At 41.2% G+C, this 120,166-nt stretch overlaps 1 protein-coding gene across 1 annotated transcript; it reads left to right on the forward strand.

Moving 5' to 3' along the window:
• Positions 1–9,653: 9,653 nt before the first annotated feature.
• On the forward strand, positions 9,654–80,865 carry LOC121447364 (zinc finger protein 809-like). Its single transcript, XM_041650547.1, has 9 exons — positions 9,654–9,827; positions 15,886–16,059; positions 52,951–53,235; positions 63,586–63,712; positions 66,152–66,244; positions 67,948–68,057; positions 68,549–69,320; positions 77,468–77,683; positions 78,165–80,865. The coding sequence occupies exons 1-8, from the start codon at positions 9,654–9,656 to the stop codon at positions 77,542–77,544; spliced, it is 1,812 nt and encodes a 603-aa protein (XP_041506481.1). The 3' UTR covers positions 77,545–77,683; positions 78,165–80,865.
• The last annotated feature ends 39,301 nt before the right edge of the window (positions 80,866–120,166 follow it).

Below are 120,166 nucleotides of genomic sequence, written 5' to 3' on the forward strand. Positions count from 1 at the left end.
CTCCTTATACAATGCAGGAAATTGTTAGAACATCCTCACACTGCTCAACTGGGAAGTGAGGACACATTGCTCAGTCTCCCTGGACTGGCATTTCCTAGAATCCATGCTCTCAAGTTTGGAAGGAATCTCACCCTCCAACAACCTTCAGAGAATCTTTGCAGGATTCGCGCCAAGTGACCTGGCCCACCACATGCCATCTTCAGGGTCAAGGAAATCTGTCGTTCAGAACAAGGCCTTTGAACACAATGTTCTTACAGTAAAGCCCCACTGATAGCAATCCTTGCCTCTACGAGTCCGTGTATATATGGTTTCTTCAAACATTTGCCAAGTTGCTTGGCCTCTCCTTTCATAGGAACACACAGCAGCAGGTGGTGGTAGTTGGTGCATCTCTAGCGTTGCTGGCTCTAGCCTGTTTCAAGAACGTCTATGGCTTCTTCATGCTTTCATGTCTGGGTACGTCTTTTCATCTTATCGTTGTGTATTTGGTGTTATTTACTTAGCCATTTATTTTTAAGTCTTTGAGATACATCACTAGGTTGTTTGTGTTTCCATTTTCATTTGATTTTAAGAATCTTTTTTTCTTTTTTTTATTCTTTTTTTTATTTATTAAAGATTTCTGCCTCTTCCCCACCACCGCCTCCCATTTCCCTCCCCCAATCAAGTCCCTCTCCCTCATCAGCCCAAAGAGCAATCAGGTTTCCCTGACCTGTGGGAAGTCCAAGGACCACCCACCTCCATCCAGGTCTAGTAACGTGAGCATCCAAACTTTAATTCCTTAAAAATAAGAAAATTTCAACTGATTCATTTTGGAAAAAGTTTATGAATTGATAAAATAATAGATACTGTATAGATCCGTGGGGGACTATTCTGTAAATTGAAATCCATTGATGCATATCCATATCCTTCTAAAATGCAGGCGGTCATGACAGAATTCCTTTGTCCTGAGTCCCGTAAGTCGTGTTTCCATTTTCATTTCACTTAAGGAATTTTGTAATCTGCTCCCTCTTCCCTCTGTTTCTTTAATGAATCATTGTCCATTGCAAATTATATTGTGCCATTTCCATGATTCATACTTGTCTGATTTCTTTACAGTTTCATTCTCTATGCTCTGACACAGTGAAAGGAGTTATTGCAACTTCCATATTCATATTTGTACATGTTTTATGGTTTGCTAAGACTTTATTGTCTAAAATGGGACCTGTTTGGAAATCATTCCATAAGATGATGAAATGATTATAGATTTTGCATCTGTTATGAAATATTCTGTAAATTTCTGTGGGGTTTGTATGATGTGCTGGGTAATTTAATTCTAATATTTATTGCCTTTTTTATTTTGATGATCTCCCTATTGGTAGGAGGAGGGTATTGAAATCACCTATTGTGTTTGTGCTAGAGTCCTGATATTACTGCTATTGTGTTGGCACTCTAACATTTTATGAATTTGCAATCATTGTATTTTGGAATGGGTTTGTGTATTTACCAATATGTCTTTTCTGACTCGTTTTGTTATAAAGTCTGTTGAATCAGGTATGATTATAGCTTCTCTTGCTTTCTTTCAGATTCTGTTTGGATGTCCTTTCCCCTCTGTTTGTGGAAGTTTTTCATGGTGAGGTGAGTTTCTTGCAAGTAACAAATGGTGAGTGCACCTTTAGCAATCTAATCAGCTAATCTGTGTCTTTTATTTGGAGAAATTAGACTGTTTACATTCTTTGGTTTTTAGCAGTCTGCACTAGTTCTGCTGTTTATTGTTTTCTTCTGGTTGTTTTGAGTGGGGTATGCCTGCTTCTTTCTCTTCTGTTTTCCAGAGCGTTGGCTTCTCACTGATTTAACAATGCTCGATTTTTCATGATCCTTATTTTGAATGGGTTATGCCTGCCTCTTTCTCTTCTGTTTTCCAGAGCGTTGGCTTCTCACTGATTTAACAATGCTCGATTTTTCATGATCCTTATTTTGAGTGGGGTATGCCTGCTTCTTTCTCTTCTGTTTTCCAGAGCGTTGGCTTCTCACTGATTTAACAATGCTCGATTTTTCATGATCCTTATTTTGAGTGGGGTATGCCTCCTTCTTTCTCTTCTGTTTTCCAGAGCGTTGGCTTCTCACTGATTTAACAATGCTCGATTTTTCATGATCCTTATTTTGAATGGGTTATGCCTGCCTCTTTCTCTTCTGTTTTCCAGAGCTTTGGCTACTCACTGATTTAACAATGCTTGATTTTTCATGATCTTTATTTGCTAATTTTCTCTGTCCTTGTGACCTAATCTTTCTTCTCTTGCCATGGCTGGTTTTTATCTTACTTCTCTAATGCTAGCTCTTTTCTTAGAGGCAAAACATTTCAGTTAATGAACAAAATAGCCCTACCTGCAGAAGAATCCAAAACTATCCTATGTGAAGAAGTCTCCAAATGAGCCTAATTACAGAAGTATTCAAAATAACCCTATGTACTAACATATCCAAAATGACCTATGTGCAGAAGTATCCAACTAGAGAATGTATAAGCTCAAAGCAATATTAGGCTTGCTGTAGAGTTACAATAGAAGAAAGAAGTTATAAATCTATAATTGTTACATATGAAAAATCATAGTAGAATTAAACTAAATTAGAAAGATGAAAAGTGTTATATGACACAAATTAGCAAAAGAGAAACAAGAACACACAGCGGGTGGAAGGAGAGATGTTGGATAGCAGGTAGACAGAAGCCAGTTGGTAGATGCATGCAGAGATTAATAAAAGAAATTGTGGGGGTACTACAGAAATACATGTCACAATGTCCTCCTTGGATTTATCTGCACTTTTCCTTATCTCTAAGGAAGAAAAATCCCTCCAAACATTCAGCTGCTGAACCAACACATTTGAAAATATGGTGATGAGGTGAGGCTCTGACCAACTTCGGGGAGGTTGAAGACCACTCGTAATGCTTAGAAGTTTCCATAGATTCCCTCAGTGCCTTCTCCACACCAAGAAGACTCCCCAGGCTGTCAGAACATATCTGTGACCTACATTCTCTGTCCTGACTCTCCCTGTGGCAATGTCTGTCCATCCTTCCTCCCGGACACCTCTCCTTTTCCAGCTGGACCCTCAGTCCCAGATACTACTGACCTTCTTATTGGGTTTTCAGAGCCATGAGACCATCTCAGAAGACCCCCTGACAGATCCCAGTGCTCCAGTTCCCTCTGTGAAGGTCTAGCCTGGAGCCAAACAGTGAAACTGCTCAGCTGCATGCACACCCTTCCCCTTACAGCCTTCGGTTTATTCCCAACACTCCTTGCCAACACTGGATTCTACCCTAGTGTGAAAGAGAAAGAGAATCCAATTAAGTGAGAAGAGAAATAATACACAACAGGGACTTTTTATGGTGGGGCATAAAGTGCCTCCCAGGAGCCAAGGAGGGTTTGGCTTTAGTGTTCCACTGTCTAATGCTGAGAAATAAAAGAATCAACCTGAATCCAGATACTGAAAGCTAAGTTCCCACGGCTATATTGACTGATCTCCAAGGGACCTTAGCAGCTGCTATCATGCCTGGATAAGGCCTGGTACCGGGACACTTATAAGAACAGAGACACTTTCACCTCCTGCTGACTCTCAAAGATTGTCACAGAGCCTGGGTCTCCTCCAAAGTTGGCAATGTTGTCCTGGACCCAGTGTGGTGCAGCCACCTGGTCCAAATGACCCCAGTTCCCCAGGCTGTGTTCATCTCCTGTGCTGCAAGGAAACAGGGTGAAGGTAGATGCATCCTGGTTGAACTCTCAGAGCGAGGGAGAGGCGGGGGCTCTTAGTGAAACAAGCTGAGCCCTGAATTCCTGACACATGTCTTCACTACCTTATGTCTCTCTAGAAACGCTCTATCTGGGACTCTCAGCTCATCTTCCAGAAACTGCGTAGCCTAAGAGTTAGTGAGGAAACATGACAGACAAACCCTTCAACTTCTGAGTGTATTCAGTTCACACAGCAGAGCACAGGAAACAGGAGCGAAGAAATTTTAGTATCAAGGGATGAAAGTGATTTGAAGACTAAACCAGCTTACAAAAGATGCAGGGATATGGACTACAGGTGATATTTTCCTATTGCAGGACCAAGAGAGGCCTCTTGGAAAAAAGGGGGCATGAGTAAGTACCTAAACAAAATGAGCATGGAAGTTTATGAATATCATAAAATATTATTCCTGTTAAAAGAAGCAGCAGGTGTAAAGACCTCTGGGAACAGAAGTGTGCGGGTAGCTAGTAGCAGACGCAGGCAGAGCAGGTGCTGCGAGCCTTGGTAAGTTCTTTATCATTAAAAGTGAGTGGGAGCTGTCTGCAGAAACAAGATATGATTCAGCCTGTGTCTCTCACAGAGCTCTGGACACTCTGCAGAAAATACATGTCTTAAAAGTAATAGGTTCATTAAAAACAAAGCAGAACAGTGTTTATAACAACAATCCAGTCCAAACTGTAAGACCCTGGTTAGAGTGGAGCAGGGAGTAGATGAAGAGAGGACAGAGTTTGTTTGGAAGGTGGAGTCAAAAGGACTGGCAGGTTGATTAGATGTTGAGTGTAAAATAAATAAATAAATAAATAAATAAATAAAATAAAAAAAGAGGAGTCCCAAATGTTTCCATGGCTTTCACGTTGAGCAAACAGGAAGTGGAATGGCCAGCACCTGTTCAACAGTTGCAGGAAAAGGAGGGAGGTTTTGTTCTGTTCTCTGCCTGGAATAGCAGAAGCTTGGCATGACTCAATCTACCTCTGAGAGCACGGTCACCACTCACCTAAACAGGCTTTGAAACTGTTACATAAGTTTGGGACAGCAGAGAGAACAACGCACAAATCTGCCCAGAAGCAAGTGTAGCAAGTGGAGAATTCATTGACAGGTGAGGTCCATTACTGAAGGACCAGGATGCACGGAGAAGGAGCCCAGCAGAGGCCTCTAAGATGCAAGCCATTACTGGAGCGGGGTCCTGGCATCTTTGACCTGGAAGATGTTACAGTTTGGATGTGCACATGTGAAAGGATTATGGAGCAACATATCTTGTAAAATGTGAGGTCCTATGAAATGGCATTAAGACACTGGGTCCACTGCCCTTGGGGGTGTTGAGCTCACTGGGCTAAGGTTAGTTCCCTAGTGAGCCAATTATGAAAACAGCAAGACTTCCCAACTCCCCCCTCCAGCTTGGTGTCTCATCATGCAATCTCTTCTGCTTGTTGCAGATTCCATTTCTGTCCCTCTGCCATGCTGATCTCAATAAGGGCCCTCACCAGACCACAAACAGAAGAAAGAAATGTATCCTGCTTGCTAGCCTCTTAAATCCTAAACTGAATAAATATTTTTCTTATAAATATCACAAAATCTGGTGTTCTGATATAGAATCAGAAAACAGACTATTGTGGGGCTAGTGTGTAAAACAAAAATGTTCAAAACTCTACCTGAAGAATCCCCAGCTTTCCAGATGTTATTGAAGGACCACTACGACCACATTTTCATGGGTAGACAGGCCAGTCCATCATAGGTGGAAGCCCCACCCAACACTAGTCCACCTCCATGAATCCACACCATCACCTGGAAAGGACACAGCAACCCAGGTTATCAGAATCCTCCTCTGAAGGGCCCCAGCAGTTGTCTCGTTTGGTTGCCTATATATAGGCTGAGTGGGGCATCTCCCAAGCCACAGAAGCACCTAGCAAGGCTGTAGCAGGCAGCCTTGCCTCACCAGTTCCCTCAGCCGGGGTGAGTCATCTTGCTCATCACTTTTCACCTATCTTCCAGCACTCATGGGCCCTGTCTTCACAGGGCTCCTTAAACTGAAATCATCACCATGGAAACATCCAAGGCCAGTGGTGTCATGCTCACGCAACACTCCATCCTCTTCATGTCAGTGTTTGTGTGAATGGATCATGTTTAGCTTTCTCAGACTCTATGTCTGACTGTGTATATGGTGACACTGAGTGCCACAATAGGATGAATGAGTGACAGTCCCACCCTGTGCCTCTACCTTAGACCCAATAAAAGGTCTTTCTCCTTTCTCCTCTTCCCTTCCTCCTGACTTCCTCCCCTTCCCCATCCTCTTCTTAATTTCCTTCTCCTCCTTCTTCTCTTCCTCCCCCTTTCTGAGATAAGTGTATGAATGTTTTAAAGGACAGTGTAACCATGGATGGCCTGGTGCTTGCTTGCAAAGTAGAAAAAGCAGAAAACTAGGACTAGCCCAACATCTAAGCACATTTTCAGCTAATATATTAGTTTGTGTTTAGGGGAAACATCTACCTTCATTTTTCAACCAATTCCCGTGATCCCTCAAACTCTTACAAGAATGTAGGGAAGTGGCCATCTTCTGGTCCATTTGTCCCCCCCACCACAGAAAACCCATCAACTGTTAAAAAGTATTTAACATGCCCTGCCCAGTACCATCAGGACCAGGAAGGTGATGGGCACCCAAAAGCCTGCCTGGGGCCACCTGCCCTGGGTGAGCCGAAGAAACCACAGGAGCCATCGAGGTGAGCAAACATGTGGTGGGGGATGGGAGAGAGGGGCAGAGTGGTTTATGTGCTGTGGAGAAGACAGGGAGGAACAAGTGCGGTAGGAATCTAGCAGAGCCACTGTATCTAGGTGGAACACCAGACAGAATAGCTGGTTTCTAGAAGCACTTTGAAGAGTCATTGTGGAAAACAGTGACTGTTCCCTGTGATTTGTAGAATTGTTTTTCTGAGCGAGCATTACAACCTTTGCATGACTTTGGTCCCAAGATGACTTTGGTCACACCTGAAGCTCTTGGATTATTGTGCACTGCAAATGGATGGCACACAGTAAGGACTAAAGAAGCAGGGGCGTGTGGTGCTTTCCTTCAGAGAGACATACGAATTAGCATAGGGAACTTGGTATAATTGACCTGGAAAGCAACTTGGTGTAACAATCATTAAATACACCTTTGTATGGCTGTTCTAGGTTCAGTTCATCAAAGGCCTGATTATCACTGGCAGCCATGGTGTTATCCAGGATTGGGCTACAGATCCATGCCTCTGCTGTAGCTGCAGGCTGTGTTGATGTCTGTGACTTCTGTTACCCTCAAGGGCAGTGAAGATGTCAGGTGTCTGGGCCTCCAGATGTGGCCACGTGGTAATTAAGGTTCATGCCACCACAGGGGCTATGCCAATCTGAGTGGGCTATGTTGCTACCCAGAGCAATGGTTTTGTCTGTGTCTGATCTGCTGTGGAGGGCCATGTTTGGGTCTGTGGCCCCACTATAACTAGGGTCTGTGTTGATGTTCACGGCTCCTCTTACCACTCAAGGCTGTGCAGATGCCCAGGGTCTGGGCTGGCAGCTGAGGCCATGTTGGTGCCTGAGGGTTATACTGCCACCAGGGCCATACATATTGGGGTGCCTGTGCTGCCATCCAGAGCCATGTGGATCTCCAAGTCTGAGCTGTGGCCATGGAAATGTCTGGATCCATGGTCCTACATAGCCAGGGTCTGAGGAGAGTTGTCCCCTCCACCAGAGAGCTGACCTCACCACACACAGGCCCTGGGATAGTGACCCCCATAAGTCTCCATGACTTGACTTGATATGCAGGATATTCAAGAGGAGTTTCAGTGAGGATCCAGTATTGATGGTGTATCAGACCAGAGGCCTTGAACCTGACCAACAGCACATTACACAATGAACACTCACAAGAGAAGCTGTTTGGACAAACGTGTCTACTGCATGACACACATCAGCTCCCAGTGTCACTAAGATGAATGAAGAAGCAATAGAGAGGTGGGAAAGATGAAGGCATGAAGTGGGGTTTTAGTTCTTTTAAAGTTAATATTCTTAATTTTATTCCTTATTGCTATTTTATTTTTAATATTTCCCTTTGTAGAATCACTACAAGGGTGAAGAGCAGATCTGGAGGCTCTGGGAAATGAGTGTGATTATGGCGCATGAGATAAAATTCCCAAAGAATCAATAAAATTATGTTAAAAATCATCAAATATTTGTGAATTATGCTGAGATATCAAGAAGAAACAAATAGCCAGGCAACCAAATCAGTGCAGAAGGAAACTTCTTTACTGGGTTTATAAGGTATGAGACCAAATGTTTGAAAAAAATAGTCAATAAAATGAACGTGCTTAGTTCTAGAAACTTAGGTGGTAAAGAGTCCAATTCAACCTGCCACTGTAGGAGGGCACCTGAGAGTCACCAAGGGGAGTAGGAGCCACTCATCTGAGCAGGATACATGCTGGCCACACAGCGAAGACGCCTGTGCCCTCGGGGATGAGCTCTGAGCATGAGGATTTCCCACACAGTGGTATAAATGTTTCCCCGAGTAGAGGAAGTGACTGTTGAGTATTCCTCACTGCTCTGATACTCTGGAGGCAGGGGTTCCCCGCTGACATCTTCACCTAATGATTTCACCCACACCCTTGGAGCTGCAATCCTGCAGTTTCCTTAGGACAAGTCAGGCTATTGCTCCCTTCCTGCCTCTTCTCCCATCTTCCCTTCGGAGGAGAGTGGAGCTTTTCCCAGAGCAGAGCAATGGCTCACACTGGAGCAGAATTGTTAAAGCTTTCCTCCCGGGCTGGAACAAAGCTCTTACACTTCGGCTGGGAAAGCTGTCCCTTCAGAGTTGCCCTTAATCCCGCAGCTCCTCTATGTCCGCCTAGCTCTCAGGACCCCATTCCCAACTCTTTGCTGTGGGTGAGACCCCCTCCTCCAGGAGCTCAGTTTTTGTCCTCACCTTCCAGTCTCTACAAAAGCCCTGGTACCAGGCCCCGAGTATCTCCACTGGCTTAGCCAGGTTAAGCCCCTGACCCTCGGCGAGTGTGGGGACAACCTACTGAAAGGCTTGGTCATTCCTGAGTACTACACCCACAACTACAGTCTGCAGTGACATTTTCCTTCTCTCTCATCCATGAGACTGATTCTTCCATACCCTCTCTTTTCCCCTTGGATGCTTCTTAAAATACCTGTAGCCTCTACACCTGGCACCTGACCTGAAGGGTCCTAAATTTATTTACTTTTGTAATCAAATTTGGCTTCAATAACCCTTAGATAATCAATTCAAAGGGCCACCTAATGGCACCTTAGATCCTAATATTGTGGGACCTTTACAAATACTGGGAGTGATCCCTGGAAACGGAGAGAAATTCCCCATTTCTCATTTCTCATCCCTCAGCTCCAAGTGCTGTTTGTTTTTGTCTAGTCTCTGGCACCAAATACCATGTGAATGTTGGGTCTTTCAATTAACTAAGAACAGATCTGTAACTTTGTTGCAAAGTGGGCCCAGGGGCCGTCACAGCAGGAGCGGATGGAATCAAAGGAGCAGGCCAGTTGTATCAGGCACACACCCTACACTGGCTCTTCACAGACTGGTGCATCCCTCAGCTCTCTCCCCTAGGGTTCTCTGTCTATAGCCAGAGCTGAACTCCTCCTAGCTGAGAGGCCCAAACCAGATGATTCTCCCTCTATTTTCAGCCACACTCACAAGCCTCCGCCTCATCCACTTGAACCCACAGTCTCCTCTTTTTCTCCAGTCTCCCTGGTTTCCCTTTCTCCCTTCTCAGCTCCAGGCTGCCCGTCCAGACAGTGCTGAGGTGTTCCCTGACAGGCTAGAGATCAATTTGTAGCTTGCCTCCTCACTGGTCTTCAAAATGCCACACTTCAAACAGTAAATTATGAAACAATCCAAGACGTCCTCCAGGACAAACATGAAAATCCAGCGCAATTCCCAAAGTGCCTTACAAAAGCGCTCTTACACTATGCCAAACCTGGATCTTCAGACTCCATACAGAAAACAACTCCTTGTGACCTACTTCTCCCAGAGTTTCCCAAACATCAGGTCCAAACTTAAACATCTAGAGAAAGGACCGCTGACTCCACAGGTAGAAGTCTTATCTGTGGCCTTCAAGGTGTACCACTGAGGAGATGAAAAGGCCCTAAAACAAAAATACCTGATGTTAGTGAAACCCTTTTAAGAATGAATCTTCTGAGACCTTTTCTTGCCCCCTTTCCCTTGGAACTACCTGATCTATCTCTCTTAATACCCTCCTGGGCCTATCTGTTCGCCATGTTCCTGGCCTCCCAGAAGCTGCCTACTAAGTCCTGCAGCTTCTATTAGCCCTCTGGGCCTCTCTGACCTAGTCCCTCCTGTCTCTCGGATGCACCTGAAGTCTCAGAGACTCTAAGTGCCCTCCTGGGCTTCTATCTTGCCTCTCAGTTGCCACTTGGACCTAACAGAAACTGCTTCAAGCAGAGTTCATTTTGTGACTCTTCCTCTCTTCCTCCATTGACTTGGGGTTTATTAAAGCCTCACTTTGTTACTACAAACAGAAGAGAGAGGTGGTCTTTGTCACTTCCTCTGGGAGGAATATTGCTTCTATGCTAAGCAGTAAGGTGTAGTAAAAGACTAGATCGGGCAACTCCAGCTGGATCTTCAAAAACATAAGACACAGCTTGATGCCTCTAGTCAGTGGCGCATTTACAGTCCAATATGGAATTGGGTACTACCATTATTAAACCCCTTTCTCCTCCCTTTCTTAATCACACTGGTTGCACTGTGCCTTATAAACTTCTAGTCTCGATTCCTTCAACAACAGATTCAAAAATTTACTCATCAGACTTTTAATCAGTTGCTATTACAGGATTACTGGCTCCTAGCTACAGAGCCAGAGGCCAGAGACTCCCAAATATACCTTGATGGTGAAGATCAAGTTTGCCCAAAAGGGCTTTGCCGCCCTATTTCAACACTAAGTAGTCTAACAATCACATTGCTCCTCTTTCCCACGACATAATTGTTTATCAATAATAAACAACAAAAAGGGGGGAATGTAAGCCCCTCAGGTCACACGACCTCCAACTGCCAGGTTCCGCCCACAGGACATTCTAACTGTCTTAACTGCTGAAGCTAATCCCCACGTCATAGAGTAAGAAGCCCAATCTCTGAACATGAAATCCCACCAATCTCCACCCTGGAAAGCTCTACACTCTCCCCAAGAAACTCTGTATAAGCCCCGTATCCTGTTCAGATTGCTGCTGTTTCTCAATTGCATGCTTTCCGGTTTTTCCTGTCCCCAAAAATGTCTTGTGTGAGGTTTGTTGTGTGATATTACTTTGTGGTATTCCTTGGCTCCTGGCTGCCAGGAAACCTTTCCATCCAAGCTTTAATGCTTACAGTGGGGGCAGCCTTTGATGTTTCCCATGCCCAGGATACTGCCCAGTGTCTCAGTTGACTCCCTGTTACCTGCAAGATGTCCAACTCTCAGCTGCGTCTCCAGCACCACGTCTGCCTACACGCTGCCATGCTCCCTGCCATGATGATAATGGACTGAACCCCTGAAACTGTGAGTTGCCGTTTTTAAGCAATAGAAATTTTAGCTAAGACGAATGTCTTTTAGAAACTGTCATTTGTGTATGGGTCATCGCTGTTTTGTCTTTATCCAGAGGCAGTCATTTGCCCCCAGGGACAAATACCTCTTCTCCCTCTCTTTTGCCCACCTTTTCCTCTCTCCCTTATTCCCTTCCCTTTCTCCCTTGTCTTTTATCTCCTGCCTTCAGTACCGTGAACTCTGGTCAGTAGGTGAATAATCTAGTTAGACACCAGCTCAGCTTCTCCATGTTTCATGACGGAAGTGTGACCTCCAGAAACAAGACCTTAACATCAGGTTGTGTGAGCAACACAAGCCTTGGCAATAGCCTGTTCTATTGGGTGGTTTCCACGAGTCCCTTTTGTTAATAACTCAACAGGCTGTAACCTGTTCCTAGCACTGGAGGTTTAATTATGTGGCACAAGATGCCTACTTGAAGCCTTCTCTCCCCTGTTATTTTTTGTCTCCATGTGGGTTCCTTTCACATATGTATAGGAAGCTCCTAAGGTAGTCGGTTCCCATAGAGTTGTTCAAAGGAACTTTTTTATTTTCCATTTCTGATATTTCTTTTCTTTTTAAATTAATTTTTATTGAGCTCCATATTTTCTTCTGGTCCTCTCTGCTTCTCCCCTCCCTTCTTCAACCCTCATCAAAGGACTTTTAGTATTGGTTGTCCCTCTCCATTTTCCCTCTTTTACCTTTCTGTCCCATCCCCCTTTCATTAAACCATCCATTTCTAGTTTTCCTTCATAACACTATTTCCTTTCCTTGAGAGATACTCTGCTCCCTCCTGGTCCCTTAGTAGGTACCAAACCTCTGTGGTTATTCAGATTGTAGTTCCCATATCAGAACCTTAAAGGGAACATCCTTAAAAGAGAAAACATACCATCTTTGTCCACATGTGCTGAGCACTGTAGGCTTTTGTTGCTGGAGTCTGACATGGGCATGCGCAGATCACACAGGGTGCAGTCGCTGAGAACCATGTGTGCTCACAGCACATCACTATGCCCATGGAACTGGGCTGCTAAGGATGAAGCAGAGTTCAGCTCACACTGAGCAGAGCACACAGGGTGCAGTCGCTGAGAACCATGTGTGCTCACAGCACATCACTATGCCCATGGAACTGGGCTGCTAAGGATGAAGCAGAGTTCAGCTCACACTGAACCAAGGAGCTGCCCTGGCAGGACGTTCTTTTGGATCAGTGGGGAGACATAACCAGTGTTTTGAACATTTACTGTTGGGTTTGGGAGGGTGAAGATGCAGGTGGCTAAAGGGGAAGGCAGAGATGGCCGGGAGGACCTTAATTACGATGCCCATACTATAAGATCCCCTCAGTGGGCTCGCTGGTACAGCCACCTGTGGCCTGCATGCCTGGGTGCTTGGATCATAAAAGGCAGGAGTTTCCCCTCTACACAGGGTGGCCAGTGTGGGCGATGTGGCTTCTGTTGAGAGACTCATCAACTTCAATCAATATTGAACTAATATGACAGGAGTGCCAGGTAATGGGGCCTGGGGAGGGGCAAGGGGCAGGACGGGCAGGATGGGCAAGACGGGCAGGAGGGGCAGGAGGAGCAGAAACTCTGGGGGACAGACAGGGTCTGCCAGGGAGAAACACACCTTCCAGAGCTGCCTGAGGGAGGGCAGGGGTCATGCTTAAGGCTCTAAGGTACCCTAACCTGAAGAACCACCCTGTCTGTGGTCTCTGCACCTCAGCTTTTGAGACATTCTCTCACCCAAATCCCCACTGTGTTTTACTGATTGTCTTGGAGTATACTGATTCACCTAGATGTGCAGGCAAGCAAGATTTAGGGATCCTCCTGTATCCACTTCTCCTAGTTTGTCAGGGTGCTGGGGGCTCTGAACTCAGGTCTCAGGCTTGCAGGACAAGTGCTTTACCACCTGAGTTTTAACAGTCACTGCAGCCCTCTTTCTTAGTCCTTGTTTCTTATTTCTCTCTAGATTATAGACAGAAAACAATGGCCCTGAATAGTAGATTCTCCATAGCTCACATGCTCCTTGATCATGTCTGTAGTTGTGAGGTTATTTAGTCTATAGTTGTTCAGTCTTCCAAATTAGAGATTCATCCAAATAACAGAAGAGTAAATAATTGTTTCAAAGTATTCTTTTGCTTGATAAATGTATTCTTTAAAAACCCTGAATGTTCCAGCTCTTATTTTTCTATCCTGCCAATCTATTCATTCCCTGTGCGTAACTTAGATATCTCCTGTACAGCATACACATCTACTATCTCTCAAGATCCTCTCATTCTTAAAATATTCTTGTTCCTCTGTCCAGTCAGCTTTCCTTACATTCTATAAATTTAAATATTGAACACAATGAACGATGTTCAATTGAATCCTTAGTACATTTTGGCGTAAAGCTTTTTGAAAATTAAAGCAAGGGAGTATGATGTCATTGGTTATCTCCTTCTGGAGAGATTTGCTCAATTGGTGCTGGTGATGGATCATGGAGAGGTGTAAGACAAAGCCATTGTTACCATCTGGTGTCTGTACTAACATGGACACTCGATTGTCTGCGGACTATGATGTGTCCCTGTTGGCAGCAAATACAGAAACATCACTTCTGGACATTGAGAAATGAAAAAGTCAACATATTGATGGCCGAGGATTTAGATTTTTGTTTGTTGTTATTGCTATTCTAAATTTGATTACATTTCATAGTCTTAAGAGCTGATGTTTACATAGATATGAGCGACCTGTAGAATTGTCATGGGCCTGTGGATTGGGTCATATTTCATTTGATGTAAGACAAAACGGACTACATGATAACCTTTTATTTTGTATGGTAGCAAAGTAAAAATCATTGCCAATTATAGTTATAAAATATCATGAATTGTAAGTGGCAGATGTCAGTGATGCTAACGTGTGAAATAAAGAGGAAGGTAGGTGCAGTGGAACTGCCTGCATTCCTACCTACTGGGAGGATTAGCAAGTTCAAGGCCAGCTTAGGGAATATAGTTTTAAAATATTGTAAAATTATTGAATAAAATATTTTGTGTCGTGGGCTGGAGAGATGGCTCAAAAATTGAGAGCATTGCCTGCTCTTCCAAAGGTCCTGAGTTCAATTCCCAGCAACTACATGGTGGCTCACAACCATCTGTAATGAGGTCTGGTGCCCTCTTCTGGCCAGCAGGCGTACACACAGACAGAATATTGTATACATAATAAATAAATATTAAAAAATATTTTGTGTCTGCAGTGGGTATAATTCTGTTATTTCTCTTCACTGAAATACTGTGTTGTTATCATTTGGAAGGCTGATCATAATTGTATCCAGCAAACACTGAGCTGTCAGGTGCTGGAAACATTTGTACGTGGTCTTGAAGATGCGAGTTGAAGCATCACAGCTGCAGTGTTGATTCCCCATTCTACAGATGAAGAGATTGAATTACAGGCTTATAGGAAGTCTATTTTGTAACTACTAACAGTGATTGGGGTAGGATTCAAATCTAAGCTGAGTTCAATATTGTGGGCATCTCCTGTTATCCAGAGAGCCTGCTCTGAGGAAGGATGAAACCTGTGATAGAGCACTCGCCAAATGGCACAGCCATGCACTATATGCCTAGGACAGAAATAAGTAAATGCGAAAATTTTAGTTTCTTCTCTAACATCAGAAGGAAATGCTCTTTGCCATATAGTATTTACACTTTACTGTGCCTTTACATAGCAATCTGTAATTTCCTAAAATGTCCTCTCAATTTGTAGGACGCCACTGCATTACGTCTGTGCCCACAACCCCCCAGCTGTGCTGATATTGTTATTATCTAACTCTGCAGGCATTAATATCCAGGATGATGAAGGCTACACACCCATGATTAAGGAAGCTATTGGACAACAGTTTTGGCATGAAATGAATTAGATGTTATTCTTATTTTTATTGTTGTTGTGATAAAAAAGACTGGTGAAATCCATCTCAGGAAAGGAAACGTTTATTCGGCCTACAACTCTACATCACAGTCCGCCATGAAGGGAAACCAGGGCAGGAGCTCAATCAGGACCAGAGGTAGGAAATGAAGCAGAGGTCATGGGGGAATGCTGCTTTCCCATGGCTTTTTCCAAGTCTTGCTCAGATTTCTTATACTATTCAGGACCACCTGCCCAGTCATGCCACCTCCCCTAGGAAGCTGTGCCCTCCCATATCAACCTCAATCAAGAAAATGCTCTACAAGCTTCCTAGAGTCCAGTCTGTTGGAGGCAATTCTTCAAGTGAGGTTCTTTCTTTCCCGGTGTCTTCAGCCTCTGTCAAGTTATCAAAACATGCAAATAAATGAATATCTTCCCCCACTACAACAATGGCCAAACAGTGCTGGTGATATGCTTTACTACCTAGATGTGGTGGCACACCCCTGAAATTCTACTACATGGGAATGTTTTGGTGGGAGGTTATGAATTTAGGCAAGCCTGGAGTACTTAAGAGCACCCTGTCTCAAAAAGAGAGGGATAATGTGCATAACCTAAACAATTGATCTGATCCAAGAGTAACTATTCAATGCAATTTCGGAATGCCTATTCAAGTTCTTGAATTCAGTATCTCTTTCTTTATTTAATACCCACAGGCCACCCAGCGGGACAACGTGGAGTGTGTTTCTGTCTTACTGATGCAGGGTGCTGGTGCCCACGTAGTAGATTTCAGTGGGGATAGAGCCCTGCACCGTGCCGTTTCCAGAGATAGCACAACAATTGTTTGCGACCTGCTTGAATACGATGCAAATATTGAAGCCACAAAAGAGGTAAAAATCATTCAACTTCATTCCCAGTGGACTTCCAGCAATGACACTCAGCTCACTTTCCACATTCTGAAGCTCAAGCAATCTCACTGAATCTGTTCAGCGTTAAACATTTTTTTTTCCAAATCTGTTTTTCATAGTTCTTGTAGGTAACTTAAAGGAACTCAGCACATTGCATTTTGTTTCAGATGTGGGCTTTACTTTCAAAATGAACAAGAAAAGGATTTGGGCCCACACATGCTTCACATGCTCACAAGCAATGAAAAAATAATAATTTTAACTTAAATGTCTGTAGAAAAATCTGTGCAATTAAGAAGCTACTGATGTGGTTTGTCTTTCAGAGATGAGGCTAGAGTGGAAAGGTCTCAGGCACACAGGCAAATGGGAAAATTTGATCACTGAAGATAACATACTAAAAAGACATTTTTTAATTTACATTTTCAAATTTTCTGTGTACATAGTGAAGGGGCCAAAATGTGACTCCATCTTAGACAAGGAGCAACTTCATTGTATTTAATGACCTGAGTCTGAATCCAGCGAGTTCCCCAGTCAGGTTTAGCCAATCAGCTAAACAGTTGGAAACCTGTCCTTAAAAGGCTGAGAGACCCAGAATTGCAGGATCTGGCTGCTACTGACCATGTGACAGAAAAATCCCACAATGGATGAAAATGTTACTAGCCCTGTCCAAACAACATGCGCCCCATGTAACTACTCCCCGACTGCCCGATTATAGCAAAGATACTTAGAATTCTCTAAATCCCCCATTAAAAGGGCCTGCATGTCTTTGTCCCTGGTCCTCATTAGCATTTTATATGGGTGATGGACTGTTGCATCCTGGCTATTTCTGAAGAACAAGCACGCTTTGTGTTACATACCATTAGAGTCTGGGGTCTACCTCCAGCATTTTTTGGAGCACTACAATAGGAAATGATGTTTGGTTTGGGAGATAATTTTTAGTTTAGGGAAAAAATAGTTTTGAAAAACAGATGGAGAAACTGCTCCAGAGATGCCACTTGAGTCCAGTCATTCAACAGAGGCACACCAAACCTAACTGCATGTTTTGGGGTTGGGCCAATGGAGGCACATGTCCGTGGAGCTAAGAAGCCTGGAACCAGTGGGTGTCTGTGGAAAGTTCTGGACATGAGTGGCCAATGTTGGGCAGGGGAAGGTTTGTCAAAGGAAGAGAACCCCTGTGTATGTGAATCTGCAGCAAGGGCTGAAGATTCTTTTGTGACTCTTTTTGTTTACAAAATCTGTGATAAATTTCCAGTAGAGAAGCATGTCAATTTATAAAATTAATTTTTTTCTTTACAGTCTGGGTTGACATTATATAAATTTGACTTACATGAAAACCAACACGAGACAGCAGAGTTTTTAATACAGGACGTTGCGGATGAACATTTGGTGCTTTAGCCAAGTAGGTACTGTCAATTTTTTACAATCTTAGTGCTGTTCTTGAGGGTGACATTGCTAAAGTAATGAACACTAAAATCATAGGAGGAATATGGCTTCAACTCAGAAGCTCATATTGAGAAAGCCTAGCACACAGAGAGTATGAGCTGGAAAAGAGACTGTTCCAACATAAACAAAACACAGTGTGTAGCAGGGCTCAGCTTCCCATTTAAAAACAACAGTTTGTCATTCCTAATCTGATTGATTGGCAATGTTCTACAAGTTAAGTAAACTTCACATTAATGTTGTTTTTTTTGCAAAGTCTCAGCTTTCTTTCAACAGTGAAATTTATAATAATGTTAGTGTTTTTTTCTGTTTCTTATATATTTTTCAATGTTCTATGTTGAACATAAGCAGTTTTTTTTAAAACATGTTGTCTCTTAGATCACTCACTCTGCTTTAAGTGATTTCTGAACAATCAAATACGTTAGGTTGTCCATCATGACAATGAAATGATATTACCAGATGCTATTTTGTTTCCTGTTCTGTCTGAAATGTCTTGACATTGTGTTGGTCAGATGTTAATCTGTGAACAAAAGGTCCTGAAACAGTTAAATCTGGTTAGGGACAGTTGTCCACGATGAGTACAAAGAACTAAGACTCCATTGAGAAAATGCCTCCTCTGTAAGATGTAGTTGTAAGACATTTTCTTAATCAGTGATTGAAGGAAGCAAGCCAGTACCAGCTCCCCTCCGTGGCCTCTGTATCAGCTCCTGCCTCCAGGTTCCTTCCCTGTTTGGGTTCCTGCCCCGACGTCCACTAATCATGGACTATGATGTGGACACATAAGCCAAATGAATCCTCTGTCCCCAAGTTGATCTGGGTCATGGAGTTTCTTCACAGCAAGGGCAGCTCTACATAGGACACTTGGTATTCAAGATGAGTTCGGCTTTCAACAGCAAATGATTCCTATCTTTTTGTCCATTCATGTTGGTTTAAAGTCAGTTGAATTAGAAAGTAAAGCCTGTATGTGTGTGTACTTTATTTTTATTGAAAATACACTTTTGTACATTCCATATATTCTAAACATGTTCTAGCATCCCTCACCTTCACGTACTTGTTTTTGTGTCAGAGGACATGCATGCCATGATATTCCCATCCCAGACACAGAACAATACTGTGTGATGACTTTGCCTTCCATCTTATTGGAGGCAAGTTATATCTTTTATTTGGCACTTGGCCACTTACTCCAGGTGAGCAGGCTGGGAAACCTCTTTGGGATTTTACTATCTCCACCTCCCATGTAGTATAAAAGTGCTGGGATTATAGACACATTACACAGTGTCTGACTTTTTCCTGAGTTCCAGGTATTCAAATTCTGGGCTGGTGTGACAAGTATAGATACCCACTGAGCCATCTATCTGCCCTAAAACACACAATTTTTAAAAGAAGACTTTGAGCCTAAATTAAAGAAGTTGTTATAAGCAGATTGCTCTTAATTATGGAACTAAGGCTTCTGAGTGAAGAGCACATTCGATTAGACTTGTAATCTAGTTAGAGGGCCTGTGTCTCCCTCTGACGAGAACCAGTTAATGCCATCTATTCCTCCTTTAACATAAGATAAACAGAAATTTGTAAAGCTGACACTGTTGAAGCATACAGAGAAAGTATGCTTGTGACTTTGACATGGTATAGCACAGTCTTAGGAAATCACGACTAGGAACATGTCTCAGGAGTAAAGTACTTATCACACAAGCCCAGGAATTCAGAGTTCAACTCCTCAGAACACAGAAAGGGCCTCATGTGCTAGTGGGCATCTTTAATCTCAGGGAACCTCGAGGGACATGGGAGATGGTGACAGGAAACTGTCTAGAATGTTAGACTTTAGTTAGCCTGGCTTTTACAGCTGTTAATGACATGAAACTCTGCCTCAAACTAAGTCAGGAGGAAAGGACTGACAGTCAAGGATGTCCTCTGACCTGAAAGCATGCACCGGGTCAACTGACACATGTGAGCAGGAACGCATGTCAAATATGGAGATAAAAAATAAGTTTCTATCCTTGATCTAATAAGACTGGGGATACTTATCTGCTAAAAAGACATTGAACACAGTGGTCAAGGTTGAAGGTTTTCCTATAATCTGCTTGAGATCACTTCAGCAGCAGTGCTATTTTGGACAAAGTTCACATCGCCGGTGAAAAGTTCCCACAAGTTCCAAGACCGTGATGACAGCCAAAGCAGAAACTAGGAACATAAAGATGCTGGTCCAGAGTATACTGTCAATAGTCCCTGAAGTACAGGAGTCTTAGCTGTGACCTGGGAAGAATAAAGCTGACAAAGGCACGTTGCTTTCTTTGAGTTTTGAAGCTGGTTGTGCGTTATAAAGACTCAGAATTACCCAGAAAGGCTTACTGAACAAAGAAACACCCAGGCTGTGGTTTCAAAATTCACACATGAATAAACTGTTAAAACTATTTGACAGTACCACAAATGTCATGGCTTCTAAAAATGCAGGCAAAGGGATGCTTAGAGGCAAAAAAAAAGTTCCTCATATATTGACTACTGAGAGCATAGCACTCAAAGAAAGGCCTCCAAAGTACACGGCAGAGATAGGACTGTGGGGCCATAGGGACGTGGGCAGATGAATGGAACAGGAGCACTGACTCCACGAGCATATGAATACAAGGTCGCTGGAGCGTTCAAAGCCAATCATATGGAAAAAGCACTACTATCATTTGTGTGTATGTGTTTGTGTGTGTGTGTGTGTGTGTGTGTCTGAGTGTGTGTGTGTGGTTTGATTATGAAGTAAATTATTTTTTCTTTCTTCGTAATGAGAGTAAAGGTGGAAAGGACAGCAGTCATTAATCATCATCAATTGTTGAAGATTGAATTTAGAGTTTTGGCTGGGCCTCTTTCCCATGCCTTTAATCCCAGGACTTGGGAGGCAGGAGAGAAAGAGAGCTCTTTGATTTCAAGACCAACATGATGCATACAGTGGGTATAAAGTCAGCTGGACTCGTAATGAAATCCTGTTTCTAAAAAAGGTATTTGCAAAGATAAATATCTAATGTAAGATAATTAGGGAATTAAAAGAAAAGAATTTAAAAAACATGCTAAGTGTTTCTAGATGAATAGTTAAATGATGATCACTTTTAAACATATGTTGCAGTGAAGGAACAGCTGCAAAAGATCCAGAGGAGATGAAGAAAAAGCATGCCAGCTTCAACAAAGGTAAGAATTGCTCCATCTGCTCCTACCTTCCCTAAAGAAAACAAGGAAGAGAAAAGATTTTAGATCCCCAAACAGGAGTTGAGGAAATCAAGTATAAATGCATTTCTGTTGTTTTCAAATATTCTAGAAAGCCAGAGTTAATTAAGAAACTATTTCTAAGCACTTTCAACTGTGAAAATATATTGTCAAAACATTGCTTAATTTGTTTTAATGCTGATATCTGTACTTCCTTTGAATAAAAAAAGAAAACATCTTTACATCGCAAGTGTCCTCCATAGTAACATTGCAGCAAATAGGATTGTTAGAAACACAGATTCTCCTTGAGAATTTATGGGAAATACCTTGTATGTTATACTTCATATGGTTACACATCTCAGTGCCACTAATGTATGTCACAAACTTCAATAATGAATCACTTTCATTAATTAATTTCTTACCTTGTGATGTAATAAAATCATCTGACCTCTTAAACCTCTGTATAATTTCTCATTTGGACAGTTTTGCCATACTCTGTTTTCTTTAGAAATCTCCCATTTTACCGTGAAATTTTGTTCCATAGTGAATGTATTGATTTTAGGAAGTCTTATCAATCTTGAGATGATTTTCTTTACTTTTTCTTCTTTCCTACATTTCTTCCAACTTATCTTCCCTTCTTCTTTCTTCTTTCCCCTTCCTTTTTTCCTTCCTTCTTTCCTTCCTTCCTTCCTTCCTTCCTCTCTTTCTTCACTTCTTCTTTTCTTTCTTGTTTTTTGGTTTTCTGAAGGGATACAGGTTGAACACAATGCTTTGGGAGCGTTCTAAGCAAGCACCCTACCCATTGCCTCTACCTTTAGTACTTTTCCCTTTAGTTTTTGTTAATAGAACAGGGTAAGGGGGTACATCATTTCCATGCTGCAAAGCAGGATTCAACAAGAAAAATTGGAACAAAAAGTTTTAAAAATGATATCATTCTGTATTTCAAAGAATTAGCTTCTTTTCCATTGAGTCTGGAGAGACTCTCTGGCAGTGGCAGGAACACTGTGGAGTTTTTGAATTCAGCAACTGTCATCACAGTGTCTCTTATACCTAACTTTCCAGTGGCAACCACACTAGGTAGTGAATCCAAAACCTTCTTCCCTCAAGAGGTAAGATGAAGAGAGTCAATATTACTGCAATGGAGACAGCTTTGTGTCTCTTTATTATGAAGTTTGTTGTTCTTGGCATTTGTGGTGGTGAGAACCGACTGATGGCTCCTGCATGACAAGCAGAGGCTTTACCACTGAGCCACAATCCCAGCCAACTAGTTGGTAGGTCAAATGCCTTCCTGAGTCATGGGGAATGCTAGGAAGGCATTAGGTTCCCTGACTTTAAAAAAGACAAATAAAATGAATGAAAGTTTCAATTTCTTTCATTCTGTTTGTTTTTGCTTATTTTGGTTTGGGGAGACAGGGTTTTTCTGTGTGTAGATTTAGTCTGGCCCTTTAACTCCTTCTGTACACCTGGCTGCCCTTGAGCTCCCATACAGCCATTTGCATCTGTTCCCAAGTGCTAAGATTAAAGGTGAGACCTCTACAGTAAATCCAGAAACTGTTTCTAGTGTCATTAGCCCAAAGTCAAACAAGAACCACAGAAGCTATTTGGTGACACAGTCAATTGGTGCTTCTACTGGTAAGGATGCTGCTCTCCATCTGTCTAAGAGAGATCATTTAGGATCATCACATCTGTGTATGGGTGAGGGGTTAATTTTCGATATTATCCTTGACAAATTTAAGTCTTCTCTGATTTGAAATATACAGAAAATGGATGAATTCTACATGAAGAACCTGCATACAAAAGAGTATTAGTATTAGTCTAGCTTGGTCTCAAAAATTGATACTATGCGTCTACTCACTTTATATGTTATACTTCTCTAGCATTGTAATAAAATGCCTTTTGATTTTTTTAGAAGTACATTACAGTACTGAACCAATTCCTTCTTGCAGATAAGTTTTAAGAATAATTAATACTAAAGAATTTCAAAGATAAGAAACTAATTTTTGGTTGTATTCTCAGATAGATACCATTTCTTTATTCTCACTTTATTTATATTGGAGTTTGTGCTTGGGCATGCAATGACACCTAAATGGAAGTCAGAAGACAACCTTCTGCTTCAGTCCTCACCTTCTTTTGACAGTCTTTCTCGCTGTTTCTCTATAGCTGAAGCTCAGGGTCCATTCGCTTCCTGGGATTCTCTTGTGTTTAGATAGATACTATTTTAAACAACCATTTTTTTTGCTTTTTGTTAGAGTCCCCAGAGTATTATCAATGTATGTCTAGACTGAAAAATTGTTTGTAGATCATGGACATGAGGTTTATACTCAACCATCATTTCCCCAGGAGCAATTCTGTTCTGAAACATGAGCCTGCAGATATTAACCAAACACATTACGTCCATCTGACACTTCTTGCCTTTTCAAAACCTTTCTGAAATCAGCTGGTGAACTAGAACTTCATCCCATTTACCTTTCTGAGAGCTGACAGAATTTGGGATCAATCTGAGTTATTACACAGTATTACAAGAAGCCAACAAATTACTTTCCTCCTGTGACACCATCTCTACATGCAGAGGTTCTTTTATCCAGTGTAGCACCCTTTCATAGATGGTGGAAGACCCCATGCCTTCCTCCTACCACAGTGCTCCATCCGTCACTTGTCCATTCATGTGAGCTGTTTTTTTTAATTGAGAAAAGAAGAAAAAAAATAAACAAAAATCAAGTTTCCACCTCCTCCCAGCCTCCCATTTCCCTCCCCCTCCTCCCACCCTTCTCCCCCTCCTCCCACCCTTCTCCCCCTCCCCCCACTCCTCTCCCCCTCCATCTCCAGTCCACAGAGCAGTCCGGGTTCCCTGCCCTGTGGTAAGTCCTAGGTCCTCCCCCCTCCGTCCATATCTAAGAAGGTGAACATCCAAACTGGCTAGGCTCCCACAAAGCCAGCACATTAAGTAGGATCAAAACCCCGTGCCATTGTCCTTGGCATCTCATCAGCCCTCATTGTTCGCCATGTTCAGAGAGTCCGGTTTTATCCCATGCTTTTTCGGTCACAGTCCAGCTGGCCTTGGTGAGCTCCCAGTAGATCAGCTCCACTGTCTCAGTGGGTGGGTGCATGCCTCGTGGTCCCGACTTCTTTGCTAATGTTCTCCCTCCTTCTGCTCTTCATTGGGACCTTGGGAGTTCAGTCCAGTGCTCCTGTGTGGGTCTCTGTCTCTATCTCTATCCATCACCAGATGAAGGTTCTATGATGATATGCAAGATATTCGTCAGTTTTGCTATAGGACAGGGTCATTTCAGGTTCCCTATCCTCAGCTGCCCAAGGAACTAACTGGGGACCTCGGCTTGGGCACCTGGGAGCCACTCTAGGTTCAAGTCTCTTGCCCACCCTAAAGTGGCTCCCTTACCTAAGAATTGTGGTTCCGTGCTCTCCTATCCACCTTTCCTTTATCCCAATTCTCCTGTTTTCCCATGTCCCCCCTCCTTCCCTTCTACCTTTTCTCATCCCATCTCCCATTACCCCCAACCCACCCCACCCCCAAGATCCCAATTTTCTCCCCGGCAATTTGGTCTACTTCCCTTAGCCAAGAGGACAACTATATGTTTTTCCTTTGGTTCACCTTCTTACTTAGCTTCTTTAGGTTCACCTATTGTAGACTCCGTGGCCCTTATTTATGGCTAGAAACCAATTATGAGAGAGTACATCCCATGTTCATCTTTTTGGGTCTAGGACACCTCACTCAGGATAGTGTTTTCTATTTCCATCCATTTGCATGCAAAATTCGAGAAGTCATTGTTTTTTACAGCAGCGTAGTACTCTAGTGTGTATATATTCCATACTTTCTTCATCCATTCTTCCATTGAAGGGCATCTAGGTTGTTTCCAGGTTCTGGCTATTACAAATAGTACTGCTATGAACATAGTTGAACAAATGCTTTTGTCATATGATAGAGCATCTCTTGGGTATATTCCCAGGAGTGGTATTGCTGGGTCCAAGGGTAAGTTGATCCCGAATTTCCTGAGAAACCGAAACACTGACTTCCACAGTGGTTGCACAAGATTGCATTCCCACCAGCAATGGATGAGGGTACCCCTTCCTCCACAGCCTCTCCAGCAAAGGTTATCCTTTGTGTTTTTGACTTTAGCCATTCTGACAGGTGTAAGATGATATCTCAAAGTTGTTTTGATTTGCATTTCCCTGATTGCTAAGGAAGTTGAGCACGACCTTAAGTGTCTTTTGGCCATTTGAAATTCTTCTCTTGAGAATTCTCTGTTCAGATCAGTGCCCCATTTTTTAATTGGGTTAATTAGCATTTTAAAGTCTAGTTTCTTGAGTTCTCTATATATTTTGGAGATCAGACCTTTGTCAGTTGCGGGGTTGGTGAAGATCTTCTCCCAGTCAGTAGGTTGCCTTTGTGTCTTAGTGACAATGTCCTTTGCTTTACAGAAGCTTCTCAGTTTAAGTAGGTCCCATTTATTCAATGTTGCCCTTAATGTCTGTGCTTCTGGGGTTATACATAGGAAGCGATCTCCTGTGCCCATCTGTTGTAGGGTATTTCCCACTTTCTCTTCTATCAGGTTCAGTGTGTTCGGGCTGATATTGAGGTCTTTAATCCATTTGGACTTGAGTTTTGTGCACGGTGATAGATATGGGTCTATTTTCATTCTTCTACAGGATGACATCCAGTTATGCCAGCACCATTTGTTGAAGATGCTTTCTTTCTTCCATTGTATACTTTTAGCTCCTTTATCAAAAATGAGGTGTTCATAGGTTTGTGGGATAAAATCTGGGTCTTCTATACGATTCCATTGGTCGACTTCTCTGTTTTTATGCCAGTACCACACTGTTTTCATTACTGTAGCTCTGTAATAGAGTTTGAAGTCGGGGATGGTAATGCCTCCAGAAGATCGTTTATTGTATAGGATTGTTTTGGCTATCCTGGGTTTTTTGTTTTTCCATATAAAGTTGATTATTGTCCTCTCCAGATCTGTGAAGAATTTTGATGGGATCTTGATGGGGATTGCATTGAATCTATAAATTGCCTTTGGTAGAATTGCCATTTTTACTATGTTGATCCTCCCAATCCAAGAGCAAGGGAGGTCCATCCATTTTTTGGTATCCTCTTCAATTTCTTTCTTCAATACCTTAAAGTTCTTGTCAAATAGATCTGTCACTTCCTTGGTTAGATTTACCCCAAGATATTTTATGCTGTTTGTGGCTATTGTGAATGGTGAAGCTTCTCTGATTTCCCTCTCTGCTTCCATATCCTTTGTGTATAAGAAGGCGACTGATTTTTTGGAGTTGATCTTGTATCCTGCCACATTACTAAAGCTGTTTATCAGCTGTAAAAGTTCTTTGGTGGAGTTTTGGGGGTCGCTTAAGTACACTATCATATCATCTGCAAATAACGAAAGTTTCACTTCTTCCTTTCCAATTCGAATCCCCTTGATCCCATTATGTTGTCTTATTGCTATTGCTAGAACTTCAAGCACTATATTGAAGAGGTATGGCGAGAGTGGACAGCCTTGTCGTGTTCCTGAATTTAATGGGATGGCTTTGAGTTTCTCTCCGTTTAATTTGATGTTATCTGTCGGCTTGCTGTATATAGCTTTTATTATATTTAGGTATGGCCCTTGTATCCCTAATCTCTCCAAGACTTTTAACATAAATGGATGTTGAATTTTGTCAAATGCTTTTTCAGCATCTAATGAAATGATCATATGGTTTTTTCTTTCAGTTTATTTATATGCTGGATTACATTGATAGATTTTCGTATGTTGAACCAGCCCTGCATCGCAGGAATGAAGCCTACTTGATCATAATGGATAATTTTTCGGATGTGTTCTTGGATTCGATTTGCCAGTATTTTGTTGAGGATTTTTGCGTCAATATTCATGAGTGAGATTGGCCTGTAGTTCTCTTTCCTGGTTGAGTCTTTGAGTGGTTTTGGTATCAGAGTAATTGTGGCTTCATAAAAAGAATTTGGTAATGACCCTTCTGTTTCTATATTGTGGAATACATTAAGGAGTATAGGTATTAGGTCTTCTTGGAAGTTCTGGTAGAATTCTGCATTGAAACCATCTGGTCCTGGGCTTTTTTTGGTAGGGAGGTTTTTGATAACAGCTTCTAATTCTTTGCGACTGACAGGTCTGTTTAGATTGTTCACCTGGTCCTGGTTTAGTATTGGTAAATGGTATTTATCTAAAAACGTGTCCATTTCTTTTACATTTTCCAGTTTTGTGGCATACAGGCTTTTGTAGTAAGATCTAACGACTCTCTGAATTTCCTCTGTGTCTGTGGTTATGTCCCCCTTTTCATTTCTGATCTTATTAATTTGCGTGTTCTCTCTCTGCCGTTTGATTAATTTGGATAGGGATTTATCAATCTTGTTGATTTTCTCCAGGAACCAGCTTTTTGTTTCATTGATTCTTTGTATTGTTTTCTGTGTTTCTATTTTGTTGATTTCAGCCCTCAGTTTGATTATTTCCAGTCTTCTGCTCCTCCTAGGTGAGTCTGCTTCTTTTTTTTCTAGAGCTTTCAAGTGGGCTGTTAAGTCTCCAATATGTGCTTTCTGTTTTCTTTAGGTGGGCACTTAGTGCGATGAACTTTCCTCTCAGGACTGCTTTCATAGTGTCCCATAAGTTCGAGTATGTTGTTTCTTTATTTTCATTGAATTCAAGGAAGACTTTAATTTCTTTCTTAATTTCTTCCTTAATCCAGGTATGGTTCAGTAGTTGACTGTTCAGTTTCCATGAGTTTGTAGGCTTTCTGGGGGTAGCATTGTTGTTGAATTCTAACTTTAATCCATGGTGATCTGATAAGACACAGGTGGTTACTAATATTTTTTTGTAACTGTGTAAGTTAGCTTTGTTACCGAGTATGTGGTCAATTTTCGAGAAGGTTCCATGAGCTGCAGAGAAGAAGGTATATTCTTTCCTCTTTGGGTGGAATAATCTACAGATGTCTGTTAAGTCCATTTGCTTCATTACCCCCATTAATTCTCTAATTTCTCTGTTAGGTTTCTGTCTGATTGACCTGTCCATTGGTGAGAGAGGAGTGTTGAAGTCTCCTACTATTAGTGTGTGTGGTTTGATGGCTGCCTTGAGTTTTAGTAATGTTTCTTTTACGTACGTGGGTGCTTTTATATTAGGTCATAGATATTCAGGATTGAGACTTCTTCCTGATGAATTGTTCCTGTTATGAGTATAAAATGTCCCTCTCCATCTCTTCTGATTGTTTTAAGTTTGAAGTCAACTTTGTTAGAAATTAGTATGGCCACACCTGCTTGTATCTTAGGTCCATTTGCTTGATAAGCCTTTTCCCAGCCCTTTACTCTGAGTAGGTGCCTATCGTTGTGGTTGAGGTGTGTTTCTTGTAGACAGCAGAATGTTGGATCCTGTTTTCTTATCCAATCTCTTAGCCTGTGCCTTTTTATAGGTTAGTTGAGCCCATTGATATTAAGTGATATTAATGACCAGTAGTTGTTAACTCCGGTCACTTTTTTAGTAGTAGGGTTTGTGTGTTTCCCTTCTTTGATTTACGCTGGTGAAGGGTCTCTAGATGTCTGATTTATTGTGGTCATTGTTGGAGTCCTTGGTTAGTGATTTTCCTTCTATTATTTTCTGTAAGGCTGGATTTGTGGCTACGTATTGTTTAAATTTGTTTTTATCCTGGAAAATTTTGTTTTCTCCATTTATAGTGAATGAAAGTTTGGCTGGATATAGTAGTCCGGGCTTGCATCCATGATCTCTTAGTTTTTGCAGTACATCTATCCAGGACCTTCTGGCTTTCATGGTTTGCATAGGGAAGTCAGATGTAAGTCTGATAGGTTTACCTTTATAAGTAACTTGGCCTTTTTCCTTTGCGGCTCTTAATATTCTTTCTTTATTCTGTATATTTTGTGTTTTGATTATTATATGGCGAGGGGATGTTTTCTTTTGATCCAGCCTATTTGGTGTTCTGTATGCTTCTTGAACCTTCATAGGTACATCTGTCTTCAGGTTGGGAAAGTTTTCTTCTATAATTTTATTAAGTATATTTTCTGGACCGTTGAGCTGCACTTCTTCTCCTTCTTCTACTCCAATTATTCTTAGGTTTGGTCTTTTTATTGTGTCCCATATTTCCTGAATGTTTTGTGATGAGAGTTTGTTGGACTTGCCGTTTTCTTTGATCAGAGCGTTTATTTTCTCTATGTTATCCTCAGAATCTGAGATTCTTTCTTCTATCTCTTGTATTCTGCTGGTTATGCTTGATTCTGTAGTCTCTATTCGTTTACCTAGATTTTCCATGTCCAGCCGGCCCTCTGTTTGTGTTTTCTTCTTTGCTTCCATTTCAGTTTTCAAGTCATGAACTGTTTCCATTATCTGCTTGATTGTTTTTCCTTGGTTTCCTAGGGTATCATTCACTGATTTACTCAATTCCTCGAACTTTCTGTTATACTTCTCATCTATTTCTATAAGGGCGTTTTTTATATGCTATTTAAGGGTGTCAATCACTTTCATGAAGTCAGTTTTTTCTACTTCTTCTTGATTAAGCTGTTCATGTCCTCCTGTTGTGAGGTCACTGGCTTCTGGTGGTTTCGTGTTGTTTTTCAGATTGTTGGGAGAATTCCTGCATTGGCGTCTGCCCATCTCTTCCTCCCAATACTCCCCTTTGGATCTTCTTTTACAGGATCAGGTCTTCTTGCCCACTGATGTACCTTCCCAGTGATGTCACTCCCCAGAGATGTTTCTCCACAATGATGTTTCACTTGGGGCCCAGATCGAAACTCCGCTGCTTGGTTAGCTCGCTAACAAAGGGCCCACCCTGCTCGCTGCGGGCAGGCTATGGGAACAAAGGAGCTGCAGGCCACCCCTTTGTCCTCCCGGTTCGGGTTCGGTCCCAGCGCCCCAGCAGGCTGAGCAGGGAGGCGCTATGCGGCCAAAGAAGGGAGGGAGGGAGGGAGACAGGGGGTGGGGGGATCTGGATGTAAGCTGTATGGGATAGGAAGAGAGAGGAGGTATGGCTCATGTGAGTTGTTTTTACAGTAATGAAGTCTCTCAATCTCAGTAGACTATCTGAATATAGAGAGCCAAACCGTAGCATGACTATTGTTTGTGTCTATAAAAGGGGGCTTTGCCTTCCCCATCAGGTGGACATGAACATAGAGTTTAAGGCCCCTTCCCCTCAATGATATCTCAGACACTGATTTGGCAGACAACTGAAGGTTGTATGTCGAGCTAGGTCTGTGCTTATCTTGATTGATTACTTCCATAATAGAGAACAATTGTGTTATATTTTGTGGGGCCATGTATCAATAAAACATTGGATATACATTAGTAAGTTGCTTATTTGTTCCAAGTTAAAAGATCCAAAAAATCGTCACAGCTAATGTCCAAAGTGCAGTTTCATAATTTGCAGTAGCTACAACTTTTCAAAGACACCACTTGCAAAAACCATGTTACTTTCTACAAGGAATTCTAAACAGTCTCAAGCTAAAAACCTGAAAATATCTACTAAGTTTTATTGTTGTTTGTTCATGTTTTTATCTTGTTAAGTTAATAGCAATGCTCATTTGGCATAGAAACAGGCCCACTGTGGTTTCAAGATTCACTCATGAACGGACTACTAAGGAACAGCTTGAGCATATCCCAGGCCACGGTAGTTTGTAAGAGTGCTAGCAGAACCGGGAATCTATTCTATGGTTCACAAACAAATCTCATGGGAGATAACATCACATTCAGGTAGAACTCATAAAAAAACATGCAGAGACGGTTCTGTGGTGCTCCAGGAGCAGAGGATGACATGACAGGTGGAATCAGGGCACTAATTACATTGAGCACAAGAGTGAACTTCAGTTACTACAGTAAAAAATGTGCTGGGGAGGAACCAGTGTCTTTCTTCATGTGTGTGTGCGTGCGTGTGTGCGTGTGTGCGTGTGTGTGTGTGTGTGTGTGTGTGTGTGTGTGTGTGTGTTTCTATGCTTTGGATGGACTAATTTTTGTGGACTAAATTCTTTTCTTTCTTTTACGTGAGAAAAAGTTTTAGGGAAAGGGTCACCAAAACTAATCAACTGATTGAAAGACAAGTTAAATTTCTAATGTATGTTAGGAAATCAAACAACAAATAATAAAAAGTGTTTGGTAAATGTTTTTACATGAATATTAATATATTACATTTAGAAATATGACATAGTGCAGTAAGATGACCAAGACCACTGAAATCCGTACTGAAGAAGTCTTTCCAGATAGTGGAGGTAAGGATAATGGTCGATACTTTGCTGCTACATCCCAAATTACAATAACAGCTTGCTTCTTTCAAAAAAGAAACAAAGAGCCGGGCGGTGGTGGCGCACACCTTTAATCCCAGCACTCGGGAGGCAGAGGCAGGCGGATCTCTGTAAGTTCGAGACCAGCCTGGTCTACAGAGCTAGTTCCAGGACAGGCTCCAAAGCCACAGAGAAACCGTGTCTCGAAAATCCAAAAAAAAAAAAAAAAAAGAAAAGAAACAAAGAAAATAATATAAAAATGTAATTCTCTCTTGGTTTTATTTGCCTCTTAATGACCTTGTATTCAGAATTATTTAAGAAATAGTTTCTGAGAAATCTCCAGTCTCAAACTATATAATCTGAAACATGTTTGTTTATTTAATGTGAGCCTCTGATACACATGGTATCTTTGTATAAATAAAGAGACCTCTAACTAGTCCACAGTATATGTCCTCTATAGTCACGTAACAGCAAGTTTGCTTGTTACAAAATGGAATTTTTGTAATAAACACATTGTATTTATGTCACACATTATTATATACATCAATATCAATAAGGTGATCGAGTTAAAATATAACCCAAAAATATAGTACTTAATTACTTTAAGTTTTTTGGGAACTAAATGTAACTAAGTTTTTCTGGGATTCTTCCTTTCTATAATTTCTCAATTTAGTCTTCTTAGGCAATTCACCTATGGTTTTATGTTTATCTTTAATTATGCCATTTAATCTGTATATATCTTGACAAAATTCTTGATATAAAAAATAATAGGCTTGCTCAATTGTTAAAAAAATGAATTGATGTTGAGTCTTGTAGGCAGTACTGGGGATTGATCACTGCCATGAAAGCATTCTAGGCTAGCGCTCACCCTACTGGCTATACCGCCAGCAATATTTTTGTTGGTTTCATTTGTTATTTTAGGATATGGTGATACTTGGTTTACATGCAAAAAGACAAAATTTCCAGAACAATTTTCCGTAGTAGGAGGAAGGCTGAGAAAAGAGCATCATTCTGCAGTGGACGGCACTGACTGGTCCATTGAGTCTGGATAAGATTCTCAGGGAGAGAGGAACACTGCAGAGTTTGGGCTTTCAGTAGCCGTCGCCCCAGTGTCTTTCACACCGACCTCGCCTATGGAGGGCACAGCATCAAGTGAATAGGAGTACATGGAGTGTAGAGGAATCTGGAAGACCCTCTTCCCATAAGAGATGGGGTGAGAAGAGTCAGTATTATTGTAACGTGGGTGACTGTCCTTTACATTATTTCTGTTGCAAGGAGGGTGCTTGTTCATCCCAGTTGCCTGGCTAGCTTAGCCCGGAAAGACCCACACAGAAATGGTATTGATTAAATCACTGATGGCCCATTAGCTCTAGCTTCTTACTGACTAACACTGACATCTTAATTTAATGCATTTCTACTAATCTGTGTATTGCCATGTGGCAGTGGCATATCAGGTAAAATTTCCAGTATTTTATTATTTACTGCACAGGTAACAAATCTTTCAACTGAGTTTCTCTAAGGAACAAACTCACCCATCACTGCTGTGTCTATTCTAAAGGCTCTCTGAAAATCCTGACGTTCCTGCCTCTACCACAGAGGACAAGGGCAGCACCTCTGCTGTTAAGGTAAAATTCTCCTTTGTGAAATTCATTTTCTTATGAATTTTGTTATAATGCAGCAGTGCTCTACCTATCACAGTTTATATGGGAATTGGGTCAGAGAAAAGTGTTTAGTATTTGTGAACCATCCTTTTATAAGTTCCCGTGAGCAGTAAGTCCTTGCAGATATCAATGGCCCAATACGAGAATGAGCTGGAGAATGAGCTGGAAACACAGGGAGTGGAAGATCAAGTGTAGTTCTCATATAATAGAAGGGTCCTGGTGCTTGACCAAGGATGGTTTGCAGAAATAAATAAACTTTAGACTGATTTTAAAAATAACTTTGTAAACACACCTTAATACATTTTAAAGGGTCCAGTTATTTCCGTGGTCCAGGCATCACCCAGGTGCCTGAAGGAAAACTTCAGCATAATTGCAGGAAGGTTTTCTCTTCTTTTGGATATTACTATTTCAGAATCACATAGAAGAGCATCACCTCTGTCTGCCTCTTTGCTTCTGTATTAACACTAGCAAGAAATTGTGGAAATGTAGCTATTTGTAATCTGTTCAAATAAGTTTTCATTGTGAAGAGATTACACCATGTTTTCTATTTGATTCCACCAGGAGGACATTGACAACTCTTCCTCTAGTTACACAGTATTTTCCCCCAATTAGCCAACAGTTGTAGATGTTAAGATTCAAATACCATATAGTAACACTTTGATTTCTGGATATTTGTTCTGTATTTGACAATAATATACACTCTGATTCTTTGTGTCACGTTCACACATTTACAATATTTTAGGGTTGTAATTAGATATAAAACTATTCATAGTAAAGCGACCTAATCACCGTGAGCTGCTGGAGGTTAGAAAGCCTGTTCTAACCTGGAGCCCTAGAGTAAGGATTGGTGTGAATCAGAAGTTGAATATTAATGACTTTTGAATGTGACTCTGGACAAATGGGTTTCTATAAAGCAGTTCCACAGATACTATGATATGGAGGACACTAGTAATGTGAGTGAGTTTATTTATAAATGGAAAATAATATGCAGTTTGCCTCCTAATCACAGAAGACAAACACTGATGAAAGGGGGCCCATAAAATTAAAAGTCATTTCATATAATATTTTGGAATTTTAAAATATAGGGAGTTCAGTTTAGTCTCAGTCACAGGGAAAGGCCAAATTTATCAGTTCATGATTTTCTCAATCTAGATAGCAAATATATTTTTTTAACTTCTTGATGATATCATAGTGATGTGTAAATAGGTAAGTATATTAGAAGATATTTCACTTTTAAGTAATAGTTTCTACTTTTCATGTTTCAACACTTTGTGCCTGGTAAGGAATGAAGTAGTTTTGAAATTGTGCACCCCAAAACAAAAGAGTTCATTTCATAATCAAACCAGGAAAGTTAATCCTCTGTCTTTTCATTGCAGATCATAAAGAAACAATTTTTTTACTCTAACAAAACCTCTTCAATAAGGAAGAGGGACCAAGCAGTTATTAGGAAATCGGTGCTGAACCTAAGTTCTCTGGGAGAGGCAATGCCTGAATACTCTGGAAAAAAATCATGCTTCATGGTAATTCCTTCTCCTTTGAAAAGTAACATATTTGCTTGTGAGGGGAGTGATGCCTTTGTGTTTCTATGTCTGCGTAGTTGCAATAGTGTCAGAGAAGAGGAAGCCAGCCTCAAACATATTCTCCACCTCCTTCATACCCTCACTCCTGGGAATAGCCATCCTAGCTAGTCACCTTCTAAGGCAGTAGTTCTCAATCTTCCTTATGCTGTGATCATTTAATACACTTCCTCATTTTGTGGAAACCCTAACCAGAAAATTATTTTTGCTGCTGTTCCATAACTGTAATTTTCATAATGTAATAAATTGTAAATTTAATATCTATATTTTCAGAAGGCCTTAGATTGCCAATGTGTGGGTGCTAGAATCAAGCCCAAATCTCTGCAAGAGCAGCAAGTGTTATAAACTACTGAGCCATCTTTCCTGTTCCCAGAATGAATATGTTAGATACACAAATAATTAGAGTATATCATCACTGGAAATGAATAGTCACTCTCAGGAAGTGTGCTAACTTTCTACCCCTAGGCCACATCAGTCTACCAGTTTGACACATTGAAATCCAGAGAACACAAAGGCAGGAAAAACAGCAATAGGAGGCTGGGCATGTTGGTGCACACCTTTAATCCCTGCGCTCCTGAAGCAGAGGCTGGCTGTTCTCTATCAGTTCAAGGACACCCTGGTCTCTATTCATCTGATGGATGGAGGGAAGCACAGAACACGTGCACCATAGCAGAAGTGTGGAGGTCACAGGATAATTATGGGAGTCAGTTCTCTCCTCTCACCATTGCAGTCTCAGGGATCAAATCCAAGTGTCAGTGATGCTGGCAAGTGACCATTGCCATCACACGGGACCTCTGATTTACACTTTGACTGGAAATTTTTTGGCATTAACACACCCACCACCACCACCACCACCACCACCACCACCACCACCACCACCACCAAGCAAGAGAAAGAGGGAGACAGAGAGAGAAGGAAGATCACGTTTTCAATATTTTGTTACCATTTAGAAGATTATTTAACCTTTGGGATATGGTATAGCTAGCAAAAGGTTGTCTGTGGTGGGTCTTACTGGTCATCACTACTTCTGGAACCAGTTCTGAGTTGTCTGCTTCCCTGTCTATCAGCGAGTGAGAAGCAATAGACCACTGCCACAGACAAAGCCTTCCTGTTTGCATTCCCTAGTGTAAGTGCTGCAGGGAAGGTCAGTCAGTTACAGCAGGGAAGGCAAACAGGAGTTCCCTGTAGCCATGAGCCTTCTTTTCTTGCTTAGATAATCTCTGCTAGGTATTTTATCACAGCAACTATAAAAGTATTAGCCTTCTTTTGTGTTTTTACTTGTTTATTTTACTTCTTTTTTCTTTTATTTTTTTAGACAAACTTTTTTGTTTTACATACCAATCGCAGTTCCCTCTCCCTCATTTCCTCCTGTTCCCCCTACCTTGCCCCTCTCCTTCTCCACATCCATTCCTCAGAGAGGGTGAGGACTCCCATAGGGAGTCAACAAAATCTGTCATATCCCTTGAGGTGGGACCAATGCCATCTGCCCAGTATGGAGGCTGAGCAAAGTATCCCTCCACAGGGAATGGTCTCCAAACAGCCAGTTCACACAATAGGGATGAATAAATCCTGGTCTCACTGCCAGTGGTGCCCCGCAAAGCTGCCCAAGCCATTTGACTGTCACCCACATTCAGAGGGCCTAGTTTGATCCTACACAGGTTTCCCAGTTGTCATTCAAGAGCCAGTGAGCTCCCAGGACCTTGGGTCAGCTGTGGGTTTCTCTAAAATCAACCACATACTCAGTATAAAACAAATTTCAACAGATAATAAAATTGAAATAACCCCATGTCTTATTACATCACTTATGGATTAAAGTTAGAATTCAACAACACTAATTGCAGCGATCCCACAAACTCATGGGAACTGACCAATTCTCAACAGAAATAAAGGAAGACTTCCTAGAATTCAATGAAAATGAAGGCACAAAATACCCAATCTTTTGTGATACTTTGAAAGCAGTTCTAACAGGAAAGTTCATAGCACTAAGTGCCTACATAAAGAACCTGGAGAAATTTCACACTAGTGACTGAACAGCACACTTGAAAGCTCTAGAACAAAATATGCAAACTCACCCAGGAGGAGTATATGGCAGGAAATAATCAAATTGAGGACTAAAATCAATAAAATAGAAACAAGGAAAATAATACAAAGAGTCAATGAGACAAGGATTGGTTTTTTTGAGAATATCAACAAGATTAACAAACCCTTATCCAAAGTACCAAAAAGAAAGAGAGAGAATATCCAAATGAACAAAATCAGAAATGAGAAGAGGGACATACCATCAGACACTGAGGAAATTCAGAGAATCATCAGTTTGTACTTTTACAACCTACTTACACCAAATGCCAATCTCCATTACAAATGGCTAATAGCTAATTACCTTGAAGCATCTAAGTCCAACATTAGGAGACAGGGGTAGATTCAACATAATTATTACACCGAATGAAACCATCAGTAACTGTAATTATTGTCAGAACCAAACTCAAATGTTCTTTTAAGTCTAATCTAATTTGATTTCTAAATTAATATTAGCTATTAAATATGATCAAATTGAGTAATTGGTCAAGGGAGAGACATTCACTTGCCAGACATCTTCCAAGATTTCAGTGAAAATAATTAGCATATAAATTAAAATGATTGATACAGATATAATTTCTAGACTAAAGAGAATTTTTAGGCTGATACAGAAAGTAATTGGTAATATGATGAGTATGTTGACCATGGGTGTTCCCCTTGGCACGAAGGGACCAACATCTTGGATATGCAAAGGATTAGAATATAAAACACAGTATCACTAACAGAAATGAGATATTAGCAAATTCTTGAGGCAAATAAAGCAAAAGGTAGTGGTTTCTATCCTTCAAAGATGTGACTGAAATAAAACTAGAGATCACTTTTATGATGTTAGATTTGTATAAAACTATATTAACACATGAGTTTTTCAGAATCCATTATCTGATAATGACTATAAAATCAGTGTAATGACTATAAAAATCACAAACCTGAGCTAGATAATGGTGTGGGACAATGGTCTGTATTCTGTCAATTATATTTTAAATAAATACTGATTGACCAGTAGCCAGGCAGGAAGTAGAGGCAGGGCAAGGAGAACAGGAGAATTCTGGGGAGAGGACACTTCCATAGTCCTGTGCCAGCCACAGAAGAAGCAAGATGTGACTGCCCAGCCAAATAAGGTATTGAGCCATGTGGCTAAGGCAGATGAGAATAATGGGCTAATATAAGTTGTAAGAGTTAATAAGAAGCCTGAGATACTGGGCCAAACAGTTTATAACTAATATAGACATCTGTGTGGTTTCTTTGGGACTTAACAAATGTGGGAACTGGGCAGGACAGAAAACTCATTCAACAAGATAATGTCAGTTCCCCATGCTAACAGAATATTAAATAGAAGTCTTCATGAAGTAGTACAGCCAGACATGCTGTACACAGGCCCCAAAGGCACAAAGATGATGGTTAGCTTAGGAGAAAGAAAAGACTCACATTGCAATGAGTTTTCTCCATTGTCTTTCTGAATGCTAAAAACCAATCTCTATCTCTATCTCTGTCTCTCTCTTCTCTCCTGCACACACACACACACACACACACACACACACACACACACCTTTTCATTAAAAAGATAAAACACAGACACACACAGACACACACACACACAGAGAGAGAGAGAGAGAGACAGACAGACAGACAGACAGACACACACACACACACACACACACACACACACACACACAGGCCAGCAGAACAGAGCACTTACCTTGCAATACTAATGACCTGAATTCTATCCCAGAGAACACAACAAACAGCAAGTGTGTCACATATGTAATCCCAACACCCCTAAATCCAGAATAGAGGCTGAGAGTAGAGCAGCCCTGAAACCTATAAACCAGCCAGACTGGAACACACAGAGCAACTGTCTCTCCCAATGGAAGTACAGTTCCACCTTCTGAAGGTTATCCTCTGCCACACACACACACACACACACACACACACACACACACTGGTATCTAGCATAGCACAAATAAACATAGAAATGTGCACACATGAGCACACACACACCAATAATAATGTGTTGTCTGAGGCTTCTGTCCTTCCCGGTTCCCACAGTCTATTAAGCCCCAAAGAAATCACACAGAAGTCTTCATTAATCATAAACTGATTGGCCCATATGCTCAGGCTTCTTATTAACTCTTATAACTTACATTAGCCCATTGTTTTTATCTGTGTTAGCAACATGGTTCAGTTCCTTTTTCAGCAACATAGTAACATCTTGCTTCTTCTATGTCTGGACAGGACTGCAGAGGGAGCTTCCCTCTTCCAAGAATTCTCCTGTTCTCATTGACCCGCCTCTACTTTCTGTCTGGTTGTCCCACCTATATTTCCTGCCTTGCAACTGGCCAATCACCATTTATTTAAAACATAATTGACAGATTATAGACAATTGTCCAACACCAAAAAATTTTAGAATGATAAGAAATTATGTATCCTAATAAATAAATAAATAAATAAATGGTGTCTATATATTAATTGGTGCTCCTGTTGTATAACTAACTGTTCAAAAAATATCTTCAGGGTATTCTCACTCATCTTCAGTGTCTCTATTTTCTATGTGGCATGTGTCCTGGAAAACTATTCTTGTACCATGTGTCCCTTTTATTCCCTTTTTATAAGTGGCTTAAGCATACTTAGTAAATGAAGAAATTAGTGAAACATCGGCATGTGAAAATGTGTCTAATCCTCACAAATATCTTGTGCTTTGATGTGTCCAAGTTGTCATTCTCAAACTGGACATCATCTCCGTGTTACATTGTTTGATGATGTTGGGTAAGCTTTGGAATGTTGAGTTTTTTATATGAGTAGCACAAAGTGTTCTCAAACCTGATACAGAAAGGTAAAACTAGACTGATAAATTAAGAGTCTCCCTGAGGTGTCATGAATGAAAATGACCAAAATTCATTATTTGTAATTGGAATAAAAGTTGATGAGGCATGCTTCTGACAAACAGCATCAAATGCCGTTTCAAAACTGACACTTCCTAAATGTATCTCATTAAATCAGTTGGTCTTCTATGTATCCAATCTAAGCAAACATTATAGAATTGTCTCAACTCTTTTTGTCATAATCCACTATTGAATACCCCTTCAGCACATCAAGTGAGGCCTTCCAGCTTTGTCTATGTCACTCAGACTGTGATTGGATCATGGTTATATTATTTTCTATTGCTGAAATAAAACACCATTCCCAAGGCAACTTCTAGAAGGAAGGGTTTGTTTGGAGTGGGGCCTGTGGTTCCAATGGGATACATACAATTCCATCACCACATGGTTCAGGCAGGCAGGCATGGTGCCCAGCTGAGAGCTACGTTTAACTCATACAAGAAACTGAGAGCTCACTGGAAATGGCACCAGTCTTCTGAAACCCAAGGCCTCACAACTCCTTCAACAAGGCCACACCTCCTAACCTTCCCCAAGTAGTTCCACTACCTGGAGACCAAGCATTCAAATACACGAGCCCATGAGTCTGCTCTCATTTAACCTGCCACAGAGATGCTTGAACAGGCGATTAGCAAACATCCATCAGCCACAGAGATGCTGGAACAGACCATTACATCCATCAGCCATGTATAAAAACAGTCATGGCTAGGGAGTAAGAATTTAGAAGGCATCTCCCAGAACCCTTACTTCAGCTCCACAGTTCCCCTCTGCTGTGGGTAGTGGCACACTTTATTCATGCATTTCAAAAGTCACCCTCACTGTTCTGTTATCCCAGGAACCTAATGGGCAATTGTGAAAGCCATGGGAAAGCATTCGTGGGGTGCAGAAGAGAGAGGTTCTTTTGTTCCCAAAGCCCCTGATTGTCGCATTCAACTAATCTGCCTGGAATGTAAAATCCTGGTAATAAAAACAGGAGAGGACACATTGTATCCTTTTCTTTCTACATCTTCCAATTGTAGAGAGGATGGCAATGTCAGGTAGCAAAGAGCAGTAGAAAAGAAGGCATAGAGCTGAGCAGGTCCCCTTTTAAGATTCTCAAACTCAGGGCTTTGACTCAAACAGAAAGGAAGCAGAAGTACAGGATATCAGTGATTAGAGTGATAAAATTACCCTGGACGAACAAACATTTGGGGACTATATCTCAAGACCCTCACATTAACAGATAAGTTCTAAAATGAATAAATATCAGGAGATTTTTTTTAATGAAAACTAACATGTCAATTTTTTTAAAAGGTTAAAGAAAAGAAGGCAGAATGTTTTCTTCATACACCTGAAAAGCATGGCATTGTGCCCCAGCCTACTGCTACACTGACTTGACATCATATTCACGTGTGGTGACAGAGGTGACACTCTCCAGCATCTGAGAAAATGACAAATCACAACACCACTCTGGATCACACGTGATCTTGAGGTACTTACACTGGACATGCAAGGGGGAGACCACATGCTGACCCTGAGTCTGCTCCTGGTAACCACAATGGTGACACCATGAACCCTTTGCAAAATGCTGACATTGTTCTTGAAACTTGCTTAGAAAAGAACAGAGGTGTGGTAAATTCACTATTGATTAGGAATCTGTTCTTGTTTGTGTACCAGGTGATGCTTTGGACCCTTCTGAGAATGCCACAGAGAAACCCTGTCTCAAATAACAAAAACAAAAAGAAAAAAAAAGAGTGTTTTCAACCTTTATATTTGCTATTTTATACAAATGATACACATTTCTTCTGGATCAGGGGGCACAGAAGAGAATATAATTTAAGATTACGGTTAAGTATTAGTTCAGTTTGTAGAAGATGGCTAGGTAGGAAGACCAATCACAGTAGTGATAATTGTTACACTGTTCTCTCAGAGTGAGCTAAACAATCAGTTTGAGTACACAGTAGTGCAGCAGCCTTATGTCTTAGTGACATAGAGGTATGTTATGAATTCTGGCTGTGATATACAGTAAATGTTTCAATCTCTAGAATCAAAGAAATTTCCATATTACATCACCCTGGCCTCAGTCACTGGGCTCTGAACCAGGTTTACAGAACCAGCCAAGAGTTCCCTACTATGTGGTAGTCCTTAAATCAAACCACAAAGTTCATTGTTCCTAAAATAGTCAACACACTATCACACAGAGAATGTCTTGCCAGGCAAGTTGTAACATGCAGGGTCTACAGATGAGTAAAATTATTTCCAACTTTCCTCATCCAGTAGCTTGCATAGAAGCATCTAGTACTGCAGAAGCTAGCCAGCATGGATACAACATGACTTCTTTTTTTTTTCAAATCATGCAGTTTTAATAATATACTAACAAAGGGACTATTCATAAAAATGACATATGAAGATAGAGAAGTTTTTGTCCTGTACAGAGATTTACTTGACAAAGTTGGTCAATAAATTATGGCAATATATAGAGGACTCCTTTTGACATAAATCATGGCTTCGTTAGGCTCATGCTTGGATGGCGTTACTGGACATATCAGGGTTCCTTATTTATGTATTTATTATTGCTTTATAAATAGCATTCAAAATTTCCACTTCCTCTCCTCCTCCCATTTCCTTCCCGCTCCCCGATTCACCCTCCACCCACCCTTCCAATCCTAAGAGATGACAGGGTATGCTGGCCTGTGGGAAGTCCAAGGCCCTCCCCCCTCCATCCAGGATACAACATGACTTCTAAATGTCCTACATGCCATGTGTATAGTGTGTTCAGAACAGTCCTACATTGATAGCAGCCTATAATATTTGACTGGAGCCCCCCTTGCTTCACAGCTCAGAGGGATCTAATCTCACAGCATTGAGACCTTTATTTAGTCAACTTAGTCTACTGGGAGGAACGTTACCCATGCATGCAGGGCTCCTTCATTCAGTTGTTTTACTTAGGCTTCCAAGGATGCAGCTCCATTCATTAGGTTTGGTGGCAAACCACGGTCCATGTGGGGAGGTCAGAGCATCATTTTCTGGATCATTTTCTTACCTTCCACCATGTGGTTTCCCAGCATCAAACTCAACATCATATGGTTGGCATCAAGCATCTTTACATGCTAAACTATTTATCCAGCCCCTCGAATGACTTAAAATGTAATATTTTTCCAAAAGAATTTTTTTTTTACTCCAAGCTTAGTTTTAGTTATCCCTTTCCCCACCACTGCACTTCTCCTCTATAGGATTAAACCTTTCCATTAGCAAGATTTCCTTACCCCTTCCACAATGCATTTCTTCTGCCTTCCCACTTCCCTCCATGCCTGTTCTCCTCTTCTCTTTTAACGATCCATTTTATGCTTTCTGGCTTTCACAGGCACTCTAAACTAAAAACATCAATCTGAGAATTCAAAGCTTGGAATCACGTGTAATACAGAGGGGGCACAGAAACATTCAGTCCATACAAAGAGCCAGCTTTTCTTCTGACTCCTAGGCCCTAGCTCATTGGTCCTCTAATAGTTCCTAGAAAGGAACAGAGGGTCTGTTGCTCCAGAGTCTTTGCTGCTGAGTAGAGGATTCAGAGTGTCTTCCTGTGTAGTCCCCAATTGTTTCTCCTTTTTATTATTTTGAGACAAGGTCTACTGATATCCAGGCTGGCCTCAAATTCCCCATGGAGCCAAGGAGAGACCTTGAGCTCCGGAGCTTTGTGCCTCCCACTCCTCTACGTTCTGGGATGACTGGAATGGACCATCAGTTTAATTTCAAGTCTGTAAACTACAATCTCTCTTCATAATTCTCATGAAAACCCTCTCTACAAGGGAGACAGAGCCATCCATATCATGGTCCTAATGGAGCCAAGTACTCACATTAATGACCAAATAAAATGACATACCTAAATATAAAGAAGTGTTCGATTGCACCTGGACTTATCTTCGGTCATTTTCCCCATGATAGACTCTGTTCAATATAAACCATGAAATCATACATGAGGCTTCCTAACCTGGCTTCTAAGTGATGACTATGAAAGGCTCGGTTGCTTCTTGTCCACCAAGAAGATGGGGCCAACCTTAAAATAATTTGGGGCACACCCTCTATTTATCCTCTCCAAGTCACAATTTTAATTTGATGAATCTAGAACTAAACCAAAGCCTTCACGGTGTCTGGACCACAAGTGACAATACCACAATATGGGCAGCCTTTGTGCTGAAGAAGATGTGAGGCCACCATCTTGTCTTGTGTGATTATGTCTTATATTTACTTCAAGAGATGCAAGGCAAGATGAAGTTCATTATGAGTTTGTTGGCACCAAATCCTCTAACAAAGATGAACCAACTATACCAACAAAGTTTGGTGAGCCAATGAACTAATTTCAATACCTTATCTTTACGATTTGGGGGCTACATGTACCTTTCATCCTACATGGTTAACATTCTCAAATCAGGAGAGTCAAGACCACATCAGTCTACATGTATCCTTGGAATCGGGATGTGTAGGGTGCACCCAGGAATATACCCTAAGCCTACGTATTTTCTGACCTGCCATGGATTAAGAACAATAACATAATTTCAAGTGTGATATAGACTATAGACACAGCTCCAAGATGATGGGACGCATTTTAACTCAAGAGAAGGTAGTCTGATGAGTAACATAAGTGAAGGTAAATTGGGCACATGGGGACTTTGGGGGAGGGTTGAAGGGTGGAGAGAAGAGGCAGGGAGAGGAACAGAGAAAAATGTAGAGCTCAATAAAAATCATTTTTAAAAACAAAGAAAAAGAAACATTATTGGCAGTGTGGCAGCTCCATAATTACCAAGGAGTCTGGGGCAAGCTTAAATTCAAGGGCTTATGAACCACTCTCATTTAATTTGACCCAGGAGAATCCTAACCACAGAAGATCTATGATGTAGGAGTGTCTTCTATCTGTGACTTTACCCTTTTGACTACTTATCAATACCCTTTTCATTTATTTATTATAAGCATAATGGAAATTTGCATTATAATATTAGTAAATCAGTCTCATTTGGGACATATTCTAAAAATAAGATTCCTTTTATATGAAGAGAGCAAAGCTGGAAAATATTAAAAATACTTTATAATTCCATAAAATGTACAATCAGTTCCAAAATATAAGTTGCATTAGAACACTATTATTTGAACATGGCTTCTATTTCTCTTCTTTGCTCTCTTTTTTTTTTGATAAAATGGTATTCTTTCTGTGGATGACCAATGGACTTTCCAAACTCATACAGACTGCACCCCCTTCCAATATTATGTCATATGACCAGTCTCTGTTTTTTTTTTAAACTCCATTCCCTTTGTAGAGGCCAGGTGTAATTTCATACTTTTGATTTTATTGATAAAAATGTAAAATTTACTTTTTAAAATACACATTAATATACATAATTACACCCTGAAAGGTAAAAGTACAACCCTTTAGCATACCTGAACAAAAGGTAAAAGTACAACCCTTTAGCATACCTGAACAAAAGGTAAAAGTACAATCCTTTAGCATACCTGAACAAATACAATCTAAACTCTTGCTCTAATATAATAAAGAAGTCCTCTGATATTCGAGAATAAGAAAGAAAGCTTCTGTGTTTCAGTGAAATTGGGGTTATAGAGGTGAAAGGACAGAGAAATGTCTAAGCTTTGAGGCGTGTGTGTGTGTGTGTGTGTGTGTGTGTGTGTGTGTGTGTGTTATTGGTTGTTAGCTTTTTATGTTTCAAGTTAGGAAAACTGTTTATACAAAATGCTGTTATTTTGTGTCAGTTCATCCTTCCCAATTAGAAGCACCTAGCAACATGGAATGACAGAAATTGGGGAGAATGCTTAGGTTTTTCTTTCAGGAGCTTATTGTGCTTCTACTATTTGTTTTTACAGAAGTTGATGTTGTTCAGCTACATAAAATAAGTATGATGAAAAACATCTAGAGTCACATAATTCTTAGATGTTAATTTACATACCCAGGATTTTGTTGAACATTTTATCATCACACTCTTTATTAATTATATCACAAATTACTTAAAATAATTATTTTTAGAAAACTAATCAGACAAGAGAGATATCTTGCCTTGCAAATAGGAAGATCTGAATTTGATTTCCCAGAATCTACATTAAAAATAAATCGTATTTGGTAGTATATGTTTGCAATTCCAGTGCAAGGGAAGAAAATCTTTGGGGCCTATTTAACTGACAACATATACTAATTGCCAAGTTCCAACCAAAGGAAAAATTTATTGTATAAAAACAGGGTCAATAGCACCCATAATTTTTATCTAATTTAGTCTAGTCAAAAGGTCTTCACATAGAACCCTGGGCTGCAGATTTGTGGTATCAGGTCCCCAAATTTTGCAATCTAGAGTTTGTGAAATTTCCTAATGGAGACCAGCTACACTTACTGGCTTTCTATCAATATGCATTTTTAAAATTCCTTGTTATAATTTTCAAATATTTGTTTGTAACTAGCACTCTCTAGTCATGCAACAAGACAAAAACATAGTGTTTTGTCTAGTCTGAAGTAATTACCAATGAAACAGTCAAGAATAATTATGAGAGGGCAACCAAAATTTCTCCCAACTGATATAGAACAATTGAAATGGAAAAACAGGGAACTCAGACACATGAGCACAAGTGCACAAACTGCACCACAAGACTTGTTTTTATTATTACAGCTCCTTTGATAACAGTCACACGTTACAGTTCGGTGAGGATGCTTGATTCAAAGAACGGCATGCTCAAGGTAAATATAAAACACATCAATTTTATTTTTCCCCAGAAAAACATGTGACACAAAAATTTAATTTTTCCTATTTTCTAGAAATTGAGGAAGGTCACAGGCACTCCTGTGTTTCTACCAACACTTTCCGGCATTCCAAATTTCCTTCCTAAGAACTATCAAAAACAAAAGTTTCCATGCCAGAGTCACAAATACATTATATCCTCAATAACAAATTAGGAGCAAATCTTTTCCCAACCTAGAAATCTTCGTAATAGAGAAAGAGAATAGCTTTGTTTTAATAAACTCTAGAATGAAAGTGTGATGAACATCCCAAGAAACCCCAGAAACAATGGAAATAAAAACCTTTAATCTAGATAAGCATGTGTGACTTATTATAAGTCTTTAAAAGATGGACAGTAGTTAATTCTCAAGTAAACAGACTTGATGTAACCATCTGTCAAATACAGATCCAAAATTACATGACCACTGACCACTGGAATTTTCATAATACAATGAGTTTTAGCAGCTGTTGTTCCTTCATTAGCAATCAGAAAATCTAAACACAACACAATAAAATAGAATGTATAGACTCTGTGTATTTCCCATTTTATGTGGCTTATTTTTTACTCTTGTGATGTGGGACTTCCCTCTGTATGTTGTGATTACCATTAATGAATAAAGAAACTGATTTGGGGCTGTTGATAGGGCAGAACTTAGGTAGGTGTGGAAAACTAAACAAAATGCTGGGAGGAAGAAGGCGTAGTCAGAGAGATGCCATGGATCTGCTGCTGGAGACAGATGTGCTGAAACTTTGCTGGCAGGCCACGACCTAATGGTGATATATAGATTAATAGAAATGGGTTAAATTAAGATATAAGAGTTAGCCAATAAGAATCTAGAGCAAATGGGCCAAGCAGTGATTTAATTAATAAAGTTTCTATGTGATTATCTCAGGTCAAAGCTAGCCAGGGAGCCAGGAACAAACAAGCAGCTCTCCCCTGCAACACTCTATTTCTTTTTAAGGACTTTATTTTTTTAAAAAAACATTTTTTAATCTATAACTGTCTCTACTCTTTCTCTTTTCTCTCCCAAGTCTATGTACATTTTAACAAGCTGTAGTCAGTTGAGAGGGTTTCTTTTCTTTCTGTCTGAATGTGTCTTTACTGCATATATGTAATCTTTTTTTAACACTATGAGCCTCTTTAAAGAGCTAAGCAGCATTGCTAGAACCTCTGTCTCTGCTTTGTTGGCTGGCTCTGCCCCACTTGGTTTGCTGAGACCATAACCTGATGGATGAGGTACCTTAACTTCCTCGAATATGGGGAGTTTTTGGGTGCACGCCCACTACTGAATAGTGCACCACCCACGACTCATAAACCCCATTTAAATGTTTAGTTTCAGGGCCTCTTAAAAGAGCCACACCAATTTTTGTTGTCTCTTAAAGGAGTTGTGCTTCTCCTTGATGTTAGAAAACAGAGCCTATCAGAGAAAAGGGGTTACCAAGAAGCTACACTTAACTTGGTTTTTGTGTGTTTACATTTTTTTTTAATCTTTGATAGGTCTCACATGGGAATTCTTGCCACACATCAGAACACCATTTGTAGGCAAACTTTACTTTCCAACCTATCAGTTCCCAAATAAATGATACAGACACTCAATATATTTATCAATGCTAGACTGATAGCTCAGGCTTATTATTAACTAATTCTTACAATTTAAATTAACACATTTACGTTAATCGACATTATGCCATGTGACATTGTCTTATTTTCATCTTGTACCTGTTTTCTCTCTGTGTCTCACTGGTGGGTTCTCTGACTCTGCCCAAGTGAACCCAAAGAACCTGCCTAGCCATTAGCCATCCAGCTTTTTATTAGCAATGAGAGCATGCACATGTACAGTGTACAAAGACTGCTTCACAGTATGTGGGACCAACTCTCCCACTCTTATGCTCTCAGGGCCAACTCCCCCATCCTCCCTGTGAAAAGAACTGGCTTTATCATGATGCCCAGGCAAGGTATAGAACCCATTCTCTTGATATCTGCTGCTGGTTAAGGCCAAGGCCAGTTCTTCCTAATGTTAAAGTCAGTGAGGGGCAGGACGTACTCTATGCAGCCCTATCATCTTGGCCTTCAATGGTAAAAAGGAGCCATGGAATCATGACTGCTGCAGAACAGAGCTACTGAACTAGACATGGGCCTTCGTAGCATCCCAGATTCAGACATCACCATGCCCCCCAGGTGGCAAGCAAGCCATCCACCTTAGCCTGCTCCTTATCACCTTCACCTCTTCAGATTTGCCTCTCTCCACAGGACACGAACCATCCGTTCTCACTCTCTCCCAAATCCCACCACATATTTGCTCACCATCATAGTGCCTGACTACTTGTGTTTCCTCCTTGCTGTCTGGGTCTCCATTTCCTACTATGCCTTACTGGCACTGAAAAGGTCGTAATTTACCCTGGCTACCCCAGGGAGGTGCCCACAGCTGAATCTTATGGAGGCATTTTCTCAATTGAGATTCCCTTCTCTCAGATGACTCTAGTTTGTGTCAAATTGAAATAAAACTAGTCAGGACAATACCTGAAGCTGGTAATATATCAAAATGTATCTCACTACAAATTCTGTCTCTATGCTTTTATGAATGGTCAAATAAGTTTTTACACCCTGCTAAAAATTATGCTTTTAAGATATACTTATATATGATAATGTATATATGTGTGCACATAATATGCATCCATATAGAATGTATATTTATGTGTGTATGTATCATTTAATACAAATATATGTGTGTATACTCACAAACTCATTAAAATTATGCTAAAATAATATACCAGTATTATTTTATATAATAATTATAATTTTATTATGCTATAGTATTAAAATAATGCTACATAACCAGAGTAATAATCTCACATTATATCCTTAAGAAAATGGTTTGATAACAGAGCCAAGAATGAGGCACTTTTAGAAATGATACAGTCGTTACAGACTAATAATGAACAGCTAGATGACAGGATTAATACCATCAAAAATTAAAAGTTACCTGAAAAAAATTAATACTTTTGAAAATGGTAACATTAATTTGACAGACAAAATTGAATCCATGTCAAAGAATACTGAGGAATTGTCTGAAAAAATTTATGTTGTTGAATTTGACAATCAAAATTTGTTAAAAAGTTATGATTGTTTAACAGATAGAGTATCTCTCTATGAAGGCAATCTGTATGCTACCCAATTAATATCCAAGGATGGGGTGTTTTCTTTAAAGGAGAAACTTCAGACCTTGGAATCACATATGAAGAATGAGGACCAAAGGTTAGGTGCCTCAAAGAAATCCCTAGAAATTTATACAGGCCAGGAGATTCAGGCTTTACAAAAGACAGTAGTAAAAAGATTTGAAATGATTGAGGAAATTGTTGGAACCAATGAGTAGGGAAAGAAGGTACAAGGACAGGAGTCAACATTGCCAATAGCTGTCAGAGATGACTTACCCAGGTTTTTAGCTTCCTACCGTGTAATCTACTCTGACAAAGCATCAAGTTCGAAAATCCCAAAATGATCCAAAGAAGGTAGATGGATACCTACAGGAATCTAAAAGAACTTAAGCAAGCTGTCATAACTTATGGCTTACATTCTGCACTTGTTAGGGAGATGATAAAGACATGGGCTTCTAGCATTAAGGCAGCACCACATTGCAGGCTTCAGTTAGTTTCAGCAGTCCTGGATGATGGGCCTCAACTAATGTTTAAATGCTATTTCAGAGAAGAGGCTAATATTTTAGAACAACAGGGAAAAGCAAAAGGACTTGAGACTTCTCAAGATCAAATTCTTGGTGAGGGCGCTTATGCTGACCCAAAGGCTCAAGCACTTTATGATGAACAAATCTTGTCCCTATGCCACAAAACAGCCTTAAATGCTTGGGACAGGATTCAAGAACCAGAAAAATGAAGTGAATCATATACCAGGGTTAAACAGGGCCAGAGAAAATCTATAAGTGACTTTTACAAAGATTAACTAAGGCTGTTCAAAAAGGAATAACAGACCCAGATGCTAGGTGACTACTTATTGAATCTCTGCTTTTGAAAATGCCAACATAGAATACAAAAAGATACTTGGGCCTTTAAAGGTTAGATCAGGACTTATGGGTAAATGGATCCTGCACACAATGAATTTTGAGACATTTGACTATAATACTGGATCTTGGGTAGGAAAAGCAGTTTCCAAAGGAATGAGGAAACATCAAAATGCCAAATGTTTTAATTGTGGTAGAATAGGACATCTGAGAAGGGATTGTAGACAAGGAATTCCCAGGAATAATATCTCCTCTGTAAATGGCAAGAATAGGAGGACTCAGCCTTTAGGTATATATAGAAGGTGTGGCAAAAGCCAACATGAGACCAATGAATGCAGATCAACAAAAGACAGACAAGGCAACCTGATACCATTGGGAAACTCCTTGTGAGGCCTTTCACGGGCCCCCAAGTCAAAAGTGATCCACTCATTCCCAGTCACTGTGGAGGGTATGTCTCACCACAAGAAAAAAAATACTGTTCTAGATGATGGAATAAATATGGAGGATAAATCAAAAATTCCAATGGGAAATAGGAAACTTATATTCTGGCAGACTTCTATAAATAATCAAAGACTAAACTAAGAGTGCCTATAAGTGGCATTGTAATTGTGAGTTTTATAGACACAGGTGCGTATGTGAGTATCATTACTCCAGAATTTTGACATCCAAATCAGCCTCTTCAAGAGGCAGATGTTCAATTACTATGAATTGGAACCCTATCTTAAGTCCAGAGAGGCAGAGTTGCATGAGGATTGAACTTTTATATGTATTTGCTAGTTTTACAATTAATATTTATTATTTTTTCATTTTATATAAAATTATAGTATATAGATTATTATTTATTTTTCCCAGTTTGTGCAATATTTGTCCATTTTTAAAAGAAATTTATTTTTTAACAATTTTAGGTTTGTAGGTAGTTCGATGACTTTTTCTTAAACCAACCTAACTGGAATTTCATCAACTCCCTCAACTTCCTATATCTATATAGGTCACTGCTAAACAATTGATGTTACATTTTTAGCACATGCTGAATTGTAGATTTCATTCAGGCTTCTTTAGTTAGTACCTCAATTTTTTGCTCTCTTCATGCATACCAGCCACAATATCAAGGAAACTGTTGTATTTAACAATTGGATCCCCTAGGTTTAACTTTGTTGTCTTATTTCCTTAGAATTTTCTTACTGCTTTGATGACTGTGGCTATGGATTTGGGGAAGAAAGTTCATAGAGTAAAGTAGCAACATGACACATTGATAGAACATAAAGCAATTTATGTATGTTTTCCATAAATAGTCACATATTTTTCCAGGGGTAACTTTATTTGACTACAGAAAGTACTTAAATATCCATCAATCTGTGTACTTTCAAGACTCAGTAGTTTATTTCTCTTTTTCATGGAGTAACACTTTTCCTTTGCTTAACCAATACTGATGTGTTGAATATCTTCTTAATTTCTTATAGTTTTTGATAAAAGCTTTGTACATAGGTAACCATGAAAGCACATATTGGCTGTCAATTCAGAAAATATTTATGAGGATTATATTCTGTGGAAACCTATCATCTTAAAGATCTGTCCACAACAATTGTCAACAAAACAGGCTTAGAAAGTTACATAACCACTGGAAGTGGTTGATTTCTCTTATTGAACATCTCGCACCTCTGATCTTGGCTAATCTTACAACATTTATCACAGATATGTATTGGTATCTTCTTACTGTTGTGTTAGTATCACACTAGTGATAAATATTATTGCAAGTGCCCTGTAACATGCCTCCCAGACCTTGGCTCAGCTGACGCCCTGGTGGAAGTACCATTCAGGCCTTGAAAGCACATAGGCAGCAACTCCTGCCAAAACGATAGCAAAGACCAAATCCATCAAATCTTTCTGGGAAAGTCCCAAATGCACCAACCTTGACCTTTTGCGTTTGTAGCTCTGTTTCTGGCTAATTGTTCTTGCTAACTGCTGTGTCAACCCACCGTATGACTTTTGTGTCTATAAGCCCAGCCCAGGAAAGGTTTAGGCTGCACTGGGCTCTCAGATACACAGTGTAGTCACCATCCAATAAAGACTTCCGATTGGCTTGAGCCACTGTCTGAGTAGTCTTCCCAGCTGGACATCTCACAGCACCCCTAACCGCCTTGCCATGTTGCCTGTCCCTATGAACACTTGTTGGGATATGAATGCTAAGGGCTTGCCAACAGGGGGAAATACAATCAACCAGAGAGATGTAGGAGGCACAGGCAGAGAGCATACGAAGAGAGACTGAATGAGGACAAAGACTAGAGAAAAAAGTGTGTGGGAGTGTTACGTGAAACACATCATTCTGTATACTATTCTAAAATATAATTTAAAAGCTTTAAAATTCTCACAGTTTATTATAACTTCGTGCTTTAGGAAATTGCTTCCATCAAGGTTCAAGTTGTCTCCTCAAAAGAGTAGAATTTTACAGAAATATTATTAAATTGGTCAGACCATTGTTGGATAAGATTCTCTCTCTCTCTCTCTCTCTCTCTCTCTCTCACACACACACACACACACACACACATCTATCTATCTATCATCTATCTCTCTAATATATATCATAAGCTTATATCATAAGTTAAATGTAACTCTACACACACACACACACATCTATCTATCATCTATCTCTCTAATATATATCATAAGCTTATATCATAAGTTAAATGTAACTCTTCCACTGGGGCTAGATTCTACAAAAATTCTAGAAAAATCCAAGACAACCTGTTATTGTTCACTCAATAACCGCTTGGATCCAGCCACTGTCACTCTGGCTCTAGGCGTGAGGTTCTGTCCAATCAGAGACATTAGTGTGAGGCTTGTCCAATCAGGAGCAAAGACCCAGTCTGCTGGGCCCGTTATTGTCTCTGACCAGCCATCTTGGGACCTGTCGTCAGGTACTGCCCCCTATCAGGAGGCCGTTCCTGGACACTTTGTGCTGACCACCAGGCCTGGTGCCTGAGTGGTGCAGGGAGAAACAGAAGCTGGAGATGGTGAGTGAGGCGCGTGCTGAGCGGGAGGGCAGCTGTGCACTCGGTTGCCTGCGGCTGTGCAGTCGGGGCTGAACCGGCTCCGGACAGCCGGACTCCCTGTTGGCTCTCTGCCCCGGGACTGGAGTCCTGTTGCAACCCTCTCTTCGAGTGCTGCCTTGGAGTGCAGCGGTCTTGCCTGGAGGGCACCTGTAACTGGTCGGAAAGCGCCGCTGTTCCGGACAGGACCACAGTGGAACGAGCGGCCGGTGAAACCGCCACGCGGAAGTTGGGACCGGGGTCACACCGGGGGAACTCAAGGGGAGCCCTGTGCCACGAAACCAGGTCTTCTGTCTCAGCTGGGTACTCAGGTCAGGCCCCTAGTTCTTAAACATCCTTTGCAGCATAGGGCTGTGGTTTCCTTCCCCTGCAGCTCTGGGAACTTAAGGGACTGTTATCTTCTGAGTGCTGACAGTCACCCGGCTCGCCGCCTCCTACAACTGCCCCAGTGTTCCAGTCTTTCCCAGATCCCTCCTACCGCCAGGTCCCACCTGCTTCTGTAGCCCTGCTCTGCCTGGGTTTGTGTTTCTGACTGTTCCTCTGAATCTCCAGGATCTTTCATCTCTGGGATGCTGTGACTGCCTCTCTGACTGTTTGAATCTAGTCCTGTATGTCACGTATCCCGTTGGCTCGATTGTCTAGTTCATCTTTCCCTGGGTCTCTCACCACCTCTTCTGCAAGACTCACTTCCTTGAAAAACTGGGTCACTAAGACGAGGTTGGAATCCAGAGGACCACGAGAACCACGTTCTTACTGTTTGAAGCAGATGGTCCCCTCTATCAGCTCGCTCTCTCTCTCTCTCTCTCTCTCTCTCTCTCTCTCTCTCTCTCTCTCTCTCTCTGTGTGTGTGCTTGTGTGCTCTTTTTACTGAAGGTCAACCTAGGGATTGCTAGGCAAACATTTTGCCAAGAGTCACCTGCCCAGTGTTGTTTTGTTTTCTTTGTTGTTATTGTTGGTGGTTTTTTGGTTTGGGTTTTGGTTTTTTGTTTGTTTGGTTTTTGGGAGAGGATCTTATAGGGAGTGCAGGGTGAACTTGGACCTTCCTGCACTGGTCTCCAGAGTAGTTGAGAGCAAAGGCTGGGGCCCTCAGGAGTCTATCCATTTTTTTTTTATTATTAACTTTTTTTTTATTGAGAAAAGGAGAAAAAAAAAACAAGTTTCCACCTCCTCCCAGCCTCCCACTTCCCTCCCCCTCCTCCCACCCTTCTCCCCCTCCTCCCATCCCTCTCCCCCTCCCCCACTCCTCTCCCCCTCCCTCTCCAGTCCAAGGAGCAGTCAGGGTTCCCTGCCCTGTGGTAAGTCCCAGGTCCTCCCCCCTCCGTCCATATCCAGGAAGGTGAACATCCAAACTGGCTAGGCTCCCACAAAGCCAGCACATTACGTAGGATCAAAACCCCGTGCCATTGTCCTTGGCCTCTCATCAGCTCCCATTGTTCTCCATGTTCAGAGAGTCCAGTTTCATCCCATGTTTCTTCAGTCACAGTCCAACTGGCCTTGGTGAGCTCCCAATAGATCAGCTCCACTGTCTCAGTGGGTGGGTGCACCCCTCGTGGTCCCGACTTCCTTGCTCATGTTCTCCCTCCTTCCGCCCCTCACTGGGACCTTAGGAGCTCAGTCCAGTGCTCCAGTGTGGGTCTCCGTCTCTATCTCCAACCATCACCAGATGAAGGTTCTATGATGATATGCAAGATATTCGTCAGTATTGCTATAGGACAGGGTCATTTCAGGTTCCCTATCCTCAGCTGCCCAAGGAACTAATTGGGGACCTCGGCTTGGGCACCTGGGAGCCACTCTAGGTTCAAGTCTCTTGCCACCCCTAAGGTGGCTCCCTTAACTAAGAATTGTGCTTCCGTGCTCCCCTATCCAACCTTCCTTTATCCCAATCCTCCTTTTTCCCCAAGTTCCCCCCATCCTCCCCTTCTCCCTTTTCTCTCCCCATCTCCCCTTACCCCCATCCCACCCCAGCCCCAAGATCCCAATTTTCTCCCTGGCAATTTAGTCTACTTCCCATAGCCAAGAGGACAACTATATGTTTTTCCTTTGGTTCACCTTCTTACTTAGCTTCTTTAGAATCACCAGTTGTAGACTCCGTGACCCTTATTTATGGCTAGAAACCAATTATGAGTGAGTACATCCCATATTCATCTTTTTGGGTCTGGGTTACCTCAATCAGGATAGTGTTTTCTATTTCCATCCATTTGCATGCAAAATTCGAGAAGTCATTGTTTTTTACCGCAGCGTAGTACTCTAATGTGTAGATATTCCACACTTTCTTCATCCATTCTTCCATTGAAGGGCATCTAGGTTGTTTCCAGGTTCTGGCTATTACAAATAATACTGCTATGAACATAGTTGAACAAATGCTCTTGTCATATGATAGGGCATCTCTTGGGTATATTCCCAGGATTTGTATTGCTGGGTCCAGGGGTAGGTTGATCCCGAATTTCCTGAGAAACCGAAACACCGATTTCCAAAGAGGTTGCACAAGATTGCATTCCCACCAGCAATGGATGAGGGTACCCCTTCCTCCACAGCCTCTCCAGCAAAGGCTATCATTGGAGTTTTTTATTTTAGCCATTCTGACAGGTGTAAGATGATATCTCAAAGTTGTTTTGATTTGCATTTCCCTGATCACTAAGGAGGTTGAGCATGAGCTTAAGTGTCTTTTGGCCATTTGAACTTCCTCTGCTGAGAATTCTCTGTTCAGTTCAGTGCCCCATTTTTTAATTGGGTTAATTAGCATTTTAAAGTCTAGTTTCCTGAGTTCTCTATATATTTTGGAGATCAGACCTTTGTCAGTTGCGGGGTTGGTGAAGATCTTCTCCCAGTCAGTAGGTTGCCTTTTTGTCTTAGTGACAGTGTCCTTTGCTTTACAGAAGCTTCTCAGTTTTAGTAGTCCCATTTATTCAATGTTGCCCTTAATGTCTGTGCTGTTGGGGTTACACATAGGAAGCGATCTCCTGTGCCCATCTGTTATAGGGTACTTTCCACTTTCTCTTCTATCAGGCTCAATGTGTTCTGACGGATAGTGAGGTCTTTAATCCATCTGGACTTGAGTTTTGTGCATGGTGATAGATATGGGTCTATTTTCATTCTTCTACAGGTTGACATCCAGTTATGCCAGCACCATTTGTTGACGATGCTTTCTTTCTTCCATTGTATACTTTTGGCTCCTTTATCAAAAATGAGGTGTTCATAGGTTTGTGGGTTAAAATTCGGGTCTTCTATACGATTCCATTGGTCGACTTCTCTGTTTTTATGCCAGTACCACACTGTTTTCATCACTGTAGCTCTGTAATAGAGTTTGAAGTCAGGGATGGTAATGCCTCCAGACAATCCTTTATTGTATAGGATTGTTTTGGCTATCCTAGGTTTTCTGTTTTTCCATATAAAGTTGTTTATTGTCCTCTCAAGATCTGTGAAGAATTTTAATGGGACCTTGATGGGGATTGCATTGAATCTATAAATTGCCTTTGGTAGAATTGCCATTTTTACTATGTTGATCCTCCCAATCCAAGAGCAAGGGAGGTCCTTCCATTTTCTGGTATACTCCTCAGTTTCTTTCTTCAATGCCTTAAAGTTCTTGTCAAATAGATCTTTCACTTCCTTGGTTAGAGTTACCCCAAGATATTTTATGCTTTTTGTGGCTCTCATGAAAGTTGAAGCTTCTCTGATTTCCCTCTCTGCTTCCATATCCTTTGTGTATAAGAGGGCAACTGATTTTTTGGAGTTGATCTTGTATCCTGCCACATTACTAAAGCTGTTTATCAGCTGTAAAAGTTCTTTGGTGGAGTTTTGGGGGTCGCTTAAGTACACTATCATATCATCTGCAAATAACAAAAGTTTCACTTCCTCCTTTCCAATTCGAATCCCCTTGATCCCCTTATGTTGTCTTATTGCTATTGCTAATACTTCAAGCACTATATTGAAGAGGTATGGCGAGAGTGGACAGCCTTGTCGTGTTCCTGAGTTAAGTGGGATGGCTTTGAGTTTCTCCCCATTTAATTTGATGTTAGTTGTCGGCTTGCTGTATATAGATTTTATTTTATTTAGGTATGACCCTTGTATCCCTAATCTCTCCAATACTTTTATCATAAAGGGATGTTGAATTTTGTCAAATGCTTTTTCAGCATCTAATGAAATGATCATATGGTTTTTTTCTTTCAGTTTATTTATATGATGGATTACATTGATAGATTTTCATATGTTGAACCAGCCTTGCAACCCTGGGATGAAGCCTACTTGATCATAATGGATAATTTTTCTAATGTGTTCTTGGATTCGGTTTGCCAGTATTTTATTGAGGATTTTTGCATCGATGTTCATGAGTGAGATTGGTGTATAATTCTCTTTCTTGGTTGAGTCTTTGTGCGGTTTTGGTATCAGAGTAACTGTAGCTTCATAAAAGGAATTTGGCAATGCCTCTTCTGTTTCTATATTGTGAAATACATTAAGGAGTATAGGTATTAGGTCTTCTTGGAAGTTCTGGTAGAATTCCGCATTGAAACCATCTGTTCCTGGGCTTTTTTTGGTAGGGAGGTTTTTGATAACCTCTTCTAATTCTTCGCCTCTAACAGGTCTATTTAGATTGTTCACCTGGTCCTGGTTTAACTTTGGTATATGGTATTTATCTAAAAAAGTGTCCATTTCCTTTACATTTTCCAGTTTTGTGGCATATAGGCTTTTGTAGTAAGATCTAATGATTCTCTGAATTTCCTCTGTGTCTGTGGTTATGTCCCCCTTTTCATTTCTGATCTTATTAATTTGTGTGTTCTCTCTCTGCCGTTTGATTAGTTTGGATAGGGGTTTGTCAATCTTGTTGATTTTCTCCAGGAACCACCTTTTTGTTTCATTGATTCTTTGTATTGTTTTCTGTGTTTCTATTTTGTTGATTTCAGCCCTCAGTTTGATTATTTCCAGTCTTCTACTCCTCCTAGGTGAGTCTGCTTCTTTTTTTTCTAGAGCTTTCAGGTGGGCTGTTAAGTCTCCAGTGTGAGCTTTCTCTGTTTTCCTTAAGTGGGCACTTAGTGCTATGAACTTTCCTCTTAGGACTGCTTTCATAGTGTCCCATAAGTTTAAGTATGTTGTTTCTTTATTTTCATTGAATTCCAGGAAGACTTTAATTTCTTTCTTAATTTCTTCCTTAATCCAGGTATCGTTCAGTAGTTGACTGTTCAGTTTCCATGAATTTGTAGGCTTTCTGGGGGTAGCATTGTTGTTGAATTCTAACTTTAATCCATGGTGATCTGATAAGACACAGGTGGTTACTAATATTTTTTTGTAACGGTGGATGTTTGCTTTGTTACCGACTATGTGGTCGATTTTTGAGAAGGTTCCATGAGCTGCAGAGAAGAAGGTATATTCTTTCCTCTTTGGGTGGAATGTTCTATAGATGTCTGTTAAGTCCATTTGATCCATTACCTCCATTAATTCTCTTATTTCTCTGTTAGGTTTCTGTCTGATTGACCTGTCCATTGGTGAGAGAGGAGTGTTGACGTTTCCTACTATTTGTGTGTGCGGTTTGATGGCTGTCTTGAGTTTTAGCAATATTTCTTTTATGTACGTGGTTGCTTTTATATTAGGGGCATAGATGTTCAGGATTGAGACTTCATCCTGATGAACTGTTCCTGTTATGAGTATAAAATGCCCCTCTCCATCTCTTCTGATTGATCTAAGTTTGAAGTCAACTTTGTTAGAGATTAGTATGGCCACACCTGCTTGTTTCTTAAGTCCATTTGCTTGATAAGCCTTTTCCCAGCCCTTTACTCTGAGTAGGTGTCTGTCTTTGAGGTGTGTTTCTTGTAAACAGCAGAATGTTGTATCCTGTTTTCGTATCCAATCTCTTAGCCTGTGCCTTCTTATAGGTGAGTTGAGTCCATTGACATTAAGTGATATTAATGACCAGTGGTTGTTAACTCCGGTCATTTTTTTAGTTGTAGAGTTTGTGTGTTTCCCTTCTTTGATTTGTGTTGGTGAAGGGTCTCTAGATGTCTCTAGATGTCTGAGTTATTGTGGTCATTGTTGGACTCCTTGGTTAGTGATTTTCCTTCTATTACTTTCTGTAAGGCTGGATTTGTGGCTGCGTATTGTTTAAATTTGTTTTATCCTGGAAAATTTTATTTTCTCCATTTATAGTGAACAAAAGCTTGGCTGGGTATAGTAATCTGGGCTTGCATCCATGGTCTCTCAGTTTCTGCAGTACATCTATCCAGAACCTTCTGGCTTTCATGGTTTCCATGGAGAAGTCAGGTGTAAGTCTGATAGGTTTACCTTTATAAGTAATTTGGCCTTTTTCCTTTGCAGCTCTTAATATTCTTTCCTTATTCTGTATGCTTTGTGTTTTGATAATTATATGGCGAGGGTATGTTTTTTTTTGATCCAGCCTATTCGGTGTTCTGTATGCTTCTTGAACCTTCATAGGTATATCTTTCTTTAGGTTGGGAAAGTTTTCTTCTATAATTTTATTCAATATATTTTCTGGACCATTGAGCTGCACTTCTTCTCCTTCTTCTACTCCTATTATTCTTAGGTTTGGTCTTTTTATTGTGTCCCATATTTCCTGAATGTTTTGTGATGAGAGTTTGTTGGACTTGCTGTTTTCTTTGATCAGTGTGTTTATTTTCTCTATGGTATCTTCAGAATCAGAGATTCTTTCTTCTAACTCTTATATTCTGTTGGTTATGCTTGTTTCTGTAGACTCTGTTTGTTTACTTAAATTTTCCATGTCCAGCCGGCCCTCTGTTTGTGTTTTCTTCTTTGCCTCCATTTCAGTTTTCAAGTCTTGAACTGTTTCCATTATCTGTTTGATTGTTTTTCCTTGGTTTTCTACGGTATCATTCACTGATTTATTCAATTCTTCAAACTTTCTGTTATATTTCTCATCCATTTCTATAAGGGCGTTTTTTACATGTTGTTTAAGGGTGTCAGTCACTTTCATGAAGTCAATCTTTTCTACTTCTTCTTGATTAAGGTGTTCATGTCCTCCCGTTGTGAGGTAGCTGGTTTCTGGTGGCTTCATGTTGCTTTTCAACTTGTTGGGCAAATTCTTGCCTTGGCATCTGCCCATCTCTTCTTCCAAAGCTCCCTTATGGATCTTCTTTTACCGATCAGGTCTCCTTGCCTACCCAACGCTGGCTCTCCCCAACGTTGGCTCTCCTGGCGCCGAGAGATCAGGTCTCCGTGATGGTTGGGCAGCTCACAAACAAAGCGCCTACCCTGCTTGGTGCAGGCAGGCCCTAGAAACAAAGGAACTCCCGCCCCTTTGGGTGCCCCGAGGATTCGGACCCAGTGCCCAGACAGACTGGGCTGGGTGATGTTATATGCCGAAAGAGGGCGGTGGGGCCGAAGTGGGGAGTGTTCTGGATGGAAGCTGGGTGGGCTAGGAAGAAAGAGGCGGTATGCAGGGAGTAGAAGCCCTGCCGAGAGCCCAAGAAGGATAGGGGGCCAAGGAACCTCTGAGCTCCCCGTCCCAGGCTGGTGCCACGGTGCCAGAAACTCACCCCAACGCTGGCTCTCCTGGCGCCAAGAGATCAGGCCTCAGTGCTGGTTGGGCAGGTCGCAAACAAAGCGCCTACCTTGCTTGGTGCAGGCAGGCCATAGAAACAAAGTGAGTCTATCTACTTCTTTTGTGGAAGCAACCAACGGAGCCCCGGTCAAGAATTGGCATTTTTCAGGCCTCCAGGTACTAACTACCTTTCTCCTCCCCTTCCCCCAGTTGCACACTGGCCTCCTGTACATATGACTAGAGGCAGATCTGGAGCCAGTTGGAGATGCACAGAATCCATGAACGGGTCTGCCCTTCATGACCCCTGAACTTTGCCAAGAGTCCTCTGCATATAAGAGGATGCCTAAGGAATCCCCAAAGAGGTAGCAAAAGATGTGTAGACAGGTACATAGATGATGACCCTGACCGCTCCCTCCCCTCCCAAAACAAAAAGCACTGATAAATCTGTTAGCTACCGTTAGAGCCCCAGGACCAACCTCTGGGGGGTGAGGGTGGGGTTCTTCAGTTCTACTTCTCACACCTGGGAGGTCAGGGCAATGGTGAGCAGACACTGTTGGTGGGGAATGACTCAGAAGCACTGGAGTTGTCGAGTGTAGAATAGGCACATTCCTCCACTCTGAAAAAGGCCACTGCTAAGGTCTTGAGTCCTGGTGTGTCAGTCACAGGAGGCAGGGGAAAAAGATAAAAGAGGCTCCCTAAGAAAAACAGGGACTGCACTCAAAACCTGGCCAGGGTCTGCACGCCTTCTCTGTCTGGACCTGTATGTCTGCAAATGCGTTCCTACAAACCTTTCCCTTCCCTTTTTAATTGTATTATTAATTTGAGGGTATTATTTCTTTTCTGCCCGCACTCTGAGGGTTAATATTGTTTACAGTCTATTAGCTCAGGCTTCTTATTAACTAGCTCTTACAATTTAAAATAACCCATTTCTATTATTTTATATTTTACCATGAGACTTGGGACTTGTTACCTCATATCTTGCTTCTCTGGTGGCTGGTGTGGGAAATCCTTCTGTATATATGTTGCTTTTATTGGTTAATGAATAAAGAAGTTTCTTGGGCCTATGGCAGGATAGAATAGAACAAGACAGGAATTGCGAGCAGAGATAGAAAAGAAGGCAGAGTCGAATAGATACCATGCAGCTGCCAAAGGAGACGGATGCTCTGGAACCTTACCAGTAAACCATGAGCCTTGTGGTAAGATATAAAATAATAGGAACGGGTTAATTTAAGGTATAAGAGTTAGTTAATAAGAATTCTAAGCTAATAGGCCAAACAGTGTTTTAATTAATAGTTTCAGTGTGATTATTTTAGGTCTGAGCGGCTGGAAAACAAACGAGCAGCCTGTCTACAGGCGGCTGCTGGCATCTCTGACTCTGTCTTCTTTTCCCTTGTGTCTTTGCTTGGGTTTCCTGCCTGGCTCTATTCTGCCTGGCTATTGACCAAATAACCTTCTTTATTAACCATTGGCCATAAAACATACTCACAGGAAGATTTTAACTTTAACATAGTAAAATTACATATAACCAAACAGTTATCATACAAGAATTACAGTATAATATTTAGTTTATTTGTTTTTGGCAAAATTAAAGGAAATATTTTATTATCTATCCTATCTTTGTGAGCCTAACATTTTATATCTAATTTCTTTTGTCATAACTAGGAGAATTGTAACTAACTAGTCTTAAACTCCATTAATGACCCCAGAAGGATATAATAATACCTCTGTAAACTAGAAGTACATTGTAAGTAACTTCCAAAATTCTAGAAGTGATAGAAGTTCTTCTGTAACATTGGGTCATCCATGTTCAGCCTATAGGCCTAGAGGGTCTGGCAGACTTCTCAGTGAAGCAAGACATTTGAAATTGTCCTTTCTATATTGGCACTTTGTCAATCATTTTCTTTTGTGTCCTGCAGAATGTCTGGCAGGCTCTTCCATGAAACAGGAACCCTGAAGAACTATCCCATCTTGTTTTGCCAATTTCAGCAGTCACTTTTCTGTGTTATACAGCATGCTGTCAAACAGTCCAGTTGAGAGCACTTTCTTGCCCAAATGGCTACCTTGCCACAATGAAAACAAACTCCATAGGGAACTTCTTTGATGCCCATCATCCTCTTGAAGTAATTGATGCTGCCAGGAACAGATGTGTCTCACTGTCAAGAAAAGTCTAAATTCTTAGAACATTTTATATGCCATATTCTGTAGGTGTTTGAAGATTACCTATCCATCTGAAATATATCTCTGTATATCTAGAAAACCTAACTAATATGACTATAAGTTTGACTATTATAGATGACTACTAATTTGTTTTTTATCTGTTTTTTTTGTTTTTTTTATTTTATTTATTCTTTGGCAATTTCATACATAGATACAATGTATCTTGGTCATAGACACTTCCAATCCCTCTTCCCATTCCCCAACACATGCCCCTCCCATCTTCATGTCTTTTTTTTTTGTCTTTTTTAATTGTTTTTGTTTTTTGAGCTATACTTTTTTCTCTGCTCCTGTCCCTTCCTCCTCCTCCCCTCCTCTCCTTCCCATGACTCCCATGTGACTACTAATTTGTATTTCTTAGCTATATATTACATTTTAAATGAGCTGTATAAATATAATACCTTAACCAAGGGTAGAAATATACACAAAGTATAACAAAATTGACCTTAAATTTGTATCAATAAACCAAAATCCATCCCAATGTAAAGTATTTGAGATTAACAGGTTTTTTTGAATTAAAATAAATTTAATAATCTACCTTTCTAATTATTTTTATATCATAGTCCCATTTTTTTTCATAGTCCCATTTTTTAAAGGAAGAGATTAAATATGACCATTAATCATTTATAATCAATCTCCTTTAACAAACATTTATAAATAGTATTTTGGGAATTTGGTAGTAGTTTTCTACCAAACTACTACTTGCTCCTGCTTATTGGGAGCATTGGTAATGTTATGGGGATCCTGAGAAAGTTTGGGATTATGGGTAAATCTTAGCTGTACTAGTCTGTGAGGCTATATTGTCTCAGCCAGTTGCCTTGAAGCTGTTCTGGATGTTGGGTCACCTGGGCTATGATTCCCATTGGAGACCTCTCAGGGGTCTTACTTGATCAAACCATAGTCCTACCCCTCAGCCCCTTTTGTTCCTCATCTGTCATTACAGGGATCAGTGTCATTTGAGGACGTAGCTGTGGACTTCACGTGGCAGGAGTGGAAGAAGCTGGATGCTGCTCAGAGGACGCTCTACAGGGATGTGATGCTGGAGACCTACAGCAGCCTGGTGTTTGTGGGTGAGGCTAACCTCTGTAAACCTACTAGCTTTCTGCTTGGTGATAAGTGAGAGAACATGGCTCACTGCTCATAGTAAGTTGATAGGCATGTTAGGAGACACACTCCCATGCGTATTCATGTAGGACAGTGTGTCTTTGCGATACACTTGCTGGTGTGTAATAATCAGATGATGGTAGCTGGTGAGTCTGTCTGCTCAGATATCCTTTGTATGAGGATCATCTAAAACTTCCTGACAGCTGTTATGAAATACTCAGGTAGTTTGGCAGGTATATATTCACCAATGTACTACTGAGCACTCCAGGTTTCTCGTTCCTTCCAAAGGCACCCCAGTGGCTACACACATCTTTTTATCTGTGGCTTTCTCCTGCATCTTTTCCACACTCTAGTGACCAGTACTTGAGAGCGTTGTGGTAAATTATAGCTTGTAAGCCTGACGGGAACATGCCAGGTTCTGTTTCTGTGCCTGTCGCATTTTACTTATGTCCTCTGCCATTGCTGGGGAGACAGAATAAAAGCTCCGTGCATTTTTATCTATTTTGATGAATAAACGAGTTTCATCCAGCATACAGCAAAGATGAATCTCAAGCAGCTCCTACTGAAAACTCTGAACCCCGAGGATGAGCAGACACATTCCCTCACGGAATCTGTTGCGTGATTGTGTGAGTCTTGTGAGGGGGTGTTACCAGCCCCTTCTCCTTCATGGGAGACCTAGGTATCTGCTCTCTGGTTCTCCTTACCTCATTACCACCGCTGTGGCTAAGCCTCCTGCAGCTGAGAGCACAGCTGCAGCTCATTTCAGGCTATCCTGTCAATCACAAAACTCCCCTCCAGCTGTGTCCATGCCACCATGCCCATGCAGGTGTGTGTATGCCACATTCTCTCTACCACTTCTTTTGTTGAGCATCCCCGACTTGACTATGTATCGTGGGTTATGTGAATAGTGCTACAGCAATGAGGATGGTGCAAGTTTCTCTGCAAAAATGTCTATGCTTATTCACACACATACTTAACAGTGGGAGACTATTGCTATGTAGTATTTCCATATTTTGTTTCGTTTGTTTGACACAGGTCTCGTGTATGTCACACTGGATTTGTATTTCTTATATAGCACAGTTTGAATTTCTGATCTAGGAATCAAGTATGTGAGACCAGCGCTGGTTTATTTGGTGCTTAGACTGAAATCAGGACTTCTTGACTACTGGACAAGTGCCCTGATGATGAGCTACTTCTCCAGTCCCTGTATTTATATTTTAAGGAAACATAAAAATGTATTTCTTTCTTCTTTCTTTTTTTTCTTTTTTTTGGGGGGAGGGGGTTCAAGGCAGGTTTTCTCTGTGTAGTCCTGTCTGTCCTGGAACTCACTTTGTATACCGGGCTGGGCTTGAACTCACAGGCATCCACCTGCCTCTGCCTTTCATGCATTTCTTATTATCGATATTAATTTATATTCCTGGCATCAGATTCTGAAACTTCCAGTTGATTTTGTGTTTTGTTGGGAACTTGAAACCTTTGTTCACTGCATTATCACTGTCCAGGTTCAATTTTGCAGTTATTCTAATGGCCAAGTGCAAGGTCACAGTTAAGAACTCCGGGAAAATTTATGGCTGGTTCTTTTTAAAACCACTATCTCTGTCTAGGATGTCCTAAGTAGCATTTAAGTTGGATTTTTTTTTAAACTCTTTTAGAGACCAGCCATCCACCTCCCAAATAATCAGAAACTTATTCTAGTTGTGAATGTCCAGACTTAGCTTGGCTTATTTGTAGTTAGCTTTTCTTAACTCATATTATCCCTCCTACCTTTTCTCTCGGGGTTTTTACCTTTCCCCATTCTATTCCATTCTTTCCTTCTTACTCCATGGCTGGTTGTGTGGCTGGGAGTTTGGGCCCCTGGAATCTTGCTCTCCTTCTCCTCTCTTGTTCCTTTCTCATCTGTGTCTTCCTCAGCCTAGATTTCTCCTTTTTATTCTCTCTACAGACCAGTCCCACCTATCCTTTCTCCTGCCTAGCTATTAGCCAGACAGCTCTTCATTAGACCAATCCGGTGTTTTAGGTAGGCAAAGTGACACAGCTTTACAGAGTTAAATGAATGCAACATAAAAGAATGCAACTCATCTTTGCATCACCAAACAAATGTTCCACAGCACAGATGAATATAGCACAGTTTAAATAATATTCTGCATCAAAACTGTCTTTCCAGCTTCATCTTTTTGTTTCCTCTTGTCATCTGCTTATTGAAATTTTAAAAATTATGTTGCATAATTTACTGTGTATTGTGTTGCTTGGGAGTAATATTCCAAAGACTAAAGAACATGAGTGTAAAACTAGCAAATTTGAATGCATTAACCATAATGCAAATCAAAAAATGGGGTTGTTTTCTTCTTTCTTCAGTGGACTTGACAGTACTCTGACGCCATGTCTGTATGATTCCCTGTTTGCAGGGCACTGCACAGCCAAACCTGAGTTGATCATTAAGTTGGAGCATGGATTTGGGCCTTGGAGTAAAGCAGAAGCCTCAGTCTGGAACTTTCCAGGTCTGTGCATGAATACTGGATAAAGGAGATGAGCCGGAAGAGAGATAGCTGGCTGCTGGTCTTAGTGTGCTGTTTTCACCATTGCTGAGGACAGCTGGGCATGGGAACCAGACCCATGACTTTTGCAGTCCTTAGAGAGTTCTCCCTTTTGAGCCACTTCACTGGTTTTGTTGAAGGGAAAATTTATATCTATGTATTTATATTTTCAACAAATATGTATGTATGTGTATGTATGTATGTGTGTGTATGTATGTGTGTGTGTATGTATGTATGTGTGTATGTATGTATGTGTGTATGTATGTATGTATGTGTGCATGTATGTATGTGTGTATGTATGTGTGTATGTATGTGTGTATGTATGTGTATGTATGCGTGTGTGTATATATGTATGTATGTGTGTATGTATGTATGTGTGTGTATGAATGTATTTATGTGTGTGTGTGTGTGTGTGTGTGTGTATGTATGTATGTATGTATGTGGGGTTTTGTTTAATTGGTTGGTTGATTGCTTTTTCGTCTTCATGACAGGGTTTCACTGTGTAACAACACTACCTGTCCTGGATCTCACTCTGTAGGCCACGATGACTTTGAACTCACAGAGATCTTCCTGCCTCTGTCCCCTGAGTGCTGGGAATAAAGGCATTCACCACCACTGTCCGATGGAAAACAAAATACACATACACACACACAGAGAGAGAGAAAGAGAAAGAGAGAGAGAGAGAGAGAGAGAGAGAGACTGACTTAAAAATAAGACTGAATAACAACAATAATAACAACAAGATCCTGAAAAACTTGAGAGGCTAGCTACGTTGGTGAGTTCTCCTCTTGGGTAGGAGAACCAAAGTCATAGACCTAAAAACTGCAGACGAGCATTCCTCAGTGGAGGAGGTAACAGTGTTCTGACCATTGAGTCAAGCAATGTGAATCAAGCATTGTGGCTTACTCTATAGCAGCAGCCTGGCCTTGGAGAAGAAACTGGTTACATTTAAGTCACATCTCTTGGAATTCTAAAACCAGACATCCTGTGCTCTAAGAACCTGGAGAGAAATCATCACCAGTCAGAGATGCTGTGGACACCGACAGTTCCTATGTTATTTGTTTGTTTGGGTTTCCTTTGTCCAAGAGCAGCCATGGAAACTGAAAGTGCAGATGCTCACGGTGCCTGAGGTGTGTAAGGTTTAACGTGTCTGACCGTGGAGGCCCGAGTCTGATACCCGAAATCGTCCTTAATCACTCTTCTTCGTCATCCGTTAAGGTCTCTTGCCAGCTCCCCCTAAGGTTCTTTTGTCGCTTTCTGATCCTGTAAATCCAATGTTTAATCTAGTCTGCCTGAATTATGGAAATCTGAACTCCAGTTCTCATGCATGCATGGCCAGCACTTGTGCCACTGCGCCATCTCTCCAGCCAGAGCTATACTCATTTATTTAAGAATTACATTGTCAGCCGGGTGGTGGTAGCACACATCTTTAAGCCCAGCACTTGGATGGAAGGCAGAAGCAGGCAGATCTCTCTGAGTTCCGGGAGTTTCAGGACAGCCAGGGATACATAAAAAGACCCCGTCTCAAAACAAACAAACAAAAGAAAGAATAGATTGTCATATCCAATGTTGCTATGAAATTTACATGAGGGAACTGAGGGACTATATGTTTCAGTTCATAAATAATATGGTTATTCATGGATACTGATATTTTTATGTTATTTTAGATGTTCGAAAAGCACGTGTTCCAATTGAGACCATCCAGGAAAAGGAAGAGAGGCATTTGTGTGAAGAGAAAACCACCAGTAGCAATATATCTAATGAAGAAGGGGCTGAAGTAAGTAAAATTTTTATTGTGGACACAGACTACTTGTAATCTGAACATTAAGAGTGGAAATGTTTGGGGAGGTTTCCTGTAAATCTTTCTCCTGTCGAAATGTACTACTTCTCCATACTAAGCCCTATACCATATAGGCTCGAAACGAGCCCAGTGATAGTAACTGAGAAACTCCTCCCATATGTTGTATATCTTAGTCTCTGTAGCAAGGGGGAAAGAGCATCCTGCCATATTTGACCAGGAATATCTTTCTACACAAAGGAAATATTCAATGGAGGAACTTTATATTCAAGAAACCTCTGGCTTTTTCAGGGAATTTTTCAAATCTTTTGTTAAATAGCACTTATTGTTCAAGACACAGTTTGTTTAGGATGAAACATATCCGATGAAAAATGAGGTTTCATGTTAAAAATAATCACACCTCACAAAACATTAGGAAGCCAAGTTAGGACAATGTGTACAATGAATAAAACAAATTTTTCTGCCTTAAGGCACAACTAAAGGTTCAACAGAAAATACACCAAGGAGAAAAGGCAGATTCCTGTGTGGAAACATCCTGCCAAAGGCCACAGCACAAGAAGAGTCAGACGTGTGGGAAACACTATGACTGTGGGGACTGTCATGAAGCTGTCCATGGCAAGTCACCACCCACAGAACACCAGAGAACGCAGACTAAAGAGAAGACCTATGAGTGCAAAGAGTGCCGGAAAGAGTTCTGCCACAAGTCACATCTCTTTCGACATCAGAAAACTCATACAGGCAAGAAGCCCTTTGAATGTGACGAATGCCAAAAAGCTTTCTCCCACAAGTGCCATCTCGTCCAACACCAGAGAATTCATACCGGGGAGAGGCCCTACGAGTGTAAAGAGTGTAAGAAAGCCTTCCGCCGCCAGTGGCTTCTGACTCTACATCAGAGGACTCACACAGGAGAGAAGCCTTATGGGTGTAAAGAATGCAGGAAAGCTTTCTTCTACAAGTCCCACCTCACTCGACACCAGAGAACCCATACAGGCGAGAAGCCCTACGAATGTAATGAGTGCAAGAAAGCTTTCTGGCAGAAATCAAACCTTACTGCACACCAGAGAATCCATACCGGTGAGAAGCCCTACGAATGTAAAGTGTGCAAGAACGCTTTCTACAACAAGTCAAACCTCACTCTGCATCAGCGAACTCACACGGGTGAGAAGCCCTATCAGTGTAAAGAGTGCTGGAAAGCTTTCTACAGCAAATCAAAACTCAGCCGCCACCAGGCAACTCACACAGGTAAGGAACCTTACTAATGTAAACAATGCAGAAAAGCTTTTCCATGGGACTCATTTCTCTCTCAGAATCAGATTGCATTCAAGTGAGAAGCACTGAGAGCTTAAGGGGAAGTTTGTAGTTTAAATCTGCCCTCTTTGCACCTCACTGAACTCAAGTAGGCAAGCTCTGGGAACATAAAGAATGCGTTAAATGTTTCTACTGTATCTCTGGTCTCTCTTCCTGAGTGACTCATATGAGAAACCCTAGGTATTGCATAAAACCTGTTGTGTACTGTTGGTCCTCACTTGAAGTCAGAGATTGCATGCAGGTGAGACTGGTGAATGTAAAGAATGTTGAAAATGTTCTTCCACAAGCCAGGTCTTAACTCTAGGGAACACATACTGGTGCAACTTCCTAGGACTGTAAATGGCTTCTTTCTGCATATTCAATGCATACATGTGAAATACCATTTGAATTGAAGGACTGTAAGAATGGTTGTATAATTAATGGAGCCTCAGTTGATTTGACTTCAAGATATACAAGGAGGTTAGTAGCCCTGTGAATTTAATGATTACAAGGTTTTCTAATATGAAACATTGTCACAGTTATTAAAAGCTCACACAGATGGGGGATTCTCTAAGTAAAAACCAGAAAACACCCAGAAGAATTCAGACCTCAAACTATGTGAGTATACATCGAGTATATACAGACGTGAGAGTAAGTGTACAGCAGATCATTTACCCGGTTCATACTGGGTAACTTGCTTTTCACCTTGCCCATTTTGGGTGCTGGCGCACAAGTTCAGGGCAGTGTTGGGCTCTAAAGCTTGTGGGAGGGAGCATTAGAGCGCAGGGCTGTGAGAATTCCATAGAAAGTGGTTGATGAGGGGCCTCTGAGTCCCAGGTGGTGGTGGAGGGGCCTTGCATTCCAGGAAATGGATGTGTAAACTTTAGAACTTGCGTGAGGTGGGGACGAGAGGCCCTTTTAGTTAACTTTTATGCACCATACTAGTATTAGCTTGGAGACCATAGCCTTTGTCCTGTTTGTAGAATCAGCTATGAGGATGGAGAAAAATACAGCTGCAAGTGGGAATGACCTGTTTGGTGTCTGTCTAGATTCTAACAAATGTGTATCATCGGTTACTCATCTGTCAGCATAAAAACTACAAAAATGATAAAGTATTTATGATGTAGAAAACAACAAAACACAACAAAACAAAAAATTCCTGTAGGGGAGTATTTGGAGAGTACTATGACCAGAATGCAGTTAAGATTTGAATCTACATGATCCACATCTGTCTTCTGTAATTTCTCTTCAATCAAAGTCAATTCTCTTTCAGTTTCAGCTAATAATTCCCTGGGACTTTTAGGCCCTTGTTGCCATCTAAGGTTTTGTTTAAATGAATTAGTTCATCAGGTTTTACCCCAATAGTGAGCTGTAACTGGGAAATGTCTTCTAGCAATCTTTGGAAGTCATTAAGAGTTTGCAGTCAATCTCTCCTAATTTGCACCTTTTGGGTCTAATTTTCTGTAATCCAAATTTATAGCAGGAGTCCAGTTAGCTATAACAGAGCCTCTGCCATTTGGCAATTTCTGTAAGGGTATATCAAGGTTGGCTGTCTGAAAATCCTATACTGTTCCCCTCTATATAATGCAATCCTGAAACTGGCTCTCCATTAACTTCTTCTGTCTGGGTTTGAACCTTTCTGCGATCTGTTTTATTAGATTTTTCCAAGTCCTGCATCTTAGCACTCAGATTAATCAACTTTTTGGTGATATGACAAAAACTATAATGCTGACAATATTTACAATTGATGTTCCATAAATCCCATCTAAATTAGATATCCTCTCCTTTAATTGATCCGTTTTTAAACTGTCTAACATATTATCATACAGAGACCCAAACTCCTCTATTCTAACATATTATCATACAGAGACCCAAACTCCTCTATTCTAACATATTATCATACAGAGACCCAAACTCCTATATTCTAACATATTATCATACAGAGACCCAAACTCCTATATTCTAACATATTATCATACAGAGACCCAAACTCCTCTATTCTAACATATTATCATACAGAGACCCAAATTCTTCTATTATAATAGTTTTTCTCATTTTTTAATGTGTTGGGGGATACTCTCTGTTTTAACTAATTCCTCCCTTTAAGAATTCCCAATTATCTTACCAAATTTACCAACAATGTTGATGAAGATATGAGGCTGATTATTGCTGCGTAGAACCGTAGAAGCCTGACTGGATTTCAAGGCAGTTACCGAGTTTGTCAGCAGACCAAGAAGGGGGTTCAGGAGAGCCTGCAACCCACAGTGGAGAGGTGGCGCTGGAGCCCACGTGCAGCCCCAGTCTGTTGGTGGTGCCTCAGGCAAATGGCTTTTTCATGAATTCATACCCCAAATGTTGGGTGCCAATTGTAGCACAAATAATAAAAACCCAGAGACAGAAATTGGGGTTCAACCTAAAAACCAGAAAAACAAGGCAGCCAAGCTACTGGAAAAGTCTCACCTCTACCAAGACCGGGTGCAAACTAACCAACTAAACCCCTCTCTCCTCCCATCTTATATTCCTTCTAGTGCTGGGATTAAAGATGTAGGTCACCAACGCCTGGGTTTGTTTCTGCATTGATCTTGTGTAGCCCAGGGTAGCCTTGAACTCACAGAGCTCTATCTGCCTCTCTCTCCCAAATCCTGGGATTAAAGGTGTGTCACCATTACCTGACCTCTACTGGCTTTACCTTTGCCTCTGATATCCAGGCAAGATTTGTTTATGAAAATACAGATAATATACCATTATAAGCTCTGTTTCTCTTTTAGACATATTCAATCTCAGGTAGCACAAGGTGGCCTTGAACTCACTGAGATCTGTCTGCCTCTGTCTCCCACGTGCTGGGATTAAAAGTATGTGACACCATTGCCTGGCATCTATGACTAGTTAGTGGCTTAGCTCCCCGTTCTGATATCCAGTCAAGCTTTATCTGTTAGATCCCAAACAAAATATCAGTATAGCTGTCAAGATTGACAACATAAATGAATCTCCTGGGCCTCTGTGTCAGAAGATAGGCAGCCCACATAAGTTGCCGTTTAGCCTCTACGTGCACACTGTAGTTCATGCACGCTCACATACCTGTGCATATACTACATAAATCAAAATGAAGAAAAAAAGAAAGAAAATGCATTTGAAATGATAGCGTTTATTTTTCTGGACATTTACCCAGTTAAAGTTTACTTACCAAATTTGTGTTGCTTGTCTCTTTTATATTAAAATTTCCATACCAGTGATGACCAATGGGGTGACCACCTGAGTTTAATCCTCAGGACCCATGTGTAAGGAGAAAACTACTTCTTCACATGTACATCATAGTATGGGCATCCATGCATTTAACATACTTATTCAACATAATGATATTCTATTATCTGTAGAGCAATCATGTAAGAAATTGCACCGAATTTAGAATATGTCATTAGGCAATTTTAGCTTGCCCCCTTCCCCAATCAACCAGTGGTGGTTGTGTTTGCCTTTAATCCCAGCTCTTGGGAGGCAGAGGCAGGTAGAGCTCTTATTTTAAGGCCAGCCTGGTCTACAAAGGGACTTCCAGGACAACCAGGGCTACACAGAGAAACCCTGCTGCCATTGCTAGTGATTTATTTTTAAGTACAGTATCTATCTAAAGCCCCATTGTTTGGTACTAAACATTGTAGTCAGAGCTATCCTAGTATTCATGTTCCTCCTGATGAGACCTGCCAGCGACCAGTGCCCATACAATTCAAGATGAAACAGAACCAAGGGACTCAAAGCTGAGCTGCTCAGAAGTGCCTTTACTGACATTCTGTGACACTTATTCTGGATAGCAGGCAGACGTGGTGCTGAAGCCGGTAGCTGAGAGCTTACATTCTTATCTGCAAGTAAGAGGCACAAAGAGAACACTAACTGGGAATAATGTGAGCTTTTGAAACTTCAAAGCCCACCCCCAGTGACACACCTTCTCCAACAAGGTCACACCTCTTAATCCTTCCCAAATAGTTCAATTGAGTAGAGACCACATATTCAAACGTAGAAGCCTATTGGGGCCATTCTTATTCAAACCGACACAAATATTTTTTGTATACACAGCTGTGGCTATTTTAGGCAGGCATAGCTGGATTTTCATTGTTTTTATTTTTTGAGGCAGTGTTTCCTCTGTGTAGCCCTGACTGTCATAGAACTTGCTCTGTAGACCAGACAGGCCTTGAAGTCACAGAGATCCGCCTGATTCTGCCTTCTGAGTGCTGGGATTAAAGGAATGCACCACCACTGCTAGGCTACAGCTGAAGTTATTAATGAGAGATTTTTAAGCAGGATTTTTTTTTCTTGACTATGAACATACATCATTAACTGTTTTTTTAAGCACACAGCATCTTCCTTAGGTTTTTGTTTGTTTGTTTCTCCCTGTCACAGAATCAGAGGGTCAGCCTGACCCACGACAGGGACTAGGAAGACCACTTTGAAATAATCATGCTTGGGTCTTGAGTGTGCAGACCAGATCTGTCTCAGAAGCAGCTTTTCAGTGAGCTGATAATACCAGACACCTAAAGAATTTAGGAAGTAGTACCACCGGTGTCTTTATGAATGAAAGAAGGAACAGAAGCAGATGTATCCAGGCTTGGTAAGGCATAAACTAAGGTGTGGTAAGCTTTCTCATCGTCCTTTATTTGGACCCCCAGCCCCCAAATAATGACACTGAGACTAGCATTGGCTATGAATGCTTGGCCTTAGCCTTGACTTGCACAGAACTAGCTCTTCTAACTTAAATTAACCTGTTTCTATTGATCTGCTGATTGCCATGTGGCTCTTTATCTCTTCTCCATTGCATACATTCAACTCCCTCCATGTCTCACTGGTGAAAAACACATGCCTAGATTCATTCCTTCAGTTCCTCTGTCTGCCTGAAAGTCCTGCCTAACCCCTCCTGCCTAGCTGTTGACTGTTCAGCTTTTTATTAAACCAATCACAACAACACATCTTCACACAGCGTAAAAATATCCCACAGCACAAAGGCAAAGCACAGGCGTAATGCAAAGAGTCCCAAGAACACAAATATCCGGTCTTAGTGGAAACAGGCTTGGAGACAAATGTCATCATGGACACAGGCTCCTGTGTAAGCTTCTCAATTGCCCTTAGCTGTTGGAACTGTGGATACAGTCTGTTGACATTCTCTGCTAGTATTGTCAAAGGCCAGCATTTCTAATAATATCTCTCTAAGATCAGGTTGAGAAACAGTCTCTTCATGCTGCCAAGTCCTGAAATGAAGGGATTCAGCACGTTCAAACAAGTCCTGCTGTAGTAGTTAGTTCTAATGCTCTGAAGAAACACCACGATTATGGCAGCTCTTATAAAGGAAAGCATTTAAAACTTTAATTGAGGAGGTGGCTTACAGTTCAGTGTTTCAGTCCATTATCATCATGGCAGGGAGCATAGCCACTTGTAGGCCGATGTGGTGCTGGCTACATCTTGATCCAAAGGCAACAGGAGATGGACTGAGACAGTAGGGGGTGTCCTGAGCATAGAAAACCTCAAAGCCTGTCCCCACAGTGACACACTTCCTTCTACAAGGCCATACAAACATACACACTCCAACAAAGCCACACCTTCTAATAGTGCCACTTCCTATGGCATTTAGGGGGCCAGTTACATTCAAACTACTATACCTGGCCAGCTTGCCCCAGTCATGGGAGATCCATTGCTCTGTTTCAGCTATCCCTCTCAACAATCCCATCATACTTGAATATGTAAGTCTGTAATAAAAGGATGTGGCTTGTTTAAAATTCCTAAGTATTTTATAGGGTATAGGCTTCTATTCTGCATGTATTCCTCCTGAAGAAAATTATCAACTCTCAGTATAAAGGGCTAGAAGTCACCAGGGCCACAGGAGAGGAGGTCAGGTGTGCCTCCAAACCCCCCTTACTTTTGAGTTTACCAATTCCCTGGGCTGATGCAGGAGCACAGGGATGCAGAGGAGCAGCTAGCAGGGAACTTTTCATCTCTGAATCATCAAAAGAGGCAGAAGACTGGAAAGTAGGAAGAGCCAAGGGATTAGGATGGGGCTCATGTGCACATCTTTTCTCTCTCTGAAGGGGTTAGCTGTCCCATTTTGTCTCCTTCTACAAGGATCACCTGCAGTGGCTGAATACTTCCATCCAAAGATTAGAAGGAGACCAGACATTTAAGGGGCTCACTACGCCCGGCCGATTAGCCTGTTTTAAACAGCACAAATACCTTCCTGATGCTTTCTGGACAATGTTCCCTGTGCTGGACGCCAATCACAGTATTTGTCTATATAACAAAGATCACAGAAATCTTGTTTTTGTACTTTTGATGAAAAAGAAACTTGCCTGGTGGTGGTGTACACCTTTAGTCCCAGCACTCAGGAGATAGAGGCAGGCAGATCTCTGAGTTCTGAGTTCTTCAAGTTCAGCCTGGTCTGCAGAGTAAGTTCTAGGACAGCCAGCCAGGGCTATACAGAGAAACTCTGTCTTGAAAAATAAAACAAAACAAAACAAAAAAAAGAAAGAAAGAAAAAAGTCAAAGAAAGAGGAAGAAAAAATAGTAAAATTGATGCTAGAAATGACGTGTTAATAGACATGCTTAGGAAACATTAAGTCATACAAGTAGAATTTAGCTAGAAGAAAACTGCCCCCCAAATTCTCCGAAGGTTAGTTTGCCAACCAGGCCTGTCAGAAATAAGGGAACTATAGGATGCTAGGGTGTGGATGTTTGTTTAGCAGGGCTGAGCAGCCATTGTACTCTATTCCCAAGACTAAAGAAACAGCTCTGTCTTAAATTCAGCCATTAGACCCTGATTACCATAACCAAAGATTCTGAAGGGCAGCTCTGGGAGGCAGCATAGGCTCACAACTGTGCCATTAAGTCTCCTGTTCTCTTATCAGAAAAGCATAATTCTTCCAGGTAGACAAGATGACCCTTGTAACAACTATTTCAGAAAAAAAAAATTAAGCCAGGCCATGGTGGTGCAAACCTTTAATCCAAGCACTCGAGAGGCAGGGGCAGGTGGAGCTATGTGAGTTTGAGGCCAGCCTGGTCTACAAGAGCTAATTCCAGGACAGGCTCCAAAGCTACAGAGAAACCCTGTCTTGAAAAAACAAACAAACAAAAACTTAAAGGACAACACTGGCATGCTTAAAACAATCCTGGGAAATACAGAAGATCCATGCTGTGTAAATGTCCTGTCTGCCTAAGTGGTCAAGTTTGCAGTCTCCTGTCTCTGTTTATATTGAAGTTTGGCCTGGGACCAAAACAGACTTATGGGTGACAGTGTTCGTGGAATACATAATCCTGAAGTATATGTGCACTAGTAAATTCTTTTGTTCGTGTCCAACTCTCCTTAGGCATTAGCCCAGCTAAACAAACACTATCATAGAGCTTTTCCTTAAATAAATTGTTCCTCACTGGCTTAATGAGTTAACAGAAGTGGTTGCTGACGTCTGTGCTGCTGTACCCGCCGTGGCTCTTATGATGGAACAATTGATGGAAGCAGTGAGGGCTTTCCATTACTGTTGACTTTGCCTGAGATCAAATGCCTTTGTTTGGAATGGATGATGGTGAGCCCTCAGGGATCCTGTCTACACCTTTGCATGTCCTAACCCAGAAGCACAATTAAGATAAAAGTTAAAGTATTTAGTTAAAAGGCACACCTTTTAAGACTTAATGTGGCTGGATAAAGTGTCCACTGTCAGAACTCTCTGATCAGGAAGGTCCCAGAGTCCCCCAAACAGTAAGGGCTACTGTCACTGCTATGACATGTACACCAGAACTATGTGGTGAAACCCAGTTGCTGAAGATGACACACGCTTTGGTTGCAGAACTCAGGAAAATAAAAGTGAGATGGAACTGGGTAGTGCCCGGAGGCTCCGTGCTGGCTGCTTGGCTGTGTGCTAGGCAAGGTGCCTGCTAGTGCCCAGGTGGCGTGACAGCTTTCTGATTGGATTTTAGGGCTACCCCGCAGGCAGGAACTCTTGTCCGCTACTGTAAGCCGGGGGTAAAGCCCATGGGTAAGGAGTCACAGGTCTCTGTGGGCAAACGACTGCTATTGTTTTGTTGAGTGGGTGTGACCTTATCAAACTGTCTCCTGCATATTTGTGCTTTGCCCATAGGTCACTGCTTCTGTCAACTCCAATCCGCCATGGGAGGAAACTTCCTCTTTACAGTGGTGTACCACAAAGCCTCATAACCACCTGAACTCCTGAGACTAAGTGACTATTGTGACATTCTGATCCAATGCTCAATCTCAGATGGAGGAAAATAATCAAACATCTATGTCATCCATCTAAGCCTCAGGGAATGTTCTGGAAGAGGTGGCTTGAAAGAATGTAAGAGCTGTAGGAAGGTTGGAGGTTTTTGTTTTTTTTTTTTTTTTTTTATCAATATCCTCTAAATTGAAACATTTCCATCCTGGAGGGAGGCTCCTTAGTACTCAGGAAATAAACTCACAATTGTCAAGAAGTCCCTGAAACTTAATAGATTCACCAGGTCCAATTCTCCCAAGGTGTTATAGGCAGTATCAAACACTAAGGATAGGAGGTTGAGCAGTTGAGCTGTCTGGAGGAAACTGATCTGATAAGCTGGTTGTGGGTTACTCAGAAAAATCTGGGGCTGTAGCTTTTGTGAGTTATCCCCTATGCTGGTACGGTCTTGCCAGGGGCACATCTGCCTTTGAGTTGCCCATGCTTATGTAAGTCACTCATTGCTCAGGCTTCTGTAAGTTACCCTCATTTATTCATCAAGCTGGACTTTGGTCTGTTGTTGGTGCACTGCCTAGGGTGAATGGATGTTTGTTTTGTGTCTTCCCAGGAAAAATCAAAAACAGCGTGTGAAGATGAACCCGCTGAACCTGAACCTGAACCTGAACCTGAACCTGAACCTGAACCTGAACTGCATCAGAATCTGCCCACAGTCTGGAGAAGGTGTCAATACCCTACTGATCACATCATTGCTAGAGAGATGTCGGTATATGTCTTAGGGTTTCTCTTGCTGTGAAGAGACACCATGACCAGAGCAACTCCTATAAAGGAAGACATTTGATGGGGTGGCTTACAGTTTCAAAGGTTTAGTCCATTATCTCCATGGTGGGACATGATGGTGAGCAAGTAGACTTGGTGCTGTAGTTGAGAATCCTGCATCTTGATTGGCAGGGAAGAGGAAGTGAACTGAAGCACTGGATGAGGCTTGAGCACATATGAGACCTCAAAACCTACCACACTGTGATGCACGTCCTCCAACAAAGCCACACCTACTCCAACAATGACATACCTCCTGATAATGCCTCTCCCTCTGAGCTTATGGGAACAAATTACATTCCAACTACCACAGTATATAACATACTCATTCCAAATTAGTTTAGTAAACAGTCAGCACATGTTTTACTAATAAATAATTAGTAGCAGCTCGTGTTTTGTTTAAAGTTCCTTCATTTTCTCCTAACACAGTAGCCATGTTTTAAAGTATTAACTCTTCTCATTAGTTCTTTTTATGCTCACCTCTCTATCTATCTATCTATCTATCTATCTCTCCATCTGTTCCTGTCACTGAGTCAGAGGGACAGCCTGAGTCATGGAGCTTGGAAAGAAACTTGAGACAAGCGTGCTTGGCTCTGAAGTAGTTGGTCCAATCCCATCTGAGAGTCAGCCTTTCAGAGAACTGAGACAGCATGTGCCTGTATACTTTTTAAATATTATCTGTGCCCAAAGGGCATTTAAAAGAAACATCTAAGAACCCAGAAAGTGATGACATCTGTGTCTTTACAATTAAAAGGTATAAACAAAAGCAAGAATGTTCATGCTTGGTAAGGCAGAAGCCAAGGCAGACAACAGGCATAAGGCAAGGAGGCCCAAGAACATGAAGGCTGTCCTATATCAGAGCCAGCAGGCTTGTAGACTCAGTGCTGCTGCAGGCTCCTATGAGTGGGCCGGTATCTCAATGGCTATTGCCTGAAGGAGCTCCCGCATAATCTTCTCAAATGCCTTTAGCTGTTTGAACTGTGGGCAGGGTCTGTTGACATTCTCTGCTAACATTGTCAAAGGCCAACATTTCTATAATATCTGAGATCAGATTGAAAACCCACCTTTTCATATCACCAAATCCTGAAATGAAGAAATTCAGCAGGTTTAAACAAGTTCTGGCCAACTAGCCCCAGTCATGGGGGATCAGTTGCTGCATTTCAGCTATCCCTCTTAACAATCCCATCATACATGAAGCTGTAGCTGTAAGTGGAGATGGCTTGTTTAAAATCACTGAGGACCTAAGACACAATAGGCTTCTATTCTGCCCACATTCCACTCTTAGAAAAATTATCACCAACTCTGAGTCTAAAGGGTTAGAAATGTACCGGTATTTCAAAGTGCCACAGATAGGTATGGCTCAAGATCCTCTTGCTTTTGAGCTAACTGAGTCCTAGGGTTAGTGCAGAAACACCAACTGTAGGGATGCAGAGGAATGGATGATTAGCAGAGAACTCTTTACCTTCCGAGTGATCAACAGAGTCAGAAGACTGATCAAGGGAGCCAAAGGAGGAAGGCAGGGCTCCACTCATTGTCTCATTTCCTTCTGAAGGAGCTATCTGCCCTGTGGTGTCTCCTTGTGCCAATAGGGCAGTAGCCATTTGCAATGGCCAGATAGTAAGGTGAAAAAACCACAAGGACAAGACATTGAATGGGATCCCCTAGATTTGCTGAGGAGCCTGTCTACAAACATAAACACCTTCCCATTGCTTCCTGGGCAATGCTCCTGTAACAGAAGTAACAGTATTTGTCTCTATATTCTGACAGGTCATAGAAATCTCGATTTTGTACTTTCTCCTGAAATGCTTTTACCATTGCTTACCATATGCACATATGGCCTGCCCTTTGCTCTGGCATCCAGGAGTGGGACCCTAGCATGCTTTATAATTTTGTTTATACTTTCTTGTTGAATTTTTTAAAAGTTCCCATGTTTTAGTTTCATTCCTTTAATCAAAAAATTCAAACTCTTAAACTATTACACTTACTATTTTGCTATTTGCTTTACCATGAATTTTCTATTTTAAAATTATTAAGAATTTGTGTATAAAAATCAGATCTAAATCAATAAGGATAATATAACCTACTTATGGGGGGCTACTATGTCAAAACTTAAATTCAAATTATGTGCAAATTAGTTAAAATTCTGGAGCTTGGATATGTCACGAGCAATGCCCATGCGTCAAAATAACTTCCTCACAAAGCATCATATTTGATGTCATCGAGTATATTAAAGAATTTGAGCTATGATAGAGCTGAGGGATTTGTGCAGTTCACAGAGACTGACCTAGCACGCCAGAGGTCCTGGATCTGATCCCCTTGGCTATACACCCACAGCAGGGGTGGGGTTGGAGGCGTATCTCCAGTCAGCATTTCAGAGGCTGAAGCAGGAGGACACAGAGATGTTGCTCTAACCATCTCCTCAGCCTTCCTGGAAACTACAGCTCATAAAAAAATAAAGGTACATGTTTGTTCTTTTAGCTCGTTTATTTGTCTTGTTTCGTTTGACATACGGTCTTTCACCATAGCTCCTGTAATTCATGATGTGGACCAGACTGGCCTCACACTCACAGACATCAGTCTGCTTTGGCATCCCCATTGCTGGGAATAAAGGTGTGGCCACCATGCCTGACTCTACAAGCTTTATTCATTTGTCCTTCGATTTCTTTTTTAATTTAATTTTTTTTGCTTTTTATGTCTATGAGTTTTTTGTGTATATTTGTGGACCATGTGCCTGCCTGGTACCTTCAAGGACAAGAAGAATGTGATGATGAAGATTATGTTTAGAGGATAATTTGAGGCATCCTGGGCAATATAGCCAGCCTTTGTCTCAAACACAGAAAGAAACCTACACCCGGGCTGGGGTTGTCCAGTTCAAATATCAGAGCAGAGTAGGGAATTGATGGGGGAGAGTCTTCTGGCTTGTGTTAATTTCATTAGTTAAATAAAGAGACTGCCTTGGCCCTTTAATAGGACATAAAATTAGGTAGGCGGAGTAAACAGAACAGAATGCTGGGAGAAAGAAGCTGAGTCAAGGAGTCACCATGATTCTCCCACTCCAGACAGATGCAGGTTAAGATCTTCCCTGGTAAGCCACCTCGTGGGCTACACAGATTATTAGAAATTGGTTAGATTAATATGTAAGAGCTAGCCAATAAGAGGCTGGAACTAATGGGCCAGGCAGTGTTTAAAAGAATACAGTTTCCATGTAATTATTTTCGGGGTAAAGCTAGCCGGGTGGCGGGAAGCAGCCCGCTGCTCCTAACACAACAGGGGATAACTTTCCTAAACCAGGATAGGTGAGAATGGGGAAACTGGGAGGCAAACCCTGATCATACATAACAGGGACACTTGTTTGCCGGAATGAGGTGGCTTCACAGTGGGTAAGCACTTACTTTGGACTGAGGGTCTCATGCAGCCTAAACTGGCCTTGAACTGTTTAAAAGGCCTTGAGCTCCTGTTCCTCCTGCTGTAGCCTCCCAAGTTCTAGGAGGACAGGGTGCACCGCTATGCCCAGCTTCAGAGTTACCTCCCACAGTGTCTGCAAACAATCAAGATTCCAGGAATAAGCGCATAGCATTAAACCAAGCCTCCATCCCTGGGGGTCTTGAGGTCCTCTCATAAGCAGTAAGAGCTACTCGGGATGATGAAAGCTGTGCCACGGATTACTCTAGGGAGGAAAGTCTCATTGAATTTACCTCAACTTCCAAAGTTCTTGGACCAAGACTGCTCTTTACATCCATTTTTCCCCCATTAATAGTAATGTTTATAACTAGTATGTCATGATTTTATGATGTATAGATATATAAAGGGAGTGTTTGATAATGTTCTTTGGCCACTAAGAGTCTTACTGGACCAAGAAAAGTATGAAAACATTCAAACCTGCCAATATATCAAATTGAGAACAAGAATGGAAATGTGGAGACATAACCACCAAATACCCCAATTCTGCTAGACCTGCATGTATGCAAATCCAGGTCTAGGCCCTTGATCTTAGTACAGTGATAATCCAAGAATGGACACTTGCATGTGAGTATGAATGAGCTCATGAGATGTCAGCCATGCGTTGAACGGTTTGTTCCTCTCCCATGTGATATTGTCTATGCCCTGTATTGTATATATGTACTTCTTGTGTTCATTAGCTAAATGAAGACGCTTCTCATTCACTGCATATTTGTAGCCCTCATGGACTTTGAGCAAAATGAGCATCTCTAGGAGAAAGGGACCCTCATGATAAAGCAAAAGTGTTTCCTTGGACAATCGATGTCTTTCTTTTTCAGTGCCCAGGATTGAGCCCAGAGCTTTGCACACACTAGCATTACAATACACCCCAACTGGTGATTATATTTGATCAACTATTTACTGTATCCCCTCGTTGCACACTCACAGTGAACAGTAGCATAGTAAAAACTCTGAGAACGACCTGTAGTGAAGAAACTTGCTTAGCATTTCTGTGTTCAACATTTCCCAAACATATTTGGAAATTAAGTGTAGTAGGAGCTGCCTGGCTAGCTTATGCCCAGAAATAACAACACACAAATTGTATTCTTTTAAACACTGCCTGGCCCATTATATCTAGCCTCTTCTTGGCTAACTCTCACATCTTGCTTAACCCATTTCTAATAATCTGTGTTGCACCGTGAGGTGGTGGCTTTCCCGGGAAAGATTCAGCATGTCTGACCTGGTGGGTAGCTCCATTGCATCTGACCTCGAGAGGAGAGGCATGGCATCTGGCTCACTTCCCTTCTTCCCAGCATTCTGTTCTGTCTACTCCACCCACCTAAGGGCTGGCCTATCCAATGGACCAAGGCAGTTTCTTTATTAACCAATGAAATCAACACAAAAAGTAGACCCTCCCACATCAATTAAAGACAGCAGGCACATATTGCCCTTGAGCATCAAGTGTTGATTACACAGACTGAAGAAAAGCCAGGTGACACATGTGTTTGAGTAATATAATGAGGCTTTCACAGCATACCTGATATTTACCAATGAATCACATGATTAACCAAAGAGGATATTTTGTACAGAGGTTATCTATTGTAAATAAAAAAATAAAATACTAACAAAAGATAAAAAATGTATTATGATATTATCAATAAATAATTGTAAATATGCAAGAGAAAACTTAATGCTAGTCAGTACACTTTACATTTCTTTTGCATGCTTTTCCTCTTTACACTGACTTACACTGACAGCTTTGCCCAAGTTTTGTGAAATTGGGCAGTCTGTGGTTTCCCAACATGGTAAGAAGAGGCCAGGGACCTGAGCTAGGGTTGGGTAAGGAGGCTGATGGAAAAACATTTCATCATGTGATGCTGAATTGAGTCATGCCTCAACTTTGAGCCCCACTGCTGGCCAGCTTCCAGGCACAGAGCATCTCAGCAGGGCCAGGCATGAGTCTGGGTCCTCAGAGGGAGTAAGCCTGAGCCAGGACCTCTGTGGGTTTCAGGCATTGGTCTGGGACATCAAAGGGAATAGGGAGGAACCTGGAACCTCTGCAGGTCAGAGCATGAGTCTGGGACCTCAGAGAGAGTAAGCAGGTTCTCTGCGATTCCAGGGACAGCCAAGCCTGGACCTCCGAGGCAGTAAACCAGAGCCAGAGGCCTTTCCAGGTCCAACTCCAACTCAGGGACTTCTGCAGGAGGGATTCCAGACCAGGATTTAGAGAAACAGGGCAAATCCGGCCACCTAGGCCAAAGTAGGCCTGAGACAGCAAACTGCAAGAAAGCAGAGCAAAGCACAGGAGCACTGAGCTGTCTCCAGGAACACAGAGTAACCAACAGGGTAACTAGAACTGTGACACTGACTGTACCATGAAGAACAGCCATCTGAGCTTTGGATTCACTGGCACCTAGAAGATTATGCAACAGAATCTCAGCCCCAACCACACCTATTAGAGGAAAAGATGAGTAGAAAAGGTAAGATCACACACTACACCACAAAGAGCAACACAACACCAGTAAAACCTAAAGACCCTAAAACAGTAAGACCTGAACAACCAAACATGGATGAAGCAGAAGAAAATGACCTAAAAATAACTTCAAGAGAATGTTTGAAACTCTAAAAGAGGAAATGAGAAATTCCCTTAAAGAAATGGAGGAAAAGGGAAACAAAAAAATTGAAAGACATTGGCAAATCACTTAAAGAAAACCAATAAAGAGAAATCAAACCTATGAAGGAAATGATTCAGGACTTGAAAACGGAAATAGAGGCAATAAAGAAAACATATACTGGGGGAATTATAGAAACAGAAATCATGAGAAAACAATCAGGAACCACAAACACAAGCATGAACAGCAGAATACAAGAAATGGAAGAGAGAATCTCAAGCACTGAAGATACAATAGAGGAAATAGACTCATCAGCTAAAGAAAACATTAAATCTAACAAGTGCTTTGACCAAAATATTCAGGAAATATGGGACACCATGAAAAGGCCAAACCTAAAAATAATAGGTATAGAAGAAGGAGAAGTTCAACTCAAAAGCACAGAAAAAATATTTAACAAAATCATAGAAGAAAGCTTCCCCAAAATATGCCTATGAAGATTCAAGTCTTCCTGTTGTGTGTTTGCTGGATTCTGGTGTTGTCATGTTGCTTTTCAGGTTGTTGGAGGAATTTTTGCATTGGCACCTGCCCATCTCTTCCTTCAGATGCGGACAGGAGAGTCTTGGTGTCTTGGTCCAATCTTTGCTGTGGCTGACTGTGTACTTGGGAGTCTTTCTTGGTCTGCCCTCTCTAGGACCCCTCAGCACTGGAGTTTTTCCTCAGATCCTCTCCATCCTGGAGTAGGCTGTAGTGGTGGATCTAAGGACCTGGCAGATGAACAGGAGTGCTTGGTGGCAAGATGGAATGGAGCAAATAGAGAAAGCCAGTAGCCACGGGGAAGCCAGTAGCCACGGGGAAGCCAGTAGCCACGCTGAATGGCCAGAAAGTTGAAGAAATTGGAGGGGGCCTGTACTCTGTTTCGGGACTATCTGGGCAGGTGGGCACACACTCAACCCTCTCGATGAATCTCCTCAGTACAGGAGCAGAGCCTCTTGCTGGGCCAAGGACCTCACAGACAAAAGGGTAAGCTTTGGGGGAAGAGGGTAGTGTGGAACAAAGAAGCCCCTGTGACAGGAGCACTCACCACTGGCTCCCCAGCCCCTCGGCTGAGACCTCTGATATTAAGAGCCTCACTGGGACTTCTTTTTGTTATCCTACTGTTGCTCTGTGTTGTAGGAATTTGCACAGACTGTTCCCCACTGTGTCCTTAATGTCAGATTCCCAACCTAATCCCCTGTGCAGAGAAAGGGAATCAAATCCTTTTGGGCTGGAGTTTAGCAGGAGAGTGATTAGCTGGAATGCACTAAGCCCTGGGTCTGTCTCCAGCACTGTGGAAAAACAGTTTTGGGTGCATCCACACATAATATCATCATTCAGGGGTTAGAAACAGGCATCAAGAGTTCAAGGTCATCATTATCTACATAGTAAAATTTAGGGCTTGGGCTACATTGTCTCAAATTAAAGAAAATAGTAAACAGAAGTTAAAGCCAGTCTGGTCTAAATGAAACTCACTGTCCAAAATAAAAGAAACTCTCTCTACTATTCAATTCCATTATAGAACAGATCACTGCTAAAAATTAAATGGAAGCCAGAAGTGATTTTTAAAAATGATAATCCATTGTGTAGATATGACACCTGCATATTTTTTAATTTTTTGAAATATTTTTCACCTTATACCTACCTGACATTTGAGTGGATCTGTGGAACCCTTATGTGTAGTTACCCAGACTAAGATAATTTTCTCTGGAGTAGATCTTTTTCTTCTAAAGAAGATCCCCAGTTTATGACAGGAACCACGGGTGTAGCTGAGGACAGAATTGTACCTAAGAGACCATATGTTAATTGCCCATCGCTGCAAACTAGCAATCAATTGTTGAAATCCTATTCTTCTGTAATTTATCTCTCACCAAACTGACTCATGCACTTAGTCCATTTTTCCTTCCCTCCACCTCCCCAATCCCTATACTTGCATGAGCAAATTTTCTCTACAGAATTACCACACTGCCTCTAACTACTTATGTAAGCAATATATGGTGAGATCCCTTGAGATAGGTTCCTAATGCCGATTCCCTTGCCCTCATCCTGTTTTCTGTCAGCACTAAGAACTAATATTCATCACTGATCATGGGCATGAATGCTCAGAGTTAAAAATCTTTACAGTCTTCAGATCTTGCAATATAAATACTTTGGCATCATATATGGCCTAGACTTATTATTTTGATAAATCAAGATCAAAGCATTTGAGAAATTATCTATTTGAGTTTTATAAAGTACATTTCAGTACCAGACAGACTGTGAGGGAACACCAATTTAAGATGATATGACTCCACATCATGCCGTGGATTTAAAGCGTAGTTTAAACTGATTGTGTTCCTAGCATGGTCATGGAATCTGCTTTACTCTTTCCATGTAGCCCAGAATGGAAAAGGACAACTGTTTCCATTAGGAGACAAAAGTTTATGGTTGGTAGGGACAACAAACATTTGTTTCTGACCAACACAGTCCTTTGTATGATGTAGGGAGGCCTCGTGACAGATACATAATTATATAACTAACTAAAAATCATTGAGACTAGAAGAAGGGTCTATCTCCTTTGATGAGCGATGGTGCTTGCAGGTGCCTCACAAAGTAGATGGGGGCAGAATGCTCACCACTGAGAATTCACTCCATGATGGACTCAGCAGAACAAAAAAAAAAAGAAAAAAAGAAAAAAGAAAACTTCAAGTCATCAAATTATCTATACTGGAGTTTTTATTCTTTTCTTTCTTGTCAAGATATTTCAAGGGACCTCAGAACCCAGAACACCAGCTTCACAGGGTGACCTTTAATATCAAGAAAAACAGTGCTGTGCATGTGTGCGTACATTTCTCTTGTCATTTTTTATTTATTTATTTATTTATTTATTTTTGGTTTTTCAAGACAGGTTGCGCACGTCTTGTCTTTTTTGTGAGAGTAATTGTAGTCACTGCAATGGACCCATATTTCTGACAAACTTTCCTGACTACAAATACATTGAGAAAGAGTTCTGGCGATGGTTTTGAGCAGATAATGTCTTTCTGAAAGACAGAGACATTTAGGGGACATTGAAGGCTGGGAAACCCCAACTCCAAACATCTACATTGCTTTGCTCCCTCCAGGGTTAACCAGGAAGAGACACACTGCTTCAGACCCTAGGGTGGATTGTGAGGTGGTTTTATCAGACCTCTGTTTTTTTTCTTTTCATCTTTTCCTTTCCTTCCTCTTCCTTCTTTTCTTTCTCCTCCCATTGGTCTTGGAGACTGGCAGGTCTGGAACTTTCTGTAGCTCAGGATCACTCTCAACTCCTGACCTTCCTTCCTCACCTCCCAGATACTAAGATTACAGGTGTGCAGCATCACGTGTGACATTATACCTACCTCGCCTAATGTGGCTCACGCTGCCTAGTTTATAAATAAAAAATAGCATTTCTTGTCTGTTATTCTTAATAGATAATTAGGTGACAACATTGTTATTTCCGTATCTGCCGCGCCAGCACGGCAATGTCATTCTTCTGAGCGAGGGACGTAGGGATTAACACACAACACGACTTCAGGTTCTGCAGACAAGCCTTTATTCTACTTTCTCACACAGTATATATAACCCTCAGAAGGGGAGGCCAAACCAGCAAAAGCAGGAAGCTCATCACTGTAACTCAATGGCTTAGGGGTAAACATCCTTAGAAACATTGCTGAAAACAACAGATTGTTCCTGTTTATGTTCCTGTTTTCAACCAACTTCAAGAGTGCAAAACAGATCTAGGGACCCAACAATTCCCCCTTCTTATTTTAAAACCATGAGAGCCCCTGTCTTAGAACTCCCCCAGATCAAGACTCTTACCCATCTTCGGGAGGCCTTAATCCCTGTCTTAGGCAAGCTCTCTATACCAGGAGAGTTGTATCCATGCTGGCTTCTATGCAAGCTACTGGATGAGGAAAGTTGGCAATGATTTTACCCATCTGTAGACTCTGCCCAGACCATAGAAGAAGATACTGAGCCATTTGGCTAAGGCAGATAAGAACAATGAGTTAATATAAGCTACAAGAGTTAACAAGAGGCCTGAGCTAATGGGCCAATCAGTTGATAACCTAATGTAGACTCTCCGTGTGATATTCTTTGGGACCTGCCAGCTGTGGGGTAATGGGTAGGAAGAAACCCCAACGAGCAGGAACTCACGTTACATCTGTGTGATTGTGTGTTGACTATTATAGGAACAATGAATGTTGTGATTTCATTTTAGGTCTACCACACAGTAGGAAACTCTTGGGTGGTTCTGTAAACCTGGTTCAAAGCCCAGTGACTGAGGCCAGGGTGATGTACGGAAATCTCTCTGATTCTAGAGACTGAAACCTTTGCTGTATATCACAGACAGAATTCATAACATACCTCTATGTCACTAAGACATAAGGCTGCTCTCTTACTGTGTACTCAAACTGATTGTTTAGCCCACTTTTAAGAGAACAATGTAACAATTACCACTACTATGATTGATCTTCCTACATAGCCACCTTTTACAAACTAAACTAATACTTAACTGTAATCTTAAATTATGTTCTCTTCTGTGCTCCCTGATCCAGAACAAATGTGTATCATTGGTATAAAATGGCAAACATAAATGTTGAAAACACTCTTAAATGAATATCCACAGAAACAGTTGAACACAGAAACATTACTGGGCAAACATGGTGTTTGTAATGTTTTGTTGCTGTTGTTGTTGTCTGGGTGAGTTGGGGTCAGTTGCAGTCATTATCTTAATCTCTTATCAGATTCCATGAATGGTTTCTATAAAATATTCCACTCCTTCCACCACGTGATTCTTACAGTGAAATTCAATAAAAGAGAGAACAAAAAAGGGGCTGATATACACATTCACACACAGGGACAGATGTAGAGACAGACAGACATAGGGGACAGACACAGACTCAGACAAGAAAAGAGACAGACAGATTTCTTCAGAAAGGTGCAGATTGAGATTCATGCAACAGACTGAGAAGGGAAGACAGGGAACATGTAGAAAATTCATTCCTGGAAATGACTCCCAGTGGAAGTGCTTTTATTTCTCCTTAATGCCACTCTTTAAACATGTCACCAAAAGGTTATGTCATCAGTTTGTACAATACCAAGAAACAGTTTAAAATATTTTCATAACACATTTTAGTGAAAACTATTATAAACTTACATAAAGAATTCAATGTATTTTGTGTCAACTTTCAGATAAATATTTAACATTAAAATTTCTATATTTTTTAAAATATTCCTGATATTGTCACTTCATGTGAGTAGTTCCTCATAGGTGCTTCAGCAGCAACTAAACAGAAGAGAAAGAATTATCAGTAGTATCAAGACATCATTGGGGGCATTATCAGGATGAGCAGTAACAGAGGCATCATCAGTAGAATCTTATGTAGTGTCATGTCACAATGAATATCTTTGTCTTTGAGAAGTGGTATCTTATTTCTTATTACATTGGTTTTATTCTCAGATATTGCTTCTTTGGGGGTGATTGTTTAAAAAATGATGCTACCCATATAAGTCACAGTGTAATGACACAGGAAAATAGAAATTAATACTTAACAGTTACACTTCTCACTTCTCTGCTTAACCATTTAGAAAACATAAGTTGTACATTAAGAGTGAAAATTATTCCCTCATTTCAGCATAGGAGACAACTGTGAACCTACCAACTTTACTTGATCAGTTTGATTGGACTAAACTGATTTTATTACTTTTATGTGATGTATTTTCAATATGATTGGAAAACATGAGCATTCTTTCTAGTTTTAGGTAATGCCTAAAGAGTCCTATACACAGCACAAAGTTTATTTAACATACATATTAGTACCAAAGAGAACTGTATTTCTAGTGCAAAAATCTTCATCTATTTTAAACCATTGCTACTGTCTAACTTACCTTCTTAAGCTCATGGTACTTTTAACTGCACAGCACTTCCCAAATTACATTAAATACCCATATCATCACCAATGCCAAGAATTTCAGAAACCATATTGAAGATGTTAGCAGTACCATTGACATGGTTTCTGCCCAAAGTGGAAAAAAACTTGTATTCATTGTATAGCAGGTGTAGTCAGCTGGATTTGCATCATGAAAACTTATATTAGCATTCTGAGGAGGATCCAAAGTGGCACCTAGGACACAAATAAGAGCAGATTCATAATCAATAGTGAATCTACCACACTTGTGTTCTCTTCTCAGCAAGTTTCAAGAACAGGGTCAGCATTGTGCAGAAGGTTCATGGTATCACCATTGTGGTTACCAGGAGCAGACTCAGGGTCAGCATGTGGTCTCCCCCTTGCATGTCCAGTGTAAGTACCTAAAGATCACGTGTGATCCAGAGTGGTGTTGTGAATTGTAATTTTCTCAGATGCCTGAAGAGTGTCACCTCTGTCACCACACGTGAATATGATGTCAAGTCAGTGTAGCAGTAGGCTGGGAAACAATGCCATGCTTATCACGTACATGAAGAAAACATTCTGCCGTCTTTTCTTCAGCCTTTAAGAAAGTTTTGAGATGTTAGTTTTCATTAAAAATTTTCCTTATTTTTATTCATTTTAGAACTTATCTGTTAATGTGAGGGTCTTGAGATATAGTCCCCAAATGTTTGTTCGTCCAGGGTAATTTTATCACTCTAACCACTGATATCCTGTAACTTCTGCTTCCTTTCTGTTTGAGTCAAAGCCCTGAGTTTGAGAATCTTAAAAGGGGACCTGCTCAGCCCTTTGCCTTCTTTTCTACTGCTCTTTGCTACCTGACATTGCCATCCTCTCTACAATTGGAAGATGTAGAAAGAAAAGGATACAATGTGTCCTCTCCTGTTTTTATTACCGGGATTTTACATTCCAGGCAGATTAGTTGAATGCGACAATCAGGGGCTTTGGGAACAAAAGAACCTCTCTCTTCTGCACCCCACTAATGCTTTCCCATGGCTTTCACAATTGCTCATTAGGTTCCTGGGATAACAGAACAGTGAGGGTGACTTTTGAAATGCATGAATAAACTGTGCCACTACCCACAGCAGAGGGGAACTGTGGAGCTGAAGTAAAGGTTCTGGGAGATGCCTTCTAAATTCTCACTCCCTAGCAGTGACTGTTCTTATACATGGCTGATGAATGTAATGGTCTGTTCCAGCATCTCTGTGGCTGATGGATGCTTGCTAATCGCCTGTCCCAGCATCTCTGTGACAGGTTAAATGAGAGCAGACTCATGGATTTATATATTTAAATGCTTGATCTCCAGGTAGTGGAACTACTTGGGGAGGGTTAGGAGGTGTGGTTTTGTTGTAGGAGTTGTGTGGCTTGAGGTTTCAGAAGACTGGTGCCATTTCCAGTGAGCTCTCAGTTTCTTGTATAAGTTTAATGTAGCTCTCAGCTCGGGCTACAGCACCATGACTGCTTGCCTGAAGCATGGTGGTGATGAAATTGTATGTATCCCATTGGAACCATAGGCCTCACTCTGAACAAACCCTCCCTCCTAGAAGTTGCCTTGGGCATGGTGTTTTATTACAGCAATAGAAAATAATATAACCATCATCCAATCACAGTCTGAGTAACATGGACAAATCTGGAAGGCCTCACTTGATGTGCTGAAGGGTGTTCAATAGTGGATTATGCCAAAAGAGTTGAAACAATTCCATAACATTTGCTTAGATAGGATACATAGACCACCAACTGATTTAATGAGATACATTTAGGAAGTGTCAGTTTTGAAAATGCATTTGATGCTGTTTGTCAGGAAGGGAGCCTCATCAACTTTTATTCCAGTTACAAATAATGACTCTAGGCCGTTGTCATTCATGACACTTCAGGGAGCCTCCTAACTTAGCAGTCTAGGTTTACCTTTCTGTACCAGGTTTGAGGAGACTTTGTGCCACTTATGTGAAAACTCAAACATTCCAGAGCTTACCCAACATCATCAAACAATGTAACGTGGAGATGGTAAACAAAATAGCTTGAGAAGCAATGTTTGTCAAAGGAAACAGATGAGGAAGTGCACATCCTACGTGTGTGTCCAAACTGCTCAAGCGCATCATGTGAAAATGGTCAGTTCAGTGGTTTCCTTGAGAGTGATGGACTTGAACACATCAGAGCAAGAGATATTTGTGAGGGTTAGACACATTTTCACATGCTGTATGTTTCACTAATTTCTTCAGTTACTAAGTATGCTTAAGCCACTTATAAAAAGGGAATAAAAGGGACACATGGGACAAATATAGTTTTCCAGGACACATGACACATAGAAAATAGAGACACTGAAGATGAGTGAGAAAACCCTGGAGATATATTTTGAACAGTTAGTTATACAACAGGAGCACCAATTAATATATAGACACCATTTATTTATCAGCATTCATAATTTCATATCATTCTAAAAATATTGGTGTGGGACAATTGTCTACATTCTGTCAGTTATGTTTTAAATAAATGCTGATTGGCCAGTAGCCAGGCAGGAAGTATAGATGGGACAACCAGAAAGGAAGTAGAGGCAGGTCAATGAGAACAGGAGAATTCTTGGAAGAGGGAAGCTCCCTCTGCAGTCCTGTCCAGACACAGAAGAAGCAAGATGTGACTACACCACTGAGAAAGGTACCAAGCATGTGGCTAAAACAGATAAGAATAATGGGCTAATGTAAATTTTAAGAGTTAATAAGAAGCCTGAGCTATTGGGCCAATCAGTTTATGATTAATGAAGATATCTGTGTGATTTCTTTGGGACTTAATGGGCAGGAAGAAACCTCAAACAGCATATTATTATTGGAGTTTGTCTGCTTATGTGTTCGCATTTCTAAGTTGTTTGTGCTATGCTAGAGTGTGTGTGTCTGTGTGTGTGCATTGTGTGTGTGTCTGTGTGTGTGCATTGTGTGTGTGTCTGTGTGTGTGTGCATTGTGTGTGTGCATTGTGTGTGTGTCTGTGTGTGAGCATTGTGTGTGTCTGTGTGCATGTGTGTCTGTGTGTGTGTGTGCGTTGTGTGTGTCTGTGTGTGTGTCTGTGTGCATGTGTGTCTGTGTGTGTGTGCATTGTGTGTGTGTGTCTGTGTGTGTGCATTGTGTGTGTGTCTGTGTGTGTGCGTATGTGTGTGGCAGAGGATAATCTTCGGGAGGTGGCTCTCTGCTTCCACTGGGTGAGACAGGGTCTCTCACTGTTTCTGCTGCGCTGTGTGTTCCAGTCTGGCTGGTTTGTAGGTTTCAGGGCTGCTCTACTCTCAGCCTCCAATCTGGATTTAGGGATGTTGGGATTACATATGTGACACACTTGCTGTTTGTTGTGTTCTCTGGGATAGAATTCAGGTCATTAGGATTGCAAGGTAAGTGCTCTGTTCTGCTGGCCTGTGTGTGTGTGTCTCTGTGTGTGTATCTGTGTGTGTGTGTGTGTGTGTGTGTGTGTGTGTATGTGTCTGTGTTCTATCTTTTTAATGAAAAGGTGTGTGTGCAGGAGAGAAGAGAGAGACAGAGATAGAGATAGAGATTGGTTTTTAGCATTCAGAAAGACAATGGAGAAAACTCATTGCAATGTGAGTCTTTTCTTTCTCCTAAGCTAACCATCATCTTTGTGCCTTTGGGGCCTGTGTACAGCATGTCTGGCTGTACCACTTCATGAAGACTTCTATTTAATATTCTGTTAGCCTGGGGAACTGACATTATCTTGTTGAATGAGTTTTCTGTCCTGCCCAGTTCCCGCATTTGTTAAGTCCCAAAGAAACCACACAGATGTCTATATTAGTTATAAACTGTTTGGCCCAGTATCTCAGGCTTCTTATTAACTCTTACAATTTATATTAGCCCGTTATTCTCATCTGCCTTAGCCACATGGCTCAATACCTTATTTGGCTGGGCAGTCACATCTTGCTTCTTCTGTGGCTGGCACAGGACTATGGAAGTGTCCTCTTCCCAGAATTCTCCTGTTCTCCTTGCCCTGCCTCTACTTCCTGCCTGGCTACTGGTCAATCAATATTTACTTAAAATATAATTGACAGAATACAGACCATTGTCCCACACCATTACCTAGCTCAGGTTTGTGATTTTTATAGTCATTACACTGATTTTATAGTCATTATCAGATAATGGATTCTAAAAAACTCACGTGTTAATATAGTTTTATACAAATCTAACATCATAAAAGTGATCTCTCCTTTTTTTCAGACACATCTTTGAAGGATAGAAACCACTGCCTTTTGCTTTATTTGCCTCAAGAATTTGCTAATATCTCATTTCTGTTAGTGATACTGTGTTTTATATTCTAATCCTTTGCATATTCAAGATGTTGGTCTCTGCATGCCAAGGGGAACACCCATGGTCACCACACTCATCACATTACCACTTACTTTCTGTATCAGCTTAAAAATTCTACTTTAGTCTAAAAATTATATCTGTACCAATCATTTTAATTTATATGCTAATTATTTTCACTGAAATCTTGGAAGATGTCTGGTAAGTGAATGTCTGCTCATTAAATCTCTTGAGATCTATCTCCTTACTAGACTCTCCCTTGACCAATTACTCAATTTGATCATATTTAATAGCTAATATTAATTTAGAAACCAAATTAGATTAGACTTAAAAGAATATTTGAGTTTGGTTCTGACAATAATTACAGTTACCAATGGTTTCATTAGGTGTAATAATTATGCTGAATCTACCCCTGTCTCCTAATGATGAACTTAGATGCTTCAAGGTAATTAGCTATTAGCCATTTGTAATGGAGATTGGCATTTGGTGTAAGTAGGTTGTAAAAGTACAAACTGATGATTCTCTGAATTTCCTCAGTCTCTGATGGTATGTCCCTCTTCTCATTTCTGATTTTGTTTATTTGGATATTCTCTCTCTTTCTTTTTGGTACTTTGGATAAGGGTTTGTTTATCTTGTTGATATTCTCAAAAAAACCAATCCTGTCTCATTGACTCTTTGTATTATTTTCCTTGTTTCTATTTTATTGATTTTAGTCCTCAATTTGATTATTTCCTGCCATATACTCCTCCTGGGTGAGTTTGCATACTTTGTTCTAGAGCTTTCAAGTGTGCTGTTCAGTCACTAGTGTGAGATTTCTACAGGTTCTTTATTTAGGCACTTAGTGCTATGAACTTTCCTGTTAGAACTGCTTTCAAAGTATCACAAAAGATTGGGTTTTTTGTGCCTTCATTTTCATTGAATTCAAGGAAGTCTTCCTTTATTTCTGTTGAGAATTGTTCAATTTACATGAGTTTGTGGGATTTCTGCAATCGGTGTTGTTGAATTCTAACTTTAACCCATAAGTGATGTAATAAGACATGGGGTTATTTCAATTTTATTATCTGTCGAGATTTGTTTTATACTGAGTATGTGGTTGATTTTAGAGAAACCCACAGCTGACCCAAGGTTCTGGGAGCTCACTGGCTCTTGAATGACAACTGGGAAACCTGTGTAGGACCAAACTAGGCCCTCTGAATATGGGTGACAGTCAAATGGCTTGGGCAGCTTTGCGGGGCCACTGGAAGTGAGACCAGGATTTATTCATCCCTATTGTGTGAACTGGCTGTTTGGACACCATTCCCTATGGAGGGATACTTTGCTCAGCCTTCATACTGGGCAGATGGCATTGGTCCCACCTCAAGGGATATGACAGATTTTGTTGACTCCCCATGGGAGTCCTCACCCTCTCTGAGGAATGGATGTGGAGAAGGAGAGGGGCAAGGTAGGGGGAGCAGGAGGAAATGAGGGAGAGGGAACTGCGATTGGTATGTAAAACAAAAAAGTCTGTCTTAAAAAAATAAAAGAAAAAAGAAGTAAAATAAATAAATAAAAACACAAAAGAAGGCTAATACTTTTATAGTTGCTGTGATAAAATACCTAGCAGAGATTATCTAAGCACGAAAGGAAGGCTCATGGCTACAGGGAACTCCTGTTTGCCTTCCCTGCTGTAACTGACTGACCTTCCCTGCAGCACTTACAGTAGGGAATGCAAACAGGAAGGCTTTGTCTGTGGCAGTGGTCTATTGCTTCTCACTCGCTGATAGACAGGGAAGCAGACAACTCAGAACTGGTTCCAGAAGTAGTGATGACCAGTAAGACCCACCACAGACAACCTTTTGCTAGCTATACCATATCCCAAAGGCTAAATAATCTTCTAAATGGTAACAAAATATTGAAAACGTGATCTTCCTTCTCTCTCTGTCTCCCTCTTTCTCTTGCTTGGTATGGTGGTGTGTAGGTGTGTGTGTGTGTGTGTTAATGCCAAAAAAATTTCCGTCAAAAAAAAAAGAAAAAAAAAATTCCGTCAAAGTGTAAATCAGAGGTCCCGTGTGATGGCAATGGTCACTTGCCAGCATCACTGACACTTGGATTTGATCCCTGAGACTGCAATGGTGAGAGGAGAGAACTGACTCCCATAATTATCCTGTGACCTCCACACTTCTGCTATGGTGCACGTGTTCTGTGCTTCCCTCCATCCATCAGATGAATAGAGACCAGGGTGTCCTTGAACTGATAGAGAACAGCCAGCCTCTGCTTCAGGAGCGCAGGGATTAAAGGTGTGCACCAACATGCCCAGCCTCCTATTGCTGTTTTTCCTGCCTTTGTGTTCTCTGGATTTCAATGTGCCAAACTGGTAGACTGATGTGGCCTAGGGGTAGAAAGTTAGCACACTTCCTGAGAGTGACTATTCATTTCCAGTGATGATATACTCTAATTATTTGTGTATCTAACATATTCATTCTGGGAACAGGAAAGATGGCTCAGTAGTTTATAACACTTGTTGCTCTTGCAGAGATTTGGGCTTGATTCCAGCACCCACACATTGGCAATCTAAGGCCTTCTGAAAATATAGATATTAAATTTACAATTTATTACAATATGAAAATTACAGTTATGGAACAACAGTGAAAATAATCTTCTGGTTAGGGTTTCCACAAGATGAGGAAGTGTATTAAATGATCACAGCATAAGGAAGATTGAGAACTACAGCCTTAGAAGGTGACTAGCTAGGATGGCTATTCCCAGGAGTGAGGGTATGAAGGAGGTGGAGGATATGTTTGAGGCTGGCTTCCTCTTCTCTGACACTATTTGCAACTATACAGATATAGAAACACAAAGCCATCACTCCCCTCACAAACAAATATGTTACTTTTCAAAGGAGAAGGAATTACCATGAAGCATGATTTTTTTCCAGAGTATTCAGGCATTGCCTCTCCCAGAGAATTTAGGTTTATCACTGATTTCCTAATAACTGCTTGGTCCCTCTTCCTTATTGCAGAGGTTTTGTTAGAGTATAAAAATTGTTTCTATGTGATCTGCAATAAAAAGACAGAAGATTAACTTTCCTGGTTTGAGTATGAAATGAACTCTTTTGTTTTAGGGTGCACAATTTCAAAACTACTTCATTCCTTACCATGCACAGAGTGTTGAAACATGAAAATTAGAAACTATTACTTAAAAGTAAAATATCTTCTAATATACTTACCTATTTACACATTACTATGATATCATCAAGAAGTAAAAAAAATATTTTTGCTATCTAGATTGAGAAAATCATGAACTGATAAATTTGGCCTTTCCCTATACTGAACTTCCTATATTTTAAAATTCCAAAATATTACATGAAATTATTTTTAATTTTATGGGCCCCCTTTCATCAGTGTTTGTCTTCTGTGGTTGGGAGGCAAAATGCATATTATTTTCCATTTATAAATAAACTCTCAGTTACTAGTGTCCTCCATATCATAGTATCTGTGGAACTGCTTTATAGAAACCCATTTGTCCACAGAGTCACATTCAAAAGTCATTAATATTCAACTTCTGATTCACACCAATCCTTACTCTAGGGCTCCAGGTTAGAACAAGCTTCCTAACCTCCAGCAGCTCACGGTGATTAGGTCGCTTTACTATGAATAGATTTATATCTAATTACAACCCTAAAATATTGTAAATGTGTGAACGTGACACAAAGAATCAGAGTGTATATTATTGTCAAATACAGAACAAATGTCCAGAAATCAAAGTGTTACTATATGGTAATTGAATCTTTTTTTTAAAATATTTATTTATTATGTATACAATATTCTGTCTGTATGTATGTCTGCAGGCCAGAAGAGGGCACCAGACCTCATTCCAGATAGTTGTGAGCCACCATGTGGTTGCCAGGAATTGAACTCAGGACCTTTGGAAGAGCAGGCAATGCTCTTAACCACTGAGCCATCTCTCCAGCCCATGGTAATTGAATCTTAACATCTACAACTGTTGGCTAATTGGGGGAAAATACTGCGTAACTAGAGGAAGAGTTGTCAATGTCCCCCTGGTGGAATCAAATAGAAAACATAGTGTAATCTCTTTACAATGAAAACTTATTTGTACAGATTACAAATAGCTACATTTCCACAATTTCTTGCTAGTGTTAATACAGAAGCAAAGAGGCAGACAGAGGTGATGCTCTTCTATGTGATCCTGAAATAGTAATATCCAAAAGAAGAGAAAACCTTCCTGCAATTATGCTGAAGTTTTCCTTCAGGCACCTGGGTGATGCCTGGACCACGGAAATAACTGGACCCTTTAAAATGTATTAAGGTGTGTTTACAAAGTTATTTTTAAAATCAGTCTAAAGTTTATTTATTTCTGCAAACCATCCTTGGTCAAGCACCAGGACCCTTCTATTATATGAGAACTACACTTGATCTTCCACTCCCTGTGTTTCCAGCTCATTCTCCAGCTCATTCTCGTATTGGGCCATTGATATCTGTAAGGACTTACTGCTCACGGGAACTTATAAAAAGGATGGTTCACAAATACTAAACACTTTTCTCTGACCCAATTCCCATATAAACTGTGATAGGTAGAGCACTTCTGTATTATAACAAAATTCATAAGAAAATGAATTTCACAAAGGAGAATTTTACCTTAACAGCAGAGGTGCTGCCCTTGTCCTCTGTGGTAGAGGCAGGAACGTCAGGATTTTCAGAGAGCCTTTAGAATAGACACAGCAGTGATGGGTGAGTTTGTTCCTTAGAGAAACTCAGTTGAAAGATTTGTTACCTGTGCAGTAAATAATAAAATACTGTAAATTTTACCTGGTATGCCACTGCCACATGGCAATACACAGATTAGCAGAAATGCATTAAACAAGATGTCAGAGTTAGTCAATAAAAAGCTAGAGCTAACGGCCAATAGCGATTTAATCAATACCATTTCTGTGTGGATCTTTCCAAGCTAAGCTAATCCTATACAATAAAGGATCTTCTGGAGTCATTACCATCCCTGACGTTAAATTCTATTACAGAGCTACAGTAATGAAAACAGTGTGGTACTGGCGTAAAAACAGAGAAGTCGACCAATGGAATCGTATAGAAGACCCGAATTTTAACCCACAAAACTACGATCACCTGATTTTCGATAAAGGAGCCAAAAGTATACAATGGAAGAAAGAAAGCATCGTCAACAAATGGTGCTGGCACTACTGGATGTCAACCTGTAGAAGGATGAAAATAGACCCATATCTATCACCATGCACAAAACTCAAGTCCAATTGGATCAAAGACCTCAATATCAGTCCGAACACACTGAACCTGATAGAAGAGAAAGTGGGAAGTACCCTACAACAGATGGGCACAGGAGATTGCTTCCTATGTATAACCCCAGCAGCACAGACATTAAGGGCAACATTGAATAAATGGGACTACTAAAACTGAGAAGCTCTGTAAAGCAAAGGACACTGTCACTAGGACAAAAAGGCAACCTACTGACTGGGAGAAGATCTTCACCAACCCCGCAACTGAGAAAGGTCTGATCTCCAAAATATATAGAGAACTCAAGAAACTAGACTTTAAAATGCCAATTAACCCAATTAAAAAATGGGGCACTGAACTGAACAGAGAATTCTCAACAGAAGAAGTTCAAATGGCCAAAAGACACTTAAGGTCATGCTCAACTTCCTTAGTGATCAGGGAAATGCAAATCAAAACAACTTTGAGATATCATCTTACACCTGTCAGAATGGCTAAAATCAAAAACACCAATGATAGCCTTTGCTGGAGAGGCTGTGGAGGAAGGGGTACCCTCATCCATTGCTGGTGGGAATGCAAACTTGTGCAACCACTTTGGAAATCGGTGTTTCGGTTTCTCAGGAAATTCGGGATCAACCTACCCCTGGACCAAGGAATGCCACTCTTGGGAATATACCCAAGGGATGCCCTATCATATGAAAAGAGCATTTGTTCAACTGTGTTCATAGCAGTATTATTTGTAATAGCCAGAACCTGGAAACAACCTAGATGCCCTTCAATGGAAGAATGGACGAAGAAAGTGTGGAATATATACACAGTAGAGTACTACGCTACGGTAAAAAAACAATGACTTCTCGAATTTTGCATGCAAATGGATGGAAATAGAAAACACTATCCTGATTGAGGTAACCCAGACCCAAAAAGATGAACGTGGGATGTACTCACTCATAATTGGTTTCTAGCCATAAATAAAGGTCAGAGAGTCTATAATTGGTGAACCTAAAGAAGCTAAATAAGAAGGTGACCCCCCCCCCAAATAAACATATAGTTATCCTCTAGGCTATGGGAAGTAGACAAAATTGCCGGGGAGAAAATTGAGATCTTGGGGGTGGGGTGGGATGGGGGTAAGGGGAGTTGGGGAGAGAAAAGTGAGAAGGGGAGGATGGGGGGAACTTGGGGAAACAGGATGATTGGGATAAAGGAAGGTTGGATAGGGGAGCACGGAAGCACAATTCTTAGTTAAGGGAGATACCTTAGGGTTGGCAAGAGACTTGAACCTAGAGTGGCTCCCAGGAGCCCAAGGTAATGTCCCCAGTTAGTTCCTTGGGCAGTTGAGGATAGGGAACCTGAAATGACCCTATCCTAGAGCAATACTGACGAATATCTTGCATATCACCTTAGAACCTTCATCTGGTGATGGATGGAGATAGAGACAGAGACCCACACTGAGAACTGGACTGAGCTCCCAAGGTCCCAATGAGGAGCGGAAGGAGGGAGAATATGAGCAAGGAAGTCAGGACCACGAGGGGTGCACCCACCCAATCTATTGGGAGCTCACCAAGGCCAGCTGGACTATGACTGAAAAAGCATGGGATAAAACCGGATTCTCTGAACATGGCGAACAATGAGGGCTGATGAGAAGCCAAGGACAATGGCATGGGACTTTGATCCTACTTCATGTTCTGGCTTTGTGGGAGCCTAGCCAGTTTGGATGTTCACCTTCCTAGACAGGGACGGAGTGGGGAGGACCTTGGACTTTCCACAGGGCAGGGAACCCTGACTGCTCTTTGGACAGGAGAGGGAGGGAGAGAGGAGTGGGGGGAGGGGGAGAAAGGTCCGAAAAGGGGGAGAAAAATGGGAGGCTGGAGGAGGCAGAAACTTTTTTTTCCTTTTCTCAATAAAAAAAAAAATTAAAAAAAGAATTACATTTCTATATTATTTCCTTTTTTACTTTTTTGAAAGAACCAAGCTGTTATTGTAATTTAGGATGTAGCAGCAAAGTATCGACCATTATCCTTACCTCCACTATCTGGAAAGACTTCTTCAGTACGGATTTCAGTGGTCTGGATCATCTTACTGCACTATGTCATATTTCGAAAAGTAATATGTTAATATTCATGTAAAAACATTTACCAAACACTTTTTATTATTTGTTGTTTGATTTCCTAGCATACATTAGAGATTAAACTTGTCTTTCAATCAGTTGATTAGTTTTGGTGACTCCTTCTTTAAAACTTTTCTCATGTGAAAGAAAGGAAAGAATTTAGTTCACAAAAATTAGTCCATCCAAAGCATAAAAAGACACACACACAGCACACACACACGTAAAGACACTGGTTCCTCCCCAGCACATTTTTTACTGTAGTAACTGAAGTTCACTCTTGTGCTCAATGTAATTAGTGCCCTGATTCCACCTGTCATGTCATCCTCTGCTCCTGGAGCACCCCAGAACCCGTCTCTGCATGTTATTTTATGAGTTCTACCTGAATGTGATGTTATCTCCCATGAGATTTGTTTGTGAACCATAGAATAGATTCCCGGTTCTGCTAGCACTCTTACAAACTACCGTGGCCTGGGATATGCTCAAGCTGTTCCTTAGTAGTCCGTTCATGAATGAAGTTCTAGTTCACTAGCTGATTTCAGAAAGGTTTTCAAAAGGCAAGGAGTGTCAGATGGACGTAGTGTGTGTGGTTAACATCAGCAGGCTCATGTTTCAAAACAGAATTGATCCTGGGGAAATGATGGTTGAGTATAAACCTCATGTCCATGATCTACAAACAATTTTTCAGTCTAAAAATACATTGATAATACTGTGGGAACTCTAACAAAAAGAAAACATTGATTGTTTAAAATGGTATCTATCTGAAAATACAAAAAAAAATTCATTTGTTATATTTGAATTTCCTTAGTAGTAATGTATTCGTAAACCTTACCTGCAAGAAGGCATTGGGGTAGTACTGTAATGTACTTCTAAAAAAATCAGAGGGCATTTAATTACAATGCTAGAGAAATATAACATATAAAATGAGTAGACGCATAGTATCAATTTTGAGACCAATCTAGACTAATACTAATACTCTTTTGTATGAAGGTTCTTCATGTAGAATTCATCTATTTTCTGTATATTTCAAATCAAAGAAAACTTAAATTTATCAAGGTATCAATTTAATACTTAAAATTAATCCCCCACCCATACACAATTGTGATGATCCTAAATGATCTCTCTCAGACAGATGGAGAGCAGCATCCTTACCAGTAGAAGCACCAATTGACTGTGTCACCAAATAGCTTCTGTGGTTCTTGTTTGACTTTGGGCTAATGACACTAGAAACAGTTTCTAGATTTATTGTGGTGGTCAGACCTTTAATCCCAGCACTTGGGAACAGATACAAATGGCTCTATGGGAGCTCAAGGCCAGCCAGGTTTACAGAAGGAGTTAAAGGGCCAGACTAAATCTACACACAGAAAATAAACATAAACAAACAAAAAAACATGAAACTTTCATTAATTTTATTTGTCTTTTTAAAGTCAGGGAAACAAAGTGCCTTCCTAGCATTCCGCATGACTCAGGAAGGCATTTGACCTACCAACTAGTTGGCTGGGATTGTGGCTCAGTGGTAAAGCCTCTGCTTGTCATGCAGGAGCCATCAGTCAGTTCTCACCACCACAAATGCCAAGAACAACAAACTTCATAATAAAGAGACACAAAGCTGTCTCCATTGCAGTAATATTGACTCTCTTCATCTTACCTCTTGAGGGAAGAAGGTTTTGGGTTCACTACCTAGTGTGGTTGCCACTGGAAAGTTAGGTATAAGAGACACTGTGATGACAGTTGCTGAATTCAAAAACTCCACAGTGTTCCTGCCACTGCCAGAGAGTCTCTCCAGACTCAATGGAAAAGAAGCTAATTCTTTGAAATACAGAATGATATCATTTTTAAAACTTTTTGTTCCAATTTTTCTTGTTGAATCCTGCTTTGCAGCATGGAAATGATGTACCCCCTTACCCTGTTCTATTAACAAAAACTAAAGGGAAAAGTACTAAAGGTAGAGGCAATGGGTAGGGTGCTTGCTTAGAACGCTCCCAAAGCATTGTGTTCAACCTATATCCCTTCAGAAAACCAAAAAACAAGAAAGAAAAGAAGTGAAGAAAGAGAGGAAGGAAGGAATGAAGGAAGGAAGGAAGGAAGGAAGGAAAAATGGAAGGGGAAAGAAGAAAGAAGAAAGGAAGATAAGTTGGAAGAAATGTAGGAAAGAAGAAAAAGTAAAGAAAATCATCTCAAGATTGATAAGACTTCCTAAAATCAATACATTCACTATAGAACAAAATTTCACTGTAAAATGGGAGATTTCTAAAGAAAACAGAGTATGGCAAAACTGTCCAAATGAGAAATTATACAGAGGTTTAAGAGGTCAGATGATTTTATTACATCACAAGGTAAGAAATTAATTAATGAAAGTGATTCATTATTGAAGTTTGTGACATACATTAGTGGCACTGAGATGTGTAACCATATGAAGTATAATATACAAGGTATTTCCCATAAATTCTCAAGGAGAATCTGTGTTTCTAACAATCCTATTTGCTGCAATGTTACTATGGAGGACACTTGCGATGTAAAGATGTTTTCTTTTTTTATTCAAAGGCAGTACAGATATCAGCATTAAAACAAATTAAGCAATGTTTTGACAATATATTTTCACAGTTGAAAGTGCTTAGAAATAGTTTCTTAATTAACTCTGGCTTTCTAGAATATTTGAAAACAACAGAAATGCATTTATACTTGATTTCCTCAACTCCTGTTTGGGGATCTAAAATCTTTTCTCTTCCTTGTTTTCTTTAGGGAAGGTAGGAGCAGATGGAGCAATTCTTACCTTTGTTGAAGCTGGCATGCTTTTTCTTCATCTCCTCTGGATCTTTTGCAGCTGTTCCTTCACTGCAACATATGTTTAAAAGTGATCATCATTTAACTATTGATCTAGAAACACTTAGCATGTTTTTTAAATTCTTTACTTTTAATTCCCTAATTATCTTACATTAGATATTTATCTTTGCAAATACCTTTTTTAGAAACAGGATTTCATTACGAGTCCAGCTGACTTTAAACACACTGTATGCATCATGTTGGTCTTGAAATCAAAGAGCTCTCTTTCTCTCCTGCCTCCCAAGTCCTGGGATTAAAGGCATGGGAAAGAGGCCCAGCCAAAACTCTAAATTCAATCTTCAACAATTGATGATGATTAATGACTGCTGTCCTTTCCACCTTTACTCTCATTACGAAGAAAGAAAAAATAATTTACTTCGTAATCAAACCACACACACACACTCAGACACACACACACACACACACACACACACAAACACATACACACAAATGATAGTAGTGCTTTTTCCATATGATTGGCTTTGAACGCTCCAGCGACCTTGTATTCATATGCTCGTGGAGTCAGTGCTCCTGTTCCATTCATCTGCCCACGTCCCTATGGCCCCACAGTCCTATCTCTGCCGTGTACTTTGGAGGCCTTTCTTTGAGTGGTATGCTCTCAGTAGTCAATATATGAGGAACTTTTTTTTGCCTCTAAGCATCCCTTTGCCTGCATTTTTAGAAGCCATGACATTTGTGGTACTGTCAAATAGTTTTAACAGTTTATTCATGTGTGAATTTTGAAACCACAGCCTGGGTGTTTCTTTGTTCAGTAAGCCTTTCTGGGTAATTCTGAGTCTTTATAACGCACAACCAGCTTCAAAACTCAAAGAAAGCAACGTGCCTTTGTCAGCTTTATTCTTCCCAGGTCACAGCTAAGACTCCTGTACTTCAGGGACTATTGACAGTATACTCTGGACCAGCATCTTTATGTTCCTAGTTTCTGCTTTGGCTGTCATCACGGTCTTGGAACTTCTTGTGGGAACTTTTCACCGGCGATGTGAACTTTGTCCAAAATAGCACTGCTGCTGAAGTGATCTCAAGCAGATTATAGGAAAACCTTCAACCTTGACCACTGTGTTCAATGTCTTTTTAGCAGATAACGATCCCCAGTCTTTTTAGATCAAGGATAAAAACTTATGTTTTAATCTTCATATTTGACATGCGTTCCTGCTCACATGTGTCAATTGACCTGGTGCATGCTTTCAGGTCAGAGGACATCCTTGACTGTCAGTCCTTTCCTCCTGACTTAGTTTGAGGCAGAATTTCATGTCATTAACAGCTATAAAAGCCAGGCTAACTAAAGACTAACATTCTAGACAGTTTCCTGTCTCCACTCCCATGTCCCTCGAGGTTCCCTGAGATTAAAGAATCCCACTAGCACATGAGGCCCTTTCTGTGTTCTGAGGAGTTGAACTCTGAATTCCTGGGCTTGTGTGATAAGTACTTTACTCCTGAGACATGTTCCTAGTCATGATTTCCTAAGACTGTGCTATACCATGTCAAAGTCACAAGCATACTTTCTCTGTATGCTTCAACAGTGTCAGCTTTACAAATTTCTGTTTATCTTATGTTAAAGGAGGAATAAATGACATTAACTGGCTCTCATTAGAGAAAACCACAGGCCCTCTAACTAGATTACAAGTCTAATCGAATGTGCTCTTCACATAAAGGTTTAGTTCCATTATTAACAGCAATATGCTCATAAAACTAATTTCATTTTGGCTCAAAATTTTCTTTTAAAAATTGTGTGTTTTAGGGCCAGAGAGATGGCTCAGCCGGGATACATACTTGTCACACAAGCCCAGAATTTGAAAACCTGGAACTCAGGAAAATGTCAGACACTGTGTAATATGTCTATAATCCCAGCACTTTTATACTACATGGGAGGTGGAGATAGTAAAATCCCAAAGAGGTTTCCCAGCCTGCTCACCTGGAGTAAGTGACCAAGTGACAAGTAAAAATAGAAAACTTGCCTCCAATAAGATGGAAGGCAAAGTCATCACACAGTATTGTTCTGTGTCTGGGATGGGAATATCATGGCATGCATGTCCTCTGACACAAAAACAAGTACGTGAAGGTGAGGGATGCTAGACCATGTTTAGAATATATGGAATGTACAAAAGTGTATTTTCAATAAAAATAAAGTACACACACATACAGGCTTTACTTTCTAATTCATCTGACTTTAAACCAACATGAATGGACAAAAAGATAGGAATCATTTGCTGTTGAAAGCCGAACTCATCTTGAATACCAAGTGTCCTATGTAGAGCTGCCCTTGCTGTGAAGAAACTCCATGACCCAGATCAACTTGGGGACAGAGGATTCATTTGGCTTATGTGTCCACATCATAGTCCATGATTAGTGGACGTCGGGGCAGGAACCCAAACAGGGAAGGAACCTGGAGGCAGGAGCTGATACAGAGGCCACGGAGGGGAACTGGTACTGGCTTGCTTCCTTCAATCACTGATTAAGAAAATGCCTTACAACTACATCTTACAGAGGAGGCATTTTCTCAATGGAGTCTTAGTTCTTTGTACTCATCGTGGACAACTGTCCCTAACCAGATTAGCTGTTTCAGGACCTTTTGTTCACAGATTCACATCTGATCAACACAATGTCAAGACATTTCAGACAGAACAGGAAACAAAATAGCATCTGGTAATATCATTGCATTGTCATGATGGACAACCTAACGTATTTGATTGTTCAGAAATCACTTAAAGCAGAGTGAGTGATTTAAGAGACAACATGTTTTTAAAAAGTGCTTATGTTCAACATAGAACATTGAAAAATATATAAGAAACAGAAAAAAACACTAACATTATTATAAATTTCACTGTTGAAAGAAAGCTGCCACTTTGCAAAAAATAACATTAATGTGAAGTTGACTTAACTTGTAGAACATTGCCAATCAATCAGATTAGGAATGATAAACTGTTGTTTTTAAATGGGAAGCTGAGCCCTGCTGCACACTGTTCTTTTGTTTATGTTGGAACAGTCTCTTTTCCAGCTCATACTCTCTGTGTGCTAGGCTTTCTCAATATGAGCTTCTGAGTTGAAGCCATATTCCTCCTATGATTTTAGTGTTCATTACTTTAGCAATGTCACCCTCAAGAACAGCACTAAGATTGTAAAAAATTGACAGTACCTACTTGGCTAAAGCACCAAATGTTCATCCGCAACGTCCTGTATTAAAAACTCTGCTGTCTCGTGTTGGTTTTCATGTAAGTCAAATTTATATAATGTCAACCCAGACTGTAAAGAAAAAAATTAATTTTATAAATCGACATGCTTCTCTACTGGAAATTTATCACAGATTTTGTAAACAAAAAGAGTCACAAAAGAATCTTCAACCCTTGCTGCAGATTCACATACACAGGGGTTCTCTTCCTTTGACAAACCTTCCCCTGCCCAACATTGGCCACTCATGTCCAGAACTTTCCACAGACACCCACTGGTTCCAGGCTTCTTAGCTCCACGGACATGTGCCTCCATTGGCCCAACCCCAAAACATGAAGTTAGGTTTGGTGTGCCTCTGTTGAATGACTGGACTCAAGTGGCATCTCTGGAGCAGTTTCTCCATCTGTTTTTCAAAACTATTTTTTCCCTAAACTAAAAATTATCTCCCAAACCAAACATCATTTCCTATTGTAGTGCTCCAAAAAATGCTGGAGGTAGACCCCAGACTCTAATGGTATGTAACACAAAGCGTGCTTGTTCTTCAGAAATAGCCAGGATGCAACAGTCCATCACCCATATAAAATGCTAATGAGGACCAGGGACAAAGACATGCAGGTGTTTTTAACGGGGGATTTAGGGAATTCTAAGTATCTTTGTTATAATCGGGCAGTCAGGGAGCAGTTACATGGGGCGCATGTTGATTGGACAGGGCTAGTAACATTTTCATCCATTGTGGGATTTTTCTGTCACATGGTCAGTAGCAGCCAGATCCAGCAACTCTGGGTCTCCCAGCCTTTTAAGGACAGGTTTGGAACTGTTTAGCCGATTGACTAAACCTGACTGGGGAACTCCCTGGATTCAGACTCAGGTCATTAAATACAATGAAGTTGCTCCTTGTCTAAGATGGAGTCACATTTTGGCCCCTTCACTATGTACACAGAAAATTTGAAAATGTAAATTAAAAAATGTCTTTTAAGTATGTTTTCTTCAATGATCAAATTTTCCCATTTGCCTGTGTGCCTGCGACCTTTTCCACTCTAGCCTCATCTCTGAAAGACAAACCACATCAGTAGCTTCATAATTGCACAGATTTTTTCTACAGACATTTAAGATAAAATTATTATTTTTTCATTGCTTGTGAGCATGTGAAACATGTGTGGGCCCAAATCCTTTTCTTGCTCATTTTGAAAGTAAAGCCCACATCTGAAACAAAATGCAATGTGCTGAGTTCCTTTAAGTTACCTACAAGAACTATGAAAAACAGATTTGGAAAAAAATATTTGATGCTGAACAGATTCAGTGAGATTGCTTGAGCTTCAGAATGTGGAAAGTGAGCTGAGTGTCATTGCTGGAAGTCCATTGGGAATGAAGTTGAATGATTTTTACCTCTTTTGTGGCTTCAATATTTGCATCGTATTCAAGCAGGTCGCAAACAATTGTTGTGCTATCTCTGGAAACGGCACGGTGCAGGGCTCTATCCCCACTGAAATCTACTGCGTGGGCACCAGCACCCTGCATCAGTTAGATAGAAACACACTCCACGTTGTCCCGCTGGGTGGCCTGTGGGTATTGCATAAAGAAAGAGATACTGAATTCAAGAACTTGAATAAGCATTCCGAAATTCCATTGAATAGTTATTCTTGGATCAGACCAATTGTTTAGGTTATGCACATTATCCCTCTCTTTTTGAGACAGGGTGCTCTTAAGTACTCCAGGCTTGCCTAAATTCATAACCTCCCACCAAAACATTCCCATGTAGTAGAATTTCAGGGGTGTGCCACCACATCTAGGTAGTAAAGCATATCACCAGCACTGTTTGGCCATTGTTGTAGTGGGGGAGGATACTCATTTATTTGCATGTTTTGATAACTTGACAGAGGCTGAAGACACCGGGAAAGAAAGAACCTCACTTGAAGAATTGCCTCCAACAGACTGGACTCTAGGAAGCTTGTAGAGCATTTTCTTGATTGAGGTTGATATGGGAGGGCACAGCTTCCTAGGGGAGGTGGCATGACTGGGCAGGTGGTCCTGAGTAGTATAAGAAATCTGAGCAAGACTTGGAAAAAGCCATGGGAAAGCAGCATTCCCCCATGACCTCTGCTTCATTTCCTACCTCTGGTCCTGATTGAGCTCCTGCCCTGGTTTCCCTTCATGGCGGACTGTGATGTAGAGTTGTAGGCCGAATAAACGTTTCCTTTCCTGAGATGGATTTCACCAGTCTTTTCATCACAACAACAACAAAAAATAAGAATAACATCTAATTCATTTCATGCCAAAACTGTTGTCCAATAGCTTCCTTAATCATGGGTGTGTGGCCTTCATCATCCTGGATATTAATGCCTGCAGAGTTAGATAATAACAATATCAGCACAGCTGGGGGGTTGTGGGCACAGACGTAATGCAGTGGCGTCCTACAAATTGAGAGGACATTTTAGGAAATTACAGATTGCTATGTAAAGGCACAGTAAAGTGTAAATACTATATGGCAAAGAGCATTTCCTTCTGATGTTAGAGAAGAAACTAAAATTTCCGCATTTACTTATTTCTCTACTCAGGTGTTCATTTCTGTCCTAGGCATATAGTGCATGGCTGTGCCATTTGGCGAGTGCTCAATCACACGTTTCATCCTTCCTCAGAGCAGGCTCTCTGGATAACAGGAGATGCCCACAATATTGAACTCAGCTTAGATTTGAATCCTACACCAATCACTGTTAGTAGTTACAACATAGACTTCCTATGAGCCTGTAATTCAATCTCTCCATCTGTAGAATGGGGATTCAACACTGCAGCTGTCTCACACAGTGCTGCTGTGATGCTTCAACTCGCATCTTCAAGAGCACGTACAAATGTTTCCAGCACCTGACAGCTCAGTGTTTGCTGGATACAATTATGATCAGCCTTCCAAATGATAACAACACAGTATTTCAGTGAAGAGAAATAACAGAATTATACCCACTGCAGACACAAAATATTTTTTAATATTTATTTATTATGTATACAATATTCTGTCTGTGTGTACGCCTGCTGGCCAGAAGAGGGCACCAGACCTCATTACAGATGGTTGTGAGCCACCATGTAGTTGCTGGGAATTGAACTCAGGACGTTTGGAAGAGCAGGCAATGCTCTTAATTTTTGAGCCATCTCTCCAGCCCATGACACAAAATATTTTATTCAATAACTTTACAATATTTTAAAACTATATTCCCTAAGCTGGCCTTGAACTTGCTAATCCTCCCAGTAGGTAGGAATGCAGGCAGTTCCACTGTACCTACCTTCCTCTTTATTTCACACGTTAGCATCACTGACATCTGCCACTTACAATTCATGATTTTTTATAACTATAATTGGCAATGATTTTTACTTTGCTACCATACAAAATAAAAGGTTTTCATGTAGTTCGTTGTGTCTTACATCAAATGAAATATGACCCAATCCACAGGCCCATGACAATTCTACAGGTCACTCATATCTATGTAAACATCAGCTCTTAAGACTATGAAATGTAATCAAATTCAGAATAGCAATAACAACAAACAAAAATCTAAATCCTCAGTCATCAATATGTTGACTTTTTCATTTCTCAATGTCCAGAAGTGATGTTTCTGTATTTGCTGCCACCAGGGACATATCATAGTCCTCAGACAATCGAGTGTCCATGTTAGTACAGACACCAGATGGTAGCAATGGCTTTGTCTTACACCTCTCCATGATCCATCACCTAGCACCAATTGAGCAAATCTCTCCAGAAGGAGATAACCAGTGACATCATACTCCCTTGCTTTAATTTTCAAAAAGCTGTAAGCCAAAATGTACTAAGGATTCAATTGAACATCGTTCATTGTGTTCAATATTTAAATTTATAGAATGTAAGGAAAGCTGACTGGACAGAGGAACATGAATATTTTAAGAATGAGAGGATCTTGAGAGATAGTAGATGTGTATGCTGTACAGGAGATATCTAAGTTACGCACAGGGAATAAATAGATTGGCAGGATAGAAAAATAGACCTGGAACATTCAGGGTTTTTAAAGAATACATTTATCAAGCAAAAGAATACTTTGAAACAATTATTTACTCTTCTGTTATTTGGATGAAGCTCTAATTTGGAAGGCTGAACAACTATAAACTAAATAACCTCACAACTACAGACATGATCAAGGAGCATGTGAGCTATGGAGAATCTACTGTTGAGGGTCATGGTTTCCTGCCTATAAACTAGTGAGAAATAAGAAACAAGGACTAAGAAAGAGGGCTGCAGTGACTGTTAAAACTCAGTTGGTAAAGCACTCGCCCTGCAAGCCTGAGACCCGAGTTCAGAGCCCACAGCACCCTGACAAACTTGGAGAAGTGGATACAGGAGGATCCCTAAAGCTTACTTGCCTGCACATCTAGGTGAATCAGGATACTCCAAGACAATCAGTAAAACACAGTGGGGATTTGGATAAGAGAATGTCTCAAAAGCTGAGGTGTAGAGACCACAGACAGGGTGGTTCTTCAGGTTAGGGTACCTTAGAGCCTTAAGCATGACGCCTGCCCTCCCTCAGGCAGCTCTGGAAGGTGTGTTTCTCCCTGGCAGACCCTGTCGTCCCCCAGATTTTCTGCTCCTCCTGCCCGTCCTGCCCATCCTGCCCGTCCTGCCCCTTGCCCCTCCCCAGGCCCCATTACCTGGCACTCCTGTCATATTAGTTCAATATTGATTGAAGTTGATGAGTCTCTCAACAGAAGTCACATCGCCCACACTGGCCACCCTGTGTAGAGGGGAAACTCCTGCCTTTTATGATCCAAGCACCCAGGCATGCAGGCCACAGGTGGCTGTACCAGCGAGCCCACTGAGGGGATCTTATAGTATGGGCATCGTAATTAAGGTCCTCCCGGCCATCTCTGCCTTCCCCTTTAGCCACCTGCACCTCCACCCTCCCAAACCCAACAGTAAATAATCAAAACACTGGTTAAGTCTCCCCACTGATCCAAAAGAACATCCTGCCAAGGCAGCTCCTTGATTCAGTGTGAGCTGAACTCTGCTTCATCCTTAGCAGCCCAGTTCCATGGGCATAGTGATGTGCTGTGAGCACACATGGTTCTCAGCGACTGCACCCTGTGTGCTCTGCTCAGTGTGAGCTGAACTCTGCTTCATCCTTAGCAGCCCAGTTCCATGGGCATAGTGATGTGCTGTGAGCACACATGGTTCTCAGCGACTGCACCCTGTGTGCTCTGCGCATGCCCATGTCAGACTCCAGCAACAAAAGCCTACAGTGCTCAGCACATGTGGACAAAGATGGTATGTTTTCTCTTTTAAGGATGTTCCCTTTAAGGTTCTGATATGGGAACTACAATCTGAATAACCACAGAGGTTTGGTACCTACTAAGGGACCAGGAGGGAGCAGAGTATCTCTCAAGGAAAGGAAATAGTGTTATGAAGGAAAACTAGAAATGGATGGTTTAATGAAAGGGGGATGGGACAGAAAGGTAAAAGAGGGAAAATGGAGAGGGACAACCAATACTAAAAGTCCTTTGATGAGGGTTGATGAAGGGAGGGGAGAGGCAGAGAGGACCAGAAGAAAATATAGAGCTCAATAAAAATCAATTTAAAAAGAAAAGAAATATCAGAAATGGAAAATAAAAAAGTTCCTTTGAACAACTCTATGGGAACCGACTACCTTAGGAGCTTCCTATACATATGTGAAAGGAACCCACATGGAGACAAAAAATAACAGGGGAGAGAAGGCTTCAAGTAGGCATCTTGTGCCACAAAATTAAACCTCCAGTGCCAGGAACAGGTTACAGCCTGTTGAGTTATTAACAAAAGGGACTCGTGGACACTACCCAATAGAACAGGCTATTGCCAAGGCTCGTGTTGCTCACACAACCTGATGTTAAGGTCTTGTTTCTGGAGGTCACACTTCCGTCATGAAACATGGAGAAGCTGAGCTGGTGTCTAACTAGATTATTCACCTACTGACCAGAGTTCACGGTACTGAAGGTAGGAGATAAAAGACAAGGGAGAAAGGGAAAGGAATAAGGGAGAGAGGAAAAGGTGGGCAAAAGAGAGGGAGAAGAGGTATTTGTCCCTGGGGGCAAATGACTGCCTCTGGATAAAGAGGAGACAGCGATGACCCATACACAAATGACAGTTTCTAAAAGACATTCGTCTTAGCTAAAATTTCTATTGCTGAAATACAGCAACTCACAGTTTCAGGGGTTCAGTCCATTATCATCATGGCAGGGAGCATGGCAGCGTGTAGGCAGACGTGGTGCTGGAGACGCAGCTGAGAGTTGGACATCTTGCAGGTAACAGGGAGTCCACTGAGACACTGGGCAATATCCTGGGCATGGGAAACATCAAAGGCTGCCCCCACTGTAAGCATTAAAGCTTGGATGGAAAGGTTTCCTGGCAGTCAGGAGCCAAGGAATACCTCAAAGTAATATCACACAACAAACCTCACACAAGAAATTTTTGGGGACAGGAAAAACCAGAAGGCCGACTGCCAATGCATGCAATTGAGAAACAGCAGCAATCTGAACAGGATACAGGGCTTATACAGAGTTTCTTGGGGAGAGGGTAGAGCTTTCCAGGGTGGAGATTGGTGGGATTTCATGTTCAGAGATTGGGCTTCTTACTCTGTGGCGTGGGGACTAGGTTCAACAGTTAAGGCAGTTAGAATGTCCTGTGGGCGGAACCTGGCAGTTGGAGGTCATGTGACTTGATGGGCTCACATTTCCCCTTTTGTTGTTTCTTATTGACAAACAATTATGTCATGGGAAAGAGGAGCAATGTTATTGTTAGACTACTTAGTGTTGAATCAGGGCGGCAAAGCCCTTTTGGGCAAACTTGATCCTCACCATCAAGGTATATTTGGGAGTCACAGGCCTCTGGCTCTGTAGCTAGAAGCCAGTAATCCTGTAATAGCAACTGATTAAAAGTCTGATGAGCAAATTTTTGAATCTGTTGTTGAAGAAATCTAGACAAGAAGTTTATAAGGCACAGTGCAACCAGTGTGATTAAGAAAGGGAGGAGAAAGGGGTTTAATAATGGTAGTACCCAATTACATATTGGACTGTCAACGCGCCACTGACTAGAGGTATCAAGCTGTGTCTTATGTTTTTGAAGATCCAGCTGGAGTAGCCAGATCTAGTCTTTTACTACACCTTACTGCTTAGCATAGAAGCAATATTCCTCCCTGAGGAAGAGACGAAAACCATCTCTCTCTTCTGTTTGTAGTAACAAAGTGAGGCTTTAATAAACCTCAAATCAATGGAGGAAGAGAGGAAGAGTCACAAAATGAACTCTGCTTGAAGCAGTTTCTGTTAGGTCCAAGTGGCAACTGAGAGGCAAGATAGAAGCCCAGGAGGGCACTTAGAGTCTCTGAGACTTCCAGGTGCAGGAGGGACTAGGTCAGAGAGGCCCAGAGGGCTAATAGAAGCTGCAGGACTTAGTAGGCAGCTTCTGGGAGGCCAGGAACATGGCGAACAGATAGGCCCAGGAGGGTATTAAGAGAGATAGATCAGGTAGTTCCAAGGGAAAGGGGGCAAGAAAAGGTCTCAGAAGATTCATTCTTAAAAGGGTTTCACTAGCATCAGGCATTTTTGTTTTAGGGCCTTTCATCTCCTCAGTGGTACACCTTGAAGGCCACAGATAAGACTTCTACCTGTGGAGTCAGCGGTCCTTTCTCTAGATGTTTAAGTTTGGACCTGATGTTTGGGAAACTCTGGGAGAAGTAGGTCACAAGGAGTTGTTTTCTGTATGGAGTCTGAAGATCCAGGTTTGGCATAGTGTAAGAGCGCTTTTGTAAGGCACTTTGGGAATTGCGCTGGATTTTCATGTTTGTCCTGGAGGACGTCTTGGATTGTTTCATAATTTACTGTTTGAAGTGTGGCATTTTGAAGACCAGTGAGGAGGCAAGCTACAAATTGATCTCTAGCCTGTCAGGGAACACCTCAGCACTGTCTGGACGGGCAGCCTGGAGCTGAGAAGGGAGAAAGGGAAACCAGGGAGACTGGAGAAAAAGAGGAGACTGTGGGTTCAAGTGGATGAGGCGGAGGCTTGTGAGTGTGGCTGAAAATAGAGGGAGAATCATCTGGTTTGGGCCTCTCAGCTAGGAGGAGTTCAGCTCTGGCTATAGACAGAGAACCCTAGGGGAGAGAGCTGAGGGATGCACCAGTCTGTGAAGAGCCAGTGTAGGGTGTGTGCCTGATACAACTGGCCTGCTCCTTTGATTCCATCCGCTCCTGCTGTGACGGCCCCTGGGCCCACTTTGCAACAAAGTTACAGATCTGTTCTTAGTTAATTGAAAGACCCAACATTCACATGGTATTTGGTGCCAGAGACTAGACAAAAACAAACAGCACTTGGAGCTGAGGGATGAGAAATGAGAAATGGGGAATTTCTCTCCGTTTCCAGGGATCACTCCCAGTATTTGTAAAGGTCCCACAATATTAGGATCTAAGGTGCCATTAGGTGGCCCTTTGAATTGATTATCTAAGGGTTATTGAAGCCAAATTTGATTACAAAAGTAAATAAATTTAGGACCCTTCAGGTCAGGTGCCAGGTGTAGAGGCTACAGGTATTTTAAGAAGCATCCAAGGGGAAAAGAGAGGGTATGGAAGAATCAGTCTCATGGATGAGAGAGAAGGAAAATGTCACTGCAGACTGTAGTTGTGGGTGTAGTACTCAGGAATGACCAAGCCTTTCAGTAGGTTGTCCCCACACTCGCCGAGGGTCAGGGGCTTAACCTGGCTAAGCCAGTGGAGATACTCGGGGCCTGGTACCAGGGCTTTTGTAGAGACTGGAAGGTGAGGACAAAAACTGAGCTCCTGGAGGAGGGGGTCTCACCCACAGCAAAGAGTTGGGAATGGGGTCCTGAGAGCTAGGCGGACATAGAGGAGCTGCGGGATTAAGGGCAACTCTGAAGGGACAGCTTTCCCAGCCGAAGTGTAAGAGCTTTGTTCCAGCCCGGGAGGAAAGCTTTAACAATTCTGCTCCAGTGTGAGCCATTGCTCTGCTCTGGGAAAAGCTCCACTCTCCTCCGAAGGGAAGATGGGAGAAGAGGCAGGAAGGGAGCAATAGCCTGACTTGTCCTAAGGAAACTGCAGGATTGCAGCTCCAAGGGTGTGGGTGAAATCATTAGGTGAAGATGTCAGCGGGGAACCCCTGCCTCCAGAGTATCAGAGCAGTGAGGAATACTCAACAGTCACTTCCTCTACTCGGGGAAACATTTATACCACTGTGTGGGAAATCCTCATGCTCAGAGCTCATCCCCGAGGGCACAGGCGTCTTCGCTGTGTGGCCAGCATGTATCCTGCTCAGATGAGTGGCTCCTACTCCCCTTGGTGACTCTCAGGTGCCCTCCTACAGTGGCAGGTTGAATTGGACTCTTTACCACCTAAGTTTCTAGAACTAAGCACGTTCATTTTATTGACTATTTTTTTCAAACATTTGGTCTCATACCTTATAAACCCAGTAAAGAAGTTTCCTTCTGCACTGATTTGGTTGCCTGGCTATTTGTTTCTTCTTGATATCTCAGCATAATTCACAAATATTTGATGATTTTTAACATAATTTTATTGATTCTTTGGGAATTTTATCTCATGCGCCATAATCACACTCATTTCCCAGAGCCTCCAGATCTGCTCTTCACCCTTGTAGTGATCCTACAAAGGGAAATATTAAAAATAAAATAGCAATAAGGAATAAAATTAAGAATATTAACTTTAAAAGAACTAAAACCCCACTTCATGCCTTCATCTTTCCCACCTCTCTATTGCTTCTTCATTCATCTTAGTGACACTGGGAGCTGCTGTGTGTCATGCAGTAGACACGTTTGTCCAAACAGCTTCTCTTGTGAGTGTTCATTGTGTAATGTGCTGTTGGTCAGGTTCAAGGCCTCTGGTCTGATACACCATCAATACTGGATCCTCACTGAAACTCCTCTTGAATATCCTGCATATCAAGTCAAGTCATGGAGACTTATGGGGGTCACTATCCCAGGGCCTGTGTGTGGTGAGGTCAGCTCTCTGGTGGAGGGGACAACTCTCCTCAGACCCTGGCTATGTAGGACCATGGATCCAGACATTTCCATGGCCACAGCTCAGACTTGGAGATCCACATGGCTCTGGATGGCAGCACAGGCACCCCAATCTGTATGGCCCTGGTGGCAGTATAACCCTCAGGCACCAACATGGCCTCAGCTGCCAGCCCAGACCCTGGGCATCTGCACAGCCTTGAGTGGTAAGAGGAGCCGTGAACATCAACACAGACCCTAGTTATAGTGGGGCCACAGACCCAAACATGGCCCTCCACAGCAGATCAGACACAGACAAAACCATTGCTCTGGGTAGCAACATAGCCCACTCAGATTGGCATAGCCCCTGTGGTGGCATGAACCTTAATTACCACGTGGCCACATCTGGAGGCCCAGACACCTGACATCTTCACTGCCCTTGAGGGTAACAGAAGTCACAGACATCAACACAGCATGCAGCTACAGCAGAGGCATGGATCTGTAGCCCAATCCTGGATAACACCATGGCTGCCAGTGATAATCAGGCCTTTGATGAACTGAACCTAGAACAGCCATACAAAGGTGTATTTAATGATTGTTACACCAAGTTGCTTTCCAGGTCAATTATACCAAGTTCCCTATGCTAATTCGTATGTCTCTCTGAAGGAAAGCACCACATGCCCCTGCTTCTTTAGTCCTTACTGTGTGCCATTCATTTGCAGTGCACAATAATCCAAGAGCTTCAATTGTGACCAAAGTCATCTTGGGACCAAAGTCATGCAAAGGTTGTAATGCTCGCTCAGAAAAACAATTCTACAAATCACAGGGAACAGTCACTGTTTTCCACAATGACTCTTCAAAGTGCTTCTAGAAACCAGCTATTCTGTCTGGTGTTCCACCTAGATACAGTGGCTCTGCTAGATTCCTACCGCACTTGTTCCTCCCTGTCTTCTCCACAGCACATAAACCACTCTGCCCCTCTCTCCCATCCCCCACCACATGTTTGCTCACCTCGATGGCTCCTGTGGTTTCTTCGGCTCACCCAGGGCAGGTGGCCCCAGGCAGGCTTTTGGGTGCCCATCACCTTCCTGGTCCTGATGGTACTGGGCAGGGCATGTTAAATACTTTTTAACAGTTGATGGGTTTTCTGTGGTGGGGGGGACAAATGGACCAGAAGATGGCCACTTCCCTACATTCTTGTAAGAGTTTGAGGGATCACGGGAATTGGTTGAAAAATGAAGGTAGATGTTTCCCCTAAACACAAACTAATATATTAGCTGAAAATGTGCTTAGATGTTGGGCTAGTCCTAGTTTTCTGCTTTTTCTACTTTACAAGCAAGCACCAGGCCATCCATGGTTACACTGTCCTTTAAAACATTCATACACTTATCTCAGAAAGGGGGAGGAAGAGAAGAAGGAGGAGAAGGAAATTAAGAAGAGGATGGGGAAGGGGAGGAAGTCAGGAGGAAGGGAAGAGGAGAAAGGAGAAAGACCTTTTATTGGGTCTAAGGTAGAGGCACAGGGTGGGACTGTCACTCATTCATCCTATTGTGGCACTCAGTGTCACCATATACACAGTCAGACATAGAGTCTGAGAAAGCTAAACATGATCCATTCACACAAACACTGACATGAAGAGGATGGAGTGTTGCGTGAGCATGACACCACTGGCCTTGGATGTTTCCATGGTGATGATTTCAGTTTAAGGAGCCCTGTGAAGACAGGGCCCATGAGTGCTGGAAGATAGGTGAAAAGTGATGAGCAAGATGACTCACCCCGGCTGAGGGAACTGGCGAGGCAAGGCTGCCTGCTACAGCCTTGCTAGGTGCTTCTGTGGCTTGGGAGATGCCCCACTCAGCCTATATATAGGCAACCAAACGAGACAACTGCTGGGGCCCTTCAGAGGAGGATTCTGATAACCTGGGTTGCTGTGTCCTTTCCAGGTGATGGTGTGGATTCATGGAGGTGGACTAGTGTTGGGTGGGGCATCCACCTATGATGGACTGGCCTGTCTACCCATGAAAATGTGGTCGTAGTGGTCCTTCAATAACATCTGGAAAGCTGGGGATTCTTCAGGTAGAGTTTTGAACATTTTTGTTTTACACACTAGCCCCACAATAGTCTGTTTTCTGATTCTATATCAGAACA

The sequence above is a fragment of the Microtus oregoni genome, unplaced genomic scaffold, assembly GCF_018167655.1.
Source record: "Microtus oregoni isolate MIOR12 unplaced genomic scaffold, Mior012 000004F_ref0000308, whole genome shotgun sequence".
NCBI lineage: Eukaryota > Metazoa > Chordata > Mammalia > Rodentia > Cricetidae > Microtus > Microtus oregoni.

Excerpts from the sequence above, each read along its gene's own strand:
- LOC121447364 (XM_041650547.1), top strand. The coding sequence starts at position 9,654 with ATGAAAATCCAGCGCAATTCCCAAAGTGCCTTACAAAAGCGCTCTTAC. Across the intron at positions 16,060-52,950 it reads ATATTGAAGCCACAAAAGAG|TCGGGGCTGAACCGGCTCCG; the intron begins GTAAAAATCATT and ends GCGGCTGTGCAG. Across the intron at positions 68,058-68,548 it reads CTAATGAAGAAGGGGCTGAA|GCACAACTAAAGGTTCAACA; the intron begins GTAAGTAAAATT and ends TTCTGCCTTAAG.